This window comes from Mus musculus, chromosome 7 (assembly GCF_000001635.26).
Source record: "Mus musculus strain C57BL/6J chromosome 7, GRCm38.p6 C57BL/6J".
NCBI lineage: Eukaryota > Metazoa > Chordata > Mammalia > Rodentia > Muridae > Mus > Mus musculus.
In genome coordinates this window covers 17,244,973-17,368,425 of record NC_000073.6, presented here as the reverse complement: position 1 = coordinate 17,368,425, position 123,453 = coordinate 17,244,973, and the positions used below count along the sequence as shown (strand labels likewise).

Here is a 123,453-nt window from a genome sequence, read left to right as displayed (position 1 = left end):
TCAAGAAAAAAAATAGGGTAACATAGGACATATACCAAGTTCTTGGGCAGCCTAAGCTGCCTCTACAAGGCATAACACAAAACAAAACTAGAAAAATAAAAAGAAATTTACAAAAAATTGGCAAGATTTAACATTCAAAAAAAATGTCTCTTTCCTCTCTTTAGAATTTTCAAAGGCTCAGTCTATGATCTCATCTACTGTCTCTCTCCTCTAAATCTATTTATCTACAGATATGAATACCTAGCTATCATCTGTAATTGACATTTCATCTCCTCTTGAGTATGTTTGTCTATTCCTTCATAATGTATGATAATGGCAGAGGAAAGACAAAGAGGACATTGAGATGGCTGCATTTTATAAACCACAACTTGAAAATATAAAATAGGCACTATCAAAATATTTTCTGGCTTCCTTATTGACATATTGTAATTGACTGGTAATTTTCACCTAACAGTATTTTTAAAAAGTACTGATGGGATATCTCTGAACATTCCTGATCTTGGAGTGGAACATTGATTATATCAAGACTCACATGAATGTATAACACTATCACAATACTTTGTACTGTTGATTTCAGAATGTTCTATTGTTTTCCTATAAAAATAAAGTCTTGCACATTCAAATCAACTGTATTGGGTGTATTGTGAAAGATTAATGATGAAGACTAGCCTTTACCATTACTCTGTCTACTACAAGGTAAAACTAAGAAATGTTCCTTATTCCCTGTATAAGTAATATCAACTTCACAAACCCAACCTTTTTACTGCTGAGAAATTCACATCATAAATTGAGGAGAAGGAATGATCTAGTGAATATAGAAAGAACTGCTTTGTAGATGAAAGAACTGTTATAAGATTGAAGACTTAATTTTATTTACGTGTTTGGAGAAAGCCGTAGCCCTAAATACTCATTATCTCAAATTGTCTTGAAATCCAGGAAGAGGAGAAACTCAGAAGGTAAAAACTTCCCCACCCCCAAATTGTATACAATTCCTTGGATAATGAACTAGATCTTGAAAGATGACAATGGCCACCAAAGTTAAATCATGGCTAGCAAATTCTTAGATAGTTAGGCCCTGGAAGTCTTGTAAGAGCACAAATATAAAGTATGTGTGTTCAGCCTTAAAATATCACCTGGAGCTCAAGGTTGGTCAGATACCCATTTTGTGAAAACGATTCATATGGCACTAACACATGATTTTCTTCTGAAAAGTTGTGTTAAAATTTTAGAAGCATTAAGATGAAATTTTCATTAACTATTGGAAGGATTGGGAGTGGATGTAAGTTGTGTTTTTCAGTGACAAGTTTCAATGTCCCTTCAAACCACATTTATTATTGGTAGGCCCACCAATAACACTGAGGAGACTCCATTAAGTTCAGTCTTCTCAGAGTAAAACTAAACTGTGAAAGGATTTACTCTCAACTCACATAATAATTCTTCCTTAAGGCTAATCTTTGAAGGTAACTGTAATTTTGAATTTCCTACATAATATCCTCAAGGATCATAAGGGACATTTTCACTAAACTTTTGCTCATGGGGCTGGGATGAATCAGCCTAAGAACAGAAACATGCATTCCAGTCCACATTTTTCTAATATATCATTCTAAACCAGGTAGAGCAAAAATAATTTTTCTTCAACACAACAACTTATAAACATAAAATTTGCATTTGATTTCACAATGTCAGAGAAGACCCCATAACAATAAACCTTGAACAACCATGTTTCATTTTCTGTGCTTACCCTTTCTTTCTGCTGTGAATGAGTGAGAAGCCTGGGATGAGGTTCTAGAACATGGTCGCAAAAAACATTCTCCTAATGCTTTTAGAGCGGGCTATGCTACAGAACTAACTTTTTCTTCTTCTTCTTCTTCTGAGAGTCGTCCTTCCTTAATACTCAGGAATAAATTTGGCGTGGTGAGTCTGAATACTTTAAACTTGATACATTAAAGCTTCACAGGTCAAAGTTGTCTACTTTCATATTCCTACTTCTTTAATACATATAGCACTGCTAATTTAAATTCTGAATATGATTATTTTAGACTTAATGAAGTACTCACTACTGGCCATGTTATGCCTTAATTGTCTCATTATTATCCAAACTACAAAATAAAAATTGAAGACAATTTTTTAGAATTCTTAAGGAAATATTTTCAATCTGTGCAATTAAATGTGTTTCACAATGCAATCTCAAAAGTATATCATTCCAAATGTTAAATATTTATTTCAAAGAAAAATGGACAGAAAGAACATGTTCTAATACTACACCTAAGATGACATGATAAACAGTAAGTATAAGACCTTTCAAAACATAGTACAATTAATATATTATCATCAAATAATTACAAAGTGGCCATTTGATTAGCTCAATTTTCAATCTATGCAGTCTAAGAAAGAGATATACAGAGTTAGTGTGACACAAACAGCAAAGGACATCTGCTCAAGTGTTTCAAATTCTCAATAAGAAAATAGAGTAAAATGAATGATTAAGTACAGCAATGTCTCTCACTATTGTCAACAGACTGAACCACCACCAGATGAAATTATTATTCTGCCAGCACCTGTTTTTGTAATTGTAAGTTTACCTCTGTACTCAGTAAATAAAATGGTATGGTTTATAAATTTTTATATTTAAGAAATGAGTATATATTAAGTAATAAATTCTCTCTCTCTCTCTATTTATCTATCTGTATCTCTCTCTCTTTCCTCTCTGTGTGTTTGTTTGTCTGTCTGTCTGTCTGTCTCACCATACTCTGTGTTTAATTCTGTGTATAGTCTATTACAGATGGCTTATTGGGAAATGAGTGTTTTTAAAGTGTGTGATAGAAACATTTATAGACAGTTTCTCATCTTGGGCTGTCTTTTTGGATTATATGAAGGAAAAGAGGAATCTTTATAAATCATATACTGAGTATTATTCTAGGAATGAAGAAAAGATCCATAAATGATACATGTGAAATCTTGGAGAAAATTATGAAACACTTAATGATAGAACATCACATAGATGTATACATAAAGCAATGTAGAAAACTCTATGCTCAGTTTCAAGGTGATGACTAAAGCTCACTTTATGGAATAACTCTCACCAGGCAGGAAAAACCAATATACTGAAAGAATATCCAGCACATGATATTTTATCTAGGTACTATATTGTACAATGTACAGAAAAATAAGAAGAATGAGAGGATTTATGCTGTACTCTATAGTACAGTGTCTCCAGTTTTCTCCTGGAATAAGCTCCAATCAAAGCTTCTGTTATGATTCAACTAAGAGAAGACTTGGTTGGGAAATTACCCTGTCAAGTGATCCATTTATTTAGTTGGTAATCACAAGTCAGTGTGTCAATAAATTTAATGGTCAACAACAGGGACTAGATGAAATCAAACCATGGTGGAAAAAACTTTGATATTTATTGGAAATCACAAGAGGTCAGGGATAGACTTCATTGAAAATATGTAGGCAGACCATGTTCAAACAAATAAAGCATATATGGTATGTGTATGCAGTTTGTGTGTGTGTATGTGTGTGTGTGTGTGTGTGTGTGTGTGTGTGTGTGTGTGTATACAAGAACATAGATGGAGAAATATGCTTTAAGATTCCCTTAGGTTCACATATATCTGGCTTAATATACATAAAATATATTCTTATAATTGGTAGATAAAGTAAAATTAGCCTTGAAGAATTACTGAAACTATTCAAATGATTATCTTCAAAACAAGAGCTCATGCACTGGGGAAACTGCAAAATAATGTTGTACATCACGTGGTACATTTTTGTACATGCATAGTATAAATGCTACAAGTGTTCATTGAAATTTTACATGTGATATAATCCACATCTCATGTATTTGTCTGTTTTAATCCATGAGTGTGGGGCTGTGGATGTGGGAGAAAGAGGGAAGTAGGAAGGAAACTGTGGCCCGTACGCCAGGATTCCCGGGCTCTGGGCGAGCTGACACGGGAGGACTGCTCACGCTTTCCATGCAGCCCCAGGTGGGCATCTGGCTGTGGTAAGCCACTGACCCCACACAGTGGGTGGTGGACAAGAGGCAGCCTCAGGAACCAACTTCTCAGCCTCTGGCATCCCATGCTGGATACAGCGGAGGAGCTGAGAACAGAATAGGGACCTCCAGGCAGCACTTGGCCCCAGGGATGAAGAGAGGAGAGGCCAGGGGGAGAGGCAGCACTGGATGGTTCCCACAGGGGCAAAAGTCCTTGGTCAGGTCCATGGCTGGAGCACAGAATTGCCTTCTAGAGGGAGGTTAGACAAGGCTCCTTAGGAGAAAGCCTATCACATCATTCAAGCATGGCGGGCCTTGATGATGAGAGACAGTCTGTGGTTTTAGAGCATTATTGTAGAGAGGCAGGGGAAAGAGAGAAGGTAGAGAGAGGGAGAGGCCAGCCACGGCCATGTGGAGAGAGGGGGAAGAAAGAGAGAGAAGGAGGGCTAGAGAGTAAGAAAGGTAAAAGCTTAAAGAGAGAAAGAGGTGGGGCCAAGCAGCTCCTCTTATAGTGGGTTGGGCTATCTTGCTGTTGCTAGGTAACTGTGAGGCAGAGCATATCAGGATATAGTCAGGTAACTGTGGGGGTGGAATCTAGTCAGAATTCCAGAATCTTGGGACATTGTTGGCCTGACTGATAGCCACAGACCTCCCCTGTGGAGGCTGTTGGGGAAGTAACTTCAACAGGAGCCAGGGGTCCAGGACACATGATCTAATGCCTTCCATCCCATGTATGTGGAAATTACTACCCACCGGGTCCCACTGGGGTTCAAGACATAAGCTCGACTGGAGACCAGGCTGTCTGTGCATAGCCCATTGCCCCATAAGCGAGTAACATTTTGTGGCTAAAAACTAGAATAAAAATACAGATGTCTTACTACTCTATAAACAGGAAAATGTCCCTAATAAATCATGAGTATGTCAAATAAGAAACAAAAATGTATAGGTTTTAATGATTCCCTTTTTCTTTACTTGCAGATAAAATCTCCATTCTCCTATTGATCATTTGTAACTTTTAGGACAACCACAGGTAAGGAACCATACCATTATGATACTCCTGTGGGCTGCCTACATTCTACAAGCACAGCTCTCTGATACCCCACCACCACCACCACCACTAACTGAATTTTGACCTGTTCTTCAATGCACATCCCCAACATGATTATAAAAGTGAATGGCAACTATCATTTCATCCATTCATAAATTTTGTTTCTCATTATCAGAAATAATATTATGATAAACAGTATTTTATTAGCATAGACCATATTATTATATATCAAAAACACCTAAAGAAAAATAAATACCAAAATATCTGTGGCAAATTTCATGTTGATATAAAATCCTCATAAAACTGAAGAAAAGAAACACATACCAGCAAAGCACTCATAAAGTTAGGCTTTTACATGTAGATGAAGTCTCCCAGGCAATTGACATTTGATATTACCACAATTTGTCCCAATAACTTCTTAATGCAAAAGACTCTTTTGTGGTTTAATGAACATCTAACATAAAATTTTCAATTACCCAAAGAGTTTATGAAACCACTATAATTATATTTAGGTTTATTTTCACAAAGAATGTTCAGGTGTCTCTGGGAATAGCATTACAACAGGATAAATATATAAATATATCCCAAAGAAGTATTCTTGTGGCAAGATTTTTTACTATAGCTCTCCATTTTTTATTTGTTTACTTGTGTTTTGTTTTGTTTTTCATTTTTAATAGATATTTTCATTATTTATATTTCAAATGTTATCCTGTTTCCTGCTTTCACTTCCAAAAACCCCCTATCATATCTTTCGCCCTACTTCTATGAGTGTATTACCCCACCCATGTACCCACTCACAATTCCCCATCCTGGTATTCCCTTACACTGGGGTATCAAGCCTTCACAGGACCAAGGGCCTCTTATACCACTGATGTCCAACAAGTCCATCCTCTGCTACATATGCGGCTGGAGCCATGGGTCCCTCCATGTGTACTCTTTGGTTGGTGGTTTAGACTCTGGAAACTCTGGGGGTACTGGTGAGTTCATATTGTAGTTCCTCCTATGGTACTGCAACCCCCTTCAGCTCCTTCAGTCCTTTCTCCAGCTCCTCCACTGGGGACCCCATGATCAGTCCAATGGTTGGCTCTGAATATCCACCTCTATATTTCTCAGCCTCTGGAACAGCCTCTCATGAAGCAGCTATATCAGGCTCCTGTCAGCAAGCACTTGGTGGCATCGAAAATAGTGTCTGGGTTTGGTAACTGTATGTGGGATGAATCCCCAGTTGGGACAGTCTCTGAATGGCCTTTCCTTCAGTCTCTACTCCACACTTTGACTCTGTATCTCCTCCCATGGGTAATTTCTTCACTTCTAAGAAGAACTGGAAGTATCTTTGGTCTTCTTTCTTCTTGAGATTCACATGCTATATAAGTTATATCTTGGGTATACCAAGCTTTGTGGCTAATATCGACCTATCATTGAGCGCATACTATGTGTATTCTTTTGTGATTGAGTTACCTCACTCATAATGATATTTTCTACTTCCATCCATTTGCCTAAGAATTTCATGAAGTCATTGTTTTTAGTAGCTGAGTAGTACTCCATTGTGTAAATGTACCACATTTTCCATATCCATTCCTCTGTTGAAAGACATGTGGCTTCTTTAGAGCTTCTGGCTACTATAAATAAGGCTGCTATGAATATAGTGGAGCATGTGTCCTTTTTATATGTTGAAGCATCTTCTGGGTATATGCCCAGGAGAGGAATTGCTGGATCTTCAGGTACTACTATGTCTAATCTGAGAAACTGCCAGACTGATTTCCAGAATGGTTGTACCAGCTTGAAATCCCACTAACAATCTTTCTCCACATCCTTGCCAGCGTCTGCTGTCACCTGAGTTTTTGATCTTAGCCATTCTGACTGGTGTGAGGTGGAATGTCAGGGTTGTTGTGATTTGCATTTCCCTGATGATTAAGGATGTTAAACATTTCGTTAGGTGCTTCTCAGTCATTCGGTATTCCTCAGATGAGAATTATTTGTTTGACTCTGTACCCCATTTTTTAACTTTTTATTGGGTATTTTCCTCATTTACATTTCCAATGCTATCCCAAAAGTCCCCCATACCCTCCCCCCCAACTCCCCTACGCTCCCACTCCCACTTTTTGGCCCTGGCATTCCCCTGTACTGGGGCATATAAAGTTTGCAAGTCCAATAGGCCTCTCTTTCCACTTTTGGCTGACTAGGCCATCTTTTGATACATATGCAGCTAGAGTTAAGAGCTCCGGGGTACTGGTTAGTTCATAAGGTTGTTCCACCTAGACGGTTGCAGATCCCTTTAGCTCCTTGGGTATTTTCTCTAGCTCCTCCATTGGGGCCCTGTAATCCATCCAATAGCTGACTGTGAGCATTCACTTTTGTGTTTGCTAGGCCCCAGCATAGCCTCACAAGAGACAGCTATATCTGGGTCCTTTCAGCAAAATCTTGCCAGTGCATGCAATGGTGTCAGCGTTTGGAGGCTGATTATGAGATGGATCCCCGGTTGTACCCCGTTTTTAATATGGTTATTTGGTTCTCTGGACTCTACCTTCTTGTGTTTATATATATATATATCTATATTGAATATTAGCCCTCTATTGGATGTAGGGTTGTTAAACCAATTTGTTTGTTGTTGTTTTGTCCTGTTAATAGTGTCCTTTGCCTTACAGAAGCTTTGCAACTTTATTAAGTCCCATTTGTCAATTCTTGATTTTAGAGCATAAGCTATTAGTGTTGTGTACAGGAATTTTTTCTGTAACTGTATCTTCGAGGCTTTTCCCCACTTCCTTTTCTATTAGTTTCAGTGTATTTGATTTTATTTGGAGGTCCTTGAACCACTTGGACTTGAGCTTTGTACAAGGAGATAAGCCTGGATTGATTTTCATTCTTCCACATGGTAACCCCCAGTTGAACTAAAAGAACCTAGCAGTGGAAACCCCCACTCGAGTCCTGAGTCGGCACGCACCCAAGGAATCACCAGAGACTGTCTTGATGCAAACACACGAGGCAGTTTAATGAACAGAGCTCCGGGCTGACACGTATCTCACACAGGAGGCAGGGGAGTCGACCCTAAGGCTCAAAAGTTAGGGGGTTATATAGGAAAGGAGTGGGGGGATAGGGGAAATTGGCGCAGTAACACATAAGTGGGTGGTTTAAACATCAGCAAGCAGTATGTGACAGTAACTCTAAAGGGAGGGTGTTTATCTTGGTGGGCAGGGAATCTGGCTAAGCTCAAACCATATTAGCAGGTGGCCCATTACTCATCTGAGCTTGTCCGGAGATTGTCCTTGTGTGCCTTTCATATTTCAAAGGCTAGTTGGTTCCTGGGATGACTTTACAGCCTTTTTGTGGGCCCGATTCTCTTATCTGTATGGCTTTAAGTCTGTAAACCTTCTGATTAGGGCCTTGAAGCCTTGAATTTAGTTTTCTTTCTTTCTTTCCGCTCTTCTTCTACTAAATAATTCTAATCTTAGAATTTTAAAGGTCTATATCCTCATGTGGGGGGTAGGAATCATATTCCTCTTCTATCTTTACTATGGGTTGATATTGATGTTGGAGCACCATTAGCTGCACTGCATTCACTCTACTCTTAACAAAAGCAATTCCCTTATTTATTAAGCAGGGGCCAAAGATCAAAACCAAACATATAGTAAGAATTGGTCTGGCTAAAGTGAAAAGTAAAGTTGTCATCCACAGAGATTTAGAGTACCACATCTCAAACCATCCTTGTTGAGCTTCTCGATCTCGCTTTCTCCTTTCCAGTCTGTCCATTAATTTCTGCATAGAATCTCTGACTACTCCCGCATGGTCCATGTAAATGCAGCATTCTTCTTTTAAGGCTGCACATAGTCCACCTTCCCTTAAAAACAATAAATCTAAACCTCTTCTGTTTTGTAATACTACTTCTGAGAGGGAAGTCAAGGATTTCCCTAATGCATCAACAGATTTTTCTAATATGCTTAAATCTTTATTTATAGCTTCTCTTTAGGACTGAATTCCTTGTCTACCCTCAATCAAGGCTGCTACGCCCATTCCTACTCCTGCTGTAAGACTGAACCCATTAACGTAGCTAGGGTAATGGAGACTAGATCTCTTTTCAACCTCTTACTGATATGTTCATCTTCCAGGCAGGAGGCAGGATAATAATACATGTGTGGTAGAAGCTGAACCATGACACAGAAATCACGAGAGGGGTCAAAGACACAGTTGATACACATGGGATGAGCCTTGTGTTACAGGCCCACCAACTGACTGGATATGGCACAAGGTAATAGTTGGTATTTGTCCTGGATACATAGGTGCTGGTGGGAAGGAGGATGTGTCCCTATACAGAGACCAGGGCTCCTCCCTGACATTTCAGTCAGGGTTAATTTCTTTCCTGTACCCCATGAGCAGGAGGCATGACTACTGGTTTTATTAAAATCTCCATTAAAAGCAACCCCTTCATAGTAGGAAGGGCCTGAGGATAGACATAACCAGCAGTTAGTAGGGGTGTCAGAATCCGAGCTGTTAAGGGCATAAAAGGCTCCTCTAATCAGATTGAACAGTCTCTGTCTAATCGAGGGATCTGGGGGGAAGTGGTCGGGGAATGTGGGGGGGGGGCGGCGACCATGGGGAGGGGGGTCCTCAATTACTGGAGCTGGGGGTTTGGGTTTGGCAGGGAGGCCCTGTTCTTGAAGGACCTTGTTAGTCCTATGGGCACTGGGGATGGACTCTCCACAGTTAATTTGATTTTGAAAATCAACCCAGGGTCTTTCCCTGGGGCATCCAATCGCAGATCCCAATTATTTCCCCTAAGCCAGCTCTAACGATCTTGTTTCCCTTTGACAGTGAATTTTATAAGTTTGTGGTTGCAATATTTACCTTTAGAGGGTCCATTGGGGATGTTGCTGTGGGCACACCTGTTCTCAGGGTATTTAGACCCATGTCTCTCACCTTGGTTTGGCTTGTCAAAGCTGCTGCCTCTTTTCACAATAAGTAGGTCCCAGGTAGAGGTAGGATTCCAGTAAGACACTCCTGTTTTTTCACAACCCCATGCAGCACAATAAAAATCTGATACACCGCACTTATGCCAAGGCTTTCAGCTCTGGCCTTGGCCAGAACAAACATAAAACTCTGCGGACAGAGGATGGCCTGATAGAACTGCCCCGAGCACCCAAACGTGCTCGCTATCCTATTCGGGAAACACAGTTTCTCAGGTGGTGGGATATAGAGATCGTTATGGTCAGGGAGGTCCCAGGTAAGTTATCCCGCTGACAGCTTACAAATATCAGGCACCAGGTCAGGCCACCAAGTCCACGGGGTTGGGGGTTGGGGGGGCACGCGTGTAATGCGGTTACTGACCAATGTTCCCCTCTTCATTAAGCACTTCCCAAGTTTTCTGAGTTGGTGTATGAGGATTGAGGTCTTGGTTCTGAGCTGCAACATAGGCGCAACTTAAGAGGATTATTAGTCTTTTCCAGGGTCCACTCATCTCGATTAGTCTCGGGGGAACCTTCTTAACGTGTGAAGCATGGACACAAGTGGGGATTCCTTCTACCTTAATGGCAGTGGGAGTAGTCAATAGCACCAGGTAGGGTCCCTTCCACCATGGCTCAAGGTTCCCTGCTCAATGCCTTCTCACCAGGACAGTGTCTCCCACTTCAAACTGATGTGTCACCTGCAAGTCGCCAGTGACATAGGTCTCTTTCAACTGCTCCCAGATTTCTTTCCTCACGGTTTCAAGGGTCTTCAGCCAGGCTAGAAGGCAAGATGAGGGAATGGAGGAAACATCGGGACAAGTTCTATTTTCTACAGTCACATAGATGGGCAGGGACACCCCGAACATTAGTTCGAAAGCTGTTAGACCTGAGGCTCCAGGGGTGTACCTGACCCGGAATAGGGCATAAGGGAGAAGGGCTGTCCAATCATTCCCTCTGGTCTCTAAGGTCAATTTAGTCACGGTCTCTTTTGAGTTCTATTCATTCTTTCTACCTGTCCTGAACTTTAGGGTCTGTAAGCACAGTGTAACTTCCAATTCAACCCCAGCTGTCTGGCCAATCCCTGGCTTACCTGGAAGACGAAGGCAGGCCTGTTGTCTGACCCAAGTACCTTTGGTACCCTGAAACGAGGAAAGATTTCTTCAAGTATCTTCTTGGCCACCATATTAGCCATTTCCCTCTTGTTGGGGAATGCTTCAGTCCACCCTGAAAAGGTATCTACAAAAACTAGAAGGTACTTATTTCCATAACGGGTTGGCTTGACCTCAGTAAAGTCAACCTCCCAGGAAGTCCCAGGCCTATCTCCTAGTAAGCATCTTCCACCGTGGTACTTGTTGGGCCCGGCATTGGTGAGGGCACATGTTCTACACTAGGTCTTCTACTGCCTTTTGTAATCTAGGGATATGGTAAGGGGATCTATTGACTAGTTCTGTCATCTTTTTGAGTCCCAGGTTAGTTAGGCGGTGTATACTAGTCAAATAGTCAAGCCCCTCTTCTTCTGTGAGGGTCCTTCTTTCTGTCTTTTCCTCAACCAGCTGGGGTGTGGTCTTAATTACCAAAGTCATTGACCACTGTGCTGCCTTTTTAGCCACCTGGTCTGCCATCCAATTTCCTTTTTCTATTGGTCTGGCTCCCTTTTGATGTCCTGGGCAATGGATGATCGCCACCTTATGGGGCAAGTGAACAGCTTCTAACACGCTAAGAATTTCCTCCTTATTTTTGATGTCTTTCCCAGTGGATGTCAACAGTCCACACTGTCTGTAGATTGCCCTGTGAACGTGGGCTGTTGCAAAGGCATATCAGCTGTCAGTATAAATGTTAATAGCCTTTCCCTCTGCTAGACTTAAAGCCTGAGTGAGAGCAACAAGCTCCGCTCTTAGGGTGGATGTTCCTTCAGGGGGGCTACTGGCCCAGATAGCCTACTTCCCATCCACTACCACTGCCCCACCTTTGCACTTACCTTCTACCATGAAGCTGCTTCCATTGGTGAACTAGGTCACCGCCCCAGGCCATGGTCAGTCAGTTAAGTCTGGCCAAGTCCCAGTTTCTTCTGCCAGTATCTCTTCACATTGGTCTACTGGGGTTTCGTTAGCTTCAGGCAGTAAGGTGGTGGGATTGAGAATGGCGGGTGGAGCAAAGGTTACCCGTTTAGTCAACAACAGGCTCTGGTAGTGAGTCATACAAACGTTGGTTATCCAGGGGTCTGGTGGCTGTCGAATAATACTCTCGAGGACATGTGGGGCCACCACTGTCACATTTGGCCCATAGTCAGCTTATCACCATCTTTAATCAACACAGCTGTGGCTGCTATTGCCTAAAAACAGGAGGGCCATCCGCTAGCCATGGAGTCCAGTTTCTTTGACAGATAGGCTACCGCATTCTTCCAATGTCCTAGGGTTAGAGTGAGGACCCCTCTGGCTACTCCGTTTCTCTCATCGATGTAGAGGATGAAAGGCTTGTTTAAATAAGGCAGCGCTAAGGCAGGAGCCTGTAACAGTGCCTTTTTGAAAGTCTCAAAAGACAATTGATGTTCCTTAGTTCAAATGAACTCTCCCTTCTCTTTTGTTAGGGGGTATAATGGGGCTGCCAAAGTAGTGAACCCTGGGATCCAGAGTCTATAGAATCCCACAGTCCCCAGGAATTCTCTTACCTGACAAGGGGTGGTCAGGGTCAGTATCTGTGTCACTGTCCTCTTCCTAGCTTCGGTGAGCTATCATTGTCCATTCTTCAGGGTGTATCCCATGTAACTCACCTCAGTCCGTCATAACTGTGCATTTTTAGCCGAAGTCCGGTACCCCAACTCACCTAACTCGGCCAGGATTCTCTGAGTCCCAAATTCACACTCCTCTCATGTTTCTGCAGCCACCAGAAGGTCATCTATATATGTAAAAGAGTACCTAGGGGATTGTTGGCCCAGAAAGAGGCAAGATCATGATGTAGAGCTTCATCAAACAAGGTAGGGGAATTCTTGAATCCCTGCAGCAGTCTCGTCCATGTGAGCTACCTGGTCCTTCCATTCTCTGGATCTCAACATTCAAAAACAAACAAGGGCTGGATGTTAGGGTGTAGTCTCAGGCAAAAGAAAGCATCTTTGAGATCTAAGACCATATACCAGGTTCGTTCAGGTAGCAGCGTGCTGTGTAGGTTGTAAAGGATTGGGTAGTGTGGGATAGATATCCTGAACTCTTTTGTTTACCTCTCTGAGGTCCTGTACAGGACGGTAGTAACCATCCCCAGTTTCTTTACTGGGAGTAGGAGGGTATTACAAGGGGACTTGCAGGGCACTAGGATCCCTTGCTGGAACAGTCTGGTGATATGGGGGCATATACCCTCCTGAGCTTCCTTGCTCATGGGATACTGTCAGATCCCAATGGGAATGGCCCCAGACTTAAGCTCAATCACCACCAGGGGGAGCTTGTCTTGCCAATCCTATTCCCCCCCCATTTTGGCCCAGGCTTGAGGAAATCGAGTGAGGCAGTCTTGTATTCCCTCAGGGGATTCCATTTTACTCTGGTATATCTGATACTCTTCCCCTAGTTGAAAAGACAACACTAGGATTTGGGGTGTCTCAGGCCCCAAGGACAATTCTGGTCCAGAGGAGGCAAAAGTTATTCGTGCCTTGAATTTGGTTAGTTAGTCTCTTCCCAGAAAGGGCATAGGGTACTCTGGAATAACCAAGAATGAGTGAGTTACTTGGCTTTTTCCTAGTTCCACTGTCTGGGAAGTGGTCCAAGGGTATGGCTTCTCTCCCATGGCCCCAATCACTAGTGTCTTCTTGTTTTTTATCTTACCTAGAGGTGTTTTTAAGCACTGAATATTCTGCACCTGTATCAACCAAGAAATTTATAGGGGTTCCCTCCACTTTTAATGTTACCCTAGGCTCAGGGAGGGGGGCCGAGCCCCATCTCCCCTAGTCTTCATTATCTCCAAAGGACAGTACTTTTGCATCCTGTCTCTTTTGGGGACATTTGTGAGCCCAGTGACATTTGTCTTTGCAGCACACACATTGATCTTTTTCCAGGGACAGTCTATCTCTTCTGGATCTTCTTGGCCCCTGCCATTTCTCGTCTCCCAGGTCCCCTGACTGCCTATTCCTACCTCTTCTATCTCTACTTACCACTGTGGCCAGGACTCAAGTCTGAGTTTGTTCCTGTTTCCTGTCTCTCCTATCCTCTTCTTCTCTTCTCTCTTTCTTTTCTCTTTCCTGTTTCTAATCCTCTGTCTCTCTCTTATGATACACTTTCTCACGCTCTTTAATCACTTCCTTCAATCGGCAGCAGTTTCTTTCTGATATCGGGACTGATTGCCTAATAAAGGCCATAATCACGGAGGCTCACTGCTCTTCAGACATAGGGTCAAAAGGGGTTTACCTTCTGTAAGCCCCCATGAGTCTTTCCAGAAAGAGTGGGGGGAGCTCCGTCGTCCCTGCATAACCTCTCTTACCTTAGCCAAATGTGTGGGCCTTTGTGCGGCCCCTCTGAGGCCCGCCACTAGAGACCACTGGTAATTGGACAGCCGTTCCCTACCTTGTGCCTTGTTATAATACCAATGAGGGCGGGTCAAGGGGAATCCTAAATCTATTTTGGCTGGGGTCTGAGCAGGTTGTCCAGCAACATCCCAGACATTTTTCCGAGCTTCTTTGAGGATTCTCTCTCTCTTCTTGGAGGTGAACAGTATCTGTAAAAGCTTTTGGCAGTTATCCCAAGTAGGCTGATGAGAGTACATCAAGGACTCTATCAAGCCTGTGAACCCTGCAGGGTTTTTCTGAAAAAGGAGGGTAACTAAATTTTCCAGTTATTAAGATCAGGGGAAGAAAAAGGCCAATACTGTAAAAGCTGTAAATCATTCTGGTCAGCTAAGGGTTGCCCAACCGCATTAAGGGGAAGCGCCACAGTGGAGTGGGCCAGTCCTTCAGGGGTGGCTTCCCACTGACTCCTCGTTCCTGCTGAGGGGCTTCCTCCCCTCAGAAAAGAGCCCGAGAGGTGAGGGTTGAGAATCGGGTGGGGAGCTCGAGGGTAGGGTGGGGGCAGGGGAGTAGGCCACTCAGGAGGTTCTTCTACTTCAGGGTAGATCTTAGGGGTGAGCACAAATGGAGTGCAGCGCTCCCCATCTTCTTTAGGCTGTGGCTTCTGCATCTCATTCACAGCACTCTCTCTGACAGTCAGGATCCTGGGGCCTGAACAACACGGTGGGAGGAATGGCTGGACCCACTGGGGAGGGAATCTCATCAAATTCTCCCACACCATGATGTACGGCTGTTGATCTGGGTGTGCTTCTGGTCCTTTCTGGAACACAATGGCCCTCACGGCCCTGATGGTGGGTAAATCAAAAGTCACCCTGGATGGCCAGCCCACTCCAAAACCAGGCCATTCAGAGGTTAAGAAAGTCTGCCAAGGTTTCTTTTTAATCGTCACTGACCAATTCTGTCCTCTTGCCCTAACTTCCATCCAGTGGTCCTCAGTCAAAGATAAAGGGCTCGTCACAGTCTGTCCCATGACAAAGAACAGGAATAACAAAAACAAAACAAAAACAAAAGACACTAGTACATCTAAACACACACATCTGCTTCTGGACTTAAACAGCCAGCTGAATACAATCTCTGAAGGAGCGGGATTCCATGTCCACTCTCTTCCCAGTAGAATGAGCACTCTGTGTCCTTCGTTCTGAAAGACAACAGCCAGGTTCTCCCGACTTTCTTGGGACAGGATTCCACATCCAACCCCTTCCACCCTTAAACTTCTCCTCCCACAGCCACTAGGTCCTTATGGTCCACAGTGGCAGCTGCCAGAAAACCAAAACCAAACACAAACTCAGCACTGCACTCAGACAAGAGACAACATATAAAACTCACACAGACATACCTCCAAAAGGTCTTCAGGGTTCTTGGGTGTCATGCAAATCTAGGTGGGACCTCCAAATGAAAGAACCTAGCAGGGAAACCCCCACTTGAGTCCTGAGTTGGTGCGCACCCAAGGAATCACGAGAGACCATCTTGATGCAAATACATGAGGCAGTTTAATGAACAGAGCTCCAGGCCCACACATATCTCATGCGGGATACAGGGGAGTCGACCCTAAGGCTCAAAAGTTAGGGGGTTATATAGGAAAGGAGTGGGGGGGGGATAGGGGAAATTGGCGCAGTAACACATAAGTGGGCAGTTTAAACATCAGTGAGCAGTATGTGGCAGTAACTCTAAAAGGAGGGTGTTTATCTTGGAGATCAAGGAATCTGGCTAAGCTAAAACCATATCAGCAGGTGGCCCATTACTCATCTGATCTTGTCCGGAGATTGTGCTTCTGTACTTTTTTTATCTCAAAGTCTAGTTGGTCCCTGGGATGAATTTACAGCCTTTGCGTCAGCCCAACTCTCTTATCTTTATGGCTTTAAGTCTGTAAACCTTCTGACTAGGGCCTTGAAACCTTGAATTTAGTTTTCTTTCTTTCAGAACCAGCAACAATTTTTGAAAATGCTGTCTTTTTTTCCACTGGATAGTTTTAGTACCTTTGTCAAAGATCAAGTGACCATAGGTGTGTGGGTTCATGTTTAGTCTTCAGTTCTATTCCATTGATCTACCTTTCTGTGACTGTACCAATACCATGCAGTTTTTATCACTATTGCTCTGTAGTAAAGCTTGAGTTCAGTAATGGTGATTTCCCCCAGAAATTCTTTTATCGTTGAGAATAGTTTTAATGTCCTTGGTTTGTTTGTTTATTTGTTTGTTCTGATTTGTGACTATTGTAAAAGATGTTGTTTCCCTAATTTCTTTCTCAGCCTGTTTATCCTTTGAGTAGCAAAAGGACACTTATTTGTTTGAATTAATTTTTTATCCAGCCACTTTGCTGAAGTTATCAGGTTTAAGAGTTCTCTGGTTGAATTTTTATTCACTAAAGTATACAATAACATCATCTGCAAATAGTGATATTTTGACTTCTTCCTTTCCAATTTGTATCCTTTTGAACTCCTTTTGTTGTCTAATTGCTCTGGCTAGGACTTCCAGTACTGTATTGAACAAATAGAGAGAGAGTGGAAAGCCTTGTCTAATCCCTGATTTTAGTGGGATTGCTTCAAGTTTCTCTCCATTTAGTTTGATGTTGGCTACTGGTTTGCTGTATATTGTATTTACTATGTTTAGGTATGGGCCTTGAATTCCTGATCTTTCCAAGACTTTTTCATGATTCTGGGATCCTGGGATCCTAAGATTCTGGGTGTGTCAGAGCTCCTGGGAATCAAGGAGTCTCAGGGATCCAGAAATCCTGGTGTGAGCAAGCTTGTGAGATTCTTTGATCTTGGATGTGTTAGAGCACCTGGGAGTTGAGCTACCTTTGGGTGTTGTGAAATTCTTAGGTGAATACTACATCCACTCCAGTAATGACTCACATGACAGGCCTAGAAGCCTGGAAGTGGTCCCAAGGCAAAGAGTTTCATGGAAACTTAGCCTCCTAGAACCCATAGCATGTATCCTCCAAACCTGTCCCTGTGTTAGTCTGGTGTATGGATCTGTGTGCACTCCCTCAATATTGTTTTATTATAAGAGCCTTTAAGGATAGATTTTGACATATAGCTAAGTTGGATTAGCTTCCACCAGTGTTCCAATATCCTAAAAAGTCCTTGAAGCCAACCCTGAGCTTGGAATTCAGTAAGAATGTTACCTATTCAATAACATTCAAATTTACCTCTAGTACAGACAGTGAAAATAATCAGGCATTACAATTTACTTGAGTAGAGATAGAAAGCTCAAGGCTAGTCTACATAATAATTACTTAGAACAATAGCTGAGTCACACCCATATGCAACAATTCACCATGGCCTAAGAAAAAGGTGGGTTATGGTTTTAGGAGAAACTGTAGTATTATTCATGAAAGGGTTAGTAGAATGAAATTCCCCTGGTGCATGGTTTTCACTAGGCCCAGAGGAATAGCATTATCAGGTATTTACTAAAGGACCCCTGGTGGTGGCTTTAACAATAGACTAACATTGCATCAGAGCATTCACCTGGCTCCTATGTTTAGTTGATCTTAATTAAGGGTTGTTCTTATTCTCAGTTGTAAATACAGCCTGGCTCCCCCTAGCTTTTTATGTATTCATTTTCTTTGTTTTGTGTAGATGTGCCTTGGTGGGTGTATTCACCTAGCTTTCTTGTTTTTCTTCTGTAATAAAAAGGCTGCTGCTTGCTTGGAAAAATTACATTAGGATACACACACTCACTGTGTCCCTGTCTGTTTGTCATCCTTGCCAACTCCTTGATCACCTGTAACCAGAACCCTGAGTTTTCCTGCAGATCGAGGACCCAATTGAGGTCCATCTGCAGCAGGCTAGTCGATGGAACTAGAAATTAACATCATGAGTGAGGTAACCCAATCACAAAAGAAGACACATGGTGTGCACTCACTGATAAGTGGACATTGACCCAAAAGTTCAGAAAGACCCAAGATACAATTCACAGACCACACAAAGCTTAAGAAGAAGGAAACTAAAGTTTGGATACTTCAGTCCTTCATTGACGAGGGATCAAAATACCCATGGGAGGAGATACAAAGAAAAAGTGTAGAGAAAGTCCATTTAGAGACTGTCCCACCTGGGGATCCAGTTACCAAACCCAGACACGATTTTTGATGCCAAGGAGCACTTGCTGACAGGAACCTGATCTATCTGTCGTCTGAGATGTTCTGCCAGTACCTGACAAATACATAAGTGGATACTCACAGCCATCCATTGGACTGAGCACAAGGTCCCAAATGGAGGAGGAAGGACTGAAGGAGCTGAAGGGGTTTGCATCCCCATAGGAGGAACAACAATATTAACTAACCAGTACACCCAGAGCTTCCAGGGACTAAACCAGCAACCAAACAATACACATAAAGGGACTCATAGCTCCAGCCACATATGTAGCAGAGGATGGCCTTATTGGACATCAGTGGGAAGAGAGGCCCTTAGTCCTGTGAAGGCTTGATGCTCCATTGTAGGGGAATGCCAGGACAGGGAAGCAGGAGTGCGAAGGTGTCTGAGTCAGGGTTTCTATTCCTGCACAAACATCATGACCAAGAAGCAAGTTGGGGAGGAAAGGGTTTATTCAGCTTATAATTCCATGCTGCTGTTTATCTCCAAGAAAGTCAGGACTGGAACTCAAACAGGACATGAAGCAGTAGCTGATGCAGATGGAAGGATGTTCTTTACTGGCTTGCTTCCCAGCCTGATCTCTTATAGAACCAAGATTACCAGCCCAGAGATGGTCCCACCCACAAGGGGCCTCTCCTCTTGATCACTAATTGAGAAAATGCCTTACAGTTGTATCTCATGGAGGCATTTCCTCAACTGAAGCTCCTTTATCTGTGATAACTCCAGCTGTATCAAGTTGACACAAAACTAGCCAGTACACTGACCATACATGGCTATAAATCCTATGAGCCATAATAATAACCAGCAAGGCATGATAACCCCAAGGATCCAGTAGTGACACTCAAACCTTTTATTTTTATTAATTAAAATTTTTACACTTCATATTTTATCCCCCATCCACCCTCCAACTGTTCCACATCCCATACCTTCTCCCCACACCCCTGTCTCAACGTGGATGTCCCCACCCCCACCCCACCTGACCAATAAATTCCCTGGGGCCTCCAGTCTCTTGAGGGTTAGGTGCATCATCTCTGAATGAACACAGACCCAGACATCCTCTACAGTGTGTGTGTTGGGGCCTCATATCAGCTGGTGTATGCTGCCTGTTTGGTCCTCCTACAGGATCTCCTTTCTCATCAGCTTCTTGCAGTCTTCCCTAATTCAACAGCAGGCCTCAGCTGCTTCTGTCCATTGGTTTGGTGCAAATATCTGCATCTGACTCTTTCAGCTGCTTGTTGAGTCTTTGGGAGGGCAGTCATGCTAGATCCCTTTTTGTGAGCACTCCATAGCCACAGTAATAGTGTCAGACCTTGTGCCCTCCCCTTGAATTGGATCCCACTTTGGGCCTGTCACTGGACCTTCTTTTCCTCAGGATCCTCTCCATTTCCATCCCTGTAATTCTTTCAGACAGGAACAATTATGGGTCAGAATTGTGACTATAAGATGGCAACCCTATACCTCATTTGATGTCCTATCTTCCTGCTGGAGGTGAGCTTTATAAGTTCCCCCTCCCTACATCAGGCACTTCATCTAAGGTACCTCCCTTTGAGTTCTGAGAGTCTCTCATCTCCCAAGTCTCTGGTGCATTCTAGAGGGTCCGCCTCAACCTTCCATTACCAAGGTTACCTGTTTCCATTCTTTCTGCTTGCCCTCAGGCCTTCAGTAATTTTTCCTCACAAAATACCAGATCAAGTTCCCCTTCCCCTTTCACTGCCCTCCCCAATCCTCTTTCCCTCACAGATTCCTCCCTCCCTCCCCACTTGTAATACCTTTCTTCTCTCTCCCAAGTGGGACTGAGGTGTCCTCATTGGGGGCACTTCAGCTTGTCAACCATTATGAGTTCTGTGGACTGTATCTTGGGTATTTTGTACAGTTTTGTTTTTTGTTAATTTTATTTTATTTGTTAGTTTTGCCTAATATCCAATTATTAGTGAGTACATACTATGTATGTCCTTTTATGTCTGAGTTACCTCACTCAGGATGATATTTTCTTTTTTTTTCAACCAATTTTTTATTAGGTATTTACTTCATTTACATTTCAAATGCTATCCCGAAAGTCCCCTATACTTCCCCCGCCCCGCTGCCCCACCCACCCACTACCCTACACACCCACTCCCACTTCTTGGGCCTAGTGTTCCCCCTGTACTGGGACATATAAAGTGTGCAAGACCAAGGGGCCTCTCTTCCCAATGATGGCCAACTATACCATCTTCTGCTAAAAATGCAGCTAGAGACAATAGTTCTGGGGGTACTGGTCAGTTCATATTGTTGTTCCACCTATAGGGTTGCAGACCCATTCAGTTCCTTGGGTACTTTCTATAGCAACTCCAAGGGGGCCCTGTGTTCCATCCAATAGCTGACTCTGAGCATCCACTTCTGTGTTTGCCAGGCACTGGCTTAGCCTCACAAGAGACAGCAATATCAGGGTACCTTGAGCAAAATCGTGCTGGCATATGCAATAGTGTCTGCATTTGGTGGCTGATTATGGGATGGACCCCCAGATGGGGCAATGTCTGGATAGCCCATCCTTTTGTCTCAGTGAGAATTTGGTTTTATCATAGAATACTTTGGTTTCTCCATCTATGGTAATTGAAAGTGTTACTGTGCATAGTAGCCTGACCTGGCATTTGTGTTCTCTTAGGGTCTGTATAACACCAGTCCAGGATCTTCTGGCTTTCATAGTCTCTGGTGAGAAGTCTGGAGTAATTCTGATAGGTCTGCCTTTATATGTTACTTGACTTTTTTCCCTTACTGCTTTTAATATTCTGTCTTTATTTAGTGCATTTGTTGTTCTGATTATTATGTGTCGGGAGAAATTTTTGTGGTCCACTCTATTTGGAGTTCTGTAGGCTTCTTGTATGTTCATGTGCATCTCTTTCTTTAGGTTTGGGAAGTTTTCTTCTATAATTTTGTTGAAAATATTGGATGGCCCTTTAAGTTGAAAATCTTCATTCTCATGTACTCCTATTATCCGTAGGTTTGGTCTTCTCATTGTATCCTGGATTTCCTGGGTGTTTTGAGATAGGATCTTTTTGCATTTTGCATTTTCTTTGATTGTTGTGCCCATGTTCTCTATGGAATCTTCTGCACCTGAGATTCTCTTTTCCATCTCTTGTATTCTGTTGTTGATGCTCACATCTATGGTTCCTGATTTTTTTTTCTTAGGATTTCTATGTCCAGTGTTCTCTCACTTTGGGTTTTTTTTATTGTTCCTACTTCCCTTTTTAGGTCTTGGATGGTTTTAGTCAATTCCATCACCTATTTGTTTGTATTTTCCGGTATTTCTTTCAGGACTTATACCTGTTTAGCATTGTTCTCCTGTATTTCTTTAAGGGATTTATTAATGTCTGTCTTTAAGTCCTCTACCAGCATGATGAGATATGATTTTGAAACCGAGTTGTGCTTTTCGGGTGTGTTGGGGTATCCAGGATGCGCTGAGATGGGAGTGCTGGGTTCTAATGGAGGTGAGAGGTCTTGGTTTATGTTAGTAAGATTCTTTTTTTTTAATTTTTATAACATTGTATTATTGTGTTGTAAATATTGATAACTAGTCATTGTAATTAGTACCTAAAATAGATAATGAGCTCAAATCCTGATATAAACAGTCATCTAATCACTTGAGTATGTTGGATTTTTTATTACGTATTTTCCTCAATTACATTTCCAATGCTATCCCAAAAGTCCCCCATACACTCCCCCCCCCACTCCCCTACCCACCCACTCCCACTTTTTTGCCCTGGCGTTCCCCTGTACTGGGGCATTTAAAGTTTGCGTGTCCAATGGGCCTCTCTTTGCAGTGATGGCCTACTAGGCCATCTTTTGATACATATGCAGCTAGAGACATGAGCTCTGGGGTATTGGTTAGTTCATAATGTTGTTGCACCTACAGGGTTGCAGATCTCTTTAGCTCCTTGGATACTTTCTCTAGCTCCTCCATTGGGGGCCCTGTGATCCATCCAATAGCTGACTGTGAGCATTCACTTATGTGTTTGCTAGGCCCTGGCCTAGTCTCAAAAGAGACAGCTATATCAGGGTCCTTTCTGCAAACGCTTGCTAGTGTATGCAATGGTGTCATCTTTTGGAGGCTAATTATGTGATGGATCCCTGGATATGGCAGTCTCCAGATGGTCCATCATTTTGTCTCAGCTCCAAACTTTGACTCTGTAACTCTTCCATGGGTGATTTTTTCCAATTCTCAGAAGGGGCAAAGTGTCCACACTTTGGTCTTCATTCTTCTTCAGTTTCATGTGTTTTACAAATTGTCTCTTATATCTCAGGAATACTAAGTTGCTGGGCTATTATCCACTTATCATTGAGTACATATCATTTGAGTTCTTTTGTGATTGTGTTACCTCACTCAGGATGATGCCCTCCAGGTCCATCCATTTGCCTAGGAGTTTCATATATTCATTCTTTTTAATAGCTGAGTAGTACTCCATTGTGTAAATGTACCACATTTTTTGTATCCATTCCTCTGTTGAGGGGCATGTGGGTTCTTTCCAGCTTCTGGCTATTATAAATAAGGCTGCGATGAACATAGTGGAGCATGTGTCCTTCTTACCGATTGGGACATCTTCTAGATATATGCCCAGGAGAGGTATTGAGGGATCCTCCGGTAGTACTATGTCCAATTTTCTGAGGAACCGCCAGACTGATTTCCAGAGTGGTTGTACAAGTTTGCAATCCCTCCAACAATGAAGGAGTGTTCCTCTTTGTCCACATCCTTGCCAGCATCTGCTGTCACATATATATATATCTTGGCATGACTCTAACTAAGGAAGTGAAAGATCTGTATGATAAAAACTTCAAGTCTCTGAAGAAAGAAATTAAAGAAGATCTCAGAAGATGGAAAGATCTCCCATGCTCATGGATTGGCAGGATCAACATTGTAAAAATGGCTATCTTGCCAAAAGCAATCTACAGATTCAATGCAATCCCTATCAAAATTCCAACTCAATTATTCAACGAATTAGAAAGAGCAATCTGCAAATTCATCTGGAATAACATAAAACCTAGGATAGCAAAAACTCTTCTCAAGGATAAAAGAACCTCTGGTGAAATAACCATGCCTGACCTAAAGCTTTACTACAGAGCAATTGTGATAAAAACTGCATGGTACTGGTATACTGACAGACAAGTAGACCAATGGAATAGAATTGAAGACCCAGAAATGAACCCACACACCTATGGTCACTTGATCTTCGACAAGGGAGCTAAAACCATCCAGTGGAAGAAAGACAGCATTTTCAAAAAATGGTGCTGCCACAACTGGTTGTTATCATGTAGAAGAATGTGAATCGATCCATACTTATCTCTTTGTACTAAGGTCAAATCTAAGTGGATCAAGGAACTTCACATAAAACCAAAGACACTGAAACTTATAGAGGAGAAAGTGGGGAAAAGCCTTGAAGATATGGGCACAGGGGAAAAATTCGTGAATAGAACAGCAATGGCTTGTGCTGTAAGATCGAGAATTGACAAATGGGACCTCATGAAACTCCAAAGTTTCTGCAGGGCAAAAGACACCATCAATAAGACAAAAAGACCACCAACAGATTGGGAAAGGATCTTTACCTATCCTAAATCAGATAGGGGACTAATATCCAACATATATAAAGAACTCAAGAAGGTGGACTTCAGAAAATCAAATAACCCCATTAAAAAATGGGGCTCAGAACGGAACAAAGAATTCTCACCTGAGGAATACCGAATGGCAGAGAAGCACCTGAAAAAATGTTCAACATCCTTAATCAAAAGGGAAATGCAAATCAAAACAACCCTGAGATTCCACCTCACAGCAGTCAGAATGGCTAAGATCAAAAATTCAGGTGACAGCAGATGCTGGTGAGGATGTAGAGAAAGAGGAACACTCCTCCATTGTCGGTGGGACTGCAGGCTTGTACAACCACTCTGGAAATCAGTCTGGCTGTTCCTCAGATAATTGGACATAGTACTACTGGAGGATCCCTCAATACCTCTCCTGGGCATATATCCAGAAGATGTCCCAACTGGTAAGAAGGACACATGCTCCACTATGTTCATAGCAGCTTTATTTATAATAGCCAGAAGCTGGAAAGAACCCACATTCCCCCCAACAGAGGAATGGATACAGAAAATGTGGTACATTTTCACAATGGAGTACTACTCAGCTATTAAAAAGAATGAATTTATGAAATTCCTAGCCAAATGGATGGACCTGGAGGGCATCATCCTGAGTTAGGTAAAACTTTCACAAAGGAACTCACAAAATATGTACTCACTGATAAGTGGATATTAGCCCAAAACCTAAATCTTATACCCAAGATATAAGATACAATTTGCTAAACACATGAAACTCAAGAAGAATGAAGATTGAAGTGTGGCTGAGTGACACTATGCCACTCCTTAGAATTGGGAACACAACACCCCTGGAAGGAGTTACAAAGACAAAGTTTGGAGCTGAGACAAAAGGATGGACCATCTAGAGACTGCCATATCCAGGGATCCACCCCATAACCAGCTTCCAAACGCTGACACCATTGCATACACTAGCAAGATTTTATCGAAAGGACCCAGATGTAGCTGTCTCTTGTGAGACTATGCCGGGGCCTAGCAAACACAGAAGTTGATGCTCACAGTCAGCTATTGGATGGATCACAGGGCCCCCAATGGAGGAGCTAGAGAAAGTACCCAAGGAGCTAAAGTGATCTGCAACCCTATAGGTGGAACAACATAATGAACTAACCAGTACCCCGGAGCTCTTGACTCTAGCTTCATATGTATCAAAAGATAGCCTAGTCGGCCATCACTGGAAAGAGAGGGTCATTGGACATGCAAACTTTATATGCCCCAGTACAGGGGAACGCCAGGGCCAAAAATGTGGGAATGGGTGGGTAGGGAAGTGGGGGTGAGGGTATGGGGGACTTTGGGGATAGCATTGGAAATGTAATTGAGGAAAAGATATAATAAAAAATATTTTTTAAAAAGTCCCATATCCCCTCTAGTAATAGAAGCATTCATTAATAGTCTCCCCCCCCCAAAAAAAAAATAAAAGCCCAGGACCAGATGGGTTTAGTGCAGAATTCTATCAGATCTACAAAGAAGACTAATTCCAATTCTCCTCAAACTATTCCACATAATAAAAACAGAAAGTACTCCACACAATTCATTCTATGAAGCCACAATTACTCTAAACCACATAAAAAAAAGCAACAAAGAAAGAGAACTGAGAAAGCATTTGACAAAATCCAACAGCCCTACATGATAAAAGTCTTGGGAAGTTCAGGAATTCAAGGTACATACCTAACCATAATAAAAGCAATATACAGCAAACCAGTAGCCAACATCAAACTGAATGGAGAGAAACTTGAAGCAATCCCACTAAAATAAGGGACTAGACAAACTGCCCACTTTCTCCCTACCTATTCAATATAGCACTTGAAGTCCTAGCCAGAGAAATTAGACAACAAAAGAAGATCAAGGGGATACCTATGGGAAAGGAAGAAGTAAAACACCACTATTTGCATATGATATGATAGTATATAAAAGTGACCCTAAAAATTCCACCAGAGAACTCCTAAATCTGATAAACAGCTTCAGTGCAATAGGTGGATACAAAATTAACTCAAACAAATCAATGGTCTTTCTCTACACAAAGGATAAATGGACTGAGAAAGATATGAGGAAACAACACCCTTCACAATAGTCACAAATAATATAAAATACCTTGGTGTGACTCTAACTGAGGAAGTGAAAGCTCTGTATGATAAGAACTTCAATTCTCTGAAGAAAGAAATTGAAAAGGATCTTAGAAGGTAGAAAGACATCCCATGCTCATGGATTGGCAGGATTAATATAGTCAAAATGGCTATCCTGCCAAAAGCAATCTACAGAATCAATGCAATCCCCATTGAAATTCCAACTCAATTCTTTACAGAGTTAGAAAGGGCAATTTGCAAATTCATCTAGAATAACAAAAAATTCAGGATATCAAAAACTTTTTTCAACAATAAAAGAACCTCTGTGGGAATCACCTTCCCTGAAATCAAACTGTACTACAGAGCAATTGTAATAAAAACTGTATGATACTGGTACAGTTACAGACAGGAAGATCAATTTAATAGAACTGAATACCCCGTAATGAATCCCCAAACCTATGGTCACTTGATCTTTGACAAGGGAGAAAGAACCATCCAGTGGAAAAAAGACAGCATTTTCAACAAATGGTGCTCACAAAACTGGCAGTTACCATGTAGAAGAATGTGCATCAATCCATTCTTATCTCCTTGTACAAAGTTCAAGTCCTTGAGGATCAAGGACCTCCAATAAAACCTGAGACACTGAAACTTATAGAGGAGAAAGTGCGTAAGAGCCTGTAATATATGGGCACAGGGGAAAAATTTCTGAACAGAACACCAATTACATGTGATGTAAGATAAAGAATTGAGAAAGAGGACGTCATAAAATTGCAAAGTTTCTGTAAGGCAAAGGACACTGTAGATAAGATACTAAGGCAACCAACAGATTGGGAAATGATCTTTACCAGTCCTAAATCCCAGAGAGTGCTAATATCCAGTGTATACAAAGAACTTAAGAAGTTTGAAACACAGAATCATAAAACCCTATTTAAAAATGGGGTACAGAGCTAAAGAAAGAATTATCAACTGAGGAATACCAAATGGCCTAGAAGCACCTATAAAAATGTTCAACATCCTTAGTCATCAGGGAAATGCAAATCAAAACAACCCTGAGATTCTGCCTCACACCAGGCAGAATGTCTAAGATCACAGACTCAGGTGAGAAGATGCCAAGGATGTGGAGAAAAAGGAACACTCCTTCATTGTTGGTGGGATTGCAAGCTGGTACAACCACTGTGGAAATCATTTTGGTGGTTCCTCTACAAGTGGACATAGTACTACGGGAGTATCCAGCAATACCACTTCTGGACATACACCCAGAAGATACTTTAACATGTAATAAGGACACATGTTCCACTGTGTTCACAGCAGACCTATTTATATAGCTGTAAAGAAACCAGATGTCCCTTAACAGAAGAATGGATACAGAAAATGCGATACATTTATGCAATGGAATACTACTCAACTATTAAAAACAATGAATTTATGAAATTCTTAGGCTAATGGATGTATCTGCAAGATATCATCCTGAGTGAAATAATCCTATCACAAAAGAACACACATGATATGCACTCAGTGATAAGTGGCTATTAGCCTAATGTATGTTCTAAATCATTAATGTTTTATTAGTCTTTTAGATTATTTTTGCAGATAATATTCTACTCTTCTCTCTTGGGTCTACCATGTGTTTTCTTTGGCTTTATCAACACATTGCATTTTTTTAACCTTATCAACACATTGCATTTATTTACATATCCATAAATTTCATTTCTCCTTCCACCTTTCTCTCAGTTCTAGATAATTGACCACATATCACTAGGATTGCACCATAATATATCCTGAGACCCACCATTTTAATATAATTTAATATTTCAAAACAGAAAAGGTATAAAGTAATCAACAACTAATGCTAGAAAAAATTCACAATTTGAAAGCAAGTAACTTTTCACAGATATCTGAAAATGGTTAAAATATTAACTGGAAGAAAAAGTCTTCTCTAGACAATTTTTTTGTTTTGATGTCTTGGTCTTTAAATTTATTTAAGACTTTTTGGTGCTTTGAAATATACTCCCTTGCAATGAGACCACAGACTCTGTGGCTTCCTGCATTTTGACAATGTTACTGACTTTACTTCTTTCAAATCCTTCAAACTGTGCCTGTTAAACAGGTACCAGCAGAGCACAGCCTGATGTAATATGTCATGTGCTGAGTTCCAAACAATAGATCTAGAGTATACTTGACACAGCTATTTCCATACAATAATTCTGCCACTTGAAGCAATGACCTTGGTTGTGTTCTTCCCAGCTGTTGTATCCACGTTTATCATGCCTAGCCGTAAGTCATTTATCTACTAAACAAACCTTTTAGCAATAACTTTGAAATGGATAGAGGATGGTAAAACACACACCTTACTTACCCTGAGTCTCGACTCAGACAATCACTACTCATTATAAAGGCAGGAAAACTCATAATTTTATGCTAAGAAGCCTCATTGTTCTTAAATTTCTCTACTGTACATGTAAAGAAAGCTGGCACAAAAGTTAAATTTAATACTTTTGTTTACTAGAATTAAAACATTGTTCTAAAAATAACCTTTACTTCTCATAAGTTTTATTCGTCATTATTGATTCTAACTTATTTTATAATCCTGTGTGATGTCTAACTATAAAGTTAGTCCATTGAATATGACATTATTTAAAGAAAAGTATATGTAGAGCTACCTAGATAAATTATTATCTGTCTACTTTTAATCAGATTTGGGGGGCCTTATGAGATGGATGGTTTATGGTAGAGAAGTTCTTACACTGAGGAATTACTCCAATGCCACTATTCACTCCAAAGGATTCAATCTCCATTTCTTAGAACACATACACAAGTGGCATATCTCTGACTTTGTGTTTGTTAGCATTATGTTCACATCATGTTTCATAATAGTAAAAATATTTACATATTGTCAATGTTCTCTTGAGATATATAAGAAATCACAGAGAATTGGATATTTGAAATCATAGAAGAGATTATATGAATGTTTTTAAATGACTATTCATTCCATCACAATGGTATTATTTTAGTGATAGAGTACTGGAATACTGGCAACCAGGATCATTACATAGTTTGTTTCTTTCACCATGTGGATGGGCTAGTTTTAGCATTGAAAAATTAATGAAATAAAGGCTCTTCTCTATAAGATATGTATTTTGCATTTTATTCTAGACACCTGATTATAAAAAGGATCCAGGGATAAATCCAGCCTTAGTTTTGTGTGTGTGTGATTTCAAAAGCTTCATCTGAAGTAAGAAACACTTACATAGAGATCTGTAAAAAAAGATGCTACACTAGCATATGGTCAATTGGTCCCAAAGATAAGCTACTTAGCTAGAATCTATGTTTAGCATTTTATAAGTCATGAGATACAAAACTACTACTGGGTGTTTAAATAATTTTTTTCGATAGAGGCAAACACGTATATTAAATTAACCTTCCATAGACCAGCTCAGGAGCTCTGGATTTATTTATTTATTTATTTATCTATTTATTTGTTTATTTATTTATTTGTTTAATTATTTATTTCCTTGCTTGTTTATTCCTTTATTCATTTGTTCAATGTGTGTGAGTGCACTGTCACTCTCTTCAGACACACAAAGAGGGCATCAGATCCCATCACAGATGGTTGTGAGCCACCATGTGATTGCTGGCAACTGACTCAGGACCCCTGTAAGAGAAGTCAGTGCTTTTAATCTCTACAGCTCTGGGACTCTGGTTCTCCCTTGAAGGTAGCTGAGGGAAAGAGTGTCTGAGGGGATAAGACTTGGTCTTCTGAGAGACTTAAGGTTGCTTTCTATATTAGCCCTTTACTTGTCTTGACTCTAAATTACTCTGAGGCCAGAAGCTGCTTGCTTTCCCCATGTTAATTTCATTTACTCTGAAGCCAGAAGCTACAGCCTCTGGGCAAATTCACACCTGCTGCTTAACAATGGGAGTGGAAGTATAAGGGGCAAGGCATTAAGTACAGAGGTACTTTGTGTTTTTCTCCACAGGTCCTCCATGCCAGACACTAAGCTGAGAGCTCATTCAACCCCTTGTCAGTTAGAGAAAAGTAGCCCTTAGGAATGATTTTTTTTTAAGATTCTAATCTTTGTTTCTAAGAATAAAGTTAAAATAAGAGAAACATGTCATATTATATGCACTGATTATACTCTTTCTTAGTTTTTGTGTTACTCTATTCTCTCAACTTCTAAATTATACCACACTGATGCTCTTCTCCTTCATCCTCCTAATTTTGCTCTCTCCTTCTGCTACCTGGTGTCATCTTTCCTAGTTTTTTGTACATTTTTTAGGAGAATAGATCACATGGTTTTCCAAACTTTCTTTTTTTTAACATTGTTCATGTCCACCAGAAGTTCAAACATAAATTCAAACTATAAATTGAACAAGAGGCTTACAACAGAGATATTTGCATGTGTTTCCATTAAGACAAATTATCTAACCAGACATTCATTACCTGTTACTAACTCCAAACTTTTATTGAGAGTCTAAAACTATAATTTTTTGACTAAGTAATCACTAAAGTTCTGTATAGATAAGCCAACGCAATAGTTTATCTTCTGTCTGTGCACCTACAAAAAGTGATTCAGTTCCCTTTTAAGTTTTTATGTTAAATGTTTTACAGGTCTAAGAAATGTATTCTAAGTTGTAAATGCTTACTTTCTACCTCAGAGGCAATTAACTCATGACACATGAAGACTGACAAGGTTTTAATTATAGTATTCATATAACAGAGAGCCTTAACTGTAATCCTATTATAAAGGGTTTAATAATTATTTATATAATTTTAGGAATTCCTATAGAATCATCACTAGGAATTAAGAAATAATCTATTTGTTTATATAGCATCACTATAAGACAATATATCTTCATTGATCTGCAGAAAATCTGCCCAATCAGGTGGGCTAAAGTCCAGAGATTATATTATTTTTATAAGGACAGTAAAGGAACGTCAATGACAGGAATCAGTCCTGTAAATGTTGTCCTTTGGGCCTTTACACAATCAAACACAATCAAACAGGTGAAGGAATTGAACAAAAATTGTCCAAGACCTAAAAATGGAAATAGAAACAATAAAGAAACCCCAAATGAAGACAACCCTGGGAAAAAAATCAGAAGCTACAGATGAAAGCATCACCAATAGAATACAAGACATAGAAGAGGGAATCTCAGGTGTAGAAGGTACCATAGAAGATATTAACATGTCAAAGAAAATGCAAAGTGCAATAAGGTCCTAACCCAAAACAACCAGGAGAACCAGGACACAATAAGAAGACCAAGCCTAAGGATAATAGGTATAGAAGAGAACAAAGATTCCCAAGTTAAAAGGCCAGTAAATATACTCAACAAAATTACAGAAGAAAACTTCCCTAACATAAAGAAAGAGATGCCCATGAATGTACAAGAAGCCTCCAGAAAACCAAATAGATTAGACCTAAAAGAAAACCCTCTCATTACATAATAATCAAAACACTAAATGCCCAGAACAATGAAATAATATGAAAAGTGGTAAGGAAAAACAGCCAAGTAATGTATAAAGACAGACCAATCATAATTACACCAGACTTCTTAACCTAGACTCTAAAAGGCAGATCCTGGGAAGATGTCATATAGACCCTAAGAGAACACAAATGCCAGGCCAGTCTACTATACCCAGCAAAACTCTCAATCAGACATGGAAGCAAGTGGAACTTTGTGACCTGGATTAGAGCAGGCCTCCCAGGAGGCAGGCAGTGCTATCTCTGGGGGGGGGGGGGGGGATCCTGTGTCCCTGGTTATAGCAGGCCTCCTTTGTCTTTAGTTAAAGCAGTCCTTCTGTGTCTCTGGTTAAGGAAGACCTCTTGATAGAGAGGCAAACTGTGGGATGTGGGAAAGGGGTAGGTACACAAATCTGCCCCAGGTGGAGGTGGAGGTCCAGACCAGAAGCTTTTAAAGTATGATTATATCTCTCCACAATTGCTTGCCCTATAGAATTGTGTAGTATACCTGTAATATGTTTATATCATAATATGTAAAAGATCACTTTACCTTGTTAGAGACATATGCTGGAGTATTGTCAGTCTTCATTTGTATGTGTATTCCCATAATGGCCATAATGTTTAATGAATGTGTAATTATAGAACCAGCCTTTACAGAAGCTAAGGCAGTTGCCCATTAAAATCCTAAATAAGTGTCTATATTATGGTATATAAAATTTAGTTTAGAAAATTCTGTAGGTTGGAACTTATACTTTTGCCAATTTTCACTTCTTTGGGTACTCTTAGGGTTAATTCTTGCAGGTAAAAGTGTTTGCTCATATGAAGAACAAGTAGGACATCTCTTTATAATCTCCTTGACTTGTTTCCTTGCCTTGTTTTCAAGGGATAGAAAGCTCTTTCTTTAAAACTTTGCTGTTAACATGGTGGGGATTTTTTTTATGAAATTCAGAATCTTCTAGTATACTTACTATCAATAGCTGATCAATTTCATCATTTCCTTATATCAGAGGGCCTGGCAGACCTATATGGGAACTAAAGCACACAATAGATGATTCCTATATCTGATCATTTGTAGTTAAATAAACAGTGAAGTAAATTCTGAATCATCCTGAATAAGTTCAGAAGTTTCTGTGTAAGGACCCAGATGTAGCTGTCTCTTGTGAGGCTATGCCGGGGCCTGGCAAACACAGAAATGGATGCTCACAGTCAGCTATTGGATGGAACTCGGGGCCCCCAATGGAGGAGCTAGAGAAAGTACCCAAGGAGCTAAAGGGGTCTGCAACCCTATAGGTGGAACAACAATATGAACTAACCAGTACCCCCGGAGCTCGTGTCTCTAGCAGCATATGTATCAGAAGATGGCCTAGTTGGCCATCATTGGGAAGAGAGGCCCCTTGGTCTTGCAAACTTTATATGCCTCAGTACGGGGGAACGCCAGGGCCAAGAAGTGGGGGTTGGTGGGTAGGAGAGTGGGGGGAAAGGGTCTGGGGGACTGTTGGGATAACATTTGAAAGGTAAATGAAGAAAATACCTAATTAAAAAATAAATTTAAAAAAAATAAAGAAGTTCCTGTGTGCTGAACAACTTGTTATGCACATTGAGAATCAGTTAACTATATTAAGAGATTCTTGAAAATCGATTAACACCATAAGGATTGTATGTAATTCTGATTTATAATGACTCTCGATGATCTTACTAATATCTTCTAATTTATACCCTGCCTTGCCTTTGCAGCAGTGGCAAATGTAGGGACTCCAGAATTAGAGTTCCTTTATTATGCAAGGAGAAATCGAATTAGTTTTTTTATAAACTTAAGTTGCTTGATTTGGGGTATTTGCTAATTTCTAACCCCCCAAAATTTACTGCAACCTCTTTGCCAACATTCACCTTGTGTCAATAATGAGGCAATCTCAGTTAAAATGAACCATGATCTCAGCTAGATCCTTTGCAGCTGATGATGAAGTCTCATTTTTTTCCCTTTAGTATCAATTCAGAAACCCTTTTATATAGGTTTTTAATTTTTACTGTATGCCAAAAAAAATATCCATTCTAAGCTACAATCTTCTGTCTGCATAAGACTTTCTGTGGGAGAATGAGTAGAAGGCTATTGCCAACTAACATGCAGGTCATCTTTGTGTCAACACGATGTAGATGTGTATCCTGTACTTTCTCTTCTATCAGAGCCAAGTGCCTTTCAGCCTCAGCAGATAATTTTCTTGGGCTACTTAAATCTTTATTACTGTGTAAGGTTTGAAATAAATTACTTCGCTCTTGAAGATTAAACCAATTGTAGGCCCCACTCATGTTTGGGCACCAAATATTAAATGAATTGATAATTCTAGCTAGTCTGTGTAAAAAACATATAATCCAGGTATTTTATTTACAAGTTGAGAGCCTAGATTGGGCAGGTTTAGAGTTATTCTAACTTATTGCCCAGCTGTATCTATATTCCAGCCATATGTCATTTTTATTTGCTGTCTTTCCTGGCCACATGCTCAAAGTACATCTCCTTTTGTGGCGGCCTCATTCTTCATGTCTTTTATTCTTCTCTTCTCTCTACTTGCAACTCCCTTGCTAGATCCTCAAATCCCACCTTTCTCCTTCTACTGCCCATTTACAGGCTCTACCCTTTTATTAACCACTTAAATTGGGGAGCAAAGTTGACATAGCACCACATGGTGTATGTGAGGATCTGCTAATGGGAGGCAACCAGACCTAGAGGCTTAGTGTTTAACATTAGAAAACAAGCAGCATCAGACCAACTAAACACAGCCATGCATTCACCCTTGAGTCGTAAATTGTAACACACTGAAACTCCAAGTTGCAAATAAATGTTGCTGTTTGTATTATGAATGCTAATTATGTCCCCAAAAAACTGTTTGCACAAGAGGATCTGCACATAACTTCTGGGAATCTGCGCCTAGTTGGTTCTGACTGTTGAATAAAGATGCCAGTAACCAGCTGGGCAGTGGTGGCACATGCCTTTAATCCCAGCACTTGAGAGGCAGATGAGGGCAGATTTCTGAGTTCGAGGCCAGCCTGGGCTACAGAGTGAGTTCCAGGACAGAAAAACCCTGTCTTGAAAAAACTAAAAAACAAAAGATGCCCATAACCAATAGCTGGGGAGGACAGACAGAGGCAGGATTTCAGGATTCCTGGGCTTGGGGCCTGGAGGAAGAGAACAGACAGATTCTCTATGCTTTAGGAGAGTTGGGAGAGAGGACAGACACAGAGACTGCCATGGGGTAGAGAATCAAGAAAACGTGATGCAGACGCTGATTAATTGGAGTTCAGAGCAGCCAAGATGGAATGTAAATTTGTAAGTAGTAACTCAGAATTATCAGCAGGAAGTAGATTCTAGCAACATGGTAGCTAGGCTCAGATATTGTGATACTTAAGACATATTAAAATATAAATGCTGTTTGTATGTCTTTCATTTGGGAAGATAAACCACTAAGGCAGATAGCAACCCTGCACCAAGCATAATTAATAATTAATACTACAAATAAATCTTTTTATCTCTAAGTTAGCTTAGTCATGCTATCTTGTCACATCAATAGAAAAGTAACTAGAAATTCAATGATTGTGAAACTGTTGAACTCTTATAGGTCCACACCCTAACTGTGGTGTCTTTAGCCCCACATTAGCCATCATTTCACACCTTTGTGTCACATATAAAATACTTGTGACTGTGAGATCAAACCTTTGAAACTGAGTTATTTAGCAGATCAATAGGTTCTAACAACCGAGATTCTAAGATTGTCCATCATACGGCATTTGAGGCCTATATTCTATCCATCCTATATTCCATCCATTTTATATTTCATTTCCACTAGTGTATTTGATAAGTAACCTGATTTAGGTGACCATTCTTCCATTTTATAAAAACTTCGTTGAATTGCTATCTCATTGTAAGGATTTGGGGTAACACTGGGTCTGTTTACACAGGACATGGTCACTTGTAGTTTAGTTCTAGAAGAAACCATCTGTTTAGTGATATATCTTTCATACACTAACACCTCTGTGAATGATTCATTGTGGAATAACCCATATCCACACTGGAGTATGTCTTATGTTTTCTGAGAACCTCTCCCCTTCTTAATGTTCTTGTTTAATAGTATTACCAAAGTCTCTTAATAAACACTGGCTTATCCTAAATTTATTTTCCAAGGCAAAGTTACAAGTCCAGTTTTAACTGAATCAAAAACACCAATTAATTATAGAACTCTGGAGGCTTTTGCAGCAGTGTGGAGCTGTGCATCTCTCTGTGCGGCAACTGACGCTAATAATAGATTTAGTCAAGTGCATACAATTTAAAAACATGAACCACTTTGGCAACAATGCAGCTTTCTTATCAAAATTACATGAAATACTCCAAAATGAAGGTATAATCTATGCCATCATATAAAAACACACTTTATTTAAAATAAAAAAAACAAACAAAAAGCAAAACACAAGGTGTCTACTTTAAGACCACAATAAAAATAGTCCAAAGAAAAAGATAACAGAAAACTCTGAAAATGCTTAATACATTTGAATATATTAGAAACAGGAGCTCAGAATAGACGTAATAAAGTTCAATTCTCCATATTCTCATGTGTCTCACCGTTAAATCCTTAATGTAATAATAAAACTATCTTTTTCAGCAGAAAATAAAAAATTCAATGAAAAGTTTTTATTTAACATATTAGTGTGCTGGGATATATGTGCCTGATATTTGTGAGGGCAGGGGTGTATCTTGCTGAATCTTATAAGAAGAGTCCAGAGAATAACTTCTGTTAGCAGCTACAACAGTGCTGAGTCTTTAGGGACAAATCTGTGTTAATACTCATAGGGGTTCCTTCCATTGGTAATGACTGGCTAGAGGACTGTTTCTGACAGGGCAAGCATCCTAAGAAGCAGTAGGCTGTGAAGCTGTTGGTGGGGGACTTGGAAGAAGGGGTTAGCACCATTCTGTTGATTCTTCACTTCTTATCAAAGAGTGTCTTAAGCAGCTCTCTCTCCCTCTCTCCCTCTCTCCCTTTGTCCCTCTCTCCCTCTCTCCCTCTCTCCCTCTCTCCCTCTCTCCCTCTCTCCCTCTCTCCCTCTCTCCCTCTCTCCCTCTCTCCCTCTCTCCCTCTCTCCCTCTCTCCCTCTCTCCCTCTCTGCCACTGAGCTCCCTGTCTCTGCATGAGGAGGGTCCTGAGAAAGGCAGGAATAGGAGCAGCACTGATTCAATAATGACTGGGAGTCAGCAGTGTATGCAAGCTGTCAGTTCCAGTACTCTGTTCCCTGAGGATTCTCATCATTTTCCCTTTTTCTTCTTTCTCACCAGAGAGCCTGAACCCAGTCTTTTATTTTTTAAAGTTACATCATCAAGGCTTTGATCATTGTTAGTAAAATTTTAAATTTCTTAAATTTACACAAACAATGCATGCTTTCTTAGAGCAGAAACTAAATACAGAGCAAAAGCACTTTTCCTTATAGTTTTGACAGCCTGTTCTTCATGGGTAACTGGAAACAGGTCTTGCAGTTTCCTGGTAGAGCAGATGGCGGTTTTTAATAACTATTTTCATGTAAGAACAGAAAGGTGACAGACTACTAAGGTAAAAATTATTTCTTACAACGTATTAAAATTTATGCGAATAAAGTGTCTAGCTCTCTCTAATTTCTCTTTAGGCATTATTATCTTCAATTCCTCAACTACCTAGGAGAATGAAGTACTAACTTTTTATAAGCTTATGTATCATCCTTTAATTCTCTAATCTTTCTTTCCTCATCCTAGCAATCCCATGGCCTCATGTACTCTCCTTCTAATGCCATTTGTTTCTAGACCATATTCAAGCCTTCCTTTTATAAAATAAACACATTTATCATTTGCTTGTATTTTATAGATTTTCCTAGACACACCTTTTCTCCTTGAGACCACTTTAATTCTCTATCCTTGATGTCCCCAAGTTCACCCCAACTAATTAAAGCAGCAGTCATTGGACTGGAGGGTACATGTATCTCCTCATGATTCCAAATTCAAGGCCAAGTCTGGCAATGAACTATTTCTACAAAGGACCATGTACACTTTTATGGCCTTTGTGGTTATGTTGTCTAGATCCTGTCCCATAGCCCTAAAAGCTGATTCTTGTCCTCCACAGACTCATGACCACTGCCATTCCTTGTTCCTGAGAACTGCATCTGTTTCATTTATTATGGTATGATTAGTTCTGAGTAATGGGGGAGTTATATTCCCCCCAAAAAATTTGAAAGTAAATTAGAGGACACAGCAGATCAGTTTCAGGCCAACAATCAGCACAGGTGGGGATCTTGGGGATCAATGGCCTGGTGATGGTCCAGGGGCAAGAACTCTGTCATACCTGTCATACCTCCCCTTATACGGCCATGCCAAACCAGGTTCTTCTCTCTCTCTCTCTCTCTCTCTCTCTCTCTCTCTCTCTCTCTCTCTCTCTCTCTCTCTCTCTCTCTCTCTTTCTCAGTGTGTGTGTGTGTCCATCCTTTCATGTGTAATTTAAGTACACTAATAACATAAGCTGGAGGCATAAAACAAGTCATAAGGCATGTTGAGTGTTAAGGGTTGAAAGCACCTTAAATTGTTGCTCCATCATATATGAGGGCATTTTTTTTCTGCCATGTTAATCTTCTTGAACAATGGACCTAATTGAGTAGTCTGAGAAATGAGTATTGAAACTGAACATGTGCAGGAATAACTCCTGCCCAGATTTCTTTCCCCATATTAGTATGTCTAGGCGTCCATAATAAATTATTAACCATTTCTTAAGAAGATCTGAGACAGGCTGACTCCACGACAGGCTTCAAATTGTCAGTCCAGGAAACTAGGCCTAAGAACTAGGCAAGTCCAGGTAAATCAGTTACTAGGAAAAACAAAATCAAACAAAAAACAGGTTTCAGGCAGAAAGACAGAAGCTGCCAAGCCATTAGAAGCTGACCAGTCACCTGGCATGAAGCAAGGGCAATGGGTCAGCAACAGTTTCCAGACCCCCCAACAACAGTTTGCAGCCTCCAGCCCATGGTTATGATTCTGGAATGTCCCTAGACATGGAACAAGATAAAAGTCACCTACCCTGGAACTCCCTTAATGTGCTTTAAATCAGATCTGTGAGCTCACTTGGTTGTCTCCATCTTAGAATAAGAGACCTCCACATGCTGGACTTCTAGAGAATAAAATACACTTTATTTTTGCATACTATGTGAGTCTAGGATATCGTTCTTCTGTGAACAATGGACCCTTACAGAGACACATGGGAAATCTTTACAATCCTTGCATTCACTAATATATCTTCTAAACACTAATATGTTTATATTATTCTTTTTAATTGGTTTTGCAAATAATGCTCTTCTCTACTCTCCTGGGATTGGGTATATTTTCTTTGGCTTTAACCTTATCAAGTGTGAACACATTGCATTTAATTAATCTTAGAAGAATTAAATTTCTCTTCCCACCTTTCTCTCAGTTCAAGATATTGACCTCAGATCCCAGGATTGCACCAGAATATATCCAGAGACACATCATTTTGATGATGAAATATAATTTAATATTTCAAAACAGAAAAATGTAAATTAAACAAGAATTGATGCTAGAGAAAATTCTCAATTTGAAAGCAAGTAACTTTCAAATCAGAAAATGGTCACAATGTGAACTGGAAGAAAAAGTCTTCTCTAGATAATTTTTTGTTTTGATATCTTGGTCTTTAAATTTATTTAAAACTTTTTGGTGCTTTGAAATAAACTCCCTTGCAATGAGATCACAGACTCTGTGGCTTCCTGCATTTTGAAGATCTGTTACCCACTTTACTTCCTCCCTCAAACCATGCCTGTTAAACAGGTTCCAGCAGAGCACAGCCTGATGTAATAGGTCATGTGCTGCTTTGCAAACAATAGGTCTAGAGTCTTCTTGACACAGTATTTCCATACAATAGTTCTGCCACTTGAAGAAATGACCTCCAGTGTGTTCTTCGCAGCTGTTGTATCCAAGCTTATCCTGTCTAGCCGTAAGTCATTTATATACTAAACAAACATTTTAGCAATAACTTTGAAATGGATAGAGGATGGCAAAACACATACCTTACCTTGGGTCTCAACTCAGACAATCACGACTCATTATAAAGGCAGAAAAACTCGTAATTTTATGCTAAGAAACCTCACTGTTCCTAAAGTTCTCTACTGTAATCTAGGGAAAGCTAGCACAAAAGTTAAATTTAATACTTTTGTTTACTAGAATTAAAACATTGTTCTAAAAATAACCTTAACTTGTAATTATTCACTGTAACTTGTTTTATTGTCCTGTGTTTTATATCTAACTATAAAATTAGTCCTGTGAATATGACATTATTTGAAGAAAAGTATGTGTAGCACTACCTAGCTAAATTATTATCTGTCTACTTTTAATGAGTTTTGGGGGCCTTACAGTATCGATGCTTTTTGGTAGACAAGTCCTTACACTGAAAATTTACTCCAATGCCACTCTTCACTCGGAAGGTTTCAACCTTCATTTCTTAGAACACATACGCAAGTGGCATGTCTTTGAGTTTGTGTTTGTTAGCATTATATTCACATCATGTTTCATAATAGTAAAAATATCTACATATTATCAATATTCTCTTGAGATGTATAAGAAATGACAGAGAATTGGGTATTTGAAAGCATAGAAAGATTATATGAATATTTTAAATGACTATTCATTCCATCACAATGGCATTATTTCAGTGGTAGAATACTGAAATAACAGCAACCAGGATCAATACATAGTTTGTTTCTTTCAGCATGTGGAGGAGCTAATTTTAGCATTGAAAAATTAATGAAATGAAGGCTCTTGTCTATAATATATATATTTTGCATTTTATTCTAGACAACTGATTTTAAAAAGGAACCTGGGATAAAACCAGCCTTAGTTTGGGTGAATTCAAAGCTTAACCTGAAGTGAGCAACACTTACATAGAGATCTGTAAAAAGGATGCTACACCAGCATATGGTCAAATGGTCCCAAAGATAAGCGACTTAGCTAGAATCTATGTCTAGCAAATGATAAGTCATGAGATACAATACTACCACTGGGTTTTTAAATAATTTATTCGATTAGAGGCAAACACATATATTAAACTTCCACAGACCAGCTCAGGAGCTCTGGTTCCTTTTATTTATTTATTTGCTCATTTATTTGTTTGTTTCTTTATTTATTTGCTCATTTATTTGTTTGTTTATTTATTCATTTATTCAATGTGTGTGAGTCCACTGTCACTCTCTTCAGACACAGCAAAAGAGGGCATCAGATCCCATTACAGATGGTTGTGAGCCACCATGTGATTGCTGGGAAATGAACTCAGGACCTCTGGGAGAGAAGGCAGTGATTTTAATTTCTACAGCTCTGGGACTCTGGTTCTCCCTTGAAGGTAGCTGAGGGAAGGGAGTGTCTGAGGGGATAAGACTTGGTCTTGTGAGAGACTAAGGTTGCTTTCTATATTAGCTATTTACTTGTCTTGACTCTAAATTACTCTGAGGCCAGAAGCTGCTTGCTTTCTCCATGTTAATTTCAGTTACTCTATAGCCAGAAGCTGCAGCCTCTGGGCAAATTAACATCTGCTGCTTAACAATGGGAGTGGAAGTATAAGGGCCAGTGGATTAAGTACAGAGGTACTTTGTGGTTTTCTCAACAGGTCCTCCATGCCAGACACTAAGGCTGAGAGCTCATTTAACCCCTTGTCAGTTAGAGAAAAGTAGCCCCCAGGAATGCTTTTTTTTTTAAGATTCTAATCTTTGTTTCTAAGAATAAAGTAAAAGGGGGAAACATGTCATACTATATGCTCTGATTAAAATCTTTCTTAGTTTCTGTGTTACTCTATTCTCTCAAGTTCTAAATTACACCACACTGATGCTCTTCTCCTTCATCCTCCTAATTTTTCTCTCTCCTTCTGCTACCTAGTGTCATCTTTCCTAGTTTTTGTACCTTTTTTAGGAGAAAAAATCACATGGTTTTCCAAGATTTCTTTTTTTTAAAAAAATGCTTACTAAAATTTCAAATATAAATTCAAACCATGAATTGAATAAGAGACTTACAATAGAGATATTTGAATGTGTTTCCATTAAGACATATTATCTAGCCAGACATTCACTACCTGTCACTAGCTCCAGAGTTTTGATAATCAAAAACTGTAATTTTTGGGTCTAAATTACCATTGAAGTTTTATATAGATAAGCTCAGTCAATAGCTTATATTCTCTCCTTGCATCTATAATGAGTCACTTCCCTCTTATAACCTTTGATTACTTATATTACAGGTCGAAGAAATGTATTCTAAGTAGTAAACTCCTGCTTTCTATCTTAGAAACAATTAATTAATGACACATCATGACTAGAGATGTTTAAATTATAATATTCCTATCAGAGAGGGGCTTAATTGCAATACTACTATAAAAGACTTAACAATTATTAGTAAATTTTATCAATTCCTATAGAATCATCATTAGGAATTAAAAAGTCAATTTCTTTGTATAGCATCACTATAAAACAACAGATTTTCACTGATCTGCAGAAATCTGCCCAATAGGGGGGATTAGTGCTCAAAGATTATAATATTATTTTTATAAGGACAGTAAAGGCATATCAATAACAGGAATTAGCCCTGTAAATGTCCTTTGGGCCTTTGTTGCAAGGGCTCTTTGTCCCAGTCAACAGTCCAAGGAGAAGCCATCCCAGAAATCATCCTTTGCTAGATGGCTTCTTGGTACCCAACAATACTTTGGTAGAAATGTCAGAGAATAGATCTCTAAGAAATTCAAATTGCTAAATTCAGAATATGTTTGCTCATGTAGAAGATCAAATTTTTCATATTATGTAAAGTGAAATTTTAGAATAGAAATCTCTAAGTCAAGTGCACTGGTATTTATTTGTATAGCTAATACTATGATATGGAGTCAAGAAAAAAAATAGGGTAACATAGGATATATACCAAGTTCTTGGGCAGCCTAAGCTGCCTTTACAAGGCATAACACAAAACAAAACTAGAAAAACAAAAAGAAATTTACAAAAAATTGGCAAGATTTAACATTCAAAAAAAAGTCTCTTTCCTCTCTTTAGAATTTTCAAAGGCTCAGCCTATTATCTCATCTACTGTCTCTCTCCTCTAAATCTATTTATCTACATATATGAATACCTAACTATCATCTGTAATGTACCTATCATCTCCCCTTGAATATGTTTGTATATTCCTTCATAATATATGACAATGGCAGAGGAAAGACAAAGAAGTCATTGAGATGGCTGCATTTTTTTTATTTATTTATTTATTTATTTTTATATTATGAAGTATATGTTTTTTTTTTTTGTTTTTTTTAATTAGGTATTTTCCTCATTTACATTTTCAATGCTATCCCAAAGGTCCCCCATACCAACCCCCCCAATCCCCTACCCACCCACTCCCCCTTTTTGGCCCTGGCGTTCCCCTGTACTGGGGCATAGAAAGTTTGCAAGTCCAATGGGCCTCTCTTTGCAGTGATGGCCGACTAGGCCATCTTTTGATACATATGCAGCTAAAGACAAGAGCTCCCCGGTACTGTTTAGTTCATATTGTTGTTCCACCTATAGGGTTGCAGTTCCCATTAGCTCCTTGGGTAATTTCTCTAGCTCCTCCATTAGGGGCCCTGTGACCCATCCAATAGCTGACTGTGATCATCCACTTCTGTGTTTGCTAGGCCCCGGCATAGTCTCACAAGAGAGAGCTATAACTGGGTCCTTTCAGCGAAATCTTGCTAGTGTAAGCAATGGTGTCAGCATTTGGAAGGTGATTATGGGATGGATCCCTGCATATGGCAATCACTACATGGTCCATCCTTTCGTCACAGCTCTGTAACTCCTTCTATGGGTGTTTTGTTCCCATTTCTAAGAAAGGGTAAAGTGTCCACACTTTGATCTTCGTTCTTTTTGAATTTCATGCGTTTGGCAAGTTGTGTCTTATATCTTGGGTATACTAAGTTTCTGGGATATTATCCACTTATCAGTGAGTACATTTTGTGCGAGTTCCTTTGTGATTGGGTTACTTCACTCAGGATGATAGCCTCCAGGTCCATCCATTTGCCTAGGAATTTCATAAATTCATTTTTTAATAGCTGAGTAGTATTCCATTATGTAAATGTACCACATTTTCTGTATCCATTCCTCTGTTGAGGGGCATCTGGGTTCTTTCCAGCTTCTGGCTATTATAAACAAGGCTGCTATGAACATAGTGGAGCATGTGTTTTTCTTACTGGTTGGGACATCTTCTGGATATATGCCCAGGATAGGTATTGCCGGATCCTCAGGTAGTACTATGTCCAATTTTCTGAGGAACCGCCAGACTGATTTCCAGAGTGGTTGTACAAGCTTGCAATCCCATCAACAATGGAGGAGTGTTCCCCTTTCTCCACATCCTCGCCAACATCTGCTGTCACCTGAGTTTTTGATCTTAGCCATTCTGACTGGAATGAAGTGGAATTTCAGTGTTGTTTTGATTTGCATTTCCATGATGATTAAGGATGTTGAACATTTTTTCAGGTGTTTCTCTGCCATTCGGTATTCCTCAGGTGAGAATTCTTTGTTCAGCTCTGAGCCCCATTTTTTAATGGGGTTATTTGATTTTCTGGAGTCCACCTCCTTGAGTTCTTTACATATATTGGATATTAGTCCCCTATCCGATTTGGGATAGGTAAAGATCCTTTCCCAATCTGTTGGTGGTCTTTTTGTCTTATTGACGGTGTCTTTTGCTTTGCAGAAGCTTTGCAATTTTATGAGGTCCCATTTATCGATTCTTTATCTTACAGCACAAGCCATTGCTGTTCTATTCAGGAATTTTTCCCCTGTACCTATATCTTCGAGGCTTTTCCCTACTTTCTCCTCTATAAGTTTCAGTGTCTCTGGTTTTATGTGGAGTTCCTTAATCCACTTAGATTTGACCTTAGCACAAGGAGATAGAAATGGATCAATTCGCTTTCTTCTACATGATAACCCCCAGTTGTGCCAGCACCATTTGTTGAAAATGCTGTCTTTTTTCCACTGGATGGTTTTAGCTCCCTTGTCAAAGATCAAGTGACCATAGGTGTGTGGGTTCATCTCTGGGTCTTCAATTCTGTTCCATTGGTCTATTTGTCTGTCACTATACCAGTACCATGCAGTTTTGATCACAATTGCTGTGTAGTACAGTTTTAGGTCCGGCATGGTGATTCCAAAAGAGGTTCTTTTATCCTTGAGAAGAGTTTTTGCTAACCTCGGTTTTTTGTTATTCCAGATGAATCTGCGGATTGCCCTTTCTAATTCGTTGAAGAATTGAGTTGGAATTTCTATGGGGATTGCATTGAATCTTTAGATTGCTTTTGGCAAGATAGCCATTTTTACAATGTTGATCCTGCCAATCCATGAGCATGGGAGATCTTTCCATCTTCTGAGATCTTCTTTAATTTCTTTCTTCAGAGACTTGAAGTTCTTATCATACAGATCTTTCACTTCCTTAGTTAGAGTCACGCCAAGGTATTTTATATTATTTGTGACTATTGAGAAGGGTGTTGTTTCCCTAATTTCTTTCTCAGCCTGTTTATCCTTTGTATACAGAAAGGCCATTGACTTGTGTGAGTTAATTTTATATCCAGCTACTTCATTGAATCTGTTTATCAGGCTTAGGAGTTCTCTGGTGGAATTTTTAGGGTCACTTATATATACTATCATATCATCTGCAAAAAGTGATATTTTGACTTCTTCCTTTCCAATTTGTAGCCCCTTGATCTCCTTTTGTTGTGTAATTGCTCTGGCTAGGACTTCAAGTACAATGTTGAATAGGTAGGGTGAGAGTGGACAGCCTTGTCTAGTCCCTGATTTTAGAGGGATTGCTTCCAGCTTTTAACCATTTACTTTGATGTTGGCTATTGGTTTGCTGTAGATTGCTTTTATCATGTTTAGGTATGGGCCTTGAATTCCTGATCTTTCCAAGACTTTTATCTTGAATGGGTGTTGGATTTTGTCAAATGATTTCTCAGCATCTAACGAGATGATCATGTGGTTTTTGTCTTTGAGTTTGTTTATATACTGGATTACTTTGATGGATTTCCGTATATCAAACCATCCCTGCATCCCTGGGATGAAACCTACTTGGTCAGGATAGATGATTGTTTTGATGTGTTCTTGGATTCGGTTAGCAAGAACTTTATTGAGGATTTTTGCATCGATATTCATAAGGGAAATTGGTCTGAAGTTCTCTATCTTTGTTGGGGCTTTTTGTGGTTTAGGTATCAGAGTAATTGTGGCTTCATAGAATGAGTTGGGTAGAGTACCTTCCGTTTCTATTTTGTGGAATAGTTTGTGAAGAACTGGAATTAGGTCTTCTTTGAAGGTCTGATAGAACTCTGCACTAAACCCATCTGGTCCTGGGCTTTTTTTGGCTGGGAGACTATTAATAACTGCTTCTTTAGGGGATATGGGACTGTTTAGATGGTCAACTTGATCCTGATTCAACTTTGGTACCTGGTATCTGTCCAGAAATTTGTCCATTTCGTCCATGTTTTCCAGTTTTGTTGAGTATAGCCGTTTGTAGAAGGATTTGATGGTATTTTGGATTTCTTCAGGATCTGTTGTTATGTCTCCCTTTTCATTTCTGATTTTGTTAATTAGGATTTTGTCCCTGTGCCCTCTAGTGAGTCTAGCTAAGGGTTTATCTATCTTGTTGATTTTCTCAAAGAACCAACTCCTCCTTTGGTTAATTCTTTGAATAATTCTTCTTGTTTCCACTTGGTTGATTTCACCTCGGAGTTTGATTATTTCCTGCCTTCTACTCCTCTTGGGTGAATTTGCTTCCTTTTCTTCTCGACCTTTTAGGTGTGCTGTCAAGCTGCTAATGTGTGCTCTCTCTAGTTTCTTTTTGGAGGCACTCAGAGCTATGAGTTTCCCTCTTAGAAATGCTTTCATTGTGTCCCTTAAGTTTGGGTATGTTGTGGCTTCATTTTCATTAAACTCCAAAAAGTCCTTAATTTCTTTCTTTATTCCTTCTTTGACCAAGGTATCATTGAGAAGAGTGTTGTTCAGTTTCCACGTGAATGTTGCCTTTCTATTATTTATTTTGTTATTGAAGATCAGCCTTAGTCCATGGTGATCTGATAGGATGCACGGGACAATTTCAATATTTTTGTATATGTTGAGGCTTGTTTTGTGACCAATTATGTGATCAATTTTAGAGAAGGTACCATGAGGTGCTGAGAAGAAGGTATATCCTTTTGTTTTAAGATAAAATGTTCTGTAGATATCTGTTAAGTCCATTTGTTTCATCACTTCTGTTAGTTTCACTGTGTCCCTGTTTAGTTTCTGTTTCCATGATCTGTCCATTGGTGCAAGTGGTGTGTTGAAGTCTCCCACTATTATTGTGTGATGTGCAATGTGTGCTTTGAGCTTTACTAAAGTTTCTTTAATGAATGTGGCTGCCCTTGTATTTGGAGCATAGATATTCAGAATTGAGAGTTCCTCTTGGAGGATTTTACCTTTGATGAGTATGAAGTGCCCCTCCTTGTCTTTTTTGATGACTTTGGGTTGGAAGTCAATCTTATCAGATATTAGGATGGCTACTCCAGCTTGTTTCTTCATACCATTTGCTTGGAAAATTGTTTTCCAGCCTTTCATTCTGAGATAGTGTCTATCTTTTTCTCTGAGATGAGTTTCCTGTAAGCAGCAAAATGTTGGGTCTTGTTTGTGTAACCAGTTTGTTAGTCTATGTCTTTTTATTGGGGAGTTAAGACCATTGATATTAAGAGATATTAAGGAAAAGTAATTGTTGCTTCCTGTTATTTTTGTTGTTAAAGTTGGCATTCTGTTCTTGTGGCTGTCTTCTTTTTGTTTTGTTGAGGGATTATCTTCTTATTTTTTCTAGGGCGTGGTTCCCGTTCTTGTATTCGTTTTTTTCTGTTATTATCCTTTGAAGGGCTGGATTCGTGGAGAGATAATGGGTGAATTTAGTTTTGTCGTGGAATACTTTGGTTTCTCCATCTATGGTAATTGAGAGTTTGGCTGGGTATAGTAGCCTGGGCTGGAATTTGTGTTCTCTTAGTGTCTGTATAACATCTGTTCAGGCTCTTCTGGCTTTCATAGTCTCTGGTGAAAAATCTGGTGTAATTCTGATAGGCTTGCCTTTATATGTTACTTAACCTTTTTCCCTTACTGCTTTTAGTATTCTATCTTTATTTAGTGCATTTGATGTTCTGATTATTATGTGTCGGGAGGAATTTTTTTTCTGGTCCAGTGTATTTGGAGTTCTGTAGGCTTCTTGTATGTTCATGGGCATCTCTTTCTTTAGATTTGGGAAGTTTTCTTCAATAATTTTGTTGAAGATGTTTGCTGGTACTTTGAGTTGAAAATCTTCATTCTCATCGACTCCTATTATCCGTAGGTTTGGTCTTCTCATTGTGTCCTGGATTTCCTGGATGTTTTGAGTTAGGATCTTTTTGCATTTTCCATTTTCTTTGATTGTTGTGCCGATGTTCTCTATAGAATCTTCTGCACCTGAGATTCTCTCTTCCATCTCTTGTATTCTGTTGCTGATGCTGGCATCTATGGTTCCAGATTCTTTCCTAGGGTTTCTATCTCCAGCGTTGCCTCACTTTGGGTTTTCTTTATTGTGTCTACTTCCCTTTTTAGGTCTAGTATGGTTTTGTTCATTTCCATCACCTGTTTGGATGTGTTTTCCCTTTTTTTCTACCTGTTTGGTTGTGTTTTCCTGTTTTTCTTTAAGGACTTGTAACTCTTTAGCAGTGTTCTCCTGTATTTAAGTGAGTTATTAAATTCCTTCTTTATGTCCTCTACCATCATCATGAGATATGCTTTTAAATCCAGGTCTACCTTTTCAGGTGTGTTAGAGTGCCCTGGACTGGGCGAAGTGGGCGTTCTGGGTTCTGATGATGGTGAGTGGTCCTGGTTTCTGTTAGTAAGATTCTTACGTTTACCTTTCGCCATCTGGCAAACTCTGGAGTTAGTTGTTATAGTTGTCTTTGTTTAGAGATTGTTCCTCTGTTTATTTTGTTACCCTCTATCAGCAGACGTGGGAGACTAGCTCTCTCCTCTGAGTTTCAGTGGTCAGAGCAGTCTCTGCAGGCAAGCTCTCCTCTTTCAGGGAAGGTGCACAGTTATCTGGTGTTTGGACCTCCTCCTGGCTGAAGATGAAGGCCCAAAACAGGATCTTTCCCAGAAGCTGTGTTGCTTTGGCCAGGAAGGTGGCCAGTTGTCTGGAGCCGAAGATGGCGCCGCCTCAGAAGCTCTGTGGCTCTGGCCTGTGCCAGAAACGGCTGGCCTCTGTATTCCACACCTTCACCCATGCAGCCTGCCCTCCGCGGAGTCCCGGAGCCAAGGAGGCTCCCGCCGGGGCCTGAGGCACAAAACTCTTGGGCCAGGCAGACCCCTGTGCTCTCACCAGGAAGGTGGCCGGTTGTCTGGACGAGATGGCTGCAATTTATAAACCACAACTTGAAAATATAAAATAGGCGCTATCAAAATATTTTATGGCTTTCTTATTGACATATAGTAATTGACTGGTAATTTTCACCTAACAGTTTTTTTTTTAAGTACTGATGGTATATCTCTGAACATTCCTGATCGTGGATTGGAACATTGATTGTATCAAGACTCACATGAATGTATAAGAGTATCACAATACTTTGTACTGTTGGTTTCAGAATGTTCTATTGTTTTCCTATAAAAATAAAGTCTTGCACATTCAAATAAACTGTATTGGGTGTATTGTGAAAGATTAATGATGAAGACTATCCTTTACCATTACTCTGTCTACCACAAGGTAAAACTAAGAAATGTTCCTTATTCCCTGTATGAGTAATATCAACTTCACAAACACAACCTTTTTACTGCTGAGAAATTCACATCATAAATGGAAGAGAAGGAATGATTTAGTGAATATAGAAAGAACTGCTTCGTAGATGAAAGAATTGTTATAAGATTGAAGACTTAATTTAATTTACTTGTTTGGAGAAACCCATAGCCCTAAATACTCATTATCTCAAATTGTCTTGAAATCCAGGGAGAAACTCAGAAGGTAAAAGTTCTCCCCCACCCAAATTGTATACAATTCCTTGGATAATGAATTAGATCTTGAAAGATGACAATGGCCACCAAAGTTAAATCATGCCTAGCAAATTCTTAAGATAGTTAGGCACTGGAAGACTTGTAAGAGAACAAATATAAAATATGTGTGTTCAGCCTTAAAATATCACCTGGAGCCCAAGGTTGGTCAGATACCCATTTGTGTGAAAACTGTTCATATGGCACTAACATGATTTTCTTCTGTAAAGTTGTGTGAAATTTTGGAAGCATTAAGATGAAATTTTAAGTAACTATCTGAAGGAGTAGGAGTGGATGTAAGTTGTGTTTTCCAGTGGCAAGTTTCAATGTCCCTTCAAACCACATTTATTATTGGTAGGCCCACCAGTAACTCTGAGGAGACTCCACTAAGTTCAGTCTTCTCAGAGTAAATCTAAACTGTGAAAGGTTTTACTCTCAAATTACATAATAATTCTTCCTTAAGGCTAATCTTTGAATTTTGTGTAATTTTGAATTTCCTACACAATATCCTTAAGGGACATTTTCACTAAACGTTTGCTCATGGGGCTGGGATGAATCAGCCTAAGAACAGAAACATGCATTCCAGTCCACATTTTTCTAATATATCATTCTAAACCAGGTAGCAGCAAAAATAATTTTTCTTCAACAAAACAACTTATAAACATAAAATTTGCATTTGATTTCACAACGTCAGAGAAGACCCCATAACAATAAAACTTGAACAACCATGTTTCATTTTCTGTGCTTACCCTTTCTTTCTGCTGTGAATGAGTGAGAAGACTGGGATGAGGTTATAGAACATGGACACAAAAATCTTTCTCCTAATGCTTTTAGAGCGGGCTATGCTACAAAGCTAACTTTTTCTTCTTCTTCTTCTTTAGAGAGTCGTCCTTCCTTAATACTCAGGAATAAATTTGGCGTGGTGAGTCTGAATACTTTAAACTTGATACATTAAAGCTTCACAGGTCAAAGTTGTCTACTTTCATATTCCTACTTCTTTAATACATATAGCACTGCTAATTTAAATTCTGAATATGATCATTTTAGGCTTAATGAAGTTCTCACTACTGACCATGTTTATTTTAATTTTCTCATTATTATGCTAAATAAAAATTGAAGACATTTTTTAGAATTCTTAAGGAAATATTTTCAATCAGTGCAATTAAATGTGTTTCACAATGCAATCTCAAAAGTATATCATTCCAAATGTTAAATATTTATTTCAAAGAAAAATGGAGAGAAAGAACATGTTCTAATACTACACCTAAGAGGACATGATAAACAATAAGTATAAGACTTTTCAAAACATGGAACAATTAATATATTATCATCAAATAATTACAAAGTGGCCATTTGGTTAGCTCAATTTTCAATCTATGCAGACTAAGAAAAGAGATACAGAGTTAGTGTGACACAAACAGCAAAGGACATCTGCTCAAGTGTTTCAACTTCTCAATGAGAAAGTAGAGTAAAATGAATGTCTAGATGTATGTGTTTTAATGAAAATGTTTATCACAATTTTTATTTTCTAAACAAATCCAAGAGTTGTTTAAGTCCAACAATGTCTCTCACTATTGTCAACAGATAGAACCACCACCAGATGAAATTATTTTTCTGCCACCACCAGTTGATGTAATTGTAAGTTTACCTCTGTACTCATTAAATAAAATGGTATGGATTATAAATTTTAATATTTAAGAAATGAGTATATATTGTGATAAATTCTCTCTCTCTCTCTCTCTCTCTCTCTCTCTCTCTCTCTCTCTCTCTCTCTCTCTCTCTCTCTCTCTTCCCTCTCTGTGTTTGTCTGTCTGTCTGTCTCACCATACTCTGTGTGTAATTCTATGTATAGTCTATTACAGGTGACTTATTGGGAAATGAGTGTTTTTAAAGTGTGTGATAGAAACATTTATAGACAGTTTCTCATCTTGGGCTGTCTTTTTGGATTATATGAAGGAAAAGGGGAATCTTTATAAATCATATGCTGAGTATTATTCTAGGAATGAGGGAAAGATCCATAAATGATACATGGAAATCTTGGAGAAAATTATGCAAACACCTAAATGATAAAACATCACATAGATGTATATATAAAGCAATGTAGAAAACTCTATGTTCAGTTTCAAGGTGATGACTAAAGCTCACTTTATGGAATAATTCTCACCAGGCAGGAAAAAAACAATATACTGAAAGAATATCCTGGACATGATATTTATCTAGGTACTATATTGTACAATGTACAGAAAAATAAGAAGAATGAGAGGATTTATGCTGTACTCTATAGTACAGTGTCTCCAGTTTTCTCCTGGAATAAGCTCCAATCAAAGCTTCTGTTATGATTCAACTAAGAGAAGACTTGGTTGGGAAATTACCCTGTCAAGTGATCCATTTATTTAGTTGGTAATCACAAGTCAGTGTGTCAATAATTTTAATGGTCAACAACAGGGACTAGATGAAATCAAACCATGGTGGGAAAAACTTTGATATTTATTGGAAATCACAAGAGGTCAGGGATAGACTTCATTGAGAATATGTAGGCAGACCATGTTCAAACAAATAAAGCATATATGGTATGTGTATGCAGTTTGTGTGTGTGTGTGTGTGTGTGTGTGTGTGTGTGTGTGTGTGTATGCAAGAACATAGATGGAGAAATATGCTTTAAGATTCCCTTAGGTTTACATATATCTGGCTTAATATACATAAAATATATTCTTATAATTGGTAGATAAAGTAAAATTAGCCTTGAAGAATTACTGAAACTATTCAAATGATTATCTTCCAAACAAGAGCTCATGCACTGGGGAAACTGCAAAATAATGTTGTACATCACGTGGTACATTTTTGTACATGCATAGTATAAATGCTACCAGTGTTCATTGAAATTTTACATGTGATATAATCCACATCTCATGTATTTGTCTGTTTTAATCCATGAGTGTGGGGCTGTGGGTGTGGGAGAAAGAGGGGAGTAGGAAGGAAACTGTGGCCCGTACGCCAGGGTTCCCGGGCTCTGGGCGAGCTGACACGGGAGGACTGCTCACGCTTTCCATGCAGCCCCAGGTGGGCATCTGGCTGTGGTAAGCCACTGACCCCACACAGTGGGTGGTGGACAAGAGGCAGCCTCAGGAACCAACTTCTCAGCCTCTGGCATCCCATGCTGGATACAGCGGAGGAGCTGAGAACAGAATAGGGACCTCCAGGCAGCACTTGGCCCCAGGGATGAAGAGAGGAGAGGCCAGGGGGAGAGGCAGCATTGGATGGTTCCCACAGGGGCAAATGTCCTTGGTCAGGTCCATGGCTGGAGCACAGAATCGCCTTCTGGAGGGAGGTTAGACAAGGCTCCTTAGGAGAAAGCCTATCACATCATTCAAGCATGGCGGTCCTTGATGATGAGAGACAGTCTGTGGTTTTAGAGCATTATTGTAGAGAGGCAGGGGGAAAGAGAGAAGGTAGAGAGAGGGAGAGGCCAGCCATGGCCATGTGGAGAGAAGGGGGATGAAAGAGAGAGAAGGTGGCCTAGAGAGTAAGAAAGGTAAAAGCTTAAAGAGAGAAAGAGTTGGGGCCAAGCAACTCCTCTTATAGTGGGTTGGGCTATCTTGCTGTTGCCAGGTAACTGTGAGACAGAGAATATCAGGCTATAGTCAGGTAACTGTGGGGGTGGAATCTAGTCAGAATTCCAGAATCTTGGGATATTGTTGGCCTGACTGTTAGCCACAGACCTCCCCTATGAAGGCTGTTGGGGAAGTAACTTCAACAGGAGCCAGGGGTCCAGGAGACATGATCTAATGCCTTCCATCACATGTATGTGGAAATTACTACCCACCGGGTCCCACTGGGGTTCAAGACATAAGCTCGACTGGAGACCAGGCTGTCTGTGCATAGCCCATTGCCCCACACATGAGTAACATTTTGTGGCTAAAAACTAGAATAAAAATACAGATGTCTTACTACTCTATAAACAGGAAAATGTCCCTAATAAATCATGAGTATGTCAAAATAAGAAACAAAAATGTATAGGTTTTAATGATTCCCTTTTTCTTTACTTGCAGATAAAATCTCCATTCTCTTATTGATCATTTTTAACTTTTAGGACAGCCACAGCTAAGGAACCATACCATTATGATACTCCTGTGGGCTGCCTACGTTCTACAAGCCCAGCTCTCTGATACCCCACCACCACCACCACTAACTGAATTTGGACCTGTTCTTCAATGCACTTCCCCAACATGCTTATAAAAGTGATGGCAACTATCATTTCATCCATTTATAAATTTTGTTTCTCATTATCAGAAATAATATTATGATAAACTGTATTTTATCAGCATAAACCATATGATTATATATCAAAAACACCTAAAGAAAAATAAATACCAAAATATCTGTGGCAAATTTCATGTTTATATAAAATCCTCCTAAAACTGAAGAAAAGAAACACATACCAGCAAAGCACTCATAAAGTTAGGCTTTTACATGTAGATGAAGTCTCCCAGGCAATGGACATTTGAAATTACCACAATTTGACCCAATAACTTCTTAATGCAGAAGACTCTTTTGTGGTTTAATGAACATCTAACATAAAATTTTCAATTACCCAAAGAGTTTATGAAACCACTATAATTATATTTAGGTTTATTTTCACAAAGAACCTTCAGGTGTCTCTGGGATTAGCATTACAACAGGATAAATATATAAATATATCCCAAAGAAGTATTCTTGTGGCAAGATTTTTTACTATGGTTCTCCATTTTTTGTTTGTTTACTTGTGTTTTGTTTTGTTTTTCATTTTTAATAGATATTTTCATTATTTACATTTCAACGTTATCCCGTTTCCTGCTTTCACTTCCAAAAACCCCCTATCATATCATCTCTCGCCCTACTTCTATAAGGGTATCCCCCACCCACCCACCCAGTCACAATTCCCCATCCTGGCATTGCCTTACACTGGGGTATCAAGCCTTCACAGAACCAAGGGCCTCTTATACCACTGATTTCCAACAAGTCCATCCTCTGCTACATATGCGGCTGGAGCCATGGGTCCCTCCATGTGTACTCTTTGGTTGGTGGTTTAGTCCCTGGAAACTCTGGAGGTACTGGTGAGTTCATATTGTAGTTCCTCCTATGGTACTGCAACCCCCTTCAGCTCCTTCAGTCCTTTCTCCAGCTCCTCCACTGGGGACCCCCATGATCAGTTCGATGGTTGGCTGTGAATATCCACCTCTATATTTCTCAGCCTCTGGAACAGCCTCTCACGAAGCAGCTATATCAGGCTCTTGTCAGCAAGCACTTGGTGGCATCGAAAATAGTGTCTGGGTTTGGTAACTGTATGTGGGATGAATCCCCAGTTGGGACAGTCTCTGAATGGCCTTTCCTTCAGTCTCTACTCTACCTTTGTCTCTGTATCTCCTCCCATGGGTAATTTCTTCCCTTCTAAGAAGAAATGGAAGTATCTTTGGTCTTCTTGAGATTCACATGCTATATAAGTTGTGTCTTGGGTATACCAAGCTTTGTGGCTAATATCCACCTAGCAATGAGTGCATACTATGTGTATTCTTTTGTGATTGAGTTACCTCACTCATGATGATATTTTCTACTTCCATCCATTTGCCTAAGAATTTCATGAAGTCATTGTTTTTAATAGCTGAGTAGTACTCCATTGTGTAAATATACCTCATTTTCCATATCCATTCCTCTGTTGAAAGACATGTGGCTTCTTTAGAGCTTCTGGCTATTATAAATAAGGCTGCTATGAATATAGTGGAGCATGTGTCCTTTTGATATGTTGAAGCATCTTCTGGGTATATGCCGAGGAGAGGAATTGCTGGATCTTCCAATACTACTATGTCTAATCTGAGGAACTGCCAGACTGATTTCCAGAATGGTTGTACCAGCTTTCAATCCCACCAACAATCTTTCTCCACATCCATGCCAGCGTCTGCTGTCACCTGAGTTTTTGATCTTAGCCATTCTGACTGGTGTGAGGTGGAATGTCATGGTTGTTGTGATTTGCATTTCCCTGATGATTAAGGATGTTAAACATTTCTTTAGGTGCTTCTCAGCCATTCGGTATTCCTCAGATGAGAATTATTTGTTTGACTCTGTACCCCATTTTTTAAATGTTTTTATTGGGTATTGTTTTCATTTACATTTCTAATGTTATCCCAAAAGTCCCCCATACCCTTCCCCCCCACTCCCCTACCCTCCCACTCCCACTTTTTGGCCCTGGCATTCCCTTGCACTGGGGCATATAAAGTTTGCAAGACCAATGGGCCTCTCTTTCCACTTTTGGCTGACTAGGCCATCTTTTGATACATATACAGCTAGAGTTAAGAGCTCCGGAGTACTGGTTAGTTCATAAGGTTGTTCCTCCTATAGGGTTGCAGATCCCTTTAGCTCCTTCGGTATTTTCTCTAGCTCCTCCATTGGGGCCCTGTAATCCATCTAATAGCTGACTGTGAGCATCCGCTTTTGTGTTTGCTAGGCCCCGGCGTAGCCTCACAAGAGACAGCTATATATGGGTCATTTTAGCAAAATCTTGCCAGTGCATGCAATGGTGTCAGCGATTGGAGGCTGATTATGAGATGGATCCCAGTTGTACCCCATTTTTAATATGGTTATTTGGTTCTCTGGACTCTAACTTCTTGTGTTTATATATATATTGAATATAAGCACTCTATTGGATGTAGGGTTGTTAAACCAATTTGTTTGTTATTGTTTTGTCCTGTTGATAGTGTCCTTTGCCTTACAGAAGCTTTGCAACTTTATGAAGTCCCATTTGTCAATTCTTGATCTTAGAGCATAAGCTATTAGTGTTGTGTTCAGGAAATTTTTCTGTAACCATATCTTCGAGGCTTTTCCCCACTTCCTTTTCTATTAGTTTCAGTGTATTTGATTTTATTTGGAGGTCCTTGATCCACTTGGACTTGAGCTTTGTACAAGGAGATAAGACTGGATTGATTTTCATTCTTCCACATGGTAACCCCCAGTTGAACTAAAAGAACCTAGCAGTGGAAACCCCCACTCGAGTCCTGAGTCGGCACGCACCCAAGGAATCACCAGAGACTGTCTTGATGCAAACACACGAGGCAGTTTAATGAACAGAGCTCCGGGCTGACACGTATCTCACACAGGAGGCAGGGGAGTCGACCCTAAGGCTCAAAAGTTAGGGGGTTATATAGGAAAGGAGTGGGGGGATAGGGGAAATTGGCGCAGTAACACATAAGTGGCCGGTATAAACATCAGCAAGCAGTATGTGACAGTAACTCTAAAGGGAGGGTGTTTATCTTGGTGGGCAGGGAATCTGGCTAAGCTCAAACCATATTAGCAGGTGGCCCATTACTCATCTGAGCTTGTCCGGAGATTGTCCTTGTGTGCCTTTCATATTTCAAAGGCTAGTTAGTTCCTGGGATGACTTTACAGCCTTTTTGTGGGCCCGATTCTCTTATCTGTATGGCTTTAAGTCTGTAAACCTTCTGATTAGGGCCTCGAAGCCTTGAATTTAGTTTTCTTTCTTTCTTTCTGCTCTTCTTCTACTAAATAATTCTAATCTTAGAATTTTAAAGGTCTATATCCTCATGTGGGGGGTAGGAATCATATTCCTCTTCTATCTTTACTATGGGTTGATATTGATGTTGGAGCACCATAATCTGCAATGCATTCACTCTACTCTTAACAAAAGCAATTCCCTTATTTATTAAGCAGGGGCCAAAGATCAAAACCAAACATATAGTAAGAATTGGTCTGGCTAAAGTGGTAAGTAAAGTGGTCATCCACGGAGATTTATAGTACCACGACTCGAACCATCCCTGTTCAGCTTCTTAATTTCGCTTTCTCCTTTCCAGTCTGTCCCTTAATTTCTGCATAGAATCTCTGACTACTCCCGCATGGTCCACGTAAATGCAGCATTCTTCTTTTAAGGCTGCATATAGTCCACCTTCCCTTAAAAACAATAAATCTAAACCTCTTCTGTTTTGTAATACTACTTCTGAGAGGGAAGTCAAGGATTTCCCTAATGCATCAACAGATTTTTCTAGCTTGCTTAAATCTTCATTTATAGCTTCTCTTAAGGACTGAATTCCTTGTCTACCCTCAATCAAGGCTGCTATGCCCATTCCTACTCCTGCTGTAAAACCGTACCCATTAACATAGCTAGGGTAATGGAGACTAGATCTCTTTTCAACATCTTACTGATATGTTCATCTTCCAGGCAGGGCAGGATAATAATACATGCGAGGTAGAAGTTGAACCATGACACAGAAATCACGAGAGGGGTCAAAGACACTAGTTGATACACATTGGATGAGCCTTGTGTTACAGGCCCACCAACTGAATGGATATGGCACAAGGTGATTGTTGGTATTTGTCCTGGATACATAGGTGCTGGTGGGAAGGAGGATGTGTCCCTATACAGAGACCACAGCTCCTCCCTGAAACTTCAGTCAGTGTTAATTTCTTTCCTGTCCCCCATGAGCAGGAGGCATGACTTCTGGTTTTATTAAAATCTCCATTAAAAGCAACCCATTCGTAGTAGGGAGGGCCTGATGATAGGCATAACCAGCAGTTAGTAGTGGTGTCAGGATCCGAGCTGTTAAGGGTATAAAAGGCTCCTCTAATCAGATTGAACAGTCTCTGTCTCATCGAGGGATCTGGGGGGAATGTGGTCAGAGAATCTGGGGTGGTGGCGACCTTGTTGAAAGGGGTCCTCAATTATCAGAGCCGGGGGTTTGGGTTTGGCAGGGAGGCCCTGTTCTGGAAGGACCTTGTTAGGTCCTATGGGCACTGGGGATGGACTCTCCACAGTTAATTTGATTTTGAAAATCAACGCAGGGTCTTTCCCTGCGGCATCCAATCGCAGATCCCAAATATTTCCCCTAAGCCAGCTCTAACGATCTTGTTTCCCTTTGACAGTGAATTTTATAAGTATGTGGTTGCAATGTTTACCTTTAGAGGGTCCATTGGGGATGTTGCTGTGGGCACACCTGTTCTCAGGGTATTTAGACCCATCTCTCTCACCTTGGTTTGGCTTGTCAAAGCTGCTGCCCCTTTTCACCATAAGTAGGTCCCAGGTAGAGGTAGGATTCCAGTAAGGCACTCCTGTTTTTTGACAACCCCATGCAGCACAATAAAAATCTGATACCCCACATTTATGCCAAAGCTTTCAGCTCTGGCCTTGGCCAGAACAAATATAAAACTCTGCGGACCAGTGGATGGCCTGATAGAACTGCCCCGAGCACCCAAATGTGCTCGCTATCCTATTCGGGAAACACAGTTTCTTAGGTGGGGGGTTATAGAGATCGTTATGGTCAGGGAGGTCCCAGGTAAGTGATCCCGCTGACAGCTTACAAATATCAGGCACGAGGTAAGGCCACCAAGTCCACAGGGTTGGGGGGGGTCGCATATACTGAGGTGACTGACCAAACAATGTTCCCCTCTTCACTAATCACTTCCCAAGTTTTCTGAGTTGGTATATGATGATTGAGGTCTCGGTTCTGAGCTGCGACATAGGTGCAACTTAAGAGGATTATTAGTCTTTTCCAGGGTCCACTCATCTCGACTAGTCTCAGGGGGGAGCCTTCTTAACCTGTTAAGCATGGACCCAAGTGGGGATTCCTTCTACCTTAATGGCAGTGGGTGTAGTCAATAGCACCAGGTAGGGTCCCTTCCACCATTGCTCAAGGTTCCCTGCTCGATGCCTTCTCACCAGGACAGTGTCTCCCACTTCAAACTGATGTGGCACCTGCAAGTCGCCAGTGACATAGGCCTCTTTCAACTGCTCCCAGTTTTCTTTCCTTACGGTTTTGAGGGTCTTCTGCCAGGCTAGAAGGCAAGATGAGAGAATGGAGGAAACATTGGGACAAGTTCTATTTTCTACAGTCACATAGATGGGCAGGGACACCCCAAACATTAGTTCGAAAGGTGTTAGACCTGAGGCTCCAGGGGTGTACCGGACCCGGAATAGGGCATAAGGGAGAAGGGCTGTCCAATCATTCCCTCTGGTCTCTAAGGTCAATTTAGTCAGGGTCTCTTTTAAGTTCTATTCATTCTTTCTACCTGTCCTGAACTCTAGGGTCTGTAAGCACAATGTAACTTCCAATTCAACCTCAGCTATCTGGCCAATCCCTAGCTTACCTGGGAGACAAAGGCAGGCCTGTTGTCTGACCCAAGTACCTTTGGTACCCTGAAATGAGGAAAGATTTCTTCAAGTATCTTCTTGGCCACCACATTAGCCATTTCCCTCTTGTTGGGGAATGCTTCAGTCCACCCTGAAAAGGTATCTACAAAAACTAGAAGGTACTTATTTCCATAATGGATTGGCTTGACCTCAGTAAAGTCAAACTCCCAGGAAGTCCCAGGCCTATCTCCTCGTAAGCATCTTCTACCATGGTACTTGTTGGACCCGGCATTGGTGAGGGCACATGCTCGACAGTTCTTCACTAGGTCTTCTACTGCCTTTTGTAATCTAGGGATATGGTAAGGGGATCTATTGACTAGTTCTGCCATCTTTTTGAGTCCCAAGTGAGTGAGGCAGTGTATATTAGTCAAACAGTCCAGCCCCTCTTCTTCTGTGAGGGTCCTTTTTTCTGTGTTCTCCTCAACCAGCTGTGGTGTGGTCTTAATTACCAAAGTCATTGATCCCTGTGCTGCCTTTTTAGCCACCTGGTCTGCCATCCAATTTCCTTTTTCTATTAGTCTGGCTCCCTTTTGATGTCCTGAGCAATGGATGATCGCCACCTTACGGGGCAAGTGAACAGCTTCTAACAAGCTAAGAATTTCCTCTTTATTTTTGATGTCTTTCCCAGTGGCTGTCAACAGTCCACACTGTCTGTAGATTGCCCTGTGAACATGGGCCATTGCAAAGGCATATAGGCTGTCAGTATAAATGTTAATAGCCTTTCCCTCTGCTAGCCTTAAATCTGAGTGAGGGCAACAAGCTCCACTCTTAGGGTTCATGTTCCTTCAGCAGGCCGCCGGCCCAAATAATCAACTTCCCATCAACTACTGCTGCCCGACCTTTCCACTTACCTTCTACCATGAAGCTGCATCCATAGGTGAACCAGGTCACTGCCCCAGGCCATGGTCAGTCAGTTAAGTCTGGCCGAGTCCCAGTTTCTTCTGCCAGTATCTCTTCACATTGGTGTACCATGGTTTCGTTAGCTTCAGGCAGTAAGGTGGTGGGGTTGAGAATGGCTGGTGGAGAAAAGGTTACCCGTTCAGTCAACAACAGGCTCTGGTAGTGAGTCATACAGGCATTGGTCATCCAGTGGTCTGGTGGCTGTCGAATAATACTCTCGAGGACATGTGGGGCCACCACTGTCACATTTTGGCCCATAGTCAGTTTATCACCATCCTTCACCAACACAGCTGTGGCTGCTATTGCCTGCAAACAGGAGAGCCATCCGCTAGCCATGGAGTCCAGTTTCTTTGACAGATAGGCTACCAGACGCTTCCAGCGTCCTAGGGTTTGATTGAGGACCCCTCTGGCTTCTCCGTTTCTCTCATCAATGTAGAGGGTGAAAGGCTTGTTTAAATAAGGAAGCACTAAGGCAGGAGCCTGTAGCAGTGCCTTTTTGAAAGTCTCAAAAGCCAATTGATGTTCCTTAGTTCAAATGAACTCTCCCTTCTCTTTTATTAGGTGGTATAATGGGGCTGCCAAAGTAGCGAACCCTGGGATCCAGAGTCCACAGAATCCCACAGTCCCCAGGAATTCTCTTACCTGGTGAGTTGTGGTTGGGGTAAGTATCTGTGTCACTGTCCTCTTCCTAGCTCCGGGTGAGCCATGGTTGTCCATTCTTCAGGGTGTATCCCAGGTAAGTCACCTCAGTCTGGCATAACTGTGCCTTTTTAGCCGAAGCCCAGTACCCCAACTCACCTAACTCAGCCAGGATTCTCTGAGTCCCAAGTTCACACTCCTTGTGTGTTTCTGCAGCCACCAGAAGGTCATCTACATATTGCAAAAGAGTACCTGGGGGATTGTTGGCCCAGAAAGAGGCAAGATCATGATGTAGAGCTTCATCAAACAAGGTGGGGGAATTCTTGAATCTCTGCAGCAGTCTCCTCCATGTGAACTACCTGGTCCTTCCATTCTCTGGGTCTCACTATTCAAAAGCAAACAAGGGCTGGCTGTTAGGGTGTAGTCTCAAGCAAAAGAAAGCGACTTTGACATCTAAGACCAGTTTGATGTTGGCTACTGGTTTGCTGTATATTGTATTTACTATGTTTAGGTATGGGCATTGAATTCCTGATCTTTCCAAGATTTTTTCATGATTCTGGAATCCTGGGATCCTAAGATTCTGGGTGTGTCAGAGCTCCTGGGAATCAAGCTGTCTCGGAGATCCAGAAATCCTGGTGTGAGCAAGCTTGTGAGATCCTTTGATCTTGGGTGTGTTGAGAATGGCAGGTGGGAGTTGAGCTACCTTTCGGTGTTGTGAAATTCTTAGGTGAATACTACATCCACTCCAGTAGTGACTCACATGACAGGCCTAGAAGGCTGGAAGCAGTCCCAAGGCAAAGAGTTTCATGGAAACTTAGCCTCCTAGAACCCATAGCATGTATGCTCCAAACCTGTCCCTGTGTTAGTCTGCTGTATGGATCTGTGTGCTCTCCCTCAATATTGTTTTATTATAAGTGCCTTTAAGGATTGATTTTGACACATAGGTAAGTTGGATTAGCCTCCAACAGTGTTCCAATATCCATGAAGCCAACCCTGAGGTTGGAATTCATTAAGAATGTTACCTATTCAATAGCATTAAAATTTACCTCTAGTACAGACAGTGAAAATAATCAGGCATTACAATTTACTTGAGTAGAGATAGAAAGCTCAAGGCTAGTCTACATAATAATTATTTAGAACAATAGCTGAGTCACACCCATATGCAACAATTTACCATGGCCTAAAAAAAAGGTGGGTTATGGTTTTAGGAGAAACTGTAGTATTATTCATGAAAGGGTTAGTAGAATGGAATTCCCCTGCTGCAAGTTTTTCACTAGGCCCAGAGGAATAGCATTATCAGGTATTTACTAAAGGACCCCTGGTGGTGGCTTTAACAATAGACTAACATTGCATCTGAGCATTCACCTGGCTCCTATGTTTAGCTGATCTTAACTAAGAGTTGTTCCTATTCTCATTGTAAATACTGCCTGGCTCCCCCTAGCTTTTTATGTATACATTTTCTTTGTTTTGTGTTGATGTGCCTTGGTGGCTGTATTCACCTAGCTTTCTTGTTTTTCTTCTGTAATAAAAAGGCTGGTGCTTGCTTGGAAAAATTACATTAGGATACACACTCTCGCTGTGTCCCTGTCTGTTTGTCATCCATGCCAACTCCTTGATCACCTGTAACCAGAACCCTGAGTTTTCATGCAGATCGAGGACCCAATTGAGGTCCATCTGCAGCAGGCTAGTCGATGGAACTAGAAATTAACATCATGAGTGAGGTAACCCAATCACAAAAGAACACACATGGTGTGCACTCACTGATAAGTGGACATTGACCCAAAAGTTCAGAAAGACCCAAGATACAATTCATATGCCACACAAAGCTTAAGAAGATGGAAAACTAAAGTGTGGATACTTCAGTCCTTCATTGACGAGGGATCAAAATACCCATGGGAGGAGATACAAAGAAAAAGTGTAGAGAAAGACCATTTGGAGACTGTCCCACCTGGGGATCCAGTTACCAAACCCAGACACTATTTTTTATGCCAACAAGCACTTGCTGACAGGAACCTGATCTATCTGTTTCCTGAGAGGTTCTGCTAGTACCTGACAAATACATAAGTGGATACTCACAGCCATCCATTGGACTGATCACAGGGTCCCAAATGGAGGAGAAAGGACTGAAGGAGCTGAAGGGGGTTGCAGCCCCATCCATAGGAGGAACAACAATATTAACTAACCAGTACCTCCAGAGCTTCCAGGGACTAAACCAGCAACCAAACAATACACATAAAGGGACTCATAGCTCCAGCCACATATGTAGCAGAGGATGGCCTTATTGGACATCAGTGGGAAGACAGGCCCTTAGTCCTGTGAAGGCTTGATGTTCCATTGTAGGGGAATGCCAGGACAGGGAAGCAGGAGTGGGTGGGTGTCTGAGTCAGGGTTTCTATTCCTGCACAAACATCATGACCAAGAAGCAAGTTGGGGAGGAAAGGGTTTATTCAGCTTATAATTCCATGCTGTTATTTATCTCCAAGGAAGTCAGGACTGGAACTCAAACATGACAGGAAGGAGGAGCTGATGCAGATGGAGGGATGTTCTTTACTGGCTTGCTTCCCAGCCTGATCTCTTATAGAACCAAGATTACCAGCCCAGAGATGGTCCCACCCACAAGGGGCCTTTCCTCTTGATCACTGATTAAGAAAATGCCTTACAGTTGTATCTCATGGAGGCATTTCCTCAACTGAAGCTCCTTGCTCTGTGATAACTCCAGCTGTGTCAAGTTGACACAAAATTAGCCAGTACACTGACCATACATGGCTATAAATCCTATGAGCCATAATCAGCAAGGCATGATAAACCCAAGGAACCAGTAGTGACACTCAAACCTTTTATTTTTATTAATTAAAATTTTTACACTTCATATTTTATCCCCCATCCACCCTCCAACTGTTCCACATCCCATACCTCCCCTGTCTCCACATGGATGTCCCCACCTCCCACCCCACCTGACCAATAAATTCCCTGGGGCCTCCAGTATCTTGAGGGTTAGGTGCATCATCTCTGAATGAACACAGACCCAGAAGTCCTCTACTGTGTGTGTGTTGGGGCCTCATATCAGCTGGTTTATGCTGCCTGTTTGGTGGTCCAGATTAATTGAGACTGCTGGTCTTCCTACAGGATCTCCTTTATCATCAGCTTCTTTCAGTCTTTCCTAATTCAACAACAGGCCTCAACTGCTTCTGTCCATTGGTTTGGTTAAAATATCTGCATCTGACTCTTTCAGCTGCTTGTTGGGTCTTTGGAAGGTCAGTCATGCTAGGTCCCTTTTTCAGACCTTGGGCCCTCCCCTTGAATTGGATCCCACTTTGGGCCTGTCACTAGACCTTCTTTTCCTCAGGATCCTCTCCATTTCCATCCCTGTAATTCTTTCAGACAGGAACAATTATGGGTCAGAATTGTGACTGTAAGATGGCAACACTATCCCTCATTTGATGTCCTATCTTCCTGCTGGAGGTGAGCTTTAGAAGTTCCCCCTCCCTACACTCAGGCACTTCATCTAAGGTACCTCCCTTTGAGTTCTGAGAGTCTCTCACCTCCCAAGTCTCTGGTGCATTCTAGAGAGTCTGCCTCAACCTTCCATTACCAAGGTTACCTGTTTCCATTCTTTCTGCTGGCCCTCAGGCCTTCAGTAATTTTTCCTCACATAATACCAGATCAAGTTCCCCTCCCCCCTTCACTGCCCTCCCCAATGCTCTTTCCCTCACAGATCCCTCCCACCCTACTTGTAATAGCTTTCTTCTCTCTCCCAAGTGGGAATGAGGTGTCCTCATTGGAGGCACTTCAGCTTGTTAACCATTATGAGTTCTGTGGACTGTATCTTGGGTATTCTGTACAGTTTTGTTCTTTGTTCATTTTATTTTGTTTGTTTTTGCCTAATATCCAATTATTAGTGAGTACATACTATGCATGTCCTTTTGTGTCTGAGTTACCTCACTCAGGATGATATCTTCTTTTTTTTTTCAACCAATTTTTTATTAGGTATTTACTTCATTTACATTTCAAATGCTATCCTGAAAGTCCCCTACACCTCCCCCGCCCCACTGCCCCACCCACCCACTATCCTACACAACCACTCCCACTTCTTGGGCCTAGTGTTCCCCCTGTACTGGGGCATATAAAGTTTGCAAGACCAAGGGGCCTCTCTTCCCAATGATGGCCAACTATACCATCTTCTGCTAAAAATGCAGCTAGAGACACTAGTTCTGGGGGTACTGGTCAGTTCATATTGTTGTTCCACCTATAGGGTTGCAGACCCATTCAGTTCCTTGGGTACTTTCTATAGCAACTCCAAGGGGGCCCTGTGTTCCATCCAATAGCTGACTGTGAGCATCCACTTCTGTGTTTGCCAGGCACTGGCTTAGCCTCACAAGCGACAGCTATATGAGGGTACCTTGAGCAAAATCGTGCTGGCATATGCAATAGTGTCTGCATTTGGTGGCTGATTATGGGATAGACCCCCAGATGGGGCAATGTCTGGATAGTCCAAACTTTTGTCTCAGTGAGAATTTGGTTTTATCATAGAATACTTTGGTTTCTCCATCTATGGTAATTGAAAGTGTTACTGTGCATAGTAGCCTGGCCTGGCATTTGTGTTCTCTTAGGGTCTGTATAACACCAGTCCAGGATCTTCTGGCTTTCATAGTCTCTGGTGAGAAGTCTGGAGTAATTCTAATAGGTCTGCCTTTATATGTTACTTGACTTTTTTCCCTTACTGCTTTTTTTCCTTTTCCATTTTTATTAGGTATTTAGCTCATTTACATTTCCAATGCTATACCAAAAGTCCCCCAAACCCACCACCCCCATTCCCCTACCCACCCACTCCCCCTTTTTGGCCCTGGCGTACCTCTGTACTGGGGCATATAAAGTTTGCGTGTCCAATGGGCCTCTCTTTCCAGTGATGGCCTACTAGGCCATCTTTTGATACATATGCAGCTAGAGTCAAGAGCTCCGGGGTACTGGTTAGTTCATAATGTTGTTCCACCGATAGGGTTGCAGATCCCTTTAGCTCCTTGGGTACTTTCTCTAGCTCTTCCATTGGGAGCCCTGTGATCCATCCAATAGCTGACTGTGAGCATCCACTTCTGTGTTTGCTAGGCCCCGGCATAGTCTCACAAGAGACAGCTACATCTGGGTCCTTTCGATAAAATCTTGCTAGTGTATGCAATGGTGTCAGCGTTTGGATGCTGATTATGGGGTGGATCCCTGGATATGGCAGTCTCTACATGGTCCATCCTTTCATCTCAGCTCCAAACTTTGTCTCTGTAACTCCTTCCTAGGGTGTTTTGTTTCAACTTCTAAGGAGGGGCATAGTGTCCACACTTCAGTCTCCATTTTTCTTGAGTTTCATGTGTTTAGGAAATTGTATCTTATATCTTGGGTATCCTAGGTTTTGGGCTAATATCCACTTATCAGTGAGTACATATTGTGTGAGTTCCTTTGTGAATGTGTTACCTCACTCAGGATGATGCCCTCCAGGTCCATCCATTTGCCTAGGAATTTCATAAATTCATTCTTTTTAATAGCTGAGTAGTACTCCATTGTGTAGATGTACCACATTTTCTGTATCCATTCCTCTGTTGAGGGGCATCTGGGTTCTTGCCAGCTTCTGGCTATTATAAATAAGGCTGCTATGAACATAGTGGAGCATGTGTCCTTCTTACCAGTTGGGGCATCGTCTGGATATATGCCCAGGAGAGGTATTGCTGGATCCTCCAGTAGTACTATGTCCAATTTTCTGAGGAACCGCCAGACTGATTTCCAGAGTGGTTGTACAAGCCTGCAATCCCACCAACAATGGAGGAGTGTTCCTCTTTCTCCACATCCACGCCAGCATCTGCTGTCACCTGAATTTTTGATCTTAGCCATTCTGACTGGTGTGAGGTGGAATCTCAGGGTTGTTTTGATTTGCATTTCCCTGATGATTAAGGACGTTGAACATTTTTTCAGGTGCTTCTCTGCCATTCGGTATTCCTCAGGTGAGAATTCTTTGTTCAGTTCTGAGCCCCATTTTTTAATGGGGTTATTTGATTTTCTGAAGTCCACCTTCTTGAGTTTTTTATATATGTTGGATATTAGTCCCCTATCTGATTTAGGATAGGTAAAGATCCTTTCCCATTCTGTTGGTGGTCTTTTTGTCTTATTGACGGTGTCTTTTGCCTTGCAGAAACTTTGGAGTTTCATTAGGTCCCATTTGTCAATTCTCGATCTTACAGCACAAGCCATTGCTGTTCTGTTCAGGAATTTTTCCCCTGTGCCCATATCTTCAAGGCTTTTCCCCACTTTCTCCTCTATAAGTTTCAGTGTCTCTGGTTTTATGTGAAGTTCCTTGATCGACTTAGATTTGACCTAAGTACAAGGAGATAATTATGGATCGATTCGAATTCTTCTACATGATAACAACCAGTTATGCCAGCACCAATTGTTGAAAATGCTGTCTTTCTTCCACTGGATGGTTTTAGCTCCCTTGTCGAAGATCAAGTGACCATAGGTGTGTAGGTTCATCTCTGGGTCTTCAATTCTATTCCATTGGTCTACTTGTCTGTCTCTATACCAGTACCATGCACTTTTTATCACAATTGCTTGTAGTAAAGCTTTAGGTCAGGCATGGTGATTCCACCAGAGGTTCTTTTATCCTTGAAAAGAGTTTTTGCTATCCTAGGTTTATTGTTATTCCAAATGAATTTGCAAATTGCTCCTTATAATTTGTTGAAGAATTGAGTTGGAATTTTGATGGGGATTGCATTGAATCTGTAGATTGCTTTTGGCAAGATAGCCATTTTTACAATGTTGATCCTGCCAATCCATGAGCATGGGAGATCTTTCCATCTTCTGAGATCTTCTTTAATTTCTTTCTTGAGAGACTTGAAGTTTTTATCATACAGATCTTTACTTCCTTAGATAGAGACACGCCGAGATATTTTATATTATTTGTGACTATTGAGAAGGGTGTTGTTTCCCTAATTTCTGTTTATTCTTTGTGTAGAGAAAGGCCATTGACTTGTTTGAGTTAATTTTATATCCAGTTACTTCACCGAAGCTGTTTATCAGGTTTAGGAGTTCTCTGGTGGAATTTTTAGGGTCACTCATATATACTATCATATCATCTCCAAAAAGTGATATTTTGACTTCCTCTTTTCCAATTTGTATCCCCTTGATCTCCTTTTGTTGTCGAATGCTCTGGCTAATACTTCAAGTACTATGTTGAAAAGGTAGGAAGAAAGTGGGCAGCCTTGTCTAGTCCCTGATTTTAGTGGGATTGCTTCCAGCTTCTCTCCATTTACTGCTTTTAATATTCTGTCTTTATTTAGTGCATTTGTTGTTCTGATTATTATGTGTCGGGAGAAATTTTTGTGGTCCACTCTATTTGGAGTTCTGTAGGCTTCTTGTATTTTCATGTGCATCTCTTTCTTTAGGTTTGGGAAGTTTTCTTCTATAATTTTGTTGAAAATATTGGATGGCCCTTTAAGTTGAAAATCTTCATTCTCATGTACTCCTATTATCCATAGGTTTGGTCTTTTCATTGTATCATGGATTTCCTGGGTGTTTTGAGATATGATCTTTTTGCATTTTGCATTTTCTTTGGTTGTTGTGCCCATGTTCTCTATGGAATCTTCTGCACCTGAGATTCTCTTTTCCATCTCTTGTATTCTGTTGCTGATGCTCGCATCTATGGTTCCTGTTTTTTTTCCTAGGGTTTCTATGCCCAGTGTTGTCTCACTTTGGGTTTTCTTTATTGTTCCTACTTGCCTTTTTAGGTCTTGGATGGTTTTGGTCAATTCCATCACCTATTTGGTTGTGTTTTCTGGTATTTCTTTCAGGACTTCTACCTGTTTAGCATTGTTCTCCTGTATTTCTTTAAGGGATTTATTAATGTCTGTCTTTAAGTCCTCTACCAGCATGATGAGATATGATTTTGAAATGGAGTTGTGATTTTCGGGTGTGTTGGGGTATCCAGGACGGGCTGACATGGGAGTGCTAGATTCTAATGGAGGTGAGAGGTCTTGGTTTCTGTTAGTAAAATTCTTTTTTTTTTAATTTTTACAACATTATATTATTGTGTTGTAAATATTGATAACTAGTCATTGTAATTAGAACCTAAAATAGATAATGAGCTCAAATCCTGATATAAACAGTCATCTAATCACTTGAGTATGTTGGTTTTTTCATTACATATTTTCCTCAGTTACATTTCCAATGCTGTCCCAAAAGTTCCCCATACCCTCCCCCCCCCACACTCCCCTACACACCCACTCCCACTTTTAGGCCCTGGCGTTCCCCTGTACTGGGGCATTTAAAGTTTGCGTGTCCAATGGGCCTCTCTATCCAGTGATGGCCTACTAGGCCATCTTTTGATACATATGCAGCTAGAGTCAAGAGCTCTGGGGTACTGGTTAGTTCATAATGTTGTTGCACCTACAGGGTTGCAGATCTCTTTAGCTCCTTGAATATTTTCTCTAGCTCCTCCATTGGGTGCCCTGTGATCCATCCAATAGCTGACTGTGAGCATCCACTTATGTGTTTGCTAGGCCCCGGCATAGTCTCACAAGAGACAGCTATATCAGGGTCCTTTCAGCAAACACTTGCTAGAGTATGCAATGGTGTCATCGTTTAGAGGCTAATTATGTGATAGATCCCTGGATATGGCAGTCTCCAGATGGTCCATCATTTTGTCTCAGCTCCAAACTTTGACTCTGTAACTCCTTCCATGGGTGATTGTTTCCAATTCTAAGAAGGGGCAAAGTGTCTACACTTTGGTCTTCGTTCTTCTTAAGTTTCATGTGTTTTACAAATTGTCTCTTATATCTTGGGTATACTAAGTTTCTGGGCTAATATCCACTTATCAGAGAGTACATATCATTTGAGTTCTTTTGTGATTGTGTTATCTCACTCAGGATGATGCTCTCCAGATCCAACCATTTGGCTAGGAATTTCATAAATTCATTCTTTTTAATAGATGAGTAGTACTCCATTGTGTAAATGTACCACATTTTCTGTATCCATTCCTCTGTTGAGGGGCATCTGGGTTCTTTCCAGCTTCTGGCTATTATAAATAAGGCTCCTATGAACATAGTGGACCATGTGTCCTTCTTACCAGTTGGGACATCTTCTGGATATATGCCCAGGAGAGGTATTGTGAGATCCTCCGGTAGTACTATGTCCAATTTTCTGAGGAACCGCCAGACTGATTTCCAGAGTGGTTGTACAAGCTTGCAATCCCACCAACAATGAAGGAGTGTTCCTCCTTCTCCACATCCTCGCCAGCATCTGCTGTCACCTCAATTTTTGATCTTAGCCATTCTGACTGGTGTGAGATGGAAACTCAGGGTTGTTTTGATTCCCATTTCTCTGATGATTAAGGATGCTGAACATTTTTTCAGGTGCTTCTCAGCCATTCGAATTCCTCAGTTGAGAATTCTTTGTTTAGCTCTGAGCCCCATTTTTAATGGGGTTATTTGATTTTCTGGAGTCCACCTTCTTGAGTTCTTTATATATAGTGGATATTAATCCCCTATCTGATTTAGGATAGCTAAAGATCCTTTCCCAATCTGTTAGTGGCCTTTTTTTCTTAATGACGGTGTCTTTTGCCTTACAGAACCTTTGCAATTTCATGAGGTCCCATTTGTCAATTCTCAATCTTATAGCACAAGCCATTGCTGTTCTATTCAGGAATTTTTCCCCTGTGCCCATATCTTCGAGGCTTTTCCCCAATTTCTCCTCTATAAGTTTCAGTGTCTCTGGTTTTATGTGGAGTTCCTTGATCCACTTAGATTTGACCTTAGTACAAGGAGATAGGAATGGATCAATTCACATTCTTCTACATGATAACCGCCAGTTGTGCCAGCACCATTTGTTGAAAGTGCTGTCTTTCTTCCACTGGGTGGTTTTAGCTCCACTATAGAAGATCAAGTGACCATAAGTGTCTGGGTTCATTTCTGTATCTTCAATTCTATTCCACTGGTCTACTTGTCTGTCAGTATACCAGTACCATGCAGTTTTTATCACAATTGCTCTGTAGTAAAGCTTTAGGTCAGGCATTGTGATTCCACCAGAGGTTCTTCTATCCTTGAAAAGAGTTTTTGCTATCCTAGGTTTTTTGTTATTCCAGATGAATTTGCAGATTGCTCTTTCTAATTTGTTGAAGAATTGAGTTGGAATTTTGATGGGGATTACATTGAATCTGTAGATTGCTTTTGGCAAGATAGCCATTTTTACAATGTTGATCCTGCCAATCCATAAGCATGGGATATCTTTCCATCTTCTGAGATCTTCTTCAATTTCTTTCTTCAGAGACTTGAAGTTCTTATCATACAGATCTTTCACTTCCTTAGTTAGAGTCACACCAAGATATTTTATATTATTTGTGACTATTGAGAAGGGTGTTGTTTCCCTAATTTTTTTCTCAGCCTGTTTATTCTTTGTATACAGAAAGGCCATTGACTTCTTTCAGTTAATTTTATATCCAGCTACTTCACTGAAGCTGTTTATCAGGTTTAGGAGTTCTCTGGTGGAATTTTCAGGGTCACTTATATATACTATCATATCATCTACATAAAGTGATATTTTGACTTCATCTTTTCCAATTTGTATCCCCTTGATCTCCTTTTGTTGTCGAATTGCTCTGGCTAATACTTCAAGTACTATGTTAAAGAGGTAGTGAGAAAGTGGGCAGCCTTGTCTAGTCCCTGATATTAGTGGGATTGCTTCCATCTTCTCACCATTTACTTTGATGTTGGCTACTGGTTTGCTGTAGATTTGCCCTTATCATGTTTAGGCCTTGAATTCCTGATCTTTCCAAGACTTTTATCATGAATGGTGTTGGATCTTGTCAAATGCTTTTTCTGCATCTAACGAGATGATCATGTGGGTTTTGTCTTTAAGTTTGTTTTTATAACGGATTACGTGATGGATTTCCATATATTAAACCATCCCTGCATCCCTGGAATAAAACCTACTTGGTCAGGATGGATGATTGCTTTACTATGTCTTGGATTTGGTTAGCGAGAATTTTATTGAGGATTTTTGCATCTATATTCATAAGGGAAATCGGTCTGAAGTTCTCTATCTTTGTTGGATCTTTCTGTGGTTTAGGTATCAGAGTAATTGTGACTTCATAGAATGAGTTGGGTAGAGTTCCTTCTACTTCTATTTTGTGGAATAGTTTGTGCAGAACTGGAATTAGATCTTCTTTGAAGGTCTGGTAGAACTCTGCACTAAACCCATCTGGTCCTGGGCTTTTTTTGGCTGGGAGACTATTAATGACTGCTTCTGTTTCTTTAGGGAATATGGGACTGTTTAGATCATTAATTTGATCATGATTTAACTTTGGTACCTGGTATCTGTCTAGAAATTTGTCCATTTCGTCCAGTTTCTCCAGTTTTGTTGAGTATAGCCTTTTGTAGAAGAATCTGATGGTGTTTTGGATTTCTTCAGGATCTGTTGTTATGTCTCCCTTTTCATTTCTGATTTTGTTAATTAGGATGCTGTCCCTGTGCCCTCTAGTGAGTCTAGCTAAGGGTTTATCTATCTTGTTGATATTCTCAAAGAACCAACTCCTCTTTGGTTAATTCTTTGAATAGTTCTCCTTTCCACTTGGTTGATTTCGCCCCTGATTTTGAGTATATCCTACCGTCTACCCCTCTTGGGTGAATTTTCTTCCTTTTTTTTCAAGAGCATTTAGATGTGTTGTCAAGCTGCTAGGGTATGCTCTCTCTAGTTTCTTTTTGAAGGCACTCAGAGCTATGAGTTTCCCTCTTAGAAATGCTTTCATTGTGTCCCATAGGTTTGGGTATGTTGTCGCTTCATTTTCATTAATCTCTGAAAAGTCTTTAATTTCTTTCTTTATTCCTTCCTACACCAAGGTATCATTGACTAGAGTGTTGTTCAGTTTCCAAGTGAATGTTGGCTTTCCATTATTTATGTTGTTATTGAAGATCAGCCTTGGTCCATGGTGATCTGATTGGATGCAAGGGACAATTTCAATATTTTGTGTCTGTTGAGGCCTGTTTGGTGACCAATTATATGGTCAGTTTTGAAAAGTTCCCGTGAGGTGCTGAGAAGAAGGTATATCATTTTGTTTTAGGATAAAATGTTCTGTAGATATCTGTCAGATCCATTTGTTTCATAACTTCTGTTAGTTTCACTGTGTCCCTGTTCAGTTTCTGTTTCCATGATCTGTCCATTGATGAAAGTGATGTGTTGAAGTCTCCCACTATTATTGTGTGAGGTGCAATGTCTGCTTTGAGCTTTACTAAAGTGTCTTTAATGAATGTGGCTCCCTTGCATTTGGAGCATAGATATTCAGAATTGAGAGTTCCTCTTTGAGGATTTTACCTTTGATGAGTATGAAGTGTCCCTCGTTGTCTTTTTTGATAACTTTGGGTTGGAAGTCAATTATATTCGTTATTAGAATGGCTACTCCAGATTTTTTTCTTCAGACCATTTGCTTGCAAATTTGTTTTCCAGCCTTTCACTCTGAGGTGGTGTCTGTCTTTTTCCCTGAGATGGGTTTCCTGTAAGCAGCAGAAGGTTGGGTCCTGTTTGTGTAGCCAGTCTGTTAGTCTATGTCTTTTTTATTGGGGAATTGAGTACATTGATATTAAGAGATATTAATGAAAAGTAATTGTTGCTTCCTTTTATTTTTGTTGTTAGAGTTGGCATTCTGTTCTTGTGGCTGTCTTCTTTTTGGTTTGTTGAGGGATTATTTTCTTGCTTTTTCTACAGCGTGATTTCCGTCCTTGTATTGGTTTTTTTCTGTTATTATCCTTTGAAGGGCTGGATTCTTGAAAAGATAATGTGTGAATTTGGTTTTGTCGTGGAATACTTTGGTTTCTCCATCTATGGTAATTGAGTTTGGCCGGGTATAGTAGCCTGGGATGGCATTTGTGTTCTCTTAGTGTCTGTATAACATCTGTCCAGGCTCTTCTGGCTTTCTTAGTCTCTGGTGAAAAGTCTGGTGTAATTCTGATAAGCCTGCCTTTATATGTTACTTGACCTTTCTCCCTTACTGCTTTAAATATTCTCTCTATATTTACTGAATTTGTTGTTCTGATTATTATGTGTTGGGAGGAATTTTTGTCTGGTCCAGTCTATTTGGAGTTCCGTAGGCTTCTTGTATGTTCATGAGCATGTCATTCTTTAGGTTTGGGAAGTTTTCTTCTATAATTTTGTTGAAGATAATTTCTGGCTCTTTAATTTGAAATCTTCATTCTCATCAACTCTTATTATCCATAGGTTTAGTCTTCTCATTGTGTCCTGGATTTCCTGGGTGTTTTGAGTTAGGATCTTTTTGCGTTTTGTATTTTTTTTTATTGTTCTGCCGATGTTCTCTATGGAATCTTCTGCACCTGAGATTCTCTCTTCTATCTCTTGTATTCTGTTGCTGATGCTAGCATGTATGGTTCCAGATTTCTTTCTTAGGGTTTCTATCTCCAGCATTGCCTCACTTTGGGTTTTCCTTATTGTGTCTACTTCCCTTTTTAGGTCTTGGATGCTTTTATTCAATTCCATCACCTGTTTGGTCATGTTTTCCTACAATTCTTTATGGAATTTTTGTGTTTCCTCTTTAAGGTCTTCTACCTGTTTAGCTGTGTTCTCCTGTATTTCTTTAAGTGAGTTATTAAAGTCCTTCTTGATGTCCTCTACCATCATCATGAGACAGGCTTTTAAATCTAGGTCTAGCTTTTCGGGTGTGTTGGGGTGCCTAGGACTAGGTGGGGTGGGAGTGCTGCATTTTGATGATGGTGAGTGATCTTGATTTCTGTTAGTAGAATTCTTACATTTGCCTTTCGCCATCCTGTAATCTCTGAAGCTAGTTGTTATAGTTGTCTCTGGTTAGAGCTTGTTCCACAGGTGACTCTGTTAGCCTTTATCAGCAGATCTGGGAGACTAGATTTCTCCTTAGTTTCAATGGTTAGAGTATTCTCTGCAGGCAAGCTCTCCTCTTGCAGGGAAGTTGCCCAGATATCTGGTGTTCAAACTTGCCTCCTGGCAGAAGTTGTGTTCCAATTACCAGAGGTCATAGGATCCCGTGGGGGATCCTGTGTGGGTCCTTGCGGGTTTCCGGAGACTCTGAGGGCAAGGCACCCCAGTGCTGGAGTGGAACAGAAGGGACTTGTGCCCCTCATCAGGCCAGGTTATCTGCTTCCCTAGTTAAAACAGTCTCAGGTCCAGCGCAATTTGATTGCAGCAGATGCTGTATTCCACTCACCAGAGGTCTTAGGATCCCATGGGTGATCCTGTGTGGGTCCTTGCGGGTGTCCAGAGACTCCAAGGGCCAGGCACCCCAGTACTGGAGTGGACCGGAAGGGACTTGTGTTAGTAAGATTCTTACGTTTGCCTTTCACCATCTGGTAATCTCTGGCATTAGTTGTTATAGTTGTCTCTGGCTGGAGCTTGTTCCTACTGTGGTTCTGTTAGCTTCTGTCAGCAGTTCTGGGAGTCCAGCTCTCTCCTGAGTCTCAGAGTACACTCTGCAGGCAAACTCTCCTCTTGCAGGGGAGGTGCAAAGAGTTCTGGCATTCAGACCTGACTGCTGGCTGAAGGTTAAAGCCTGAAACAGGGCCTGTCCCAGAAGATGTGTTGCCTCTGCAGTCCCCACTCTCACCTGCGCAGACTGGTCTCTGAGGGACCAGGGAAACAATATGGCTCCCTCACCTGCTCTGGCAGTCACAGCCCTCCCATCAGACACCTCTCCTCTGGCAGGGAAGGTGCCCAGATGTCTGGATCTGGAAATGGGGTCTGTCCCAGAAGCTGTGTCACTTCGGCAGTCCACACTCTCACCTGCGCAGACTGGTCTTGAGGACCCGGGACACATGATGGCTCGCTCACCTGCTCCAGTGCTCCAAATTCATTGTTTTTAATAGTTGAGTAGTACTCCATTTTGTTCCAACTGATAATAAGGACACATGCTCCACTATGTTCATAGCAGCCTTATTTATAATAGCCAGAAGCTGGAAAGAACCCAGATGTTCCTCAACAGAGGAATTGGCAAGATTTAGCATTCAAAAAAAATACTGTCTTTTTCCTCTGTTTTGAATTTTCCAAGGCTCAGTCTAATATATAATCTACTGTCTCTCTTGCCTATATCTATCATTCTACCTACCATCTATCTATCTATCTATCTATCTATCTATCTATCTATACACCTATCTATCATCTATAATCTACCTACATATTATCTCCTCTTGAGAGAGAGATAGAGAGAGAAGAGAAATTCTTCATAATGTATGACAATGGCAGAGGAAAGGCAAAGAGGACATTGAGATGGCTGTGTTTTATAAAGGACAACATGAAAATATAACATAGACTATTAAATATTTTATTGCTTTTTCATTGACATGTAATTGACTGGTAATTTTCACCTAATAGTTTTAAAAGGTACTGATAGTATAACTCTGAACATTCCTGATCTTGGAGTAGAACACTGTATCAAAAATCACATGAATGTATAACAGCATTACAATACTTTGTACTGTTGGTTTCAGAATGTTCTATTTGAGTGCTGATTTTCCTATAAAAATAAAATCAACTCAATTGGGTGTATTGTGAAAGATTAATAATGAAGACTAGCCTTTATCATTACTCTATCTGCCACAAGGTAAAACTAAGAAATGTTCCTTAATCCCTGAATAAATACTATCAAATCCACAAACCCAAATTTTTTACTGCCTAGAAATTCACATCATAAGTGGAGGAGTAGGAATGACTTAGTGACTATAAAAAGAAAGAACTGCTTTATAGATGAAAGAACAGGTATAAGATTGGAGACCTGACATTATTTATATATTTGGAGAAAGCTGTAACCATAAATACTCATTATCTCAAATTGTCTTGAAATCCAGGAAGAGGAGAAACTCAGATTCTAAAAACTCCACAAAGATAACTGCATACAATTCCTTGAGTAATGTATTAGAGCTTGAAAGATGACAATGGTCACCAAAGTTAAATCATGGCTAGCAAATTACTTAGATAGTTAGACACTGGAAGACTTGTAGGAGCACAAATATAAAGTAAGTGTGTTACCTTAAAATATCACCTGGAGCACAAGGTTGGTCAGATACCCATTTGTGTGAAAACTGTTCATATGGCACTAACACATGATTTTCTTCTGAAATTTTGTATGAAATTTTAAGAAGCATTAAGATGCAAATTTAAGTAACTATCTGAAGGAGTAGGAGTGGATGTAAGTTGTGTTTTTCAGTGGCAAGTTTCAATGTCCCTTCAAACCACATTTATTATTGGTAGGCCCACCAATAACACTGAGGAGACTCCATTAACTTCAGTCTTCTCAAAGGAAAACTAAACTGTGAAAGGATTTATCAACCTACACAAAAATTCTTCCTTAAGGCTAATCTTTGAAGGTAACTGTAATTTATAATTTTGAATTTCCTACATAATATCCTCAAGGGACATTTTCACTAAACTTACTCGTGGGGCTGGGATAAATCAGCCTAAGAACAGAAACATGCATTCCAGTCCACATTTTTCTAATATATCATTCTAAACCAGGAAACAGGAAAAATAACCTTTGTTCAACACAACAACTTATAAACATAAAATTTGCATTTGATTTCACAACGTCAGAGAAGACCCCATAACAATAAACCTTGAACAACCATGTTTCATTTTCTGTGCTTACCCTTTCTTTCTGCTGTGAATGAGTGAGAAGACTGGGATGAGGTTATAGAACATGGACACAAAAATCTTTCTCCTAATGCTTTTAGAGCGGGCTATGCTACAAAGCTAACTTTTTCTTCTTCTTCTTCTTCTTCTTCTTCTTCTTCTTCTTCTTCTTCTTCTTCTTCTTCTTCTTCTTCTTCTTCTTCTTCTTCTTCTTCTTTAGAGAGCCTCCTTCCTTAATACTCAGGAATAAATTTGGCGTGGTGAGTCTGAATATTTTAAACTTGATAAAGTAAAGCTTCACAGCTCAAAGTTGTCTACTTGCATATTGCTACTTCTTTAATACATATAGCACTGCGAATCTAAATTCTGAATATGATAATTTTAGACTTAATGAAGTTCTCACTACTGACCATGTTTATTTTAATTTTCTCATTATTATTCTAACTGCTAAATAAAAATTGAAGACATTTTTTAGAATTCTTAAGGAAATGTCTTCAATCTGTGCAATTAAATGTGTTTCACAATGCAATCTCAAAAGTATATCATTCCAAATGTTAAATATTTATTTCAAAGAAAGATGGAGAGAAAGAACATGTTCTAATACTACACCTAAGATGACATGATAAACAGTAAGTATAAGACCTTTCAAAACATAGTACAATTAGTATATTATTATCAAATATTTACAAAGTGGCCATTTGATTAGCTCAATTTTCAATCTATGCAGACTAAGAAAAATATATACAGAGTTAGTGTGACACAAACAGCAAAGGACATCTGCTCAAGTGTTTCAACTTCTCAATAAGAAAGTAGAGTAAAATGAATGTCTAGATATATGTGTTTTAATGAAAATGTTCATCCCAATTTTTATTTTCTAAACAAATCCAAGAATTATTTAAGTCCAACAATGTTTTTCACTATTTTCAACAGATTGAACCAGCATCAGATGATGTTCTGCCAGCATTATTTTTTGTAATTGTGAGTTCACCTTTTTACTCAGTAAATAAAATGGTATGGTTTATTAATTTTTATAATTAAGTGATGAGTGAACATTAAAATATAAATTCTTCTCTCTCTCTCTTTCTCTCTCTCTCTCTCTCTCTCTCTCTCTCTCTCTCTCTTTCTCTCTCTCTCCTCTCTGTGTGTTTGTCTGGCTGACTGTCTCACCATACTCTGTGTGTAATTCTGTGTATATTCTATTACAGATGGCTTATTTGGAAATGAGTGTTTTTAAAGAATGTGAGAGAAATGTTTATAGACGGTTTCTCATCTTGGGCTGTCTCTTTGGATTATATTGGGGAAAAGGGAAATTTTATAAATCATATACTGAGTTTTATTCTAGTAGTGAAGGGAAGATCCATAAATGATACATGTGAAATCTTTGAGAAAATATGCAAACACTGAAATAATAGAACATCAAATAGACGTATATACGAGGAAATGTAGAAAACCCTATGCTCAGGTTTCAAGGTGATGGCTAAAGCTCACTCATGGAAGAAGTCTCCCCAGGCAGGAAAAAAAATGATATACTGAAAGAATATCCAACACATGAAGATATTTTACCTAGGTACTATATTTTACAATGAAGAGAATACTAAGAAGAAGGAGAAGGTTTGTGATTCACTCTGTAGTACAGTATGTCCAGTTTTGCTTCTGGAATAAGCTCTAATCAAAGCTTCTGTTATGATTCAACTAAGAGAAGACTTGGTTGGGGAATTACCCTGTCAAGTGATCCATTTATTTAGTTTGTAATCTCAAGTCCGTGTTTCAATAATTTTAATAGTCAACAACAGGGGCTAGATGAAATCAAACCATGGTAGGAAAAACTTTGATATTTATTCAAAATCACAAGAGGTCAGGGATAGACTGAATTGAAAATATGTAAGCAGACCATGTTTTTTTAAAAAAAGTATGTATGTTGTGTGTGTGTGTGTGTGTGTGTGTGTGTGTGTGTGTGTGTGTATACAGGAACGCAGATGGATACATATGCTTTAATATACCCTTAGGTTCACCTATATATGGCTTAATATACATAAAATATATTCTTATATAATTGGTAGATAAAGTAAAAATAGTCTTGAAGAATTACTGAGACTATTCAAATGATATTTATCTTCCAAACAAGAGCTCATGCACTGGGAAAACTGCAAAATAATGTTGTATGTCACAGGGTACATTTTTGTAAATGCATAATATAAATGCTGCTAGTGTTCATTGAACTTTAACCTGTGATATAATCCACATCTCATATATTTGTCTGTTTTAATCCATGAGTAACATTTTGTGGCTAAAATATAAAATAAAAATACAGGTACATTACTAATATATAAAAAGGAAAATGTCCCTAACAAATCATGAATATGTTGAAACAAAAATGTATAGGTTTTAATGATTCCCTTTTTCTTTATTTGCAGCTAAAATCTGCATTCTGCTATTGATCATTTGTAACTTTTTGGACATCCACAGCTAAGTAACCATACCATTATGATACTCCTGTGAGCTGCCTACGTTCTACAACCACAGCTCTCTGATAACTGTAGTCTCCCCTCCCCCAGCCTGAAACCTGCTTGCTCAGGGGTGGAGCTTCCTGTTCATTCGTTCTGCCACGCCCACTGCTGGAACCTGTGGAGCCACACACGTGCACCTTTCTACTGGACCAGAGATTATTCGGTGGGAATCGGGTCTCCTCCCCCTTCCTTCATAACTAGTGTCGCAACAATAAAATTTGAGCCTTGATCAGAGTAACTGTCTTGGCTACATTCCTTTCTCTCGCCACCTAGCCCCTCTTCTCTTCCAGGTTTCCAAAATGCCTTTCCAGGCTAGAACCCAGGTTGTGGTCTGCTGGCCGGAAACAACAATTAGCGAACCAACGCGGGACTGAGAAATGGCAAAGGATTTTTGGAAGAGACGCTGCTGGTTCAGAGCTCCATAAAATAAAGGATAAAGGAAATTCATACCGGAGAAGGTATGGGCTAAGCTGAGACAGCGTTAAACCCGAGCGCTGGTTCACTTAGGTTCAGCAGTGAGGAGCTGGGTAACAGGCGGTAGGCTGTAGCTCTCCGAAGCTACATGAGGCGTGAGAAAAGAAAGGGTTTATTAAAAGGAATAGGCGAATTGCCCCAGTTAATAAAAAATACATCATAAGGGAAGAAAATGTCCCAAAAAGCAGAGAGAAATTTCTCTCTGGGCCTTATAGCAGGAGTACTCTGTTCCCTTTTGTGTCTTGTCTAATGTCCGGTGCACCAATCTGTTCTCGTGTTCAATTCATGTATGTTCGTGTCCACTCTGTATGAATGAATGTTCTATGTTTTGTGTTGGATAATAAAGATGGTATAAAAAACTTTATCTACAAAGCCGAGAGCTGCCACGTGTTTCAGCCAGGAATCAGACACATGGCGGGAGGGTCCCTGCTGGAAAAACTGTTCGTTTTAAAAAAATAAGGGCAAGTACACAGCCTCTTAGTTTCAGAGTAAAAAAGCTAATAAATGGTTCATGATTAATGTGTTTGACAATGGTAAAGTGTTTTTTATTCTATAATTGTAGCTACAAAAATTATTATTCTCTGATTGGTCTAAATGTAACTGCTTCATTTGGTTCTTTTTTATTGGTAATGTGCTCTGAGTGTCTTCACATTCAGCTCATAAGTTGTTGGTTAAGATTAATAATTGTTACATTGCTACAGATGGTTAGTGTTAAATTTGATAACTCAAGTTTAGAGTCCTTCCGACACGTGGCATAAAGCAGGCCAAGAGGCTGGGTCTCTAAAGATATTTCTAGTTTAGGTAATAATTAATATAGTTCGTATCCTAAATAGTAAAATTTAGGATAAGATTTAAAGCAATGTCTTTTTATTAAAGCATTAAAGCTTGCTTTAATAGGTATTCATAGGTATTAATTGACATCCAAACTTCGTAATATGATAGTAATGCTTCTAATATTGATTTTAAAGATAATAAATTGTTTTAAACTTGGGTTTTGCTTTCCCAAGGTTATAGGTATTATCCTAACCTTGCACAAAAAACTTAAAAATTATGGTTAAAACTGCTATTGTTCCATTGACTGCAGCTTGCAGTTTGATTTCAAATTTAAGATCTTTAATTCACCTGTATACTGTAATTAAGATAATTACAAGAGTAATCATCTTATGAGAGCGCTCATACTGCTCACTTCATACAAAACTGTGACAAAGTTATCTAATTATGTTTGTCTTTATAAATAAATTAGACAAACAGTTTGGTTATAGTTGCTGCCTGGCAGGAAACTGCGGTACAGACAATTTTTTCACAACACTAAAGTTGTGAAAAACGTTTTAACTGTAAGTCATCTTAAGAAAGAGTATCAAAATTTAGAGGCGTAGACAGTTATATTGTTTCTCTAAAATCGGTCCTTATTACAAGAGGGCCAAGATACTCAGATTAAAAAGTATTTTACCTTTAAGTCAATACAGGGCTCTGGGCAGCCCCAGAGCGGCTTGTGGCCTTTCTTTTGTTTTGCAAACAGTGCCTGAGAAAGTTTTTTCCCTGTGTTCAAGAGAATTTCTTTTTAACAGTGTTACAGATCTATTCAGATGTTTAAAATAATGCTTTAATTCAAAGAGTTTTGCTTCTAGTGAACTGTAATCACTAGAAAATTTTGCCTCTAGGTATGGCTAATATAGCTTTACATTATGTAAAAAAAAATTTTATTGTTTCTGCTTCTATACACGAAGCCAAGAGTTTTAATCTTTCAGTGTATATTGTTTCCTAAGTGAAAAGTATTTTATTAACTAATGCTTCTTGAAGTTTACCTTAAATTCTTGCTCTCACCCAAAAGATTCAGAGACAATATCCTTTTATTACTTAGGGTTTTAGTTTACTACAAAAGATTTTACAAAAAATAAAGAAAGCTTTTATAATTGTTATTAATTGGTAATTAAAAATTGGTTGTGCCCAAAACAATTCTTTGGCCAAAAAAAAAACATTATTGTAAAGTCATTTTTCTCATCCTCCCAGCTGATCGTTGGCCCACGTGGGCCCAACTAAGCTTCTGTGGGGCAGAGTCTTAAGACAAAGTTTCCCCTGTTCCAGCACAGATGATCTAGTTGTGTGCTGTAGATGGTGTTTTAAAATACTGAACAATCAAACCTTAATTTATATATTAATAGTCAATGCCATATCTCTGAGCTCACAATTGCTTAAATTGTTCATCCCTCAGATACTATTAATTCTCAAATTTACAATTGCTTATGCATATTTCTAGTTAATAAATAAATAAATTATGCACATGTGACTCTTAATAACTTTACAAGCCTTCTAGTTACAACTGCTCCTTAAGAAAATTGATTAAAAGTGCAATTAGTCACTGCCCCTTTACAGCCAAGTATTTAAAATATTTGGTCAACTAGTTATTAATTCAAAAGTTTAGGTATTGTAAAATTTTAAAACTTTAACTTCTTAAAAGACAAAAAAAGAGAAAAATTGTATCCCCGTGCATACTATTTAGTGCATTCCCATGCACACTATTTAAGTCTTACCTTTATTTTCAAAATTTAATATTTTAATGTCAAAAAGTTTAATAAATGCTTTATAGTATCTTAAAGAGATCTACTTATTGGCTTATAGATTAATCCTAAAACAGCTACCTTATTAAAAAAGAGAAAAACAGGTTTTCTCCACAAAACGCTACAGAAACATATTAGTAAATTCGTGTGACGAGATGGTAGGTAAGTTGACTCATGTCCTGATTAAATTGTCTAAAAAACTAAATTAAATTTATGTTTTAAATCCATCCTTACTTGTCATTTTTCCAGTTTAGACTAGCTTCTAGCCTTTTAACTTTATGACAATAGTACATCAGAGACTGTATATTCAGACTTAGTAAAATTAGTCATTTAATAGAGTCATAATGATTTTTCTCTTTTCTTCAGTGTGACCAGCCATTCTAACTCAATCTTAGACTGGTCTAATATTCAGTCCAATGTTAGAGATTCCTATATTCTAAATTACCTAACAAAGTTAATTCAGAGCACATCCCCCACTCCCCCTAGATCCCTAACCTCAAAAGGATTGCTGGCTTTATAGCTAGTAAAAAAAGCTATTAAAGAGCAATTGGTCACTTAATACATTGGTAAAATAAAAGGACCCCCTGACTAACAAATAAAAGAGTCCAGATCCAGTTCTAATTTGGGGTAGGGGCTCAGTTTGTGTTTTTTCACGAGATAAAGATAGAGCACGGTGGCTGCCAGATAAATTAATTCGTAAGATAAACACAAATTCTGACTCTTCTGGTAAGTATCATTCTAAAGACTAAAATTCCTTTTATACTTAAAATTCAGCTGAGAGTGAAAGCTCCCAAAGCTGTTCTCCAGCTACTCTTGGAGCCAGCTCCCCGACAGGAGGCCAGAGACTAGCCTCAGCTTTACAATTTACATTTAAATAAAGTACCTAGACTTCCCCAAAAGAAGTTCTGCTTTCCTACTTTCTCACTGTCAAGATTTTGTCTTTCAAACAGGTAAATCAACATTCTCGAGCCGGACCAGCGGATGTGCATCCCCGCCCCCCCTAGAGCACACAGGTGACAGCTGTTATCTCCATTCTCAGGACATTCCAGCACGTGGCCTTCAGTCTGATTTAAAATTTAAGTTTACCAAGAGGGCTAAAAAAGTAAATATTTCTATATTAATAAAGATTAGTTTTTATTTTAATAGACAGGCTTAGTCCCTTAACTGACCTCTGGCTTTTCACCCTTGCTGTTACTGCAAGTTGTCCTTAGGCTGTAAAAAAAAACAGAGATGAGGAAAAACGACTTCCAGCTCCTATTTTAGCCACAAATCGTGGTGTTACTAATGACATAATTATCACTTAGGCCTTGCTAATATGAGGTTAATAATTCTCCTTTAGGAGCTACACAGCACTCAAAACTGTGCATACTGGTTTGTGATGGTACAAATTCAGTATGGACATCACTTGGTACAGAGAACACTACAGGAGAAGGTCCAGCTTGACCATTTCTGAGTTTCCTGTAAGATAAACCCGGTTTAAAAGAGGTTGGTATCAAATTTTGGCTAAAAATCAAAAATATTTTTCGGCTCTGCCTCCCCTCCCCAAAAGATACCGAGAGCCACAGGTGTGGGTCTTAACAGTACCCACGAGAGAAATCGGGTCAATGTCCACCCAAGCCAAGGTTAAAGGCCCACTCATCTACGGATGAAAAAATCATCTAATCACCTCAGTTAAGCGTTGCCTTATTTAACTTAATTAATAGGAAAGAGAGAGATTGGAGACCGTACTGTCTTCACTGCCTCCCACCCAAATAAAAAAAGCCAATTGGCCTTGTACTACAGAGCCGGCCGAACCCCTTCTCCCTGTTTCCCACCTATCATCCAAAAATGCGGAGGAATGTCAACTTAGTGTTATTCTTATTATAGTGTATTTCACATTTGTTCAGTCAAACTTAGCCAGAGTTCCAACGCCCTACTCAAAATTCAACTAGAAAGTTACCTACCAAGTACTAATTAGCATTATAAAGTCAGAGCCTACAGCTCCAGGCTTTTCAGTTAGTTGTTTACTAAGATGAGAAAGGACAGTCTAGCCAGATACAGTTTACCATAAGGAAAGTTAAGGAATCCCACGAAAGCAAGTTTTTTCTTTAGCCCTAGATTCCAGGCAGAACTATTGAGCATAGATAATTTTTTCCCCTTCAGGCCAGCTTTTTCTTTTTTTAAATTTTGTTAATAAAAGGGAGGAAATGTAGTCTCCCCTCCCCCAGCCTGAAACCTGCTTGCTCAGGGGTGGAGCTTCCTGCTCATTCGTTCTGCCACACCCACTGCTGGAACCTGCGGAGCCACACACGTGCACCTTTCTACTGGACCAGAGATTATTCGGCGGGAATCGGGTCCCCTCCCCCTTCCTTCATAACTAGTGTCGCAACAATAAAATTTGAGCCTTGATCAGAGTAACTGTCTTGGCTACATTCCTTTCTCTCGCCACCTAGCCCCTCTTCTCTTCCAGGTTTCCAAAATGCCTTTCCAGGCTAGAACCCAGGTTGTGGTCTGCTGGCCAGACACAACAATAACAACCACCACTAAGTGAATTTTAACATATTCTTCAATGTACTCCCCCAACACGCTTATAAAAGTGATGGCAACTATCATTTCATCCATTTGTAAATTTTGTTTCTCGTTATCAGAAATAATATTTCAATGGATAAATTGTATGTTATCAACATAGAACATATTATAATATATCAAAAAATACTAAAGAAAAATAAATACCAAAATATCTGTGGCAAATTTCAGGTTCATATAAAATTCTCATAAAACTGAAGAAAAGAAATGCATAGCCAGCAGAGCAGGCATAGAATTTGGCTTTTACATGTAGATGAAGTCTTCCAGGTAATGGGCATTTGAAATTACTACAATTTGATCCAATAATTTCTTAATGCAGAAGACTCTCAATGAACATGAAACATAAAATTTTCACTTACCCAAAGAGTTTACAAAAGTACTGTAATTATATTTAGCTTTATTTTCACAAAGACCCTTCATGTGTATAAAGGGTATAAATATATAAACATATTCCAAAGAAGTATTCTTGTGACAAGTGTTTTACTATAACTCTCCATTTTTTATTTGTTTGTTTGGGTTCTTTTTTTGAATGGATAGTTTCTTTATTTAAATTTCAAATGTTATTCCATTTCCTCTGAAAACCCCCTAGTATATCCCTCTCCCCTGCTTCTGAGAGGGTATCCACCACCCACCCACTCCAGATTCCCCATTATGGCATTCCCTTACACTGAGGTATCAAGCCTTCACAGGACCAAGGGTCTCTCATACAATTGAAGTCCAGCAAGGCCATCCTCTGCGACATAAGCAGCTGGAGCCATGGGTCACTCCATCTGTACTCTTTGGTTGGTGGTTTAGTCCCTGGAAGTTCTGGGGTACTGGTTAGTTCATATTGTTATTCCTCCTATGGTACTACAACCCCCTTCAGCTCCTTCAGCCCTTTCTCCAGCTCCTCCACTGGGAACCCCATGATCAGTCCAATGGTTGGCTGTGATATCCACCTCTATATTTCTCAGGCTCTGGAAGAGCCTCTCAAGAAGCAGCTATATCTGGCTCCTGTCAGCAAGCACTTGTTGGCATCAAAAATAGTATCTGGATTTGATAACTGTATGTGGGATGGATCCCCAGGTGGGGCAGTCTCTAAATGACCTTTCCTTCAGTCTCTGCTCCACAGTTTGTCTCTGTATCTCTTCTCCTGGGTATTTTTCCCCCTTCTAAAAAGGAATGAAGCATCCAAAACTTGGTCTTCCTTCTTCTTGAACTTCACATGCAATGTCGATTGTATGTTGGGTATTCTGAGCTTTGTGGCTAATATTTACTTATCAGTGAGTGCATATCATGTGTGTTCTTTTGTGATTGGGTTACTTCACTCAGGATGATATTTTCTATTTCGATCCATTTGTCTAAGAATTTCATGAAGTCATCATTTATAATAGCTGAGTAGTATGCCATTGTGTAAATGTACCACATTTTCTGAATCTATTCCTCTGTTGAAGGACATCTGGGATCTTTAGAGCTTCTGGTTATTATATATAAGGCTGCTATGAACATAGTGGAACCTGTGTCCTTTGAAGCATCTTTTGGGTATATGCCCAGGAGGGTATAGCTGGGTCCTCAGGTAATACTATGTCCAATTTTCTGAGGAACAGCCAGAATGATTTCCAGAGTGATTGTAACAGGATGGATTCCCACCAACAATGGAAGAGTGTTCCTCTTTCTTCACATAATCAACAGCATCTGCTGTCACCTGAATTTTGGATCTTAGCCATTCTGACTGGTATGAAGTTGAATGTCAGAGATGTTTTGATTTGCATTTCCTTAATGAATAATGATGTTGAACATTTCTTTAAGTGGTTTTCAGCCATTCAGTATTCCTCAGATGAGAATTCTTTGGCTCTGTACTCCATTTTTAACATGGTTATTTGGTTCTCTGGGGTCTAACTTCTTGAGATTGTTTAATATATTGGTTATTATACTTCTATCTGTTGTAGGATTGGTAAAGGTCTTTTCCCAAACTGTTGGTTGCTGTTTTGTCCTATTGACATTGTCCTTTGCATTACAAAAGCTTTGCAATTTTATCATGTCCCATTTGTCAAGTCTTGATCTTAGAGCATAAGCTATTAGTGTTCTGTTCAGGAAATTTTCCCCTGTGCTCATGTGCTCCAGTCTCTTCCCCACTTTCTTTTCTATTAGTTTCAGTGTATCTGGTTTTATGTGGAGGTCCTTGATCCACTTGGACTTGAGCTTTGTACAAGGAGAAAAGAAAGGATTGATTTGCATTCTTCTACATGTTAACCCCTAGTTCAACCAGCACCAATTGTTGAAAATGTTGTGTTTTTTCCACTGGATAATTTCAGCACCTTAGTCAAAGATCAAGTGACCATAGTTATGTGGGTTCATTTCAGGAACTTCAATTCTATTCCATTAATCTACCTTTTTGTCACTATACTAATACCATGCAGTTTTTAATCACCATTGCTCTGTGGTACAACTTGACTTCAGAAATGGTGATTCCCCCAAAAATTCTTTTATTGTTAAGAATAGTTTTTGATATCCTGGATTTTTTTGTTATTCTGATGAATTTGCAAATTGCCTTTTCTAACTCAGTGAAGAATTAAGTTGGAATTTCGATGGGGATTGCATTGATTCTGTAGATTGTTTTTGGCAGGATAGCCATTTTTACTATATTAATCCTGCCAATCCATGAGCATGGGATGTCTTTCCATCTTCTAAGATCTTTTTCGATTTCTTTCTTCAGAGACGTGAAGTTCTTATCATACAGATCCTTCACGTTCTTAGTTAAAGTGACACCAAAGTATTTTATGTTATTTGTGACTATTGTGAAAGGTGTTGTTTCCCTAATTTCTTTCTCAGCCTGTTTATTCTTTGTGTAGAGAAAGGCCTCTGATTTGTTTGAGTTAGTTTTATATCCAGCTACTGCACTGAAGCTGTTTATCAGGTTTAGGAGATCTCTGGTGGAATTTTTAGAGGCACTTAAATATACAATCACATCATCTGATATTTTGACTTCTTCCTTTCCAATCTGCATTGCTTTGACCTCCTTTTGTTGTCTAATTACTCTGGCTATGACTTTGAGTACTGTATTGAATAAGTAGAGAAAGTATGGACAGCCTTGTCTAGTCCCTGATTTTAGTGGGATTGCTTCAAGTTTCTCTCCATTTAGTTTGATGTTGGCTAGTGATTTGCTGTATATTGCTTTTATAGTGTTTAGGTATAGGCCTTGAATTCCTGATCTTTCCAAGACTTTTTTCATGATTTTAATATCCTGTAATCCTGAGATTCTGGGTGTGTCAGAGCTCCTGGGCATAAAGCTGTCTCAGGGATCCAGGAATACTGGTGTGACCAAGCTCCTGAGATCCTTTGATCCTGGGTCTGTTAGAGCACCTTGGAGTTGAGCTTGCTTTGGGTGTGTGAAATTCTTAGACAAAAGGATAGAACTAGAAAATAACATCCTGAGTGAGGTAACCCAATCACAAAAGAACACACATGGTGTGCACTCACTGATAAGTGGACATTAACCCAAAATTTCAGGAAGAACCAAGATACAATTCCCAGACCACATGAAGCTTAAAACGAAGGAAAACCAAAGGTTGGATACTTTAGTCCTTCTTAGTAGGGGGAAAAAATACCCATGGAAGAAGATACAAAGACAAAGTGTGAAGCAAGGACTGTAGGAAAGGCCATTTAGAGGCTGCCCCACATGGGGATCCAGTTACCAAGCCCAGACACTATTTTTGATGCCAACAAGCACTTGCTGGCAAGAAACTGATATATCTGTCTCCTGAGATGATCTGCCAGTGCCTATAAAATGCAGAAATGGATGCTTACATCCATCAATTGTACTGAACACAGGGTCCCCAATGGAGGAACTAGAGAAAGGACAGAAGGAGCTGAAGGGGTTTTGCAGCCCCATAGAAGGAACAAAAATATGAACAAACCAGTACCCCACAGAGCTTCCAGACACTAAACCACCAACCAAAGAGTACACATGGAGGGACATATAGATCCAGCCACATATGTAGCAGAGGATGGCCTTGTTGTACATCAGTGGTATGAGAGATGCTTGTTCCAGTGAAGGCTTGAATCCCACAGTGTAGGAGAATGTCAGGACAGGTAAGTGGGAGTGGTGCGTTTGTGAGCAGGGGAGGGGGGAGGGGATAGAGGACTTTTCAAAGGGGAAATGAAGAAAGGGGTTAACATTTGAAATATAAATAAAGAAAGTATCTACTAAAGCATTTTATTAAAGGGGGGAAAAAAGAAAACACATAATCAGAAAAGCCACAGGCTGAAGACATATGATTCAACTTGATATTTCTTATCAAAATATGGAAGCCAGGGCAATTGAAATAAGTGCCATAACTGAGCTTCTCAGAAATAGAACTTTATTGCTCTTCAAAAATGAAAAACGCTGAGAAAAATAATGTTCCATTTGAGAAAGAAAAAGAATGTCTCTAATTTTAAAGATGATATTCATTGAGGGTTGAATCCATGCAAGGATTCCTAACAAAATCCTACTCAACTCACTTAAGAGGCATACATGTATCATGAGAGATTCATGACATGTCATATGATCACTAATTATTTTTACAACAATAGAAATATGTTCTTTCCCTTAATCAACATCACTTGTCTAGTTTAGATGTTCAAATAAACAAACACAGCAGAGGACCCCAAGGTCCCCAGAGGCCTCTCCAAGCCACAGGTCCCCTAGCACACCCAGGGCCTTGGAATCTTGGATGAGTGGAACACAACATCAGTTCCAAAGAATAACAGAGGACCTACTGCCAGTAGGAACTGGGACAAAGGAACCCTGCCTGACCAGAGGCTGAAATTCATTGCGGATAGGGCAGGTCCTGAGCCCTCTTTAATGAAAACCCGGTGGAGGATCCAAGGTCCCCAGAGGATTCTACATGCCCCAGGCTCCCTAGCATACCCAGGACCTTGGGATCACTTGAGAGCACATGGGCAGCAGAAGAACAGAGCTTCTTGCACAGGGTCCCTTTAGGCCTTCATCCTCAACCAGGAGGCAGAGGTGAGACCAAGACCCCAGGGTACCTTCCTCTCCAGAGGAGAGTCAACCTCCAGGGAGGGCCCTGACCCAGGAATCAGGACATGGATCAGAGTTCCAAATTTCTGGGCACCTGCCCTGCAAGAGAAGAGCTTGCCTGCAGAGAGTACTCTGACCACTGGAACTCAGGCAAGAGTTGGACTCCTAGAAATGCTGACAGAGGCTAACAGAATTACAGGAGGGAAAATCTCCAGCCAGAGAAAACAAGAATATACAACACCAAAGATTACCAGATGGCAAAAGGCAAACATGAGAATATTACTAACAGACACCAAGATCAATGGGCATCATCAAAACCCAGTACACTCACCACAGTGAGTCCTGGATACCCCAACACACCTGAAAAGCAAGACTCGGATTTAAAATCAAATATCATGATGGTGGTAGAGGATTTTAGGAAGAGTATTAATAACTCATTTAAGAAATACAGAATAACACTGCTAAGTATGTGGAAGCCCCTAAAGAAATACAGGAAAAAGCTGCTAAACAAGTAGAAGAACTTAAGGAGTAAACACAAAAATCCGTTAAAGAATTAAAGGAAAGACATCGTCAATAAGACAAAAAGACCACCAACAGATTGGGAAAGGATCTTTACCTATCCCAAATCGGACAGGGGACTAATATCCAATATATATAAAGAACTCAAGAAGGTAGACTCCATAAAATCAAATAATCCCATTAAAAAATGGGGCTCAGAACTAAACAAAGATTTCTCACCCGAGGAATACCGAATGGCAGAGAAGCACCTGAAAAAATGTTCAACATCCTTAATCATCAGGAAAATGCAAATCAAAACAAGCCTGAGATTCCACCTCACACCAGTCAGAATGGCTAAGATCAAAAATTCAGGTGACAGCAGATGCTGGCGAGGATGTGGAGAAAGAGGAACACTCCTCCATTGTTGGTGGGAATGCAAGCTTGTACAACCACTCTGGAAATCAGTCTGGCGGTTTCTCAGAAAATTGGACCTAGTACTACGGAAGATCCAGCAATACCTCTGCTGGGCATATATCAAGAAGATGCCCAACCGGTAAGAATGACACATGCTCAACTATGTTCATAGCAGCCTTATTTATAATAGCCAGCAGCTGGAAAGAATCCAGATGCCCCTCAACAGAGGAGTGGATACAGAAAATGTGGTACATTTACACAATGGAGTACTACTCAGCTATTAAAAAGAATGAATTTATGAAATTCCTAGGCAAATGGATGGACCTAGAGGGCATCATCCTGAATGAAGTAACCCAATCACAAAGGAACTCTCACAATATGTACTCACTGATAAGTGGATATTAGCCCAAAAACTTAGTATACCCAAGATATAAGATATAATTTGCTAAAAACATTAAACTCAAGAGAACGAAGACCAAAGTGTGGACACTTTGCCCCTTCTTAGAATAGGAAACAAAACACCCATGGAAGGAGTTACAGAGACAAAATTTGGAAGTGTGACGAAAGGATGGACCACCTAGTGATTGCCATATCCACAGATCCATCCCATGATCAGCTTCCAAACACTGACACCATTGCATACACTAGCAAGATTTTGCTGAAAGGACGCAGATATAGCTGTCTCTTGTGAGACTTTGCCAGGGCCTAGCAAACACAGAAGTGGATGCTCACAGTCACCTATTGAATGGACTACAGGGCCCCCAATGGAGGAACTAGAGAAAGCACCCAAGGAACTGAAGGGAACTGCAACCCTATAGGTGGAACAACAATATGAACTAAGCAGTACCACGGAGCTCTTGTCTCTAGCTGCATATGTATCAAAAGATGGCCTAGGGGGCCATCACTGCAAAGAGAGGCCCATTGGACTTGCAAACTTTATATGCCCCAGTACAGGGGAATGCCAGGGTCAAAAAGGGGGAGTGGGTAGGTAGGGGAGTGGGGGTGGGTCGGTATGGGGGACTTTTGGTATAGCATTGGAAATGTAAATGAGCTAAATACCTAATAAAAATGGAAAAAAAAAGAAACACACACATTTTTAAACCTTGTAAAAAAAAAAAAGAATTAAAGGAAAACACAACCAAACAGGTAAAGGAATTGAACAAAACCATCCAAGATTTAAAAATGGAAGTAGAAAAAATAAAGAAAACCCAAAGGGAGATAACTCTGGAGATAGAGACCCTAGCAAAGAAATCAGGAACCATAGAAGTGATTATCAGCAACAGAATACAAGAGATGGAATAGAAAATATCAGGTGCAGAAGATTCCATAGAGAACATGGACGCAATAATCAAAGAAAATGCAAAATGCAACAAGATCCTAACTCAAAACATCCAGAAAATCGAGGATACTATGAGAAGACCAAACCTATGGATAATAGGAGTAGATGAGAATGAAAATTTTCAACTTAAAGGGCCAAGAAATATCTTCATCAAAATTAAAGAAGAAATTTTCCATAACCTAAAGAAAGAGATGCCAATGAATATACAAGAAGCCTAAAGAACTCCAAATAGGGCACAAGTCCCTTCCGCTCGACTCGAGCCCCGGGCTACCTTGCCAGCAGAGTCTTGCCCAACACCCGCAAGGGCCCACACGGGACTCCCCACGGGATCCTAAGACCTCTGGTGAGTGGAACACAGCGCCTGCCCCAATCCAATCGCGCGGAACCTGAGACTGCTGTACATAGGGAAGCAGGCTACCCGGGCTTGATCTGGAGCACAAACCCCTTCCGCTCCACTCGAGCCCCGGGCTACCTTGCCAGCGGAGTCGCCTGACACCCGCAAGGGCCCACACAGGATTCCACAGGAGATCCTAAGACCTCTAGTGAGTGGAACACAACTTCTGCCAGGAGTCTGGTTCGAACACCAGATATCTGGGTACCTGCCCTGCAAGAAGAGAGCTTGCCTGCAGAGAATACTCTGCCCACTGAAACTAAGGAGAGTGCTACCCTCCAGGTCTGCTTATAGAGGCTAACAGAGTCACCTGAAGAACAAGCTCTTAACAGTGACAACTAAAACAGATAGCTTCAGAGATTACCAGATGGCGAAAGGCAAACGTAAGAATCCTACTAACAGAAATCAAGACCACTCACCATCTTCAGAACGCAGCACTCCCACCCACCTAGTCCTGGGCACCCCAACACAACCGAAAATCTAGACCCAGATTTAAAAACATTTCTCATGATGATGATAGAGGACATCAAGAAGGACTTTCATAAGTCACTTAAAGAATTACAGGAGAGCACTGCTAAAGAGTTACAGGCCCTTAAAGAAGAGCAGGAAAACACAGCTAAACAGGTAGAAATCATTAAAGAAAAACAGGAAAACACATCCAAACAGGTGATGGAAATGAACAAAACCATACTAGAACTAAAAGGGGAAGTAGACACAATAAAGAAAACCCAAAGCGAGGCAACGCTGGAGATAGAAACCCTAGGAAAGAGATCTGGAATCATAGATGCGAGCATCAGCAACAGAATACAAGAAATGGAAGAGAGAATCTCAGGTGCAGAAGATTCCATAGAGAACATCGACACAACAGTCAAAGAAAATACAAAATGCAAAAGGATCCTAACTCAAAACATCCAGGTAATCCAGGACACAATGAGAAGACGAAACCTACGGATAATAGGAATTGATGAGAATGAAGATTTTCAACTTAAAGGGCCAGCTAATATCTTCAACAAAATAATAGAAGAAAACTTCCCAAACATAAAAAAAGAGATGCCCATGATCATGCAAGAAGCCTACAGAACTCCAAATAGACTGGACCAGAAAAGAAATTCCTCCTGACACATAATAATCAAAACAACAAATGCACTAAATAAAGATAGAATATTAAAAGCAGTAAGGGAGAAAGGTCAAGTAACATATAAAGGAAGGCCTATCAGAATTACACCAGACTTTTCACCAGAGACTATGAAAGCCAGAAGAGCCTGGACAGATGTTATACAGACACTAAGAGAACACAAATGCCAGCCCAGGCTACTATACCCGGCCAAACTCTTAATTACCATAGATGGAGAAACCAAAGTATTCCACGACAAAAACAAATTCACACAATATCTTTCCACGAATCCAGACCTTCAAAGGATAATAACAGAAAAGAAGCAATACAAGGACGGAAATCACGCCCTAGAACAACCAAGAAAGTAATCATTCAACAAACCAAAAAGAAGACAGCCTCAAGAACAGAATGCCAACTCTAACAACAAAAATAAAAGGAAGCAACAATTACTTTTCCTTAATATCTCTTAATATCAATGGACTCAATTCCCCAATAAAAAGACATAGACTAACAGACTGGCAACACAAACAGGACCCAACATTCTGCTGCTTACAGGAAACCCATCTCAGGGAAAAAGACAGACACTACCTCAGAGTGAAAGGCTGGAAAACAATTTTCCAAGCAAATGGACTGAAGAAACAAGCTGGAGTAGCCATTTTAATATCGGATAAAATCGACTTCCAACCCAAAGTTATCAAAAAAGACAAGGAGGGACACTTCATACTCATCAAAGGTAAAATCCTCCAAGAGGAACTCTCAATTCTGAATATCTACACACCAAATGCAAGGGCAGCCACATTCATTAGAGACACTTTAGTAAAGCTCAAAGCATACATTGCACCTCACACAATAATAGTGGGTGACTTCAAAACACCACTTTCTTCAAAGGACAGATCGTGGAAACAGAAACTAAACAGGGACACAGTGAAACTAACAGAAGTTATGAAACAAATGGACCTGACAGATATCTACAGAACATTTTATCCTAAAACAAAAGGATATACCTTCTTCTCAGCACCTCACGGGACCTTCTCCAAAATTGACCATATAATTGGTCACAGAACAGGCCTCAATAGATACAAAAATATTGAAATTGTCCCATGTATCCTATCAGACCACCATGGCCTAAGACTGATCTTCAATAACAACATAAATAATGGAAAGCCAACATTCACGTGGAAACTGAATAACACTCTTCTCAATGATATCTTGGTCAAGGAAGGAATAAAGAAAGAAATTAAAGACTTTTTAGAGTTTAATGAAAATGAAGCCACAACGTACCCAAACCTATGGGACACAATGAAAGCATTTCTAAGAGGGAAACTCATAGCTCTGAGTGCCTCCAAGAAGAAACGGGAGACAGCACATACTAGCAGCTTGACAACACATCTAAAAGCCCTAGAAAAAAAGGAAGCAAATTCACCCAAGAGGAGTAGAAGGCAGGAAATAATCAAACTCAGGGGTGAAATCAACCAAATGGAAACAAGAAGAACTATTCAAAGAATTAACCAAACGAGGAGTTGGTTCTTTGAGAAAATCAACAAGATAGATAAACCCTTAGCTAGACTCACTAAAGGGCACAGGGACAAAATCCTAATTAACAAAATCAGAAATGAAAAGGGAGACATAACAACAGATCCTGAAGAAATCCAAACCACCATCAGATCATTCTACAAAAGGTTATACTCAACAAAACTGTAAAACCTGGACGAAATGGACAAATTTCTGGACAGATACCAGGTACCAAAGTTGAATCAGGATCAAGTTGACCACTAAACAGTCCCATATCACCTAAAGAAATAGAAGCAGTTATTAATAGTCTCCCAACCAAAAAAAGCCCAGGACCAGATGGGTTTAGTGCAGAGTTCTATCAGACCTTCAAAGAAGATCTAATTCCAGTTCTGCACAAACTATTTCACAAAATAGAAGTAGAAGGTACTCTACCCAACTCATTTTATGAAGCCACTGTTACTCTGATACCTAAACCACAAAAAGACCCAACAAAGATAGAGAACTTCAGACCAATTTCTCTTATGAATATCGATGCAAAAGTCCTCAATAAAATTCTCGCTAACCGAATCCAAGAACACATTAAAGCAATCATCCATCCTGACCAAGTAGGTTTTATTCCAGGGATGCAGGGATGGTTTAATATATGAAAATCCATCAATGTAATCCATTATATAAACAAACTCAAAGACAAAAACCACATGATCATCTCGTTAGATGCAGAAAAAGCATTTGACAAGATCCAACACCCATTCATGATAAAAGTTCTGGAAAGATCGGGAATTCAAGGCCCATACCTAAACATGATAAAAGCAATCTACAGCAAACCAGTAGCCAACATCAAAGTAAATGGAGAGAAGCTGGAAGCAATCCCACTAAAATCAGGGACTAGACAAGGCTGCCCACTTTCTCCCTACCTTTTCAACATAGTACTTGAAGTATTAGCCAGAGCAATTCGACAACAAAAGGAGATCAAGGGGATACAAATTGGAAAAGAGGAAGTCAAAATATCACTTTTTGCAGATGATATGATAGTATATATAAGTGACCCTAAAAATTCTACCAGAGAACTCCTAAACCTGATAAACAGCTTCGGTGAAGTAGCTGGATATAAAATAAACTCAAACAAGTCAATGGCCTTTCTCTATACAAAGAATAAACAGGCTGAGAAAGAAATTAGGGAAACAACACCCTTCTCAATAGTCACAAATAATATAAAATATCTTGGCGTGACTCTAACTAAGGAGGTGAAAGATCTGTATGATAAAAACTTCAAATCTCTGAAGAAAGAAATTAAAGAAGATCTCAGAAGATGGAAAGATCTCCCATGCTCATGGATTGGCAGGATCAACATTGTAAAAATGGCTATCTTGCCAAAAGCAATCTACAGATTCAATGCAATCCCCATCAAAATTCCAACTCAATTCTTCAACGAATTGGAAGGAGCAATTTGTAAATTTGTCTGGAATAACAAAAAACCTAGAATAGCAAAAAGTCTTCTCAAGGATAAAAGAACTTCTGGCGGAATCACCATGCCAGACCTAAAGCTTTACTACAGAGCAATTGTGATAAAAACTGCATGGTACTGGTATAGAGACAGACAAGTAGACCAATGGAATAGAATTGAAGATCCAGAAATGAACCCACACACCTATGGTCACTTGATCTTCGACAAGGGAGCTAAAACCATCCAGTGGAAGAAAGACAGCATTTTCAACAATTGGTGCTGGCACAACTGGTTGTTATCGTGTAGAAGAATGCGAATCGATCCATACTTATCTCCTTGTACTAAGGTCAAATCTAAGTGGATCAAGGAACTTCACATAAAACCAGAGACACTGAAACTTATAGAGGAGAAAGTGGGGAAAAGCCTTGAAGATATGGGCACAGGGGAAAAATTCCTGAACAGAACAACAATGGCTTGTGCTGTAAGATCGAGAATCGACAAATGGGACCTAATGAAACTCCAAAGTTTCTGCAAGGCAAAAGACACCGTCAATAAGACAAAAAGACCACCAACAGATTGGGAAAGGATCTTTACCTATCCTAAATCAGATAGGGGACTAATATCCAACATATATAAAGAACTCAAGAAGGTGGACTTCAGAAAATCAAATAACCCCATTAAAAAATGGGGCTCAGAACTGAACAAAGAATTCTCACCTGAGGAATACCGAATGGCAGAGAAGCACTTGAAAAAATGTTCAACATCCTTAATCATCAGGGAAATGCAAATCAAAACAACCCTGAGATTCCACCTCACACCAGTCAGAATGGCTAAGATCAAAAATTCAGGTGACAGCAGATGCTGGCGAGGATGTGGAGAAAGAGGAACACTCCTCCATTGTTGGTGGGAGTGCAGGCTTGTACAACCACTCTGGAAATCAGTCTGGCGGTTCCTCAGAAAATTGGACATAGTACTACCGGAGGATCCAGCAATACCTCTCCTGGGCATATATCCAGAAGATGTCCCAACAGGTAAGAAGGACACATGCTCCACTATGTTCATAGCAGCCTTATTTATAATAGCCAGAAGCTGGAAAGAACCTAGATGCCCCTCAACAGAGGAATGGATACAGAAAATGTGGTACATCTACACAATGGAGTACTACTCAGCTATTAAAAAGAATGAATTTATGAAATTCCTAGCCAAATGGATGGACCTGGAGGGCATCATCCTGAGTGAGGTAACATATTCACAAAGAAACTCACACAATATGTATTCACTGATAAGTGGATATTAGCCCCAAACCTAGGATACCCAAGATATAAGATATAATTTGCTAAACACATGAAACTCAAGGAGAATGAAGACTGAAGTGTGGACACTATGCCCCTCCTTAGATTTGGGAACAAAACACCCATGGAAGGAGTTACAGAGACGGAGTTTGGAGCTGAGATGAAAGGATGGACCATGTAGAGACTGCCATAGCCAGGGATCCACCCCATAATCAGCATCCAAACGCTGACACCATTGCATACACTAGCAAGATTTTATTGAAAGGACGCAGATGTAGCTGTCTCTTGTGAGACTATGCCGGGGCCCAGCAAACACAGAAGTGGATGCTCACAGTCAGCTAATGGATGGATCATAGGGCTCCCAATGGAGGAGCTAGAGAAAGTAGCCAAGGAGCTAAAGGGATCTGCAACCCTATAGGTGGAACAACATTATGAGCTAACCAGTACCCCGGAGCTCTTGACTCTAGCTGCATATATATCAAAAGATGGCCTAGTCGGCCATCACTGGAAAGAGAGGCCCATTGGACTTGCAAACTTTATATGCCCCAGTACAGGGGAATACCAGGGCCAAAAAGGGGGAGTGGGTGGGCAGGGGAGTGGGGGTGGGTGGATATGGGGGACTTTTGGTATAGCATTGGAAATGTAAATGAGTTAAATACCTAATAAAAAATGGAAAAAAAAAAAAAGAAGACCAAATACCAATACTCTTCAAACTATTCCACAATATAGAAACACAAGGTACAATACCTAATTCATTCTATGAAGCCACAATTGTACTTATACCTAAACCACACAAAGACCAAACAAAGAAAGAGAACTTCAGACCAATCTCCCTTATGGAAATTGATGCAAACATTCTCAATAAAATTCTTGCCAACTGAATTCAAGGACACATTAAAACGATCATTCACCACAATCAAGTACATATCATCTCAGGGATGGAGGGATGGTTGAATATAGGGAAATCCATAAACATAACCCACTATATAAACAAACTCAAATGAAACTCAAGAAGAACGAAGACCAAAGTGTGGACACGGTGCCCCTTCTTAGAATTGGGAACAAAACACCCATGGAAGGAGTTACAGAGACAAAGTTTGGAGCTGTGACGAAAGGATGGACCATCCAGAGACTGCCATATCCAGGGATCCATCCCATAATCAGCTTCCAAATGCTGACACCATTGCATACACTAGCAAGATTTTGCTGAAAGGACCCTGATATAGCTGTCTCTTGTCAGAGTATGCCCGTGCCTAGCAAACACAGAAGTGGATGCTCACAGTCAGCTATTGGATGGATCACAGAGCCCCCAATGGAGGAACTAGAGAAAGCACCCAAGGATATAAATGGAACTGTAACCCTATAGGTGGAACAACATTATGAACTAACCAGTACCCCCAAGCTCTCGACTCTAGCTGCATATGTATCAAAAGATGGCCTAATCGGCCATCACTGGAAAGAGAGGCCCATTGGACTTGCAAACTTTATATGCCCCAGTACAGGGAAACGCCAGGGCCAAAATGTGGGGGTGGGTGGGTGGGAGGGTATGGGGGACTTTAGGGATAGCATTGGAAATGTAAATGAAGAAAATACCTAAATAAATAAATATGGAAGAAAAAAAACATTACCATTTCATTAGGGACTTTAAAAATCATTTGAGAAAATCCAGCGTCACTTCATGTTAAAATCTTGGAAAGATCTAGAATTCAAGGCCCATACCTAAACATAGTAAAAGCAATATGCAGCAAACCAGTAGCCAACATCAAACTAAATGGAGAAAATCTTGAAGCAATCCCACTAAAATACAAGGCTGCCTATTATCTTCCTATCTATTCAATATAGTACTTGACGTTCTAGCTAGGGTAATTAGACAACAAAAGAAGTATAATGAATAAAAGTTGGAAAGAAAGAAGTCAAAATATCACTATTTGCAGATGATATGATAATAGACTTATGACCTCAAAAATTCCACCAGAGAACTCCTAAAGCTGATAAACAACTTCAGCAAAATAGCTGAATATAAAATTAACTCAAACAAACCACTGGCCTTCCTCTATTCAAAGGATAAACAGGCTAAAAAAGAAATTGTGGAAATGAAACCTTCACATTAGTCACAAATAATATTCCATGTCTTGGTGTGACTCTATTCAAGCAAGTGAAAGATCTGTATGACAAGAACTTCAGGTCTCTGAAGAAATAGATGGAAGAAGATCTCAGAAGATAGATCTCCCATGCTCATGGATTGGCAGGATTAATATAGTAAAAAATGGCCATCTTGTGGAACACAAGGCCCCCCAATGGAGGAGCTAGAGAAAGTACACAAGGAGCTGAAGCGGTCTGTAACCCTATAGGAGGAGCAGCAATATGAACTAACCAGTACCCCCTGAGTTCATGTCTCTAGCTGCACATGTAGCAGAAGATGGCCTTATCTGGCCATCATTGGGAGAAGAGGCCCTTGGTCTTGCAAAGATTATATGCCCCAGTACAGGGGAATACCAGGGCCAGGAAGCAGGAGTGTGTGGGTTGGAGAGCAGGGTGGGGGAGGGTATAAGGGACTTTCGGGATAGCATTTGAATTATAAGTGAAGAAAATATCTAATAAAAATTGTAAATAAATAAAGAAAAAAAATAAAAAATAAAGAAAAACAAAAAACAAACCCCACAAAACCCCAAAGTTTAATTGGCTATAAAATATAACGAAGAAGCTAAAGTAGTGCCGTGGATCTTGGACAATAGTCAGAAATGTTTTTTGTTTTTTGTTGTTTGTTTGTTTGCTTGCTTGTTGCTTTGGTTTTTTGAGACAGGGTTTCTCTGTGTGGCCCTGGCTGTCCTGGAACTCACTCTGTAGACCAGGCTGGCATTGAACTCAGAAATCTACCTGCCTCTGCCTCCCAAGTGCTGGGATTAAAGGCATGCACCACCACTGCCCAGCCAGAAATGTTTGTTAATTAATGTCTCTAATACTACTTTTAAAAATACAAAAATAAATATTTTAAGAAATAGCTGCTGGGTCTGGCGAGTTGGTGCAGAAGTTGAGAGCACTGGTTCCTCTTCTGGAGTACCAGGGTTTAAATTCTAGCACCCACATGGCAACTAACAACTATCTGTAACTCCATTTTCAGGGTATCCCACACTCTCTTCTGTACACTCAGACTTGCAGACTAAACATCCACATATAAAATAAATCTTAGAAGTAAAGGAAGAAAGGGAGGGAGGAAAGGAGGAAAAAAGGGAGGAGGGAGGAAAGGGAGGGAGGGGGAGAGAGAGAGAGAGAACTGCTGGACAGGAGTCACAGAGTTACAGAGACGGAGTTTGGAGCTGAGATGAAAGGATGGACCATGTAGAGACTGCCATATCCAGGGATCCACCCCATAATCAGCATCCAAACGCTGACACCATTGCATACACTAGCAAGATTTTATTGAAAGGACCCAGATGTAGCTGTCCCTTGTGAGACTATGCCGGGGCCTAGCAAACACAGAAGTGGATGCTCACAGTCAGCTAATGGATGGATCATAGGGCTCCCAATGGAGGAGCTAGAGAAAGTAGCCAAGGAGCTAAAGGGATCTGCAACCCTATAGGTGGAACAACATTATGAACTAACCAGTACCCCGGAGCTCTTGACTCTAGCTGCATATATATCAAAAGATGGCCTAGTCGGCCATCACTGGAAAGAGAGGCCCATTGGACTTGCAAACTTTATATGCCCCAGTACAGGGGAACACCAGGGCCAAAAAGGGGGAGTGGATGGGCAGGGGAGTGGGGGTGGGTGCATATGGGGGACTTTTGGTATAGCATTGGAAATGTAAATGAGCTAAATACCTAATAAAAAATGGAAAGAAAAAAAAAGAACTCCAAATAGACTGGACCAGAAGAAATTCCACCCGACACATAAAAATCAGAACAACAAATGCACTAAACAAAGACAGAATATAAAATGCAGTAAGGGAAAAATGTCAAGTAACATGTAAAGGCAGACCTATTAGAATTACACCAGACTTCTCACCAGAGACTATGAAAGCCAGAAGATCCTGGAGAGATGTTATACAGACCCAAGAGAACACAAATCCCAGCCCAGGCTACTATACCCAGCAAAACTCTCAATTACCATAGATGGAGAAACCAAGGTATACCATGATAAAATCAAATTCACTCAATACCTTTCCACAAATCTAGCCCTTCAAAGGTTAATAAAGGGAAAACTCCAACACAAGGACAGATACTACACCCTAGGAAAGGCAAGATAGTAATCCTTCAATGAACCTAAAAGAAGACAGCCACAAGAACAGAACCCCAACTCTAACAACAAAAAATACAGGAAGCAATAATTACTTTTCCTCAATATCTCTTAATATCAATGTACTCAATAACCCAATAGGAAGACAAAGAGTAACAGACTGGCTATGTAAACACGACCCAACATTTTGCTGCATACAAGAAACCCAACTCAGGGACAAAGACAGATACTACCTCAGAGTGAAAGGCTGGAAAACAATTTTCCAAGCAAATGGTCCCAAGAAACAAGGTGGAGTAGCCATTCTAATATCTAATAAAATTGACTTCCCACACAAAGTTATCAAAAAAGACAAGTAGGGGCACTTAATACTCATCAAAGGTAAAATCTGCCAAGATGAACTCTCTTTCTGAATATCTATGCTCCAAAAGCAAAGGCAGCCACATTCATTAAAGAAACTTTAGTAAGCTCAAACCACAAATTGCACCTCACACAATAATAGTGGGAGACTTCAACATCCCACTCTCACCATTTGACAAATCCTGGAAACAGAAACTAAACAGAGACACATTGAAACTAATAGAAGTTATGAAACAAATGGACTTAACAGATATCTACAGAACATTTATTATCTTAAAACAAAGGATATACCTTCTTTTCAGGACCTCATGGTACTTTCTCCAAAATTAGACATATAATTGCTCACAAAAGAAGCCTCAAAAGATACAAAAATATTGAAATTATCCCATACATCATATCAGATCACCACGGACTAAGGCTGATCTTCAATAACAACGTAAATAATAGAAAGCCAACATTCATGTGGAAGCTGAATAAGACTCTACTTAATGATACATTTGTCAGGGAAAAAATTAAGAGATTAAAGATGTTTAAGAGTTTAATGAAAATGAAGCCACTACATACCAGACAGAATTATGGGACACAATGGAAGCAGTCCTAAGAGGAAACTCATAGCAATGAGGGCTGCCAAAAAGAAGCTAGACAGAGCATACACTAGCAGCTTCATAGCACACCTAAAAGCTCTAGAACAAAAGGAAGCAAATTCTCCCAAGAGGGGTACATGGCAGAAAATAATCAAACTCAGAGCTGAAATTAACCAAGTGGAAACAAAAAGAACTATTCAAAGAATCAAACAAACCAGGAGCTAGTTCTTTGAGAAAACCAACAGGATAGATAAACCCTTAGCCAGACTAACTAGATGGCATAGGGACAGCATCCTAATTAACAAAATCAGAAAAGAAAAGGGAAACAAAACAACAGAACCTGAGGAAATCCAAAACATCATCAATCCTACTACAAAGGACTATACTCAACAATATTGGAAAACCTGGATGAAATAGACAACTTCCTAGACAGATACCAGGTACCAAAATTAAATCAGGATCAGATCAATGATCTAAAAAGTCCTATAAACCCTCTAGAAATAGAAGCATTCATTAATAGTCTCCCCCCCCCCCAAAAAAAGCCCAGGACCAGATTGGTTTAGTGCAGAGTTCTATCAGACCTACAAAAAAGACTAATTCCACTTCTCCTCAAACTATTCCACAAAATAAAAACAGAAAGTACTCCACACAATTCATTCTATGAAACCACAATTACTCTAAACCACATAAAAAACCAACAAAGAAAGAGAACTGAGAAAGCATTTGACAAAATCCAACAGCCCTACATGATAAAAGTCTTGGGAAGTTCAGGGATTCAAGGTCCATACCTAACCATAATAAAAGCAATATACAGCAAACCAGTAGCCAACATCAAACTGAATGGAGAGAAACTTGAAGCAATCCCACTAAAATCAGGGACTAGACAAACTGCCCACTTTCTCCCTACCTATTCAATATAGCACCTGAAGTCCTAGCCAGAGCAAATAGACAACAAAAGAAGATCAAGGGGATACCTATGGAAAAGGAAAAAGTAAAATACCACTATTTGCATATGATATGATAGTATATAAAAGTGACCCTAAAAATTCCACCAGAGAACTCCTAAACCTCATAAACAACTTCAGTGCAGTAGGTGGATACAAAATTAACACAAACAAATCAATGGTCTTTCTCTACACAAAGGATAAATGGACTGAGAAAGATATTAGGAAACAACACCCTTCACAATCGTCACAAATAATATAAAATACCTTGGTGTAACTCTAACTAAGGAAGTGAAAGATCTGTATGATAAGAACTTCAAGTCGCTGAAGAAAGAAATCGAAAAACATCTTAGAAGATGGAAAGACATCCCATGCTCATGAATTGGTAGAATTAATATAGTCAAAATGGCTATTCTGCCAAAAGCAATCTACAGAATCAATGCAATCCCGATCGAAATTCCAACTCAATTCTTTACAGAGTAAGAAAGGTCAATTTGCAAATTCATCTAGAATAACAAAAAATCCAGGATATCAAAAACTATTTTCAACAATAAAAGAACCTCTGTGGGAATCACCTTCCCTGACTTCAAACTGTACTACAGAGCAATTGAAATAAAAACTGGATGATATTGGTACAGTTACAGACAGGAAGATCAATCGAATAGAACTGAAACCCAGTAATGAATCCCCACACCTATGGTCACTTGATCTTTGACAAGGGAGAAAGAACCATCCAGTGGAAAAAAGAGAGCATTTTCAACAAATGGTGCTCTCAAAACTGGCAGTTACCATGTAGAAGAATGTGCATCGTTCCATTCTTATTTCCTTGTACAAAGTTCAAGTCCTTGTGGATCAAGGACCTCCAATAAAACCTGAGACAATGAAACTTATAGAGAAGAAAGTGGGGAACAGCCTGGAATATATGGGCACAGGAGAAAAGTTCCTGATCAGAACACTAATTACATGTGATGTAAAATAAAGAATTGAGAAAGAGGACCTCATAAAATTGCAAAGTTTCTGTTAGGCAAAGGACACAGTAGATAAGACACTAAGGCAACCAAGAGATTGGGAAATGATCTTTACCAGTCCTAAATCCCAGAGAGTGCTAATATCCAGTGTATACAAAGAACTTAAGAAGTTTGAAACACAGAACCAAATAACCCTATTAAAAATGGGGTACAGAGCTAAAGAAAGAATTATCAACTGAAGAATACCAAATGGCCTAGACGCACCTATAAAAATGTTCAACATCCTTAGTCATCAGGGAAATGCAAATCAAAACTACCCTGAGATTCTGCCTCACACCAGTCAGAATGTCTAAGATCAAAGACTCAGGTGACAGCAGAAGATGACAAGGATATGGAGAAAGAGGAACACTCCTTCATTGTTGGTGGGATTGCAAGCTGGTACAACCACTGTGAAAATCATTTTGGTGGTTTCTCAGACGAGTGGACATAGTACTACTGGAGTATCCAGCAATACCACTTCTGGGCATATACCGAGAAGATACTTTAACATGTAATAAGGACACATGTTCCACTGTGTTCACAGCATCCCTATCTATATACCTGTAAAGAAACCAGATGTCCCTTAACAGAAGAATGGATAAAGAAAATGTGATACATTTATGCAATGGAATACTACTCAACTATTAAAAACAATAAATTTATGAAATTCTTAGGCTAATGGATCTATTTGGAAGATATCATCCTGAGTGAAATAATCCTATCACAAAAGAACACACATGATCTGCATTCACTGATAAGTGGCTATTATCCTAATGTATCTTCTAAATCATTAATGTTTTATTATTCTTTTAGATTATTTTTGCAGATAAAATTCTACTCTTCTCTCTTGGGTCTAGGGTGTGATTTCTTTGGCTTTAACCTTTATCAACACATTGCATTTATTTACATATCCATAAATTTCATTTCTCCTTCCACCTTTCTCTCAGTTCTAGATAATTGACCACATATCATTAGGATTGCACCATAATGTATCCTGAGACCCACCATTTTAATATAATTTAATGTTTCAAAACAGAAAAAATATAAAATAATCAATAACTAATGCTAGAAAAAATTCACAATTTGAAAGCAAGTAACTTTTCACACATATCTGAAAATGGTTAAAATATTAACTGGAAGAAAAAGTCTTCTCTAGACAATTTTTTTGTTTTGATGTCTTGGTCTTTAAATTTATTTAAAACTTTTTGGTGCTTTGAAATATACTTCCTTGCAATGAGACCACAGACTCTGTGGCTTCCTGCATTTTGACAATGTTACCTACTTTACTTCTTTCAAATCCTTCAAACTGTGCCAGTTAAACAGGTACCAGCAGAGCACAGCCTGATGTAATAGGTCATGTGCTGCGTTCCAAATAGATCTAGAGTATGCTTGACACAGCAATTTTCATACAATAATTCTGCCACTTGAAGCAATGACCTCGGTTGTGTTCTTCCCAGCTGTTGTATCCACGCTTATCATGCCTAGCCGTAAGTCATTTATCTACTAAACAAACCTTTTAGCAATAACTTTGAAATGGATAGAGGATGATAAAACACACACCTTACTTACCCTGGGTCTCGACTCAGACAATCACTATTCGTTAAAAAGGCAGGAAAACTCATAATTTTATGCTAAGAAGCCTCATTGTTCTTAAAGTTCTCCACTGTACATCTAGGGAAAGCTGGCACAAAAGTTAAATTTAATACTTTTGTTTACTAGAATTAAAACATTGTTCTAAAACTAACCTTTACTTCTCATAAGTTTCATTTGTCATTATTAATTCTAACTTGTTTTATAATCCTGTGTTTGATATCTAACTATAAAGTTAGTCCTTTGAATATGACATTGTTTTAAAAAAAAAGTATGTATAGAGCTACCTAGCTAAATTATTATCTGTCTACTTTTAATGAGATTTGCGGGGCCTTATGAGATGGATGGTTTATGATAGAGAAGATCTTACACTGAGGAATTACTCCAGTGCCACTATTTACTCTAAAGGAGTCAACCTTCATTTCTTAGAACACATACACAAATGTCATGTCTCTGAGATTGTTTGTTAGCATTATGTTCACATTATGTTTCATGATAGTAAAAATATTTACATATTGTCAGTGTTCTCTTGAGATATATAAGAAATCACAGAGAATTGGATATTTGAAATCATAGAAAAGATTATACGAATGTTTTTAAATGACCATTCATTCCATCACAATGGCATTATTTCCATGGTAGAATACTGAAATACTGGTAATGAGGATCATTACATAGTTTGTTTCTTTCACCATGTGAATGGGCTAGATTTAGCATTGAAAAATTAATGAAATAAAGGCTCTTGCCTATAAGATATATATTTTGAATTTTATTCTAGACACCTGATTATAAAAAGAACCCTGGGATAAATCCAGGCTTAGTTTTGTGTGTGTGTGAATTCAAAAGATTCATCTGAAGTGAGCAACACTTACATAGAGATCTGTAAAAAGGATGCTACACTAGCATATGGTCAGATGGTCCCAAAGATGAGCTACTTAGCTAGAATCTATGTTTAGCATTTTATAACTCATGAGATACAAAACTACTACTGGGTGTTCAAATAATTTTTTCAAATAGAGGCAAACACATATATTAAATTAACCTTCCATAGACCAGCTCAGGAGCTCTGGATTTATTTGTTTGTTTGTTTGTTTGTTTGTTTGTTTATTTCCTTGCTTGTTTATTCCTTTATTCATTTGTTCAATGTGTGTGAGTGCACTGTCACTCTCTTCAGACACACAAAAAGAGGGCATCAGATCCCATTGCAGATTGTTGTGAGCCACCATATGGATGTTGGGAATTGAACTCAGGACCTCTGGGAGAGAAGTCAGTACTTTTTACCACTGAGCCATCTCTACAGCTCTGGAACTCTGGTTCTCCCTCGAAGGTAGCTGAGGGAAGGGAGTGTCTGAGGGGATAAGACTTGGTCTTCTGAGAGACTAATGTTGCTTTCTATAATAGCTCTTTACTTGTCTTGACTCTAAATTACTCTGAGGCCAGAAGCTGCTTGCTTTCCCCATGTTAATTTCAGTTACTCTAAAGCCAGAAGCTGCAGGCCTCTGGACAAATTAACACCTGCTCCTTAAAAATGGGAGTGGAAGTATAAGGAGCAGTGGATTAAGTACAGAGGTACTTTGTGTTTTTCTCCACAGGTCCTCCATGCCAGACACTAAGGCTGAGAGCTCATTTAACTCCTTGTCAGTTAGAGAAAAGTAGCCCTCAGGAATCAAACATGCACTTTTTAAAAAAGATTCTAATCTTTGTTTCTAAGAATAAAGTAAAAAGGGGGAAACATGTCATACTATATGCCCTGTTTATAATCTTTCTTAATTTCTGTGTTACTCTATTCTCTCAACTTCTAAATTATACCACACTGATGCTCTTCTTCTTCATCCTCCTAATTTTGCTCTCTCCTTCTGCTACCTAGTGTCATCTTTCCTAGGTTTTGTACCTTTTTTAGGAGAATAGATCACATGGTTTTCCAAGCTTTCTTTTTTTTAAACAAATGCTTACTAAAATTTCAAATATAAATAAACCATGAATTGAATAAGAGGCTTACAATCGAGATATTTGAATGTGTTTCCATTAAGACAAATTATCTAGCCAGACATTCACTACCTGTCACTAGCTCCAGAGTATTGAGAATCAAAAACTGTAATTTTTGGGTCTAAATTACCATTGAAGTTTTATATAGATAAGCTCAGTCAATAGCTTATATTCTCTCCTTGCATCCATAATAAGTGATTCAGTTCCCTCTTATGACCTTTGATTACTTATATTACAGGTCGAAGGAATGTATTCTAAGTAGTAAACTACTGCTTTCTATCTAGGAAGAAGTTAATTAAAGACACATCAAGGCTGGAGATGTTTTAATTATAGTAATCCTATCACAGAGGGGCTTAATTGCAGTTCTACTCTAAAAGACTTAACAATTATTAGTAAAATTTAGCAATTCCTATAGAATCATCGTTAGGAATTAAAAAGTCATCTATTTCTTTGTATGGCATCACTATAAAATAACAGATTTTCACTGATGTGCAGAAATCTGCCCGATAGGGTTGGTTAGTGCTCAAAGATTATAATATTATTTTTATAAGGAAAGTAAAGGCATATCAATAACAGGAATTAGCCCTGTAAATGTCCTTTGGGCCTTTGTTACAAGGGCTCTTTGTGCCAGTCAACAGTCCATGGAGAAGCCATCCCAGAAACTATCCTTTGCTAGGTGACTTCTTGGTACCCAACAATACTTTGGTAGAAATGTCAGAGAATAGATCTCCAAGAAATTCAAAAATTCAGAATATGTTTGCTCATGTAGAAGATCAAATTTTTCGTATTATGTAAAGTGAAACTTTAGATGAGAAATCTCTGACTAAGTCAAGTGCACTGGTATTTATTTGTATAGCTAATACATGGAATCAAGAAAAAAAATAGGGTAACATAGGACATATACCAAGTTCTTGGGCAGCCTAAGCTGCCTCTACAAGGCATAACACAAAACAAAACTAGAAAAATAAAAAGAAATTTACAAAAAATTGGCAAGATTTAACATTCAGAAAAAATGTCTCTTTCCTCTCTTTAGAATTTTCAAAGGCTCAGTCTATGATCTCATCTACTGTCTCTCTCCTCTAAATCTATTTATCTACAGATCTGAATACCTAGCTATCATCTGTAATTGACATTTCATCTCCTCTTGAGTATGTTTGTCTATTCCTTCATAATGTATGACAATGGCAGAGGAAAGACAAAGAGGACATTGAGATGGCTGCATTTTATAAACCACAACTTGAAAATATAAAATAGGCACTATCAAAATATTTTCTGGCTTCCTTATTGACATATTGTAATTGACTGGTAATTTTCACCTAACAGTTTTTTTAAAAAGTACTGATGGTATATCTCTGAACATTCCTGATCTTGGAGTGGAATATTGATTATATCAAGACTCACATGAATGTATAACACTATCACAATACTTTGTACTGTTGATTTCAGAATGTTCTATTGTTTTCCTATAAAAATAAAGTCTTGCACATTCAAATCAACTGTATTGGGTGTATCGTGAAAGATTAATGATGAAGACTAGCCTTTACCATTACTCTGTCTACTACAAGGTAAAACTAAGAAATGTTCCTTATTCCCTGTATGAGTAATATCAACTTCACAAACACAACCTTTTTACTGCTGAGAAATTCACATCATAAATGGAAGAGAAGGAATGATTTAGTGAATATAGAAAGAACTGCTTTGTAGATGAAAGAACTGTTATAAGATTGAAGACTTAATTTTATTTACGTGTTTGGAGAAAGCCGTAGCCCTAAATACTCATTATCTCAAATTGTCTTGAAATCCAGGAAGAGGAGAAACTCAGAAGGTTAAAAAGTTCCCCACCCCCAAATTGTATACAATTCCTTGGATAATGAATTAGATCTTGAAAGATGACAATGGCCACCAAAGTTAAATCATGGCTAGCAAATTCTTAGATAGTTAGGCCCTGGAAGTCTTGTAAGAGCACAAATATAAAGTATGTGTGTTCAGCCTTAAAATATCACCTGGAGCTCAAGGTTGGTCAGATACCCATTTGTGTGAAAACGGTTCATATGGCACTAACACATGATTTTCTTCTGAAAAGTTGTGTTAAAATTTTAGAAGCATTAAGATGAAATTTTCATTAACTATTGGAAGGATTGGGAGTGGATGTAAGTTGTGTTTTTCAGTGACAAGTTTCAATGTCCCTTCAAACCACATTTATTATTGGTAGGCCCACCAATAACACTGAGGAGACTACATTAAGTTCTGTCTTCTCAGAGTAAAACTAAACTGTGAAAGGATTTACTCTCAACTCACATAATAATTCTTCCTTAAGGCTAATCTTTGAAGGTAACTGTAATTTTGAATTTCCTACATAATATCCTCGAGGATCATAAGGGACATTATCACTAAACTTTTGCTCATGGGGCTGGGATAAATCAGCCTAAGAACAGAAACATGCATTCCAGTCCACATTTTTCTAATATATCATTCTAAACCAGGTAGCAGCAAAAATAATTTTTCTTCAACACAACAACTTATAAACATAAAATTTGCCTTTGATTTCACAACGTCAGAGAAGACCCCATAACAATAAAACTTGAACAACCATGTTTCATTTTCTGTGCTTACCCTTTCTTTCTGCTGTGAATGAGTGAGAAGCCTGGGATGAGGTTATAGAACATGGTCGCAAAAAACATTCTCCTAATGCTTCTAGAGTGGGCTATGCTACAGAACTAACTTTTTCTTCTTCTTCTTCTTTAGAGAGTCGTCCTTCCTTAATACTCAGGAATAAATTTGGCGTGGTGAGTCTGAATACTTTAAACTTGATACATTAAAGCTTCACAGGTCAAAGTTGTCTACTTTCATATTCCTACTTCTTTAATACATATAGCACTGCGAATCTAAAGTCTGAATATGATAATTTTAGACTTAATGAAGTACTCACTACTGACCATGTTTATTTTAATTTTCTCATTATTATTCTAACTGCTAAATAAAAATTGAAGACATTTTTTAGAATTCTTAAGGAAATATTTTCAATCTGTGCAATTAAGTGTCTGAATATTAGCTTCATAATTGTTTCTCAATGAAATCTCAAAAGTATATCATTCCAAATGTTAAATATTTATTTCAAAGAAAAATGGAGAAAAAGAACATGCTCTAATATATACCTAAAAGGACATGAATAACAGTAAGTATAAGGCATTTCAAAACATAGTACAATTAATATATTTTCATCAAATATTTACAATGTGGCAATTTGATTAGCTCAATTTTCAGTCTATGCAGAGTAGGAAAGAGATATACAAAGTTAGTGTGACACAAATAGCTCAAGTGTTCTAACTTCTCAATAAGAAAATAGAGTAAAATGAATGTTTAGATGTAGGTGTCCTGATGAAAATGTTCAACACAATTTTTTTTCTAAACAAATCCAAGAACTGTTTAAAACCAACAATGTCTTTCACTATTGTCAACAGATTGAACCACCATCAATTGAGATTATTATTATGCCATCACCATTTGTTATAATTGTAAGTTCAGTAAATAAAAATCTATAGCTTGTAAATGTTTATATTTAAGAAATAGGTGTACATTAAGTGATAATTTCTCTTCTCTCTCTCTGTTTCTCTCTGTTTCTCTCTGACTCTCTCTCTGTCTCTCTCTGTCTCTCTCTGTCTCTCTCTGTCTCTCTGTCTGTCTCTCTCTCTCTCTCTCTCTCTCTCTCTCTCTCTCTCTCCCTCTCTCTCTCTCTCTCACCATACCCCATGTGTACTTGTGTGTATAGTCTATTGTCAGATGGCTTATTGAGAAATGACTATTTTTAAAGAGTGTGATAGAAACATTTATAGACTGTTTCTCATCTTGGGCTGTTTGTTTGGATTGTATGAAGAAGTATAAAACAGGAAAAGAGAAATCTTAATAAATCATATATTGAGTATTTTTCTAGGAGTCAGGCAAAGATCCATAAATAATACATAGGAAATCCTGGAGAAAACACTGAAGTAATAGAACATCATATGGGGTAATGTAGAAAAACATATGCTCAGGTTTCAATTTCATGGCTAAAGTTGATTAAATCATTCTCCCCAGGGAGGAAAAAAAACAATATACTGTAAAAAATGTCCAGCACATGAGAATATTTCATCTAGGAACTATACTTCACAATATAGAGAAAAACAAGAATAAGGAGAAGTTTTATACTGCACTCTATGATCCAATGTCTCCAATTTTGCTCCTGGAATAAGTTCCTGTCATAGTTTCTTTTGTGATTCAACTAAAAGAAGCCATGGTTGAGAAATTACCCTCTCGAGTGATATTTATTTGGTAATCTCGAGACAGTGTGTCAATAATGTTAATGGCCAACAAAAGGGGTGAGATGAAATCAAACTACGGTAAGAAAATCTTTGATATTTATTAGAAATCACAAGAGGCCAGGGATAGACTTTATTGAGGATGTGTATGTAGACCATGTTAAAGCAAATATAGCATGTATAGTATGTGTATGTGTATGTGTATGTGATGTCTCTGTGTGTGTGTGTGTGTGTGTGTGTGTGTGTGTGTGTGTGTGTGTGTACACAAGAACATAGATGGAGACATATGCTTTAATAGACCTTTAGGTTCACATATATCTGGGTTAATATACATAAAATGTATACTTATAATTGGTAGATAAAGTAAAAATAGTCTTGGAGAATTACTGAAACTATTCAAATGATTTTTATCTTCCAGAGAAGAGCTCATACACTGGGGAACTGCAAAATAATGTTGCACATCACGTGGTATATTTTTGTGCATGTGCACTATGAATGCTTCCAGTGTTCATTGAAATTTACCTGTAAATGATCCACATTTCATGTATTTATCCTCTTTAATTCATGAGTAACGTTTTGTGACTAAAATCTAGAAAAAAAAATACAGATGGATTACTAGTACCAAAGAATGAAAATGTCCCTCGTAAATCATGCATATGTCAAAACAAGGAACAAAAATGTATAGGCTTTCATGATTCCCTTTTTGTTTACTTACAGATAGAATCTCCATTTTCCTATTGATCATTTGTAACTTTTGGACATCCACAGCTAAAGGACCATACCATTATGATACTCCTGTGGCTACCTATGTTATACCATCAAAGTTCTCTGATAATAACCACCACCACTAACTGTATTGGCAATTTCCACAAGTCCTGTGCCATCATTACCCCAGCACATCTTACAAGCAAGAAAGATGGTAGATTGAGGGAAACAAACAGAAATGAGAACAAACCCAAAACTTTAGCCCCTTTCAGAAGATATAAATTAGAAACAGAAATTTTACAAGTGGTTTTATAATCATTTCCCAAATCAGTCTGTTCCAGAAATTAGAAGACCATATGAGAAACAATGTGATCCCAGGCATGGCTGCTAACTATTGCAAAAGGACTTTGTGAACTTCAACAAGAAAAATAAAACACAGACAATTCAAAAATACCAGGAAACATCACAACAACACAGTAGATACTTAGATCTAGAAATAATGTATTTCACAGGAAGATAGACAACATGTAATCAGAGAAGCCTCAGACTGAAGACATATGATTCAACTTGACATTTCTAATCAAAAATATGGGAGCCAGGGGAATTGAAATAGGTGCCATAACTGAGCTTCTCAAAATTAGAACTTTGTTGCTCTTCAAAAATGGAAAACACTTAAAAAACAGTGTTCCATTCTAGAAAGAAAAAGTGTGTCTCTAATTTCAATGATAATACTCATTGAGGACTGAATTCATCCAAGTATTCCTAAGTCCTACTCAACTCACTTAAGATACCGCCATGTATTGTGAGTGACTCATGATATGACACATAAGATCATTAATTATTTTACAAAAATAGAAATGTATTCTTTCCCTTAATCAACATCACTTGTCTTCTTTAAATGTTCAAATAAAAACAAAAAGATGGACTCACAGCTTATTATTTCTGGTATAATTTTTTAAATGTAAATATGTAAGATGTTTCCAAGCCATGACTGAGAAAATAATACTGGTAAATAATCTATTTGGAAAAACACAAATGCATTTTGGTATTTTCAGACCCCATTTTAGTAGGTATGTACTTTATCCATAAATAAATTAAATTTGCACTCAGGACCATAGGTGAGGAGGCCACAACATCTGCCCCAACACTGAAAGTAACTGGGACCCCCAGAATTCAGGGATGAAGGAACCCCAACCTGCTCAGGGGTATAGGTTCCTTCCAGTCTGAGCTGGTGCCCTGAGCAGACGTTAGGCAATAGCTCTGCACCCAGTCCCACAACACCCCAAGGAAGCTCCACTCCCAGGTGCTCGAACATGCCCAGGATCGTAGGTGAGGAGGCCACAACATCTGCCCCAAAACTAAAAGTACTGGCACCCCCAGGATCCAGGGACTCAAATCCCCACCTGGCCAGTGGCATGGGTTCTTTCTGAGCCAGTACCCTGAGCAGATATTGGGTGATGGCTCCACACAGAGTCCTACAACACCCAGAGAAAGCTCAACTCCCAGGTGCTCTAACACACCCTGGATCAAACAATCTCACAAGCTTGGTCACACAAGGATTTCAGGATATTGGAGACAGTGATGCTCAGGAGCTCTGACACACCCAGAATCACAGGACCGCAGATACATCTGAAGATTTAGGAGTTCTGACAAGAACATGATCACAGGAGGGACAGATTCCACTCAAAGACAGCAAGAACAAGTAGATTAGAGATAACCAGAGCGTGAGAGGCAAGTGAAAGACATAAGCAACAGAATCCAAGGTTACTTGGCATTATCAGAATCCAAGTTTTCTCAGCATAGCAAGTCCAGAAATCCCATAACACTATAAAAGCAAGATTCAGATTTAAAATCACTTTCCATTATGATAATAGAGAAATAAAATATGGATGTAAATAATTCTCTTAAAGAAACACAGGAGAAAGCAGGTAAACAGGTAGAAGCACTTAAAGAGGAAACACAAAAATCCATTAATTAAAGAATTACAGTAAAACACAACCAAACAGGTGAAGAAATTGAACAAAACCATTCAGAATCTAAAAATGGAAGTAGAAACAAAGAAATCACAAAGAGAGTCAACCCTGGAGTTAGAAAACCTAGGAAAGAAATCAGGAGCTATAGATGCAAGCATCACCAACAGAATCCATGAGAAAGAAGAGAGTCTCAGGTGCAGAAGATACCATAAAAAACATTGACACAACAATCAAAGAAAATGTAAAATGCAAAAAGATCCTAACCCAAAACATTCAGGAAATACAGGACACAAGGAAAAGACCAAACCTAATAATAATAGCCATAGAAGAGAGCAAATATTATCAAATTAAAAGGCCAGTAAATGTCTTCAACAAAATTATATAAGAAAACTTCCCTGACCTAAAGAAAGATATGGCCATGAACATACAAGAAGCCTTCAGAACTCCAAATAGTTTGGACAAGAAAAGAAATTCATAATAATCAAAACACCAAATGCACTAAACAAAGAAAGAATATTAAAAGCAGTAAGGGAATAAGGTCAAGTAACATATAAATGCAGACCTATTAGAATTACATCAGACTTCTCACCAGAGACTATGAAAGCTAGAAGATCCTAGACAGATGTTGCACAGACCCTAAAAGAACACAATGCCAGCCCATACTACTATACCCAGCAAAACTGCCAATTGTCATAAATGGAGAAAACAAGATATTCCACGGGGGAAAAAAACAATTTACACAATACATTTCCACAAATTCACTCTAAAATGGCTAATAAATGGGGGGGGGGGGGACAAGGAGAGAAACTACCCTAGAAAAAGCAAGAACGTAATCTTTCAACAAACCGAAAAGAAGATAGGCACACAAACAGAATCCCATCTCTAACAACAAAAGTAACAGGAAGCAACAATTACTCTTCCTTAATATCTCTTAATATCAATGGACTCAATTCCCAAATAAAAAGACATAGACTAACATACTGACTACATAAACAGGACCCAAATTTTTCCTGCTTACAGGAAACCTACCTCAGGGAAAAAGACAGACACTACCTCAGGATAAAAGGCTGGAAAACAATTTTCCAAGCAAATGGTCCCAAGAAACAAGCTGGAGTAGCCATTCTAATATCAAATAAAATTGACTTTCAAACAAAAGTTATCAAAAAGGATAAGGAAGTACATTTCACACTGGTGAAAGGAAAGATCTACCAAGATGAGCTCTCAGTTCTGAACATCTATGCTCTAAATGCAAGGGCACCCACATTCATAAAAGAAACTTTACTGAAGCTCAAAGTACACATCATACCCCACACAATAAAGGAGGGAGACTTTAACACCCTGCTCACAGCAATGGGCAGATCATAGGAACAAAAACTAAACAGAGACACAATGAAGCTAACAGAAGTTATGAACCAAATGAATTTAACAGATATTTATAGAATATATCATCCTAAAGCTAAAGAATATATCTTCTTCTCAGCTCCTCATGGTATCTTCTCAAAAACTGACTGTCTTAGTCAGAGTTTATATTCCTGCACAAACATCATGACCAAGAAGCAAGTTGGGGAGGAAAGGGTTTATTTGGCTTACACTTCCATACTGCTATTCATAACCAAGGAAGTCAGGACTGGAACTCAAGCAGGTCAGGAAGCAGGAGCTGATGCAGAGGCCATGGAGGGATGTTCTTTACTGGCTTGCCTCTCCTGGCCTGCTCAGCCTGCTCTCTTATAGAACCCAAGACTAATAGCCCAGGGATGGCCCCACCCACAAGGGACCTTTTCCCCTTGATCACTAATTGAGAAAATGCCTTACAGTGGATCTCATGGAGGCATTTCCTCAACTGAAGCTCCTTTCTCTGTGATAACTCCACCTGTGTCAAGTTGACACAAAACTAGCCAGTACACTGACCATCAGTACTGTAATCAGTAACAAAAGAGGCCTCAAAAGATACAAGAAGATTGAAATAATCCCATGCATCCTATCACATCACAGGGATGAAGGCTGGTCTTCAATAATAACAAAAACAACGAAAAACACACATCTACATGGAAACTGAACGATGTTCTACTCAATGGTAACTTAGACAAGGAAGAAATAAAGAAATTAAAGCCTTTTTAGAGTTTAATGAACATGAAGCCATATCATACCAAAACTTATGGAACACAATGAAAGCAGAGCTAAGAGGAAAAATTATAGCTCTGAGTGCCTCCAAAAATAAACTGGAGAGACTTACACTAGAAGCTTGACAGCACATCTGAAAGCTCTAGAACAAAAAGAAGCAAATACACCCAAGTGGAGTAGACTGCAGGAAATAATCAAACTCAGGGCTAAAATCAACCAAATACAAAGAAAAAGAACTATACAAAGAATCAACCGAACCAGGATCTGGTTTTTTGAGAAAATCAACAAAATAGATAAATCCTTGGCCAGACTAACCAGAGGGCACAGTATCCAAATTAATAAAATCAGAAATGAAAAGGGTGACATAACAACAGAAATTGAGGAAATTCAAAAAATCTTCAGACCCTACTACAAAAGTTTATACTCAACTAAATTGGAAAATCTGGATGAAATGGACAATTTTCTAGACATATATAAGATGCCAAAGTTAAATCAGGATCAGAATACCATCTACACAGTCCCTTAACACCTTAAGAAATAGAAGCAGTCATTAACAGACTCCCTTCCCCCCCCCCACCTCCAAAAAAAAAAAAAAAAAAAAAAAAAAAAAAAAGCTCAGGACCAGATGGGTTTAGTGGAGAATTCTATCAGACCTTAAAAGAAGACCAAATACGAGACTCGAGCCCCGGGCTACCTTGCCAGCAGAGTCTTGCCCAACACCCGCAAGGGTCCACACGGGACTCCCCACGGGACCCTAAGACCTCTGGTGAGTGGACCACAGTGCCTGCCCCAATCCAATCGCGCGGAACTTGAGACTGCGGTACATAGGGAAGCAGGCTACCCGGGCCTGATCTGGGGCACAAGTCCCTTCCGCTCGACTCGAGACTCGAGCCCCGGGCTACCTTGCCAGCAGAGTCTTGCCCAACACCCGCAAGGGTCCACACGGGACTCCCCACGGGACCCTAAGACCTCTGGTGAGTGGATCACAGTGCCTGCCCCAATCCAATCGCGCGGAACTCGAGACTGCGGTACATAGGGAAGCAGGCTACCCGGGCCTGATCTGGGGCACAAGTCCCTTCCGCTCGACTCGTGACTCGAGCCCCGGGCTACCTTGCCAGCAGAGTCTTGCCCAACACCCGCAAGGGTCCACACAGGACTCCCCACGGGACCCTAAGACCTCTGGTGAGTGGATCACAGTGCCTGCCCCAATCCAATCGCGCGGAACTCGAGACTGCGGTACATAGGGAAGCAGGCTACCCGGGCCTGATCTGGGGCACAAGTCCCTTCCGCTCGACTGGAGACTCGAGCCCCGGGCTACCTTGCCAGCAGAGTCTTGCCCAACACCCGCAAGGGTCCAAACGGGACTCCCCACGGGACCCTAAGACCTCTGGTGAGTGGATCACAGTGCCTGCCCCAATCCAATCGCGCGGAACTTGAGACTGCGGTACATAGGGAAGCAGGCTACCCGGGCTTGATCTGGGGCACAAACCCCTTCCACTCCACTCGAGCCCCGGCTACCTTGCCAGCTGAGTCGCCTGACACCCGCAAGGGCCCACACAGGATTCCACACGTGATCCTAAGACCTCTAGTGAGTGGAACACAACTTCTGCCAGGAGTCTGGTTCGAACACCAGATATCTGGATACCTGCCTTGCAAGAAGAGAGCTTGCCTGCAGAGAATACTCTGCCCACTGAAACTAAGGAGAGTGCTACCCTCCAGGTCTGCTCATAGAGGCTAACAGAGTCACCTGAAGAACAAGCTCTTAACAGTGACAACTAAAACAGCTAGCTTCAGAGATTACCAGATGGCGAAAGGCAAACGTAAGAATCCTACTAACAGAAATCAAGACCACTCACCATCATCAGAACGCAGCACTCCCACCCCACCTAGTCCTGGGCACCCCAACACAACCGAAAATCTAGACCCAGATTTAAAAACATTTCTCATGATGATGATAGAGGACATCAAGAAGGACTTTCATAAGTCACTTAAAGATTTACAGGAGAGCACTGCTAAAGAATTACAGGCTCTTAAAGAAAAGCAGGAAAACACAGCCAAACAGGTGATGGAAATGAACAAAACCATACTAGAACTAAAAGGGGAAGTAGACACAATAAAGAAAACCCAAAGCGAGGCAACGCTGGAGATAGAAACCCTAGGAAAGAGATCTGGAACCATAGATGCGAGCATCAGCAACAGAATACAAGAAATGGAAGAGAGAATCTCAGGTGCAGAAGATTCCATAGAGAACATCGACACAACAGTCAAAGAAAATACAAAATGCAAAAGGATCCTAACTCAAAGCATCCAGGTAATCCAGGACACAATGAGAAGACGAAACCTACGGATAATAGGAATTGATGAGAATGAAGATTTTCAACTTAAAGGGCCAGCTAATATCTTCAACAAAATAATAGAAGAAAACTTCCCAAACATAAAAAAAGAGATGCCCATGATCATACAAGAAGCATACAGAACTCCAAATAGACTGGACCAGAAAAGAAATTCCTCCCGACACATAATAATCAGAACAACAAATGCACTAAATAAAGATAGAATATTAAAAGCAGTAAGGGAGAAAGGTCAAGTAACATATAAAGGAAGGCCTATCAGAATTACACCAGACTTTTCACCAGAGACTATGAAAGCCAGAAGAGCCTGGACAGATATTATACAGACACTAAGAGAACACAAATGCCAGCCCAGGCTACTATACCCGGCCAAACTCTCAATTACCATAGATGGAGAAACCAAAGTATTCCACGACAAAACCAAGTTCACACAATATCTTTCCACGAATCCAGCCCTTCAAAGGATAATAACAGAAAAGAAGCAATACAAGGACGGAAATCACGCCCTAGAACAACCAAGAAAGTAATCATTCAACAAACCAAAAAGAAGACAGCCACAAGAACAGAATGCCAACTCTAACAACAAAAATAAAAGGGAGCAACAATTACTTTTCCTTAATATCTCTTAATATCAATGGACTCAATTCCCCAATAAAAAGACATAGACTAACAGACTGGCTACACAAACAGGACCCAACATTCTGCTGCTTACAGGAAACCCATCTCAGGGAAAAAGACAGACACTACCTCAGAGTGAAAGGCTGGAAAACAATTTTCCAAGCAAATGGACTGAAGAAACAAGCTGGAGTAGCCATTTTAATATCGGATAAAATCGACTTCCAACCCAAAGTTATCAAAAAAGACAAGGAGGGACACTTCATACTCATCAAAGGTAAAATCCTCCAAGAGGAACTCTCAATTCTGAATATCTACGCACCAAATGCAAGGGCAGCCACATTCATTAGAGACACTTTAGTAAAGCTCAAAGCATACATTGCACCTCACACAATAATAGTGGGAGACTTCAACACACCACTTTCTTCAAAGGACAGATCGTGGAAACAGAAACTAAACAGGGACACAGTGAAACTAACAGAAGTTATGAAACAAATGGACCTGACAGATATCTACAGAACATTTTATCCTAAAACAAAAGGATATACCTTCTTCTCAGCACCTCACGGGACCTTCTCCAAAATTGACCATATAATTGGTCACAAAACAGGCCTCAATAGATACAAAAATATTGAAATTGTCCCATGTATCCTATCAGACCAACATGGCCTAAGACTGATCTTCAATAACAACATAAATAATGGAAAGCCAACATTCACGTGGAAACTGAATAACACTCTTCTCAATGATACCTTGGTCAAGGAAGGAATAAAGAAAGAAATTAAAGACGTTTTAGAGTTTAATGAAAATGAAGCCACAACGTACCCAAACCTATGGGACACAATGAAAGCATTTCTAAGAGGGAAACTCATAGCGCTGAGTGCCTCCAAGAAGAAACGGGAGACAGCACATACTAGCAGCTTGACAACACATCTAAAAGCCCTAGAAAAAAAGGAAGCAAATTCACCCAAGAGGAGTAGACGGCAGGAAATAATCAAACTCAGGGGTGAAATCAACCAAGTGGAAACAAGAAGAACTATTCAAAGAATTAACCAAACGAGGAGTTGGTTCTTTGAGAAAATCAACAAGATAGATAAACCCTTAGCTAGACTCACTAAAGGGCACAGGGACAAAATCCTAATTAACAAAATCAGAAATGAAAAGGGAGACATAACAACAGATCCTGAAGAAATCCAAAACACCATCAGATCCTTCTACAAAAGGCTATACTCAACAAAACTGGAAAACCTGGACGAAATGGACAAATTTCTGGACAGATACCAGGTACCAAAGTTGAATCAGGATCAAGTTGACCATCTAAACAGTCCCATATCACCTAAAGAAATAGAAGCAGTTATTAATAGTCTCCCAACCAAAAAAAGCCCAGGACCAGATGGGTTTAGTGCAG

At 39.6% G+C, this 123,453-nt stretch overlaps 2 long non-coding RNA genes across 12 annotated transcripts; one reads left to right on the top strand and one right to left on the bottom strand.

Moving 5' to 3' along the window:
* Positions 1-1,887: 1,887 nt before the first annotated feature.
* Positions 1,888-80,908, top strand: Gm32772. Of its 10 annotated transcripts, XR_881845.2 has the most exons (8): positions 4,598-4,728; positions 4,976-5,027; positions 50,714-50,754; positions 51,417-51,470; positions 61,462-61,545; positions 61,756-61,850; positions 79,099-79,146; positions 80,583-80,779. It is a non-coding gene; the product is annotated as a predicted gene, 32772 (long non-coding RNA). The 10 variants fall into 10 exon arrangements; XR_881841.2 differs by lacking the exons at positions 4,598-4,728; positions 4,976-5,027 and adding an exon at positions 39,635-39,754; XR_881842.1 differs by lacking the exons at positions 4,598-4,728; positions 50,714-50,754; positions 51,417-51,470 and adding an exon at positions 1,888-1,914.
* Positions 56,897-115,109, bottom strand: Gm42373. 2 transcript variants are annotated; one of them, XR_003946723.1, is made up of 4 exons: positions 114,803-115,109; positions 61,543-61,924; positions 60,852-61,016; positions 56,897-59,645 (listed from the first exon to the last, which is right to left on the bottom strand). It is a non-coding gene; the product is annotated as a predicted gene, 42373 (long non-coding RNA). The 2 variants fall into 2 exon arrangements; XR_881840.2 differs by lacking the exon at positions 114,803-115,109 and having other exon boundaries at positions 61,543-62,052.
* Between the last annotated feature and the right edge of the window lie 8,344 nt (positions 115,110-123,453).